The sequence below is a fragment of the Schistocerca piceifrons genome, chromosome 4 (assembly GCF_021461385.2).
Source record: "Schistocerca piceifrons isolate TAMUIC-IGC-003096 chromosome 4, iqSchPice1.1, whole genome shotgun sequence".
Lineage (NCBI taxonomy): Eukaryota > Metazoa > Arthropoda > Insecta > Orthoptera > Acrididae > Schistocerca > Schistocerca piceifrons.
The window spans coordinates 582,239,861-582,370,379 of record NC_060141.1 but is presented as its reverse complement, the minus strand read 5'-3'; the positions used below and the strand labels follow the sequence as shown (position 1 = coordinate 582,370,379).

The following is a 130,519-nucleotide window of genomic DNA, read 5'->3' as shown; positions in this document are numbered from 1 at the left end:
CAGGATGAGAGTACGAACTAAAAATAGGTAGTGCGGCTGATATTGCACACAACAGAAACATTTTATCACTAAATATGCAGAGCAGGTCGTTCGAACATGGTATTTTCAGGTGATCATAGTACCAAAGGACATACAGTATTTATGATATATCTTAAATAAACAGCATTGAAATGTTAATTCAGAATATTGTGCTTGCTTGCGAAATAACCGTATTAGTTATCGATTGTGAAATTCGAAAGCCCTCGAAGTTCTTATCTCAAGTATTAGTGTTGCATAAAGATACTTCACAATGGCTTACTCGTAGTTAAAGTTCGTGTTTACAGCAGACTTCTTATTTACCTGGACGATAAGAATCTATTGTAATTGTTTCTTGCTATCTGGAGGTTGAACCCTTGCCCTGTTGGCAACGTTTTCTCACTTGCTTCGAAAACGATAAATCATATGTTATTGAGACATAAGTGTTGTGATCAAGACTGAACTTTAATTAAAATATAAATAATTCAGATTTTACAAAATTCATCTGGGTTTTAGACCGTGTCATGCTGTAAAATTATGAACCAACATTACGGCCGCTATTGCAAACAACCTTGTAATACTGGGGCAACGCTACTTGAATCTTTTATGCTATATTCACAACTGCTGAATAATTCATTGAACGGAGCGTAAGTAAAATTCGTCTTGTTTGACTGTCTGAGTGCCAGGGGTGAAAAGGAAAGGAGCTGTTGTTCGTTATTAATAGTAATTTGAGAGTGAAATTTTTACAGTACGTCACCGTGCACAACAAAGAAAAATTTAATGGAATCTGATGCTGCTTGACGTCTTTTGATTGCTCATGGAAACCGCACATTGCATGTTGTACCACCATTCAGCGAGACCTTCAGAGGTGATGGAACAGACTGCTGTACACATCGGTACCTCTAAAACCCAGTAGCACGTCCTCTTGCATTCATGCATGCCTGTATTCATCGTAGCGTACTATCCACAAGTTCATGAAGGTACTGTTGGTCCAGATTGTACCACTCCTCAACGGCGATTCGGCGTAGATCCCTCAGAGTGGTTGGGGGTCACGTCGTCCATAAAAAGCCATTTTCAGTCTATCCCAGGCATGATCGATAGGGATCATGTCTGGAGAACATACTGGCCACTCTAGTCGAGCGATGTTATCCTGAAGGAAGTCATTCACAAGAGGTGCACGATGGGGACGCGAATTGTCGTGCATGAAGACGAATGCCTTGCCAACATGCTGCCGTTATGGTTGCACTATCCAGCGGAGGATGGCATTCACGTATCGTACAGCCGTTAAGGCGTCTTCCACCACCAGCGGCTTACGTCGGCACCAAATAACGCCGCCCCAAAACAGCAGGGAACCTCCACCTCGCTGTACTCGCTGGACAGTGTGTCTAAGGCGTTCAGCCTGACCGGGTTGCCTCTAAACACGTCTCCGATGATTGTCTGGTTGAAGGCATATGCGACACTCATCTGTGAAGAGAATGTGATGCCAATCCTGAGCGGTCCATTCGGCTATGTTGTTGGGCCCGTCTGTACCGCGCTGCATAGTGTCGTGGTTGCAAAGATGGACCTCACCACGGACGTTGGGAGTGAAGTTGCACATCATGCAGTCTATTGCGCACAAAAAATGGCTCTGAGCACTATGGGACTCAACTGCTGTGGTCATTAGTCCCCTAGAACTTAGAACTAGTTAAACCTAACTAACCTAAGGACATCACAAACATCCATGCCCGAGGCAGAATTCGAACCTGCGACCGTAGCGGTCTTGCGGTTCCAGACTGCAGCGCCTTTAACCGCACGGCCACTTCGGCCGGCCTATTGCGCACAGTTTGAGTCGTACAACGACATCCTGTGGCTGCACGAAAAGCATTATTCAACATGGTGGCGTGGCTGTCAGGTTTCCTCCGAGCCATAATCCGTAGGTAGCGGTCATCCACTACAGTAGTAGCTCTTGGGCGGCCAGAGCGAGGTATGTCACTGACAATTCCTCTCTCTCTATGTCTCCTCTGTTGTATCCACGGACCCAACCAACCAACCAACTCGCTCACGCGCGCCCAGACCGTGACATCACTGACCACAGTTCCTGTCGCGGCCGTCGGCGTCTCAGGGCATTACCGCCGACGGAAGAGGTCGCGCCATGGCTGAGCTCGGGTTCGCAGCGCCCTCTGCCTTTTGCATATAAGGAGGAGCGCTGGCCCCGAGACGGACAGTCTATTGTCGATTTCTATTGCTAGCCTTTCGTGGAGTTTATAGAGGAGCCATTGCAGTGTGATATTTGCTGTTGTATTCGACTAGGCTCAGTACACGGATTACTCTTGGATATTACTTTGACTTGTATTGCTGGTGCACGTTTCGTCAGAAATAAAGATAAGTTATCTCTTCATTCTAACTGGCGCAATTCTTGTCATTAATTATTTTTCGGCCAACAGACATAGCTACATCCTTTATACAATTTGTGGTGGCTGCCCCAAAAGTACCGCCGAGGACCTTGGGTTTGGGAGCCGTCATAAAAGCGTCCATGTCCGAACAACATCGCTTTGGTTCACTCCGAGACGCCTGGACACTTTCCTTGTTGAGAGCCTTCCTGGCAAAAAAGTAACAACGCGGACGCCATCGAACCGCGGTATGGACCGTCTACGCATGGTTGAACTACAGACAACACGAGCCGTGTACCCCCTTCCTGGTGGAATGACTGGAACTGATCGGCTGTCGGACCCCCTCCGACTAATAGGCGCTGCTCATGCATGGTTGTTTACATATTTGGGCGCGATATTGATATCACTGAACAGTGTACGGGACTGTGTCTGTGATACAATATCCACAATCAACGTCTGTCTTCAGGAGTTCTGGGAACCGGGGTGATGCAAAACTTTTTTCGATGAGCGTTGATTCCCGCTTTGGAGATCGAATGTAAACTGTATCGTTATGGATTCATTGCCTATCGAGGCGAATCAGTTATATGAATGCGTGGTATCTGTTCTTTTGGGCCGGCCGGGATGGCCGAGCGGTTCTAGGCGTTACAGTCTGGAATCGCGCGACCGCTACGGTCGCAGGTTCGAATCCTGCCTCGGGCATGGATGTGTGTGATGTCCTTAGGTTAGTTAGGCTTAAGTAGTTCTAAGTTCTAGGGGACTGATGACCTCAGAAGTTAAGTCACATAGTGCTCAGAGCCATTTGAACCATTTTTTGTTCTTTTGGAGACGTCCGAAGGAACAGACACCACAAGGAATCCGTATGTGTGATACATATTACATAAACTGAAGTTGGAGGAGGAGAAATGAAAGGAAAAGGAAGGGACTACTGAGATCACCTGCATCAGGACTTTGTGCGGTATCAACGACGAGGAGTGATAGTGTGTGCCGGACACGCATTCGAACCCTGGATCTCCTTCCTACTAGGCAGTTGCGTTAACCACTGCGCCACCCGGACGCAGTGTTTATCGCGAATGCACAGGTTATCTCGGTACGCTCCCCGGCCGCCTCAAATTCCCACCTAACACCACCTATCCGCAGCCAACGTCCATGACCTCCATGCTCGCTCATTTTAGATTCCTGGTGGAAGACGAATGCTAATGTGCAACTGTCCTGAAGGTTGTACATTGAAGCGCCAAAGAAACTGGTATAGGCATGCATATTCAAATACAGAGTTATGTAAACAAGCAGAATACGACGCTGCGGTGGGTAACGACTATGTAAGACAACAAGAGTCTGACGCAGTTGTTAGCTTGGTTACTGCTGCTACAATGGCAGTTTTTTTCTTTCTTATTTTTTTTCGTCAGTCTACTGACTGCTTTGATGAGGCCCGCCACGAATTCCTCTCCTGTACTAACCTCTTCATCTCTGAGTATCACTTGCAACCTACGACCTCAATTAATTGCTGGATGTATTCCAATCTCTGTCTTCCTCTACAGTTTTTGCCCTCTACGGCTCCCTCTAGTGCCATGGAAGTCATTCCCTGATGTCTTAATAGATGTTCTATCATACTGTCCCTTCTCCGTATCAGTGTTTCCCACATGGTCCTTTCCTCTCCGATTATGAGCAGAACCTCCTCATTCCTTACCTTATCAGTCCACCTAATTTTCAACATTCGTCTGTAACACCACAAATCAAATGCTTCAATTCTCTTCTCTTCCGGTTTTCCCACAGTCCTTGTTTCACTACCATACAATGCTGTACTCCAGACGTACATTCTCAGAAATTTCTTCCTCAAATTGAGGCCGATATTTGATATTAGTAGACTTCTCTTGGCGAGGAATGCCCTTTTTGCCATTGCTAGTCTGTTTTTGATGTCCTCCCTGCTCCGTCCGTCATTGATTATTTTGAAACTTCCTGGCAGATTAAAACTGTGTGCCGGACCAAGGCTCGAACTCGGGACCTTTACCTTTCGCGGGCAAGTGCTGTACCAACTGAGCTACTAAGCACGACTCACGACCCGTCCTCACAGCTTTAATTCCGCCAATACCACGTCTCCTACCTTCCAAACTTCACAGAAGCTCTTCTGGGAACCTTACAGAACTAGCACTCCTGGAAGAAAGGATATTGCGGAGACATGGCTTAGCCACAGCCTGGGGGATGTTTCCAGAATGAAATTTTCACTCTGCAGCGGAGTTTCCCGCTGTTCTCATTTCTACTACTTCTCATTACCTTCGTCTTTCTTCGATTTACTCTCAATCCGTACTCTGTACACCTTAGACTGTTCATTCCGTTCAGCAGATTATGTCATTCTTCTTCACTTTCACCCAGGATAGCTATGTCATCAGCGAATCGTATCATTGATATCCTTTCACATCGAATATTAATTCCACGCCTGAATCTTTCTTGTATTTCCATCATTGCTTCCTCGATGTTCAGATTGAATAGTAGGGGCGAAAGGCTACATACTTGTCTTACACCCTTTTTAATCCGAGCACTTCGTTCTTGGTCGTCCACTCTTATTATCTCCTCTTGGCTGTTGTACATATTGTATACGACCCGTCTCTACCTATAGCTTACCTCTACTTTTCTCAGAATTTCGAACATCTTGCACCATTTCACACTGTCTAACGCTTTTTCCAGGTCGACAAATCCTACGAACGTGTCTTGATTTTTCTTTAGTCTTGCTTCCATTATTAACCGCAACGTCAGAATTGCCTCTCTCGTGTCTTTACCTTTCCTAAGGCCAAACTGATCGTCAGATAGTGCATCCTCAATTTTCTTTTCCGTTATTCTGTATATTATTTTTGTAAGCAACTTGGATGCATGAGCTGTTTTTTTTTTTTTTTTTTTTTTTTTTTTTTTAAAAGGTGATTGTGGGGTAACTCTCGCAATTGCCAGCTCTTGCCGTCTTCGGAATTGTGTGGATCATGCTTTTCCAATAGCGAGATGGTATGTCGCCAGACTCATACATTCTACACAGCAACCTGAATAGTCATTTTGTTGCCATTTCCCTCAATGATTTTAGAAATTCTGATGGAATGTTATGAATCCTCTCTGCATTATTTGATCATAAGTTCTCCAAAGCTCTTTTAAATTCTGATTCTAATATTGGGTCCCCTATCTCCTCTAAATCGACTCCTGATTCTCCTTCTATTACATCATACAAATCTTCACCCTCATAGAGGCTTTTCACCTACCTGCTCAGTGGGATTCCCGTTGCACTCTTAATGTAACTACTCTTGCTTTTAACGTCAACGAAGGATGTTTTGATTTTCCTGTAAGCTGAGTCTGTCCTCCCGACAGTCATTTCTTTTTCTATGTCTTTACATTTTTCCAGCAGCTATTTCGTCTTAGCTTCCCTGCACTTCCTATTTATTTCATTCCTCAGTGACTTGTATTTCTCTATTCCTGAGTTTCACAGAACATTTTTGTACTTACTCCTTTCATTGAACAATTGAAGTATTTCTTCTGTTACCCATGTTTTCTTCGGAGTTATATTCTTTGTACCTATGTTTTCCTTCCCAACTTCTGTGGTGGCCCTTTTTAGAGATGTCCATTTCTCTTCAACTGTACTGCCTACTGAGCTATTGCTTATTGCTGTATCTATAGACTCAGAGAACTTCAACTGTATCTCGTCATTTCTTAGTACTTCCGTATCCCTCTTCTCTGCATGTTGATTCTTTCTGACTAATGCCTTAAACTTCAGCCTACTCTTCATCACTACTGTATTGTGATCTGAGTCTAATTCTGCTCCTTGGTATGTCTTACAATCCAGTATCTGATTTCGGAATTTCTGCCTGACCATGGTGGTAGGTTATCAAGATTTAAGTGAGTTTGAAGGTGGTGTTACAGTCGGCGCACGAGCGATGGGACGCAGCATTTCCGAGGCAGCTATGAAGTGAGAATTTTCGCGTACGACTATTTCACGAATGTACTATGAATATTAGGAATTCGGTAAAACGTCAAATCTCCGACATCGCTGCGTCCGGAAAAAGATCCTATAAGAACGGGACCAAAGACGACTGAAGAGAAGCGTTCAACGTGACAGAAGTGCAACCCTTCCGCAATTTTCTGCAAATTTCAATGCTCGGCCATCAACAAGTGTCATCGTGCGAACCATTCAACGAAACATCATCGATATGGGCTTTCGGAGCAGAAGGCTCGCTTGTGTACCCTTGATGACTGCACGACACAAAATATTACGCCTCGTCTGAACCCGTCAACACCGACAATGGACCGTTGATGACGGGAAACATGTTGCGTGGTGGACGAGTCTCGTTTTAAATTGTATCGAGCCGATGGACGTGTACGGTTATGGAGACAACCTCATGAATCCATGATCACTGCATATCAGCAGGGACTGTTGAAGCTGGTGGAGGTTCTGTAATGGTGAGGGGAGTGTGTATTTGGAGTGTTATGAAACCCCTGACACGCCTAGATACGACTCTGACAGGTGACACGTATGTAAGCGTCCTGTCTGATCACCTGCATCACGTCCATTGTGCATACCGACGGACTTGGGCAATTTCAACAGAACATTGTGACACACCACATGTCTAGAATTGTTACAGAGTGGCTCCAGGAACACTCTTCTGAGTGTAAACACTTCCGCTGGCCTCGAAACTCGCTAGACAAGAACATTATTGACCGCATCTGGAATGCCTTGCAATGTGCTGTTCAAGAGATCTGCGCCCCATCGTACTCTTACGGATTTATGGGCAGCCGTGCAGGGTTCAAGGCGTCAGTTCCCCGCAGTAGTACTTCAGACATTAGTCGAGTCCATGCCACGTCGTATTGTGGCACTTCTGCGTACTCGCGGGGGCCCTACATGACGTTAGGAAGGCGTACCAGTTTTTTTTGACTCTTCAGTGTAGATTCATTGCCCATTAAGGCGACTCAGTTATATGAAAGCATGGTGTCTGTTTTTCGGACATGTCCGAAAGAACAGACACCACGCAGATACCGCAGCCGTGACACTTATTAGGTAAATAGAAGGGGGAGGAGGGAGAATGGAAAGGCAAGGGATGGGTCTAATAATATCAGCAGCATCGAGACTTTGTGCGTAATCAGCGGCGACAAGCGAAAATATGTACCTGACTGAAACTCGAACCCGGGAATCTAAAATTAGGGTGCATGGAGGACATGGATAAGTACTGAGGATAGCGGGCGCTATGTCGGAGTATGAGCCGACCGGCGTGCTTACCGAGATAGTCCAAGAATTTGCAATAAACACACTGTCCGTGTGGCGCAGGGTTAACGCTGCTGCCTAGGAAGCAGGAGACTCCGGATTTGAGTACTGGTCCGGCACACATTTTCACTCGTCGCAGCTGATTCTCCACAAAGTCCCGATGCAGCTGATATCATTAGTTCCTTCCCTTTCCTTTCCTTTCCTTTCTCCCCCTTCTTCTTCAATTTACAGTATTAACTGTACTGCAGATCGACGCTGCTCCCAGTAGCCCAGTACACTCTTCCGGATTTACCAGACAACAGAGGAAGATCGCAGTGACGGCCGCGTCTGCTAATACTTAAAAATAACCAAAGGAGATAAGTGAAAAAGGGGGGAAATATTGTAGAAGCTAATCTGTCAGGTCGACATTCATTTACTTAATATCATTAAATTAATATTCCTTAAATCCATTGTTACACACCTAATTTTGTGCACCTAAATACTATGTGTTTACACTGAGGAGACAAAGGTCATGCGACAGCGGTATGCACATATACAGATGGCGGTATTATTGCGTACACAAGGTATAAAAGGGCATACAGTGCCGGAACTCTCACATGGACTCAAGTGCTTCGTACGAAAACTTTTCCGACGTTATAATGGCCGCACAAAGGAGTTAACAGACCTCGAATGCAGATTGGTATTTGCAGCTAGTCGCATGGGACATTTCTTTTTGGAAATCGTTAGGGAATTCAGTATTCCTAGATCGTGTCAAGAATGTGCCGAGAATAGCAAATTGCAGGCATTGCCTCTCACAACCGACAACACCCTGGCCGGCGGCCTTCACATGACGACCGAGGGCAGCGGTGTTTTGTGTAGAGTTGGCAGTGTTAACAGACAAGCAACGCTGTTTGAAATAACCAAGAAATCAATGTGGGATGCACGACGATTGCATCTGCTAGGACAATGTCGCGAAATTTGGCGTTAATGGGCTATGGCAGCAGACGACCGACACGAGTACCCTTATTAACAGCATGATATCGCCTACAGCGCCTCTCCTGGGATCGGGATCGTGTCGGTTGGACCCTACACGACTGGAAATCCGTTGCCTTGTCAGACGAGTCTAGTTGGTAGGAGCTGATGATAGGGTTCGATTGTGGTGCAGATCCCACGAAACAATGAACCCAACTGTCAGCAAGGCATTATACAAGTTGGTGCTGGTTCCATGATGATGTGGGCTGTGTTTACATAGAATGGTGGGGTCCTCGGTTATGTTCGGATACTTGGAGACCATTTGCAGCCACTCATGGACTTTATGTTCCCAGACAACGATGGATTTTTTTGTGAATGACAATGCGCCTTGTCCCTGGGCCACACACCGTTACCTTCAGAATTTCAAAGTGTGTATTCCAGTCGGCATTGTCAAAAGCTTTCTCCTAATCTACAAAAGCTATAAACGTAGGTCTACCTTCCATAACCTATCTTCTAAGAGAAGTCGCAAGATTATTATTGCCTCGTGTGTTCCAAACTCATACCCCGAGGTTGGCTTCTACCAATTTTTGCACTCTTCTGAAAAGTATTTATGTTAATATTTTGCAACCATGACTTATTAAACTGGTAGTTTGGTAATTAGCACTTGATTCCCTTGGAACTGGAATTATTACATTCTTACTGAAGTCTGAGGGTATATCGCATTGTCTGATACATAGTGCATACCTACCTGGCTCTCCCATGTGTATCAGTAGTTAATGTCTCCTCCTCGGGGTCGTTGTTTTGATATCTTCTTCTCCAGGGTCGCTGTTTTGACTTACATCTAGCAGTGCTCTGTCAAGTTGTTGTCGAAGTATAATATCTCTTTATCTTATCTGCATCTAGCATACTTCTCTTTCTAAAACACTGCCTTCACGTACACTTCCTTTTACACACCTTCTGTATACTCCCTCCATCTTATATCTTGCCCTCCTTTTCTTAGTAATGCTTTGCCATGTGAGATCTCGACATTTATACAGCTGCTTTTCTTTCCTCCCAACCTCTCTTTAATTTTCCTATAGGCGGTATCTATCTTTTTTCCCCAGTTTTATATGCTGCCATATCCTTAAAATTGTCCTCTAGTCATTCCTTCTCAGCCATTTTCATTTTTTATCAATCACATTTTTAGATGTATTTGTTCTCCTTCGCCAGCTTCATTTGCTGCATTTTTTTTTCTCCTTTCATCAGTTAAATTCAGTATCTCCTGTGATATCCAAGGATAACTACTGTACCTTGTCTTTTTACCTGTTTGATCATCTTCTGCCTTCACTATTTCATCGCTCAAAGCTACTCATCTGTCTTCTGTTTTTTGCTCGCGTATCTTGTCATTTCTGGAAACTCAGAATCTACTCTGTAGGAATCAACATGGATTCCGGAAACAGCGATCGTGTGAGACCCAATTCGCTTTTGTTCATGAGACCCAGAAAATATTAGATACAGGCTCCCAGCTATATGCCATTTTCCTTGACTTCCGGAAGGCGTTCGATACAGTTCCGCACTGCCGCCTGGCGAACAAAGTAAGAGCCTACGGAATATCTGACCAGCTGTTTGGCTGGATTGAAGAGTTTTTAGCAAACAGAACACAGCATGTTGTTCTCAATGGAGAGACGTCTACAGGCGTTAAAGTAACCTCTGGCGTGCCACAGGGGAATGTTATGGGACCATTGCTTTTCAAAATATATATAAATGACCTAGTAAATAGTGTCGGAAGTTCCACGCGGCTTTTCGCAGATGACGCTGTAGTATACAGAGAAGCTGCAGCATTAGAAAATTGTTGTGAAATGCAGGAAGATCTGCAGCGGATAGGCACTTGATGCAGGGAGTGGCAACTGACCCTTAACATTGACAAATGTAATGTATTGTGAATACATAGAAAGAAGGATCCTTTATTGTATGATTATATGATAGCGGAACAAACACTGGTAGCAGTTACTTCTGCAAAATATCCAGGAGTATGCGTACGGAACGACTTGAAGTGGAATGATCATATAAAATTAATTGTTGGTAAGGCGGGTGCCAGGTTGAGATTCATTGGGAGAGTTCTTAGAAAATGTAGGAGGTGGCTTACAAAACACTCGTTCGACCTATACTTGAGTATTGCTCATCAGTGTGAGATGCGTAGCAGGTCAGGTTGACAGAGGAGATAGAGAAGATCCAAAGAACAGCGGCGCGTTTCGTCACAGGGTTATTTGGTAAGCGTGATAGCGTTACGGAGATGTTTAGCAAACTCAACTAGCAGACTCTGCAAGAGAGGCGCTCTGCATCGCGGTGTAGCTTGCTGTCGAGGTTTCGAGAGGGTGCGTTTCTGGATGAGGTATCGAATATATTGCTTCCCCCTACTTATACCTCCCGAGGAGATCACGAATGTAAAATTAGAGAGATTCGAGCGCGCACGGAGGCTTTCCGGCAGTCGTTCTTCCCGCAAACCATACGCGACTGGAACAGGAAAGGGAGGTAATGACAGTGGCACTTAAAGTGCCCTCCACCAGACGCCTTTGGGTGGCTTGCGGAGTATAAATGTACATGTAGATGTACTGTATTCCTCTCTCTGTTTAAGTCAGCTTGCCGTTGGGACTTACGTAGACTATCACGTCCAAGAACGGCATCACACCTTTTCTTTTTTGGTCTGTAGTGAACTGGCTGTTCTTATGCAGGTTACTAATATACTAATGGCATTTATGCAGCTCTGCCCCTCAATACAGGCAGATGAGAACTGTGTCTTCTATGTTCCTCAACCAAGGGCGTGGGCGAAATTGCACAAATACATAAGTGTGTTCACTGCCACCGGAACGATGGGGGATCCTATTGCCACTCCATCCGTTTGTCGATAGTATTTGAGACATCGAGTGAAGTACATTGACTATAAACATAATGGCACCAGGTCAGGAATATTAGGTGATATTCGTTCCTGAATAACATTAGTAGTCTCCTCTATTAGTACTTTGGCGGAGAGAGACTTGATGTCAAAATTGACCAATATATCAGCTCACTACGTGTGCTACTCCTTTGTAATTGAAAGGAGTCTTGTATTCTTGTAATCTTCGACTTTGGATCACTCCTAAGTTCCTTGTAGGTAGATCAACAATTTGGTCATTTTATATGCCCCTTGGACAGTACCAACGTTGCTCTCACTGATGATCTGCGACGGTAGGTCTTACAATGGCTTCGCGGGGTAGCCGAGCGGTCTGATTCGTCTTGCATGGTCCGCTCTGCTCCCCCCCACTCCCTAGAAGGTTCAAGTCCTCCCTCGGGCATGGGTGTGTGTGTTGTGCATAGCGTAAGCTAGATTAAGAAGTGTGTGTGTGTAAGCTTCGGGACCGATGACCTAAGAAGTTTAGTCCCATAAGATCTTACTACAAATTTACAAAATCTTACAACGGTTCGACGTGCATCCAGTCCTCTCCATGGATCATTCTTGTTAGGTCCTCGAATTTCTTCTTCTAATGATTGCACAGGAAGTGATGTGCACAGCACTCCCGTTGATGTGCTTAAAAACTGGACCAATGAATTGTACACTATTGACAAACATTATGAAATGATCAAGATTTGTTTGAAATGATTCGTAATTCACTGCAGATACGATTGTAGTGTAGTATCCAAATGTGATGATGAAATGTGAGAGACCTCATTTCTGTAAAGTGCCATATAATGCGCTGAAGTAGTACTGTATTTCTGTCGATCAGAGTGGCTGTGTGTGAAATTTGAGCCCAGTTAGGTGCGATTAACCGTATAGTTTATATTTTAAATGCATTTGGCCTAATAAGGGCACTATTTCATAGTGAAGACAGTGGTGGCCTGTAAATATACATTGCTAATTCTTTCATGGACTAATGTTTACGGATACTTTTTTCTTCTACGATTGGCGTTCAGTGGGTAATACAACACGTTTTATTCCTCTGCTAATTTCGATTGAAAACATTCGTAATTGGTTGTGAAACATTGCGGAATAGTCCCGCTTCAGCCGCTATTGTTTCATGAAGTTCCGACAGGCGGCAGCTCTATACGTAGCCTTCAAAATGGCGTGTGCAATGGAGGAGCGTTAGAGCAGAGAGCTGTCATTGAGTTTCTTTTGGCGGAAAACCGGAGCATAACAGACATTCATGGCCTCTTACAGAATGTCCACGGAGATCTAGCAGTGATCAAAAGCACGATGAGTCGTTTCGCGAGGCGTCTGTCATTGTCGCAACAAGGTCGAGCGAACTTGTCCGATGTTACGCGTGCCTATCCGCCACACAGCTGTGACCGCTGCCATGTTGGACCGTGCTGACATTCTCATTCGAGGTGACCGACTGATCACAATCACGGATCACTGCTCAGCTGGACATCTCTGTTGGTAGCGCTGACACATTCGTCCACCAGTTGGGGTACCCAAACGTGTGTGCCCGCTGGGTGGCAGGGCCTCACACTTGAGAGGAGCTCACAAAACTTCATTGAACAGTTCTTCCTCATCCACCCTGTAGCCAGGATCTTGCACCTTCCAAGTGCCATTTGGTTGGCCCAATGAAGGATGCCGGAAGAGGTACGTGCATGATTAGGGATTTATTGATGGAGCAAGGCATTGTTTCCGACGTCGACCAATAGAGCAGTACCATGCGAGCAAACAGCCCCTCCGAGTAAGGAGGCATTAAACGGAGATTCTGTTGAAAAATACATTTTTGTATCCAGAAGGCGGGCAATAAATGGTGTATTGGCTTCTTGAATAATATCAACCTGGTATCAGAAAAAAAGTTGCATTACTTACTGAAAGCTCCTGCTATTATTCTGTACTTTCGCTTTTCACTCTTAGTTACACATGTCGTCCCACGAGAAGAACATCGCTCAACAAGAGTGGCACCTTGTTTATAATGGGGTACGTGTTCTTCATTTCCTGCTGAGGCAGTTCTGCTGTGGTATGCATAACAGGTGCAGCACAGTGTGTGAGTGAAATGGTGCACAACTGGAAACGCACTCCAGAGTTGAAGTACGCAGGAGAGTACGATTCTTGTGGGCCAAATGTTTAAATTGCACACGGTACAGCGTGCCTATGCAATAAACGAATAGAATATATACAGGGTGAGTCACTATTACCACCAAGAATAACACCGAAAGTATGACAGCAGCTGAAAAGTTTGTGGGTCAAAAGTTGCATGGGACAACGGGGGCCATAATATGACGTTGGCTTTTTGTTACTAGATGGGGTCGCTTCAGAGATATGAAGGTCAATTTTGTTTCTTTAAATGGGATACTATACTTTGGTTCTTATTTTCTGATAACGGCTATCGAGACGAATCCAATGATGTGTAACAATTAGGTCTTTGAAGGTGAACAACGACCACAAAGGTGGCATGAACGTCCATTTACAGAAAGTGTTAGAAGTGATGACCATTGGTATCAGTGCAGTGCTGCAATCTTCTTCATGGATTGAGTGGTATTCCTTACCTGATCGGTACTTATCGAAGCACATGTTCTGACAATTCTCTCTCACATATCTTCAGGTGTAGTTGGAACGTCTTTACAAACAATGTCTTTTACGAATCCCCACAAGAAAAAACCCAGAGGCGTGAAGTATGTCGTACGAGCCGGCCACGACACATCTCCTCCGCGTTGGGAATTGCGTCTGAAACTCATTTCTAGGCATTAGCGAAAATGTGCCGGACACCCATCGTCTTGCTACCACATTATGTTCCTTGTTCCTAAAGGTATTTTTTCCACAGACCTAATGTTTCTTGCAGGAATGTAGTGTACTTCCAACCATTAAGAATTACTTCGATGAAATAGCGGCCTATAATTCTCTCCTTCAGAAACCCACACCATACACGCACCGATCACGGCTTTTGGTGTGCAACTTGCGGCAGCCAACATGGATTTTCAGTTGCCCAATAACGCATGTTATGCAAATTAATATTTACATGGTTCGTGAATGTAGCCTCGTCAGTAAATAAAATCAAATTAATAAATGTGTCATCCCTATGAATCTGAAACCCATCGGCAGAATTTAGTGCGACGCATACAATCCGTACCAGTTAATTCCTGGTGGAGACTGGTATGATAAGGATGATATTTATGGCGATGCAGAACATGAACAACACTACTCTGGCACATTCCAGATTCTTTTGCGATTTGATGCGTAGTAAGACTAGGATCTCGAACCGCAGAGCAAGAGTACCAATTTCCATTTCCTAGTTAGTAACTTTCCTTTGCCGGATATGTTTCCGATACGTTAAAGATCCAGTTGCTCTCAATTTATCATATGCATATTTAAATGTACGACGTGCGCGGTAACTATGTTGAGGATATCTTTCAGCGTATAAGTCTCTAGCTCTAACTGAATTTCTTTGGCATCCTCCGTAAATGACAAGCATATCGACTTGTTCTTCAAAGGAACACATCATTCACATTCGCTTGATTCGACGATACTAGTCTTACCGTTCCTATTAGTGTTGTATTACGAAACCGTCGAATGGTGTTTACATGTCAATGGCACGTTAGATGGATACGCCGCATTCGGCGAATATTTACTATTTGCACGATATAAGAAGGGGACTGTTCAGAGCATGTGCGTCGGTGAGTGCCGAAGTGATAAGAAATAACACTCAATCCATGATAAGCATTTAAAAAAACAAACTTGACTTCATATCTCTGACGTGACCCCACATAGCAACAAAAAACCAACGTCATATTATGGCCCCCGTTGTCCCATGCAACATTTGTCCCACTAACGCTTCAGCTTCTATTATCATTTCGGAGTTTTTCTAGTTGACAATAGTTAGTGAGTCACGCTGTATAATACACTCCTGGAAATGGAAAAAAGAACACATTGACACCGGTGTGTCAGACCCACCATACTTGCTCCGGACACTGCGAGAGGGCTGTACAAGCAATGATCACACGCACGGCACAGCGGACACACCAGGAACCGCGGTGTTGGCCGTCGAATGGCGCTAGCTGCGCAGCATTTGTGCACCGCCGCCGTCAGTGTCAGCCAGTTTGCCGTGGCATACGGAGCTCCATCGCAGTCTTTAACACTGGTAGCATGCCGCGACAGCGTGGACGTGAACCGTATGTGCAGTTGACGGACTTTGAGCGAGGGCGTATAGTGGGCATGCGGGAGGCCGGGTGGACGTACCGCCGAATTGCTCAATACGTGGGGCGTGAGGTCTCCACAGTACATCGATGTTGTCGCCAGTGGTCGGCGGAAGGTGCACGTGCCCGTCGACCTGGGACCGGACCGCAGCGACGCACGGATGCACGCCAAGACCGTAGGATCCTACGCAGTGCCGTAGGGGACCGCACCGCCACTTCCCAGCAAATTAGGGACACTGTTACTCCTGGGGTATCGGCGAGGACCATTCGCAACCGTCTCCATGAAGCTGGGCTACGGTCCCGCACACCGTTAGACCGTCTTCCGCTCACGCCCCAACATCGTGCAGCCCGCCTCCAGTGGTGTCGCGACAGGCGTGAATGGAGGGACGAATGGAGACGTGTCGTCTTCAGCGATGAGAGTCGCTTCTACCTTGGTGCTAATGATGGTCGTATGCGTGTTTGGCGCCGTGCAGGTGAGCGCCACAATCAGGACTGCATACGACCGAGGCACACAGGGCCAACACCCGGCATCATGGTGTGGGGAGCGATCTCCTACACTGGCCATACACCACTGGTGATCGTCGAGGGGACACTGAATAGTGCACGGCACATCCAAACCGTCATCGAACCCATCGTTCTACCATTCCTAGACCGGCAAGGGAACTTGCTGTTCCAACAGGACAATGCACGTCCGCATGTATCCCGTGCCACCCAACGTGCTCTAGAAGGTGTAAGTCAACTACCCTGGCCAGCAAGATCTCCGGATCTGTCCCCCACTGAGCATGTTTGGGACTGGATGAAGCGTCGTCTCACGCGGTCTGCACGTCCAGCACGAACGCTGGTCCAACTGAGGCGCCAGGTGGAAATGGCATGGCAAGCCGTTCCACAGGACTACATCCAGCATCTCTACGATCGTCTCCATGGGAGAATAGCAGCCTGCATTGCTGCGAAAGGTGGATATACACTGTACTAGTGCCGACATTGTGCATGCTCTGTTGCCTGTGTCTATGTGCCTGTGGTTCTGTCAGTGTGATCATGTGATGTATCTGACCCCAGGAATGTGTCAATAAAGTTTCCCCTTCCTGGGACAATGAATTCACGGTGTTCTTATTTCAATTTCCAGGAGTGTAGTATACCCTATTCATTCTACCTGGTGAAATAAACTGTTATGAAAGTTCTCTAGTAACGCAAAGAATGATAGTGTTAAAGTTGATCTGTGAATCAGGCTCGTTATGGAAATTAAGTTTATAATGTGACTGAGCAAAATAATAATTAATGGATGTTAGTTACCAACAGACAGGATACCAATGCCCCACAGACTAATATTCCACTAAGTGAATGCTATGTATCTGATCTTTGCAGAATATTGATTACATATTTCATAAATCATGACTGAGGAACTAGTTAAGATAACACACAGATACTTTTTTCAAGATTTTTATTTAACCTCGAATATTGCACAATCTTACATTCTCCTCAGAAGTGAGCAGTCAGAAGTGAACGCAACCGATATCAGAGGTGCGCGATAGAAGAGCCTTTCATATTAATGATTTCATGTTTTATAATTTTTAGTGACCAACGAGTGGATCTGAGAATAGTACGGAACTCTTAAGCGCCATCTAGGTAGTCGATAATACTGCACAATTTTTCCTTTAGCGCAGTAGTATTGATCATTTAGGGGGTGAGATTGAGAAGTTGCGCAATAAAATTGAGAAGATCAAAAACAATTGAAACACTTTGTGCTGGCCGGAAATATGGTAACGTCTGTGGGCAGTATTGACAAATTTTTGACAGTGTCTCGGGCGCTACAGTCTCATTTCGGTGTTGTCATCGACGCTTAGCTTGGGAAATTTAAAATGACCGCAAAACAAGAAGAGAGAACACTTTTCTTAATAGTAGCTAGAGCTCTACAAAGCAATACTCGCTCTGTGGGATGTAAAGTCAGGAAGTTACAATACAGAAATATGAATAATGAGTGCTATGAAGTTTTACTAACAAAATACACAGAAGTGTATCATACAGTCACAAAGGAACACGGTTATTGTTATTGTTGTGGTCTTCAATCCAAAGACTGCAGCTCTCCATGCTACTCTATCCTGCAAGCCTCTTCATCTCCATCTAACAACTGCAACCAACACCCTTCAGAATCTGCTTACTCTATTCATCTCTTGGTGTATTTCTACCATTTTTACCCCCCCCCCCCCCTCCCAACCGTTCCTCCAGTACTAAATTGGTGATCCCTTTGTTACACTTATATCGATTAGAAGTAGGTTTATATTATGTAACTGTGCATCTGAAATTATGGAGTGTGTATTCTGATTTATTTAAACTCCTCGATATGTGACAAGAAAATTAGAGTTTTTAATGTATGCATGAAAAAAGCAAAAATATACGTTAAAATGATAAATTATTATAATATGTGTATGTTCATAAAAAGAAAATGTTTATTGAAAGCGAGTTCTTGTTTAGTGCACTTGTATTTTTAACATGTAAAAGCTGTAGGGAAGTTCCCCGTAACGGAAGTGGAATGGCGCGATGTAAAAGGTGGTTTTGGCGGTCAAACTGAGCGGCTCCTTGGTGTGGACGTGACACAGTATGTGGGTAGCCGTAGCACGGTACACTCCGACGGTGCTAAGAGAGGCAATTGGAAGCTGCTTAACAGAGGAATTGCCTTGGATGTGGATCTGGTTATTATTCTGTATTCTCGGCATAAATGAATGGCTCAATATGTTGAAAATCCGACGCCAAGGAGAGATTTTATAGAGCATTCGAACACCAAGAGCCGTGAGTACAGTTAGCCGCCATATGGCTGCCCCAATAATATACAAGGAGTAGTAAAAGTTAGAGTTAAAACCACAAAAGTGAAGTTGGATAGGCTTTTGCTAAAGTATCCTTTGTTTGTTACAAAATATATTTTTGAAGGGTTATAGTGCAAGATTGGGAAAACATTATTATCTAGAATACCTGCTTCACAGCTGACAAAAAGGCAAATAAGCTCATTTTTAAAAAAGTGTGGTTTTGATTTCCTTTCCTGATGTCTATTAAGCCGAGTGTAGTATTTTATTGTCTTGCAAAGTAACTTATGAACTACTCCAAGTGAAGTGAATGGTTAGTTTTTCGAATTAGTCTTTTCTACTGTAATAATCAGAGAGCATTGACTAGTGATACTATACTAGGTGATGGGACCCCATCATATTCACCACCTATTATAAAAAAAATTAAAGTATTACTGTTGCTGAGGAAAACTGATATATGTAGAGGAGTTTAAACAGCGTATATATAATATTATTCTTATTTATTTGTTTTTTTTTTCGTGTCAGTTAAGATAAAAGCCTCTCATGTCCAAATTAGTTCTATACTTCATGCAGTAACATTTCAGTATTTGATTAAGTAATGATCTTGAGTGTATCTGTCATTAGTATGAGCTTGGTGCAAATTTGCTTCCTATAATTCACTGGTGTGTGCCTTATTGGTAACTGCTGCTATACACAGTTCAGAGTGCACTGTGTCAGTTTGTATCCTGTGTGCTATTCAAAGGGAAATATCAACGAAAGTAATTTTAGTAACCAATATTCAATTTTCTTAAACATATGTTTCCAAATTAATTTGCCTAATTGGGCTGGCGACTGTTTTTTTTTTTTTTTCATTCCCTTATGATTTTACCCCTTTCATTAACTCCTAAGATTAAAGTTCGTTTAATTTTTCTGTTAATTCCACCATATTCAGAATTATAGTCCGATATCTTTGTCCATTATACACACGCGCACCAAAATTCGAAATCCTCTCAGAGAGTAACATTAGCGTGTTTTACGGCACGTTAGTGTTATATATTGAAGACGCAGAATGTCTCCTATCCCTTCTTCTAGTCAGTTTGTACGACGAATTTCCCTTCTCCCCAATTCTATTCAGTACCTCCTCATTAATTACGTGATCTACCCATATAATCTTCAGCATTCTTCTGTAGCACCACATTTTAAATGCTTCTATTCTCTTCGTGTCTAAACTCTTTATCGTGCATGTTACACTTCCATATTTGGCTATACTCCGTACCAGTATTTTCAGAAAGGACTACCTGACACTTAAATCTATACTCGATGTTAACAAATTTCTCTTCTTCAGAAGCGCTTTTCTTTCCATTGCCAGTCTACGTTTTATATCCTCCCAACTTCGCCCATCTTCATTTATTTTGCTTCCCAAATAACAAAACTCATCTACTACTTTAAATGTCTTATCTCCCAGCCTAATTTCCTTGACATCACATAATGTAATTCGACCACATTCCATTATCCTCATTTTGGTTTTGTTGTTGTTCATCTTGTAGCCTCCTTTCAAGATACTGTCCATTCCGTTCAACTGTCTCTGACAGAATTACAATGTCATCGGCACACCTCAAAGTTTTTAGTCCTTCTTCCTGGGCTTTAATCCCTACCCCAAATTTTTCTTTTGTTTCCTTTACTGCTTGCTCAACATACAGAATGAACAACACATGGGACAGGCTACAAGCCTGTCTCACTCCCTTCTCAACCACTGCTTCCGTTTCCTTAACCTATCTTCTATGAGAAGTCGTAGGGTCAGTATTGCCTCGCGTGTTCGTACATATCTCCAGAATCGAAACTGGTGTTCCCTAAGGTCGTCTTCTACCATTTTTTCCGTTCTTCTATAAAGGATTCGTGTTAGTGTTTTGCGGTGTTTTTTGGTAATTTTCACACCTCTCAGCACTTGCTTTCTTTGGAATTGGAATTATTATATTCTTCTTGAAGTCTGAGGGTATTTCGCCTGTTTCATACATCTTGCTCACCCTATGGAAGAGTTTTGTCATGGCTGACTCTCCCAAGGCTATCAGTAGCTCTAACGGAATGTTATGTACTCGCGGGGCCTTGTTTTAGCTTAAGTCTTTCAGTGCTTTGTCAGATTCTTGACGCATTGTTATATCTCCTTTCTATCTTCATCTACGTCCTCTTCCACTTCCATAATATTGCCCTCAAGTACATTTCCCTTGTATAGACATTCTACATGCTCCTTCCATCTTTCTGCTTTCCCTTATTTCCTTAGGACTGGTTTTCCGTCTGAGTTCTTGATATTCATACAGGTGGTTCTCTTTTCTCCAAAGGACTCTTTAATTTTCCTGTAGGCAGCATATGTCTTACACCTAGTGATATATGCTTCTACATCCTTGCATTTGTCTTCTAGCTATTCCTGCTTATCCGTTTTGCACTTCCTGTCGATTTCATTTTTTAGACGTTTGTATTCCCTTTCACCTGCTTCATTTATTGCATTTTTATATTTTCCCTTTCATCGATTGAATTCAATATCCTTTGTGTTACCCATGGATTTCTACTAGTCTTGTCTTTTTACCTACTTGATCGTCTGCTGCCTTTGCTATTTCATCTCTCAAAGCTGCTTATTCTTTTTCTGCTGTATTCCTTTCCTCAGTTCTTGTCAGTTGTTCCCTAATGTTCCCTCTGAAACTCAAGTCCCCTCTCCTTAAATTCCCACCTTTTTGCTGTGTCTTCAGTTTCAATCTGCAGTTCATCGCCAGTAAATTGTGGTCAGAGTCCACATCTGTCCCTGGAAATGTCTTACAATTTAAAACCTGGATCCGAAATCTCTTTCTTACTGCAATGTAATCAGTCTGAAACCTTCCGGTGTCTCCAGGTCTCTTCCACTTATACAGACTTCTTTCATGATTCTTAAATCAAGAGTTAGATATGGTTAAATTGTGCTCTGTCCAGAATTCTACCAGGCGGCTTCCTTTTTCATTTCTTTCTCTCGGTCCATATTCACCTATTGCTTTTCCTACTTTTCCTTTTCCTATTAGCGAATTCCAGTCCCCCTATGATTAGTAAATTTTCGTCTCCCTTAACTGTCTGGACATTTTCTTTTATCTCATCATACATTTCCTGTATCTCCTCGTCATCTGCGGAGCTAGTTTGAATATAAACTGATACTACTGTGGTGGGTGTGGGCTTCGTGACTATCTTGTTTACAATAATGTGTTCCCTATACTGTTCATAGCAGATTATCCGCATTCCTATTTTTTTTTATTCATGATTAAATCCAATTCTGCATTATCCCTATTGTATTTTGTGTTTATAGCCCTGTATTCCCCTTACCAGAAGTCCTGTTCCTCGTGTCACCGAACTTCACTAATTCTCACTACATCTAGCTTTAACCTATCCATTACCCTTTTTAAATTTTCTAACCTACCAGGCCGGTCCAGGGATGCGACATTCCACTCTGCGATGTTTTGTTTCTCCTGAGTAGTCCTCGACCGGAGATCCGTATGGGGGACTGTTTTACCTCCGCAATATTTTACCCAAGAGAATGCCAGCATCATTTAACCATACAGTAGAGCTGCATGCCCTCGGGAAAAATTACGGCTGTAATTTCACCTTGCTCTCAGCAGTTCGTAGTACCAGCACAGCAAGGCCGTTTTGGTTGATGTTACAAGGCCAGAACAGTCAATCATCCAGACTGTTGCCACTGGAACTACTGAAAAGGCTACTGCCCCTTTTCAGGAACCACACGTTTGTCTGCCCTCTCAACAGATACCCCTCCGTTGTGGTTGCATCTACGGTACGGCTATCTGTGTCACTGAGGACGCAAGCCTCCTCACTAACGGTAAGGTCCATGGTTCATGGGGGGAGGAAGACTTTAAAAAGTTTAATTCTTTACGGACAACTTTCGGAAAGAGGTGCTGGCTCGGATGAAGTATTGTTTGTGGTATTTCGATGAAATGAGTTTTCTTCTTGACCAGATGTAGTGAACTCGGCAACACACTGGAATCTGTAGGTGGCCTGGAAGTACCACTCAGGTGTGTAAGTATTTTTCGGTTGATTTATTATATTCCTGTGAAATACGCATCAGTTGTTGATAATAAATATGTCAGATTATAAAATACGTATGTCCGTTTATCAAAATACATTGAAGCGATGCTAACACGGTTTATCTTCCCAATGTACTTTAGCCTCATTATTGAAGTAGCATATGAAACAAGAAAAGTTGTTTGGACTTTCAATTCAGCGTCATTCTAATTACTGATAAGCTTTACTGCAGGTCAATGAAACAGAGGCTGCAGATTGTGCATTGTCTCCAGTCAAATGAAATTAGAAATTGTCGAGTCAAGAGGAGATCCTAACTTCAGCCCGTCAGTGGCTGCTTACCAAAGGAAGCGACACGATGCCAATTGTCAAAGCTTGGGCTGTGAAGCTGCACAGAATGACTCCAGAACAACAGATACATGCCAAGAAAGCAATTCATCAAATATTATATGAAGGGTGAACGGGAAATTCTTACAGGAACTGTGTATGGATATGCTCACCTCCCATAACCACAGCTTTGCTCTCTGCAGCTATTTGTATCTCAACAGATCTGAGTCTACAGGGACTATAACAATCTACATAGCGGATGCAGCTCAAGGTTTTTCGCTGTTTGAGTCGTTCATTCATGTTATTCTCGTCGAAATACCATAAAGTACGTTCCAATACTTCATCAGAGCCTGCACTAGTTACCATGAAATATTTCATTCTTTTTCACTTCTTTCTGATTATTTGTCCTTAAAGAAATATTTTCTGTAGCACATCATCCATTGTGGCTGTGTGATAACTTTCTCTGTATTTTATTAGTAAAACCTTAAAGTAGTCATGATTTATGTTTCTGTTTTTGTAACAATGCAAAGTTTGCACATAATTAAGCAATTTCATCGAAAAATATGCAAATAATTTTAAAAAGTCACATAATTTTTCTACCTTAGGTTTACTGCACCGTCATAACTGTACTAGGTGGACTATACCTGTCATTGTAGGCTAACCGTTTTGCGTCCGCACATCAACACTCCTGTTGCCCCAGAGAAAATATACATTAACGGCTTGTTCTTGCCACATGTACCAACCTAAAAGCATACCTCTCCTAGTAGCTATAATTATTAGTCTGCAAATGAGGCAAATTCTGATATAATGTTGTCCAGTACACTGGTCTCAGTCACCAATTAAAATGTCTGCAATTGTACCCGTTATACTCTGTACGTTTATATAGGCCTGTTATTCCAAGCCATGTTTCCATAACTAATTCTGCAATACTGTGTTGTGTTGCTATTGCGTAGTGTTTTGAGAGTCTGGAATAAGTGGTAAAAAAAAGGGAGAGAGCCTTTTCATTAGAATTAGATCATTGCTAGCATTGTGGCATGTGAGAGAGAGCTTAACGGAAACACTTTCGTAAATATTTTTGTAAATGACTTCTTATATCCATGTGAAACGCACATAAGTTAATGACTACACATGTAGATAACAAATATTAGGTGCCCGTGAGAACTGGATAATACATGCCAGGTTATCATAATCCTTTCAAATACAAGTAACACATTTTACATTGACAAGATACTCTATCCTCGCAATTGAAGTAATTAGGGACAAAATCTTTGATTATTTTGCTACTTTGTCACGAATTTTTTTGCGTATGTGGGCTGAAAACAAACTAAATCTCTCCATGATCCTTGGTATCGTACGTCTCTCCTCTATGTCACTGTCTGTCTGACCTGTGTGGCAGTAAGATACAGATTTCCTCCTCCTCAAGCAATTGCTGCAGGCAAAGAAGGGACACGGCCGATTTCCTTCCCCATCCTTGAGACAATCCGAGGTTGTGCTCCGTCTCTAATGACCTCGATGTCGACGGGACGTTAAACCTAATCTTCTTTTACTACTGAGACAGTAGTTGGAAATTCTTTGTTCCGTCGTCAGTTCTACCTGACTATAAGGTGACAACAAATTATCTGTCATTGCAAATGCTTTATCCCCGGCGAATACAAAAGAAGCAGAGATGACACTCATTGGTAGGCCTTCTTATGGTAGGATGCTACGTTTGTTCGATCTAAACAAGTCTCCAAATAATGAAGAACGCCGCTACACAAGACCATTCGCTCCGACATCCAGCATTAACAACTCATAATTGGCATTTACAGCTCCCAGAATAAGTGTGCTGAAAAAGTGTTTGTATTACTGATAAAGGGTCCCAGGGGCCAGGTGGCATTTTGATGGATACATGTTGGGATTCAGTGGTCAAGCAAGCTGTGGAAATACAATGAGCAGACAATGCGCTGAACGAAGCCGAGTGTTCCAGCTAGACAGATCATGGAAACCACACTTGACACGTCTGCCCTCCCAGAGGAATTATTGTTCTGAGTCTTAAATGCCTGGCACTTCGGCGCGTGCCATCTATTTTGATAATCAACCACTTAATTCTGAAGTACTGTAAATTTGCTTCCTTTGTTTTACTCTTAGATACATGAAGTTTTATCTGCGACTGAAGATCCTGTTGCCGACAAAGTTATCTCTGACGCACGCGCGTTTGCTCTACAGTATTGCGCCAAGTCGTTTAAATTCTACCACAGGTTTGTGAGACCTTACGATGACGACAGACGCCTTTCCCAACGATTCACCATGCATTTGTTACTGCCAAGAGTCCGCAGAGATCCTGCAAACGTCTCTGAATATCGGCAATGTTTCGGTTTTCCGCCAAAAGAAACTCAATGATAGCTCTCTGCTTGCAACGCACCTTCATTTTGAAGGCTACGTAAAGCGCCGCCACCTATCGAGATTTAATGAAACTATAGCGGCTGAAGCAAGGATGCTCCACGATGGCGCAGAATAAATTCCGCGCTTTCCATTGTCCAAGAAAATAAAATATGTTGCATTACCTATTGAATGACCCTCGTATAACGTAAGACTTTGGTCCAAACTCTAGTCGTTTGTGAACGCGGTAGCTCACTGTCTTCTAACACAGCAATGACAGATGACAACTCTGTCAGTGCCACCAGCGTGATTTGTATGTGAGAAACGGCCACAGTCATCTCTGCTGGCTGTAGGTCCAGTAGTGCCACAGGGCAGTCGAATACGTCTTAGAGCCACTACATCATTTCTCATGAGCTTACCCCAATTCGGAGTTATGGATTTCCAGTTGGTGACGCAGTTCGTCCTTTTCCAGATCCATCAACTCAGTCATCGCCGTTCTGGTCATACTGAAGCAGAAAATACAACAGCAGTATTTGCCAAAAACGATTGTAGGGTCTAATACTTTACAATTAGCAAAGAATCTCTAAATAATTAGTTCTTTCACTCACAGCTCATCACAACATAATCCTGTTCTGCCACCATTACATACTGGTACAGGGAAGTGATTGGGCCGGTCTGAGCCGTGAGTGAATATTAAATTAAAATTTTATTAAAGAACATGCATGAATTTTCAATTTCCGACAAATTCAGAACCTTAATAATAAATTTAAAACACCCACCAACGCGCCAATTAAAAACAAATATTTACCAACAGACTAAAGCTTGGTCAATCAAGGAAACATGAAAAAGTGATTACAAAAATAATTAAAATTCGGGTGACAGAATAAAATGGCTGGCTCTGAGCACTATGCGACTTAACTTCTGAGGTCATCAGTCGCCTAGAACTTAGAACTAATTAAACCTAACTAACCTAAGGACATCACACACATCCATGCCCGAGGCAGGATTCGAACCTGCGACCGTAGCGGTCACGCGGTTCCAGACTGAAGCGCCTTTAACCGCACAGCCACACCGGCCGGCGGTGACAGAATAAGCGCCAAAAGATAAATGGAAATAACCATAACTTTAAAAATAAGGCATTGATTTGTACTAGGCAAAGTCATGGACTGAAAAATGTTCAAAAATAATATACAAGTTTCATAATAAACTCGAAGCAAATGGAACCAGAGGTTTAATAAAATCACTCTATACAAGACGCAAAATACACGTAAAGGTTATTGTCGTAACCGTGCCCCCAGGCTTACCAGAAAACAGGAAGACAAGAAGTCAAGGTTTACACGAAGCCTTATTTACCGCAAAACAGTTTTATTACCCAGATGTACAAAGATCTCTAATCACAAAATGGATGATCAGGTAGAAATAATATAAGCCCTTGTAATCAGACACAGGTACGATCATTCTTAATAACTTGGTTACTAACAGTGTGATAATAATATAGTCAGCCTTACGCAGAGTAATGGTCCATACACATCACACAGTACTAACGTCTGTTCTTCCGTATAAATACAGTAACAGCCATACATTGGGAAGACTCAGCAGCAACATGTAGTGGAGCAAGGGACACATAGACAGCTCAAAACATTGACCCAGTTTATGCTTTGCAGGAACCGCAACGCACTGACTACTCTACACCCAATCAGCACTGAACGTGCATAACAGGCACGCTGTACAATTGCATGGTTGTAGGGTATGTGGCTTGTTATATAGCATGTCTCTAACATTCACCCAGCTGTCGTACAATGAAGGGAAGCGAAACCACTTAACTAAGACCTTTTTCTTCCATTGTTTTATGACATGCCCTAGAAGAAACAAGTATGGTTCACTGTCTCTCTGTAATTCATCTTCGTAAAAACTACCAGCTAGTCCATTAAAAACATTATCCTTCAATACGTATGTTCTAGGTTTTCCCTATTGCACTTTGGAAACCGTAATATATCTATTGACCAGTTTGGTAGGTATGATTCCGCAAATGCAGTTTTGTATTAAGAAATAAATACTACACCACCTGCATTAACTTCCTGCATGAGAGGATCCATCATTTTAATAGGATTGTATACTATATTTAGTAGCTCATTATCATGAACATCAATTTGTTTCTTTTTTATATTTCGATTTATGGTTCAGTTATTCCAAGCAATTATTTGTGAAAGAAAATACATCCACGTGTATGACCAATGAAGATAAAAATGCATCCAAAATAGGTTTTTGCCATTCTGTTCAAATCTGCCGTGAAATTTTCCTTCATCTGGGAGAATGTTGAGTATTGGCTTATTCCAAACTGCTCCTGCATAGTTTTGATATATCCATAACTCACCACTATGATCAGTTCTAAGGTTTGAAGAATATCATCTAATACCCATCCACAGCGATTGTTCAAGTACCCGTGAAAGGTCCCTGCCCATCTCTATTTTCACAGGTAAGGCCTAGAAAAATTTTGGATACGTTTCGATAATCATTAAAATACATTTCGAACTTGAATTTGCTTGTGAATATTGCCTCATATCTATAAGACCTCCTTGCCGCAAATCATCCAAACCTTGCATTATAACGCAGCTAGACAGGAATGTTTGGGGTGCAGGTTTGTGGAAGTCTTGAACTACTGTCACCATAATTTTTCAGAAATGCGTCTGTCTTGAAGCTCTGAAGTTATTAATATGATTCCATTCATGGGAACTGTATTCTTGGTTGTGGCTGATACCATGAGCAGCCGTAACCGTTCTGTAATTCCTCGGGATCGTCATAATATATATTATGCAGAGATCGAGTGTCTATCTTGTTATATTGAAATTTGATAGCATTTGCGGTGCGGTGCTACGCCTATCAGATAAAACAAGTTTAATCATATTTTTGTATTTCCTATTGGTTTTTGAGCTTTTTATTCACCCATCTGAGGCTTAGTTTCTTCTTAGTTAGCTCTCGTATGTAGTATTTCAACAATTCTTTGTATCTTTTTTGGAAAATACTTGTGTTAAGCTTTTAAGAATATCAGATCCAGCAAACGAGGTGTTCTTTCAGATCCTTAATTCGCAAGCTTTTTGTTAAACTTATAGGTTACATACCCAACATACATGGTTGGCACCTGCTGACCCCGTGTGCTATATCTGTCACGGGACCTCCGTGATGGTTCGTGAAATCAATAAATTAAGAAACTGCTGGCAGTCGGTTATAGTTAAAGTGCTCAATGTGACAAAACAGGATTTGTCGTCTACAAGTGATTTACAAAGTGCAGAGTTATTGAAGAAATGTTACCAAAGTACTAGTTTTAGCCTTTGAGGGACATTCACGTCTAAAGTTAATTGGATGACAAAAAAATCGTTGTTGAATTGTTGTGGAAAGGAGGGTGTGTAGTTCATGAGAGGATAAAGACGTCCACTCTAAGACCAAAAACAAGAACAACAACGAAATAATTATCCAAATGGGATGGAAATCATTAGACGTGATTTACATGTACACAGAAAAGGATGATTTATTCAAGAGCAGCAGCTTCACAATTTGAGCAAGTCAATAAAGCATTCATCCACTTTTGGCATGTATGCTAGCAGTCATTCGGCATGGCAATGATTGACAGAGTTGTTGGATGTCATCCTGAGGGATATAGTGCCCAATTCTCTCCAGTTGGCGCGTTAGATTTTTAAAATCCCGAGATGGTTAGTGAGCCCTGCCAATTATGCTCCAAACGGTCTCAGTATGGCAGATATCTGGCGACATGGCTGCCCAGGGTAGGGTTCAGCAAGCTAGAAGACAAGTGGAATAATCTCTCGCCAAGTGTGGTCTGGCATTATCTCACTGAAATATAAGCCCAGGATGGTTTGCCATGAAGGGCAACAATACGGGGCATAGAATATCGTCGACGTACCACTGTGCTGCAAGGCATTGCGGGGTCTTTGGTCTGGAATGTCATTGTCTAGAGTAGAACCGTCTCCACCGATGAGTCCCGCTTCGAACTGAGCCCCGATGATCAAAGAAGACTTGTCTGGAGACGCCCCCGACAGCGGCGGGTTACCAATCTCATTGTCGTTCGCCGTACGACCAGACAACCAGAAATGATAGTCTGAGGTGCCCTTTCTTTTCGTACCAGTGCCACTTTGGTTGTCACCCGTGGTACATTTACGGCACAGTGGTAGGTCGACGATATTCTACGCCCCGTCATCTTTCCCTTCATGGTAAGCCATCCTGCGCTTACTTTTTAGCAAGATAATGCCCGCCCCGCACAAAGCGAGAGTTTCTATCGTCATTCTTCATGCTTGCTAAAACCTACCTTGGCCAGCAGGGTGGCCGGACCCGTCCCCAAATAAGAACGCTTGGAGCATTATGGACAGAGTCCTCCAATCAGCTCGGTATTTTGACGGTCTAACGCTCCAGGTGGACACAGTTTGAGACTATATTTCTCCCGGAGGAGATCGAACACCTCTGTCAATCTGCACTAGACTGTACAACTGCTTGCGTCAGGGCCAGAGCTGCACCAAAGCGCTGTTCACTTTCTCAGTTTCTGAAGCTGTTGCTGTTGAATGAATCACCCAGTTTAAAAAAAAAAATGCGATTATTTTTTGTCTGTACATGTACATCATATCTGCCGATTTTCGTCGCATTCGGATAATTCCTTCGTGGTACCTTGTCTTTTTGTCTTAGATGTATTTTAAGCACAAAAACACGCGTAACAAACACGCTTTACGTGGTAAGTCGAGTCATCCGTTAGCTCTTATCACCTGGCAAAAGAAGAAGCAAGGCTATATTTTCAGCATTACATAGCCGCTTTTATACCAAAATACTTAATAGGCTGCGGCAATAGATGACAGAGCATTCATATTGGCTGATTACAAGTTAACACTTGATATTTTAATAACAAGAAATCACTTACAAATTTTATGAATAATGACAGAAAAAGCGGCTGCGACAACGGGCGAAATCTATCACAATTAAAAAAAGTTTCCCTGTGATTTTGCTTAGAAGAAATTAAAAGAATTGTATAATAACAGAAACAGTAGGTACTGTGGTGTTGGAACTCCTTAGAGAACGGCATCCTTCAGCAAATGGGTCGCCAGCAAGCTGCCATCTTCAAAAAATGGTTCAAATGGCTCTGAACACTATGGGACTTAACATCTATGGTCATCAGTCCCCTAGAACTTAGAACTACTTAAACCTAACTAACCTAAGGACATCACACAACACCCAGTCGAGGCGGAGAAAATCCCTGACCCCGCCGGGAATCGAACCCGGGAACCCGGGCGTGAGAAGCGAGAACGCTACCGCTCGACCACGAGCTGCCTGCCAGCTGCAGTCACATCATAAGACACTGGAGAAAGGTTGGGACTCAAAACAGCGTATAGATGCACAGCCTGTCGATCAAGAACTACGTGACATTACATCTCCTATTCTTTAGGACCACATACTGATGACGTCGATTTCCTCTTCCAAAAATAGTGCAATCTACTACGTCCAAGTCGAGCACCAGTATAGTACCTTGCATCAAAGATCAGGCCATCTGAGAAGAATCTGAAAACATATATGAGTGTTGTAATTATCTCTTCAGTGACAAATACGTGCCAAGCACTTTCAAAGCCAGTTATTTTTTATCTGTGAAGTACCACTTCCTGTTTAAAAAGCGATATTGCAGTCAGATAATTATTCTTGCATGTTGAAATACGATAAGAGACTTATGAGGATATGATTAATCGAATAACAGTTCACAATCACAATGACGAATGACTTGCGATTAATGAAACTGCGTAGTTCCTTCACTGCTGGTCATTAAAACTGCAATATCACTAAGGATATCAAATAACTTAACCTTACTTGTTATATATACTCTACTGGACATTAAAATTGCTACACCAAGAACAAAATGCAGATGATCAACGGGTATTCATTGCACAAATATATTATACTAGAACTGACATGTGATTACATTTTCACGCAGTCTGGATGCATAGATCCTAAGAAATCAGTACCCAGAACAACCACATCTGGTCATAATAACGGCCTTGATACGCCTGGGCATTGAGTCAAACAAAACTTGGATGGCGTGTACAGGTACAGCTGCCCATGCAGCTTCAACACGATACCACAGTTTATCAAGAGTAGTGACTGGCGTATTGTGACGAGCCAGTTGCTCGGCCACCATTGACCAGACGTTTTCAATTGGTGAGAGATCTGGAGAACGTGCTGGCCAGGGCAGCAGTGAAACATTTTCTGTATCTAGAAAGGCCCGTACAGGACCTGCAACATGCGGTCGTGCATTATCCTGCTGAAATGTAGGGTTTCGTAGGGATCGAAAGAAGGGTAGAGTCACGGGTCACATCTGAAAGGTAATGTCCACTGTTCAAAGTGCCGTCAATGCGAACAAGAGGTGACCGAGACGTGTAACCAATGGCACCCCATACCAACACGCCGGGTGATACGCCAGTATGGCGATGACGAATACACGCTTTCAATGTGCGTTCATCGCGATGTCGCTAAACAAGGAGGCGACCATCATGATGCTGTAAACAGAACCTGGATTCATTAGAAAAAATGACGTTTTTCCATTCGTACACCCAGGTTCGTCGTTGAGTACATCACCGCAGGCGCTCCTGTCTGTGATGCAGCGTCAAGGGTAACCGCAGCCATGGTCTCCGAGCTGATAGTCCATGCTGCTGCAAACGTCGTCGAACTGTTCGTGCAGATGGTTGTTGTCTTGCAAACGTCTCCATCTGTTGAATCAGGGATCGAGAAGTGGCTGCACGATCCGTTACAGCCATGCGGGTAAAATGCCTGTCATGTCGGCTGCTAGTGATAAGAGATCGTTGGGATCCAGCACGGCATTCCCTATTACCCTCCTGAACCCACCGATTCCATATTCTGCTAACAGACATTGGATCTTGACCAACGCGAGCAGCAATAACGCGATACGATAAACCACAATCGCGATAAGCTACAATCCGACCTTTATCAAAGTCGGAAACATAATGGTACGCATTTGTCCTCCTTACACGAGGCATCACAACAACGTTTCACCAGGCAACGCCGGTCAACTGCTGTTTGTGTATGAGAAATCGGTTGGAAACGTTACTCATGTTAGCTCTTTGTAGGTGTCGCCACCGGCGCCAACCTTGTGTGAATGCTCTGAAAAGCTTATCATTTGCATATCACAGCATCTGCTTCCTGCCGGTTAAATTTCGCGTCTGTAGCACGTCACCTTCGTGGCGTAGTAACTTTAATGGCCAGTAGTGTATATATACAGTATAGTATGTGAAAAGTCCTGCCGAATGTGTACTAATATATTGATTGATTACTATGATTGAAGTAACACTGTTTGCTTATTGAACATGAGCTAAATTCCGTACAATACGAGGACGACGATCGATTTATGAAACAAACTAAAATCTCTTTCTTCGACGATGGAAGAGTACAACGGCAATGATACTGTGTAATGGTGAGTAGTCGGTGCCCTCTAGGACGAAGTCCTGATCGTGTAGCGGCTATGAGCTGAGGGTCTTCCAGACTGGCGGTCACGCGACGGCGACTGAAAGCCTGCTGAAGCGCTGGGCAACCCAGTAGGAGGCGTCTGTCCGTCGCGTTGTCTCGGGCGTAGCTGGCGATCCGTCTCTGGGACGTAGCTGACCAGCTTGTCGAAGGGCTCAGCGGTGACCTAAGTATTCCATACTGCAGTGCCTGTGGTGTTGAGAAGAACGATGCAATGTTCCTTTGAACATGCATGCATGACTGTTGAGACCGGGTATCGAACCCTGATATCCCGCTTTACGCTAGAGACCGCCTTAATCGCTTTGTCTCTCCGTGCACGATTCTTGGCCAGACCTAAACTTCCGTATGTTGCCGTTCCTGCGTCACAAACGACCGAGGTGGCGCAGTGCTTAGCACACTGGACTCGCATTCTGGAGGAAGACGGTTCAATCCCGCGTCCGGTCATCCTGACTTAGGTTTCCCGTGATTTCCCTAAATCGCTCCAGGCAAATGCCGGGATGGTCCTTTGAAAGGGCACGGCCGACTTCCTTCCCCGTCCCTCCCTAATCCGATGAGACCGATGACCTCGGAGTTTGGTCTCTTCCCCCAACCCCCCGCGTCACAACCTGTATTCGAACACACATTGTGTAATTCTTGTAGAGAGGGAAGGGGGAGGGGCATTTCAATTGAAAATCGCTGCCTGGTAGCAGCGGGTAAATATGACATTGCAGTGCCTGCGGTGTTAAAAACGATGCAACGTTCGTTTGTGCATACAAGTGCGAATATATTTCATGTAACAATTTTGCGTGGGGATCCTCTGCAGCAAGCACAGAAATATTTGTTTTGTAAATAAAACCACCTTTTCTTCCTGCACTGTAATTTATTTCTCCCAGGCACCTTTCTCCTATTTTGACTCTAAGGTATCTTCAGTAGGATCTAGAACGAAACAGTTTTGTTTTGATATATCAGACAGTTCACGTCAAGTTTTTTGTAAATAAGTAACTACTTACTTTTTTCGTAAAAAAGTAATTACTTACAGTTTGTTGACATCTGCGTTTCCTCTCATCTGTTCTGTAGGTCACACTATCACTTCGTTTCCGAAACATAAGTACATTTTTATATTCCCCCCGTGAACCATGGAGCTTGCCGTTGGCGGGGAGGCTTGCGTGCCTCAGCGATACAGATAGCCGTACAGTAGGTGCAACCAGAACGGAAGGATATCTGTTGAGAGGCTAGACAAACGCGTGGTTCCTGAAGAGGGGCAGCAGCCTTTTCAGTAGTTGCAGGGGCAACACTCTGGATGATTGACTGATCTGGCCTTGTAACACTAACCAAAACGGCCTTGCTGTGCTGGTACTGCGAACGGCTGAAAGCAAGGGGAAACTACAGCCGTAATTTTTCCCGAGGGCATGCAGCTTTATTGCATGATTAAATGACGATGGCGTCCTCTTGGGTAAAATATCCCGGATGTAAAATAGTCCCCCATTCTGATCTCCGGAAGGGGACTACTCAAGAGGACGTCGTTATCAGGAGAAAGAAAACTGGCGTTCTACGGATCGGAGCGTGGAATGTCAGATCCCTTAATAGGGCAGGTAGGTTAGAAAATTTAAAAAGGGAAATGGACAGGTTAAAGATTAGATATAGTGGGAATTAGTGAAGTTCGGTTGAAGGAGGAACAAGACTTTTGGTGAGGCGACTACAGGATCATAAATACAAACTCAAATAGGGGTAATGCAGGGGTAGCTTTAATAATGAATAGGAAAATAGGAGTGCGGGTAAGCTACTACAAACAGCATAGTGAACGCATTATTGTGGCCAAGATCGACACGAAGCCCATGCCTACTACAGTAGTACAAGTTTATATGCCAACTAGCTCTGCGGATGACGAAGAAATTGAAGAAATGTATGATGAAATCAAAGAAATTATTCAGATAGTGAAGGGAGACGAAAATTTAATAGTCATGGGTGACTGGAATTCGGTAGTAGGAAAGGGAGAGAAGGAAGCGTAGTAGGCGAATATGGATTGGGGCTAAGAAATGAAAGAAGAAACCGCTTGTTAGAATTTTGCACAGAGCATAACTTAATCCTAGCTAACATCTGGTTCAAGAATCATGAAAGAAGGTTGTATACATGGAAGAACCCTGGAGATACTGACAGGTTTCAGATAGTTATGTAATGGTAAGACAGAGATTTAGGAACCAGGTTTTAATTTTTAAGACATTTCCAGGGGCAGATGTGGACTCTGACCACAATCTATTGCTTATGAACTGTAGATTAAAACTAAAGAAACTGGAAACAAGTGGGAATTAAAGGCGATGGGACCTGGATAAACTGACAAGACCAGAGGTCGTAGAGAGTTTCAGAGAGAGCATTAGGAAACGATTGACAGGAATGGGGGAAAGAAATACAGTAGAAGAAGAATGGTTAGCTTTGAGGGATGAAATAGCGAAGGCAGCAGAGGTTCAAGTAGGTAAAAAGACAAGGGCTAGTAGAACTCCTTGGGTAACAGAAGAAGTATTGAATTTAATTGACGAACGGAGAAAATATAAAAATGCAGTAAATGAAGCAGGCAAAAAGGAATACAAACGTCTCAAAAATGAGATTGACAGGAAGTGCAAAATGGCTAAGCAGGGATGGCTAGAAGACAAATGTAAGGATGTAGAGGCTTATCTCACTAGGGGTAAGATAGATACTGCCTACAGGAAAATTAAAGAATCCTTTGGAGAAAAGAGAACCACTTGTATGAATATCAAGAGCTTAGATGGAAACCCAGTTCTAAGCAAAGAAGGGAAAGCAGAAAGGTGGATGGAGTATGTAGAGGGTCTGTACAAGGGCGATATACTTGAGGACAATATTATGGAAATGGAAGAGGATATAGATGAAGATGAAATGGGAGATATAATATTGCGTGAAGAGTGTGACAGAGCACTGAAAGATCTGAGTTGAAACAAGGTCCCGGGAGTAGGCAACATTCCATTAGAACTACTGACGGCCTTGGGAGAGCCAGTCCTGACAAAACTCTACCATCTGGCGAGCAAGATGCATGAGACAGGCGAAATACCCTCAGACTACAAGAAGAATATAATAATTCCAATTGCAAAGGAAGCAGGTGTTGACAGATGTGAAAATTACCGAACAATCAGTTTAATAATCCACAGCTGCAAAATACTAACGCGAATTCATTACAGACGAATGGAAAAACTAGTTGAAGCCGACCTCGGGGAAGATCAGTTTGGATTCCGTAGAAATATTGGAACACATGAGGCAATACTGACCCTACGACTTATCTTAGAAGCTAGATTAAGGAAAGGCAAACCGACGTTTCTAGCATTTGCAGACTTAGAGAAAGCATTTGGCAATGTTGACTGGAGTACTCTCTTTCAAATTCTGAAGGTGGCAGGGGTAAAATACAGTGAGCGAAAGGCTGTTTACAATTTGTACAAAAACCAGACGGCAGTTATAAGAGTCGTGAGGTATGAAAGGGAAGCAGTGGTTGGGGAGGGAGTGAGACAGGGCTGTATCCTATCCCCGATGTTATTCAATCTTTATATTGAGCAAGCAGTGAAGGAAACAGAAGAAAAATTCGGAGTAGGTATTAAAATCCATGGAGAAGTAATGACATTGTAAGTGTATCAGAGACAGCAAAGGACTTGGAAGAACAGTTGAACGGAATGGATAGTGTTTTGAAAGGACGGTATAAGATGAACATCAACAGAAGCAAAACGAGGATAATGGAATGTAGTCGAATTAAGTCGGGTGATGCAGAGGGAATTAGATTAGGAAATGAGACACTTAAAGTAGTAAAGGAGTTTTGCTATTTGGGGAGTAAAATAATTGATGATGGTCGAAGTAGAGAGGATATAAAATGTAAACTGGCAATGGCAAGGAAAACGTTTCTGAAGAAGAGAAATTTGTTAACATCGAATATCGATTTAAGTGTCAGGAAGTCATTTCTGAAAGTATTTGTATGGAGTGTGGCCATGTATGGATGTGAAACATGGACGATAAACAGTTTGGACAAGAAGAGAATAGAAGCTTTCGAAATGTGGTGCTACAGAAGAATGGTGAAGACTAGATGGGTAGATCACGTAACTAATGAGGAGGTATTGAATAGAATTGGGGAGAAGAGGAGCTTGTGGCACAACTTGACTAGAAGAAGGAAACGGTTGGTAGGACATGTTCTGAGGCATCAGGGGATCACCAATTTAGTACTGGAGGGCAGCGTGGAAGGTAAAAATGGTAGAGGGAGACCAAGAGATGAATACACTAAGCAGATTCAAAAGGATGTAGGTTGCAGTAGGTACTGGGAGATGAAGAAGCTTGCACAGGATAGAGTAGCATGGAGAGCTGCATCAAACCAGTGTCAGGACTGAAGACCACACCAACAACACATCTTTTTCTTCACATTGTTCACCATGTTTACCTTTATTTTTGTGCGTGCATTAATACTCTTTTGCCACTGTTTATAGATATTTGTTCGAAAACTTTTAAACTCATAAATATTGTGACATCATTCTTTGTTTCCTGCTATTTAGTTTGTTTACCTACAAGTTGCAAGCTAACAAACTATAGGTCGAAAACTAACGTCTGTTCAAGGTGTCCATACCTGTGTGTGTGTGTGTGTGTGTGTGTGTGTGTGTGAAAGAGAGAGAGAGAGAGAGAGAGAGAGAGAGAGAGAGAGCTGAAGAGTGTGTATATTTTTGTGTTTTTATATGTATATGCGCGCGCGCGCGTGTGTGTGTGTGTGTGTGTGTGTGTGTGTGTGTGTGTGCGTGTGCGCGGACTCGGTGGGTGGGGATGTGGTGGCGGTTTGAGTCGTAGAGTTGTAAGCATGTATCGAGTAGCGCTGATACCGATTATGATGACAGCGCTATGGTCGCGTCTATTTTCTTTTTTTTTTTTGTTTTCGCGCCAGAACGAGCGAGGGGGTCACGTGGACGTGCTTAACCGTGTGCTTGGTGTGAAGATGCTGAGGAATCAGGTTAAGAGAACAAGTAAATTTTGTGATTATAAAGGTGTTTAATGCTGTGTAATCATTCGTGTACCTCACGCACATTTCAGAATTTTTAAATTCATACGGCACTCTATAAAACACACCCTTTTCTTTTTTGAATCATAGGCTAATAATTTAAACAAATTCTATGTGTAATCCATAACTATAAACAATAAGTTTTTAAGAAGTCGTTTACGCACACTGCAAGAAAGTAAATGTTCAAAACGTATGATACAAACAGATGCAATGACAACGATTTGAACTGTCATGAAATACAAGGCTCCATCAAGTAAGGTCCTTTCCTAAGACCGAACCTAGGTCAGCAGACTCAAGCGGCCCCAGTCCGTTGCAGACCAATATTGGCAAAAGTCATGACACTGCAGTTGGTGCCAACTGATATTGGATCATTTCAAAGCCAAGCACGTACTGGACTTCCTATGCCCATCCAACACCTCATTCCCGTACACATTCTGGAAAGGACAAGATTTATCATTTGAGAAACAAGAGGCTTGCAACTGGTAGTCACTGCGAATCCAAAGTTACAACATCACTACGGTAACATTAACAAGGATTTCCTTATTCTCGATTTCACTCAACTTAGCAATCACACAACAGTGTTCATAAACACTTAAACACCAACAAAATATTAGTTTCTTTAGATAAGGTCGCACAGACATAACATACAGCAATCCTTTACAAAATTATGGGTCCTTATGCCAACAAGTTGTACAAGTTTTCTGATTTACAATACCTCTTTGCAGACACGGTAGCATATGCCGTATCAGATCAACAAATGTATACAATAGTGTGAAATTAAAAAAGGCTATGGCCAGATAACGATGTTAGGCGGCATACAATACGATCACATACTGTCAATTACTCGATACCATCGTGCTCATCGGTGTCATGATCCGGTGTTATGCCACCCAATGCTGGACGTTTAACACAGCGAAAGTATTAGATGCAGAAGTGTTCAAGTTAATGTACCAAGTCAATTCTCTGCTGTCCACGGACATAGTATCACACTCAGCCTAAAAGGAAGCTCAATAATCTTCAATCACTCCGTCTCAATTCACAACTGTACCACTCTACCACTCGACTCTACACTGACTGCTCAATCCTTTCCTTTACAACTCCCGATGGTCACACCAGCGCAGGTCTAGGAGAGGATAACTATCCGATGTGCCACTTATGGGCAAACATGGTTAAACCTGTGGGTTATTTGGGAGTATACTAGTTGCCGCATCTAGTACGTCGAACTATCACATCTGGCAGTAACAATGGCTCTAACCCAGCTGGGAAGTGACTATGAGCTGGAGTCACAGATACAGGTATGTCATTCCATGTTGCTTCAGCTCTGGGCCAGATTTTTTCTTAGTGGGTGGCGAACAGCGACATATGAGTCTCTCGCCAACCCATGACCAGATGTTTTCAGTGGGTGAGAGATCTAGAGCTATGGCTCTCCGTCTGTAACGAGGTGGTTTAGAACAGTACCTGAAATATGCAATAATAAAATACCAACAGCCGTTATTTTGATTTTATTTGTTAGGCGACGAGTTTCGGTATTACTTTCTGCCATCTTCAGGCCTGCATTTATAGAGTAGCCCTTGTGTTAGAAACGTATGCAGGCCTGAAGATGGCACAATGTAATACCGAGACTCGTCGCTTAACAAACAAAACGAAAATAACGCCTGTTGCTATTTCATTATTGTAAATCGACCAACCGAAGCTCCGCACTCCGGACATAGGATGGAGTTACATTTACTGCAATATGCAGTCTCGCGCTATCTTTTCGAACGGTGATTTCATGAAGACCTCACCTCAAAGATAGAACACATCATAATTGTAACAGCTACTGTCCAAATTATCAGTTACGGGGGTCAGAGGTGAGGGTATTCCATACCGTCAAGCCAGATGCTGGGCCTTACGCAATGTGGCAACATTTACATTGTAAAATTGTAAAATTGTGGTAAGTTCTTATGGGACTAAACTGCTTAGGACATCAGTCCCTAAGCTTAGACACTACTTAATATAACTTACGCCATGGACAACACCCACACCATTGCCTGAGGGAGGACTCGAACCTCCAACGGGGGTCCGCACGGACCCTGGTAAGACGCCCAGGACCGCTCGGCTACTCCGAGCGGCCGGCAACGTTTATCCTCCTTCAAGTTTCCACATGTGGATACATCGTCTTAATGCTCTACGAAGCACTAGGGCTCATCTGAGAACGTGACTGCTGGGCCCATTTTTGTCCTTGGGCTCACCACTGTCGGTGTTCCTCTGTACGTTGCCTCACAGGGGATAGACTCAACATTGGCCGTCCGGCTGGTAGTCCATTGTGATGCGAAAGTCTTCGCACTGTCCACCTGGTTATTAGTCTTCCTGCTATCAAGTCCATTACCTAACTCAAGACACTTCACGTGACTGTACGACCCTGTAGGCCGAGCAAACACTATTACTGTCCTATCGGGCGCTATTCACGTGTGTCCCTTGAGATGCCTCATGGTGTTGGCTATGGTTCTGCTGATCCCATTGACAACGTATCCCCATGCCGAGTGTAAAACCTTCCAGTGTCGAATTCAGATACTTGCTGCTAAGTGTTTCTCCTTACACAAGTCACAACACTGTCTTTTCATAAACAAATAACATTTAGATACAATTTCTGACAAATCCACTTCAATATCATACCTCATTTATAGCTGCGTCACTCCTATATAACTTCCACAGTTGCGTTGTAATGCTGGTTATTATTCGTATTAAAATATGTACTACATTTCACGGCAATCTGACGTTTATTAATTCTGCCTTATTATAGTTTAAATGGCCATCAGCGTATATAATTGATGGATGCAAAACCTAATGTACGAGGGTAATGCCGAAAGTAAGGTCTCCTATTTTTTTATAAGTACATAGACCTGTTTAATTCTACAATGGTTTACATGAGTTTACAGCTTGAGCATTTAGCTATTTTTCGACATAATCATCATTTCTGTCGATGCAAATTTGTAGACGCTGTGGCAGTTATTGTATGCCCATGTCATACCAGCTCGCCGCCATGCTGTCCAGAAAGTTATAAACCTCTTCTTTCACCCGTCGTCGGAGCTGAGTCGCTGTGACCACAATTAATGCTGACAGGTACTGTGAGACTCTGAAAAAACTCAAACGGGCAATTCAATACCGGAGAAGAGGAATGTTGAGCAAGGACGTACACATTCTCCATGACAACGCTCGCTCACACATCGCTCGGCAAACCGTTGCTCTCCTGCAACAGTTTCAGTGGAACATAGTCACCTAGCCACCCTACAGTCGCAACTTGGCTCCCAGTGATTATCACCTGTTCCGTAGGTTCAAAGAACATTTGGCCGGAAAGCGATTAGCTCCGACAACGAGGTGAAAGAAGAGGTTCATAACTTTCTGGACAGCATGGCGGCGAGCTCGTGTGACGTGGGCATACAGAAACTGCCACAGCGTCTACAAAAATGCATCGACAGAAATGGTTATTATGTCGAAAAATAGCTAAATGTTCAAGCTGTAAACTGATGTAAACCATTGTAGAAATAAACAGGTCTACGTATTTATAAAAAATAGGAGACCTTACTTTTGGGTTTACCCTCGTATTTTTAAACGACAGGCAACAACACTATGGAGCGTGTACACGATATGTGAATAGAAGGGGCGTTCAATGAGCTATGCACTACATCCTTTTTCCTCGCCAGTATCATTTGAAAAAATGGGGATTTTTTCGTGGAACATCGTGGAATATTTCCCTTGAACTCCTATAGTTTCTCGAAGTTCCGATACATGGCGACGATACGTAGCCTTCGAAATGGCCTCTGTAGCGGAGGTGCGTTTGAATGAGAGAGCTGTCACTGAGTTTCTTTTGGCGGAAAACCAGAACATCACAGGTATTCAAAGTCTCTTGCAGAGTGTCTACGGAGACCTGGCAGTGGGCAAAACCACGGCGAGTCGTTGAATGAGGCGTCTACCATCATAGCAACAATGTCGCGCAAACCTATCCTATCTTCCGCGTGTCGACTAGCCGCTCACAGCTATGACTTCATCAATGTTGGAATGTGCGAACTCATTCGAGATAATCGACGGATCACTATCGAACCCCTCGCTGCTCAACTGGTCTGTGTTGGTAATACTGACACACTCGTCCACCAGTTTGAGTACTCAAATGTGTGTGACCACTTGGTTCCTCGCCGCCTAACAAAAGACCATAAAGAGCAGCGAAGGACTATCTGTACCGAATTGATTGGGCATTCCGAGACTGATCGTGACAATTTTTTTGTCGAAAATCGTCACTGTCAATGAAACAAGGTTGCATCACTTCGAACCCGAAACAAAACGGCAGTCTAAGGAGTGGTGGCCCTTCACCTCTTCTGAAAAGAAAAGCTTCAAAGACGCATCATTAGCTAGTAAAGTCATGGCGACGATCTTCTGCGACTTTTAGGGGGTTATTCCGTTTGATGTCTTCCCTCATGTTGCAACGATCAACTCTGAAGTGTACTGTGCTTCTCTCACGAGGGGACCTTCTGGGAGGTATATCGCGTTATGAGCTCCCACTTCGCCTGCTTATAGTGTGGGTAGGCACCTATCACACTCTAAAATTTGTAATTTTTCCTCCTATCTATGTAATTATGTAGTTCTCAATTCGTTCGAGCAATCAATCATTCATAATAGGAAACACAGTCATAGTTCAGTCACTCAAAATTATTCAGAAATTTTACTTGTTAAAATGAAATCAGGCGATGATTCTTCTTCTCTGCAGGCTCATGCTTTGCTGCAGTCTGCTAATCTGTACAAATAAAACGCCTCGTATTTGCTGGAGCGTTGTATAATCAGTCGGGAAATCTCAGATCAAGCGGATATTTGGATTTGATGAAGTTTAACCTTCCGAAGAAGTAATGGAGCTCCTGGATTATTAAATGCAGGTTCGTATCCAGTCTTTCGGAAGTTCCCCTCTGATTAACAACTACGCAATATATAGATGAATATCATTAATTCTCAAATGTCAAATACACACCTTTTGTATGAAGGAGCAATATATATTTCCCTTTTAATCATACAATTTCGTATCAGTTATGTTTTATCATAAATCTCAATATTCAGATTACAATTCTTCAAACAATGCTCAGGCTAATCGGCACGAAGGTAATCTCGGAAGCTTTTTTCTAATAACCACCAGAGAGAACGCTACAAAGAATAATTATGCGCTCATGTCATAGCTATTGTATGAAACTACTTTGTGCATGGATTCTGCGAGTATGAAGATAGAAAATTAGTAAACGTCATTCAAGGGTAGAATTGTATCAGAATAATTCATCGAATATAAAGAGATATTACAAATTGTAGGCGCCAATGCGACCTCGTTTTTTGAAATATTGCCTGTTAAAGTTTCGACAGCTCTTTATATACAGAAAAGTTTCACTATTCTGGCAAGTGAGCGAGTAGCCGTGTGACAGTTCCGCTTGAGACGCGACAGCGACCGGTTGTGCCGGTGCTTCCGCGTAGTCGTAGCGCCGCAAGCCGTGGGTATAGAAATTCTTTGATTGTGAGCTGTGATATTCTCAGTGCTTCTTCACTAGCGTCGTAGAGGAACACGATTCTGAGATTAAACACTTCCCCTGGCCTCTTACGGATTTATGGACAGCCCTGCGGGATACATGGTGTCAATTTCCTCCAGCATTACTTTAGGCATTACTTGAATCCAGGCCACGTGTCGTGTTGCGGCACTTCCGCGTGCTTGCGTGGGTCCTACATGAGATTAGGCAGGCCTACCAGTTCCGCCGGCCGGAGTCGCCGAGCGGTTCTAGGCTGTACAGTCTGATGACCTCAGAAGTTAAGTCTTATAGAGCTCAGAGCCATTTGTACCAGTTCCTTTGTCTCTGCAGTGTAATAACTTATTGCAATTACATTGAAGTTTATAAATAATGGAATTGTAACCAAACATATTCACATGTGAGCTCTTTTTTTTTCTCGGGTGATGATTATTTTGCGTTAACTTCAAGATGGCCGAGTTCAGAGGTTAGAGCAGGGACCCTAAGAAACAGTGCTGGCACTACAGACAGAGGATGATGCTTTCGCAAATGCAGAAGTCACACACAAAAGTGAACGAAAAAAGAAATAACTTTAAATATTGTTTGTAAATGAATCTGAAAACAATTTTTTCGGATTAACATGGTTAATAAAGATCCCGACTGCAGCAATTAAATACACTTATCGCAAGGAAAGGATACAGCATGAAACAGAAATAAAATTTACAATGCAATGAATGGCGTTTTAGGCATACTTGTATAAAAACATTTGAACCCATGCGGGCATTCGCTTTTCATTGTCTTGATCTTCTGTTTGATTGTCTGATTCTTTCTAACAACTGATGTGGCTGTATTAATGATTACTTCATCGACCGTGGGACTGTACTGTAATATGAATGTCTTTCGAAGTAACACAACAGCCAGCGGTGTTTCCACACAAAACAATAGAGCAATAAAGGAGTTACACTTAAAGCATTTAGCACGAAAATACAGGGCTCCTTCAAAGAGAACAAACTATCTGAAATGTAAATTCGTCGTTTTATCCAGGCGTTTTCGATGATTCGGCAGGGCGATTCTTTGAAACTGTTCGAAACTCCCAATGATATGCTTGCTTTGTCCAATGTAGGTGGTGCTCTCAGGGAAGATTTGTAGCTGGGGCTGAGTAATTATTTCCGTTCCCTTCCCGTTTTGTAGCATCCAATTGCAAGCAACGTAAATTTTACGAGCAGCGATCAATAACAAAGATTTTCTTCTGTTCTTCTAATAGTAGACCTACCGGTAGACATTGTAGGTGACTTTCAAGAAGTGCCAGGAACTTAGCATCAGTTATTTTAGTCACGTATTGCACAATAAAAAAACTCAGAACACTTAAGTGTACGACAGTAACGAAGCAGACGACAATGGCTACCTCGCGCAATACGATGTTGGCTGCAGCCAAAAAACACATCAGTGCCGCCGAAGCCTTCCGACGTCTATCGACTTCTGCCCATTCAGGACTAGGGAGAGGTCTGTCAATTAAAAGTTAACACATGCAGCGAGTTTCGATATTATTCTCCCCGTATTTCTCAATAAGAGTCGCAGATATTATTTCAACACACAAAAGAAATTATAATTTAAATTAAATGTTTTACTTTATAAGCTCGGCAGGTTTTAAGTGAGAGAAATTTAATCATTCGTTTCTGTTTGTTCCATGCCGACCGCTACGGTCCAACGAAACGACACTAACGTCAACTGACCGTGAATGATGGAAACTAGAAAGAGAGACAAGAGAGTCAGCGACAGGTTACTTACGCGGTATCTGCTACGTTATAAAACTGTACAGCGATCTTTGGTTTTCAGTTATGACCACAGTATGACATATAGAGCCGCGTCGATCACTGCAGTGAAAATTATTACTGTCTGACAGTTCGTGCGACACTCACGCCCCCAGCGGCGAGAAAGCAGCCGGAAGATTAATGTTTGTTTTTAATTATTTTTCTAGTTAATTAGAGAAATATTTATTACATTTTTGCGTTCCAAGCATTAGTAAATAATCAAGAGACTTGAATGATCATGAAAAACATGTAAAGACAGCCGAATGTCCCTGATTCAGTGACAAAAGCTCATAACTTAACGATGAAGAAATACTTTCGTATATGCGTATAATCACAGCTTACTCCGCTGAAAACAAGAGAATATAAACTCATGTTTCATGCATGAAAAGAATACATTTCTTTTGTTGTCTTCTTATTATGATATGCGTAGCAACATTGCAGGGAGCTTAATGTTTCGCACAGTCTTACAGTTCACTCGACTTTCTAATATATAAATATTTTGGTAAATGTAATTACTTTTGCTTCAAAGGCGGATATGTTACAAGATTCTTGCCATTTGTGGCTCAGATGCAGCAAGAATGGTGGAATTTGTTTCTTCTGTGTTTGGAAACAGTTTCATTGCTTTTATTCTATTATTATTTCGTCTGTGTGGTTTTTTCTTCAGCTACAGTTGTAGGACATCTGCTCCGTTAAGCAATGTAGGCATTGCACTCCACAGACGTATTCTATGTGCCACATTCACTGATTTGACTGGAACTGTAGTGAAGAAAATCTCACGTTTTTGAGCAGATATACAGCGCCTTTCTGCAAACGGCGAGGTCTTCTACAGTTTACTAGCAGTTTTTTTGTTCTTAGGGAACACGACATTTCCCAGTAAATATCTATAGCTTACAAGAAAATCGTCAATAAACTGTTGTGTGATGTAGCAATTGACGCCTCCTAAGAGCGTTAGTAAACCTAAGAAAGACAAATTTGGCGTCTTCTTGTTGTTGTTGCTGCAATTCATTACGCTACAGACGCCCACTTTTGTAAAAAACATTCTACAGATCAATACAAACAATTATGATTCACTTTCACTTTCACAATATTTCTCCGATCTCAACAGTTTAACTTCCTTTCCACTTGGAGCGCTGCAAGCACTATGGGTAACAAAAAAGCGCTGGAGTGTTGCTACTGTTATATTAGACAGTGGATATGACAATGATATATAGCTTCTGTGATATCCTCAGGTTGTAAAGGGAGACATTCAATGAAAATTTAAAAATTATTCAGAAATGTCAAGATGCATCTTATAACTGATTCTGTACTGCAGTATAGTGTATACTGTATTATTGAAAAGATCTTTCTTTTGGTTTCGAGATTATTTCTCGATATTTTGAAAAAATCATTGCGGAAAAATGAGTAAAGAATTTTTGTTTTGCTGAGACAATGGATGCATTGCACTTACATCGGGCCGACGTTGACTTTCCTTTCCACATAAGAGCGTAGCTTTTTGACATTTTTCATGTAAGTAATAAAGCTTCACGATACATGAATGGAAATATAGCCTATTTTGTAGCAGTGGTAGTACAGTGTTATTATGCAGTTATAGTAAGATTTTGCTACGTCGATGCTTTCTGTTAACACCGACACCCAATTTTTTTACTATAATCTTGATATTTGTAGCAGTAGTTGCCTCTTAGCGTGTGACACCGGAGTTGTAAATATACACTCCTGGAAATGGAAAAAAGAACACATTGACACCGGTGTGTCAGACCCACCATACTTGCTCCGGACACTGCGAGAGGGCTGTACAAGCAATGATCACACGCACGGCACAGCGGACACACCAGGAACCGCGGTGTTGGCCGTCGAATGGCGCTAGCTGCGCAGCATTTGTGCACCGCCGCCGCCAGTGTCAGCCAGTTTGCCGTGGCATACGGAGCTCCATCGCAGTCTTTAACACTGGTAGCATGCCGCGACAGCGTGGACGTGAACCGTATGTGCAGTTGACGGACTTTGAGCGAGGGCGTATAGTGGGCATGCGGGAGGCCGGGTGGACGTACCGCCGAATTGCTCAACACGTGGGGCGTGAGGTCTCCACAGTACATCGATGTTGTCGCCAGTGGTCGGCGGAAGGTGCACGTGCCCGTCGACCTGGGACCGGACCGCAGCGACGCACGGATGCAGGCCAAGACCGTAGGATCCTACGCAGTGCCGTAGGGGACCGCACCGCCACTTCCCAGCAAATTAGGGACACTGTTGCTCCTGGGGTATCGGCGAGGACCATTCGCAACCGTCTCCATGAAGCTGGGCTACGGTCCCGCACACCGTTAGGCCGTCTTCCGCTCACGCCCCAACATCGTGCAGCCCGCCTCTAGTGGTGTCGCGACAGGCGTGAATGGAGGGACGAATGGAGACGTGTCGTCTTCAGCGATGAGAGTCGCTTCTGCCTTGGTGCCAATGATGGTCGTATGCGTGTTTGGCGCCGTGCAGGTGAGCGCCACAATCAGGACTGCATACGACCGAGGCACACAGGGCCAACACCCGGCATCATGGTGTGGGGAGCGATCGCCTACACTGGCCGTACACCACTGGTGATCGTCGAGGGGACACTGAATAGTGCACAGTACATCCAAACCGTCATCGAACCCATCGTTCTACCATTCCTAGACCGGCAAGGGAACTTGCTGTTCCAACAGGACAATGCACGTCCGCATGTATCCCGTGCCACCCAACGTGCTCTAGAAGGTGTAAGTCAACTACCCTGGCCAGCAAGATCTCCGGATCTGTCCCCCATTGAGCATGTTTGGGACTGGATGAAGCGTCGTCTCACGCGGTCTGCACGCCCAGCACGAACGCTGGTCCAACTGAGGCGCCAGGTGGAAATGGCATGGCAAGCCGTTCCACAGGACTACATCCAGCATCTCTACGATCGTCTCCATGGGAGAGTAGCAGCCTGCATTGCTGCGAAAGGTGGATATACACTGTACTAGTGCCGACATTGTGCATGCTCTGTTGCCTGTTTCTATGTGCCTGTGGTTCTGTCAGTGTGATCATGTGATGTATCTGACCCCAGGAATGTGTCAATAAAGTTTCCCCTTCCTGGGACAATGAATTCACGGTGTTCTTATTTCAATTGCCAGGAGTGTATTTCACAGCATGTGGCTTCTCTCTAAAGCCACAACATAGAAACTTCAAGAAAAAAGATATCGCTCATGCGACACGCATCAGAATAAGTCTCTGTTTCACCGATCATTTCCACGTTGGAATTTATATTTTCCACCAGCAAACTCAGTTTATTTCGGATACAAGTCTCTTGACCATTCGTATCCTGTCGACCGAACTTGAATATGACTTATTTAAAACTGTGCATTGTTAGCTTCCCGATCGAAGCTCGATTCACGCGGTTACCATTGTACTATTATTACCGACGTAGTAGCTTTACAGAATGTCAAAATAGCATGTGGTGTCTCAGAAACTAAATGTGTTGGATATTGCTAGTTACGTTTAATGATATTGATGAAAGATGCGGAAAAAAAGCAATCAAGAATATATGCAATGCTCATCTCCTTAATTTTCGTACATAACATTCCATCTACGAAAAGCTCTCCCAGAAACAACCATTTGAGTTTTAGTCCATAAAGTGAATTGATTACGATTTGTCTTCCTAGTGCAAACATTTCCTTTCTTAAATTTGTGATCATTGGCTTTCTTGAGATTTTCGTTACAGGTAAATCTTAATTTATCACTGAAGAGTGACAAATTAACTGTTTAAGACAATTTCGCTCCATGTCATTTGACTTCGTTACAACAGAATTAATCAGTAATGCATGTGCATTTGTAGTAATAACTAAAGTGGAAATTCAGGCCAGTTAGTTTCTTCAGAGATAATTTTTATCCCTTCTCTGGTCATGATACCTCAGTCAAAATGTTTTTGTTTTAATAGAATTTGGCAGGTGCACTTTTTATTATCTTCTCCATTATTTTTGAAGGAGGATCTTATTATTGGGTAAAAAAGTTGTTTTTGAAAGTGAAGTTCAACAACTATGCTGTTAATAAACAGTAGCTGTGAAACTTCTATTTCCAAAATAAATAAATAATTAAAAATAAAAACGTGTAAAAGTACTTTATCAACTCTAGACCCGAAAATAATATTCTCCTTCTAAAACAATGGGGAAAATAATTGCAAAAATGGAATTTTTCAATTAAACTCTTTTTTTGAAGGAGAATCTTACTAGGTGTTTCGTAGTTGACTTCTACTAGACTGTAGCTATGTAATTTCCATTTAAAAAAAAAAAGAATAAAACTTTTATTAGCTATAGACCTGCAAATGAAAATAAGGGTTAACATAAAAAAATTATAGAATTTTCAATGAAGTTCTATTGAAATTAAGTCAGGTTGTCGTCATCTCCACAAATGGGTCTGACACTAATATATATTCCCGCTTTACTTTTCAGCATTCTGTAATAAATTCTAACTGCTTCCTTTACGTTTGCGTTAAGGGAAAGAGGAAACCTGAAATATTCTCCATCTCTGTTAAGATACTACGACTGACGAAAGGCCTTCGTTGCTAAATCTATACAGTCTGGAACCGCGCGACCGCTACGGTCGCAGGTTCGAATCCTGCCTCGGGCATGGGTGTGTGTGATGTCTTTAGGTTAGTTAGGTTTAAGTAGTTCTAAGTTCTAGGGGACTTATGACCACAGCAGTTGAGTCCCATAGTGCTCAGAGCCATTTGAACCATTTTAGCCATTTTGCTAAATCTAATGCATAATGTATCTAAATGTAACCTGCTCAGTGATAAGTGTAAAAACAGATTAAGAGATTTTTTTATGCTTTCAGAAATGTGTATTTCTGTTCATGATTTTTTGATGCATTAAAAGGTTTCTTATTCAGTGTTGCATTAATAATCGGAAAACCTAAAGAGAAATCTCTCTTTATTCCAGAAAAACATGTAACATATACAAATTATCGGTGAGTACTGGTTCATTTTATCCATAGTTATCAGCAACATATTGGCCGAAGACGCGCACGGCTTCGAAGAATGGCGTCACCAAGTTGAGGATGTCTGACGCTGGAGGATTGAAACCCTGGTTGCCGCCACCGGGAAGTTCGATGGTGTAGGAGAGGGCTACTCCGCCGACACCCTTCGTCCAGTCATCACTGCCGCCAGCCGCTGCGTCTGTAGAAACAACGTAAGCTACAGTGTGGTGACTCAGTAACAAAACGAACATGGAACATTGTGCATTTGCAATTGCAAAGCAGATATTTTACATCTATAGCTATACTACTAAAAAACTGTAAAACCGTCATGTCTGTCTGTTTGCCTATTTGAACAACCTAATCTCAAAAAATACTAGACTAATTATCATGAGGTTTTCGCCGGTGGCTTGAACGTGGCTTGGGACTAGGTATAAGGTTTATTTAATCAAAATAGGAACACGAAAAATATATCGTTATCTAATGTTTCATCTAAGTACGTCGTCTCTGTGTGTTTTTTTCTGTTCGAACACACTAATCTACAAAACTAGACGAATTTTCATGGGGTTTTCACATGCAACTTGACTGTGGCTTGCGGCAACATGTAGGCTTCATTTAATCAAAATCTGGACATGGAATAAAAGATATCACAATTTGAGGTTATATCTAAAATTATCACCTCAGCTTAATAGTTGATGTTTAACCATCAAGGCGTAGTAAACCAAACAACCAACAGATGGTGCCGTTAGTTTCGTAGTACGCCAAAAAACCAATGAATCCTCCTTCTCATTTTTTTTAACCTCACCAACAGATGTATTTTCCGAATTTTACTTCACTCCCAGTATTAAGCACCGGAATCCTGTCTTTACGAAATTACTTGGCTAGGATATACGGATTTATTGATTTCGCTTTGTATATTAAAACGTGACATTTCTCTGCTTCTTCCGATAGGTTTTATTTGTAGTCTTTTCAGAAAAAACGAATTTACTAAGTCCACTTTGTGATTCTGGTGCCTGCTCGTTACATTTCGATTTAGTTTTGTTCACGAATAAAAATGCCTAGAAAACGGTAGAGTCTTTCTGAGTACATCAGAATGGCTAAAAGACTGAGGACTACGCGATATGAAGTATCAAATGAAGATCATGAGGTGAGACTTTCTGCTGCTCGAGAACGTTGAGATCATCGCTCTTTGGAAACACCTTCTGAAAACAGGGCGTGACTTGACTCTGATCAAGAGCGTCACGCATGATCTCGCTCCTGAGAACCTTCACTCACAGAGGCTTAAAGTTCCTTCTCTCCGACGCAACATTATAGAAGCGGAAATTTGGACGGGAAGCAGCGCAGGCGAGGGAGTTTTTACACGCTATATCCCGCTTATTCCTAACAATTTATCATTTCGCTTTGAATGTGTACAATTCCCGATGAGCTTATGTTATGCCATGACCATAGACAAAGCACAAGGCTAGGCTATACGTATTGCAGTCGTGAACTTTAATTTCAGTCGCTTTTCGCACACCCACCTCTATATGGGTAGTGTAGCAAACAACCTCTTCGCTTATGTCCACAATCATACTACCTCAAACGTTGTGTACAAAGATGCTTTGTGAGTAAAATATAAGTTCTACGTTTGATAATTCTCAGACACAGCTCTAAATAAATACCGAGCAATGCTGAATATTTTAAATACCAACCCATGCATTTAATAAGAAAATAATACATTTCATTTCGCCCACTTTTTTTAACTGTCTAGAAGGAGTCAGTTGTGTATAATTTTTATAATAATATAGATTATACATGTCAAAGTCTAAACTGAAAAGTATTTCTTCATATATTGTTCTGCTTTCTTTTGAGAAATATATAGTATACAGAGTTATTCATAAGTACCTCCACGATTTCGGAAGGCAACTACTCAACTACAAGACATACAAAAAAATGACACGTATCATTGGATGCAGCAGCTCTCCAAGCTTCGTTCTATAATACACACCATGGAGTAGTTGCAGTAGGGGTAGGAATGTTAGAACATGTTCACATATTTTTCTCTCCATGATGTTGCCCCAAATTAGTTCGCACCTCTCGACAGAAGTCTCTGTGAACACATATCTACTGCAGTCTGCTGATGAGCCTTCTTTGGCAATTCATGTCAGCGACGTATTGATGTCTGCCACGTTAGAAACGTAGCTGATACTGAGCAGCGGTAAACTAGGTTAAAAACTTAGTGAGGTGCTCTATTCACTGATGTGTGTATAATTTCTGTATGTCTCGCAGTTTTTGAGGAGTCGTCTTCTAAAATACTGAATATACATAAGACTAGTCCCATACAGTTTCGAATCTTCTCTTAGGTATTAACACTAAATTATTGCTTGTTCAGTGTAATGTAGGTTGCATAGTTATATGTGTGTGTGTTCCTACTGAAATAAAAATGGAAAACTCGGAGAAATGTTTGTTGTCTTTTTTTCTTTTGGGGTTAGCAATGCAGACGGTGAAAACAGCTGTTGCACCTATAAGGCTGGAATGGGGATGGGAAGGGTTGAAATGAAAGAACAGTGTTGATCTGCTAGAGCTATTTTATCCAAAGAATTTCTGTAATGCAGCCACGGCACTAATACACCTACAGATGGCAATGACTGTTGGAAGGGGATGACAAATTGTCTTCAGTGATGAGGTCCGCTTCGAATTGAGCCCTGACGACCAGCGATGGGATACCAATGTGACTGTCGCCCACCATATGACGCGACAGCGAGTCGTGATGGTCTGGGGTGCCATTTCTGTTCATAGCAAGACCCAAAAAATGTTCAAATGTGTGTGAAATTTTATGGGACTTAACTGATAAGGTCATCAGTCTCTAAGATTACTACATAACCTAAATTATCCTAAGGACAAATAAACACACACACCCATGCCCGAGGGATGACTCGAATCTCCGCCGGGACCAGCCACACAGTCCATGACTGCAGCGCCTGAGACCGCTCGGCTAATCCCGCGCGGCATAGCAGGACTCTTTTGGTTGTCATCCAAGGCACCCTTACAGCACAGCGGTACGTCGACGACATTCTAAACCTCGTTTGGTTGCCCTTCATGGCAACCCAAGCTGGTCTTACATTTCAGCAAGATAATGACCGCCCCCACACAACGAGAGTTTCTGCAGCTTGTCTTCGTGCCTGCTAATACCCTGCCTTGGGCAGCAATGCCGCCGGATCTCTCCCTAATGGACAACGTTTGGAGCATTATGGGCAGCACCCTCCAAACATCTCGGTGTTTTGACGATCTAAGGGCATAATCGGACAGAATCTGCTCGATATCCTTCAGGGGGACATAAGCAACTTTATCAATCAATGCCAAGCTGAATAACTGCTTGTGTAATTGCCAGAGGTGGACCAATGCTTTATTGGCTTACTCAGTTGACGAACTCTTTCGCCTGAATAAATCATTCATTTTTCTGTAACTGTAACCATTTTCTGTCTGTACATGGTACTTCCGTCCCATCTGCATAATTTCTTCGTAATGCGTCGTTTTCTTGTGTCTTATTAGAGTGTAACTCTGTACGAACATTGCGTCAGCTGGACTCCCATTAGCACGTTGAAACTCTGAGTCCTTGAGCTGATTACACGCAAATTTTTACATGTACCCTCCGCAATGCTCGACGGTCCATGTCCAAGAGGATATGAGGTCCGTCTGACATAGTTTTACCTGCGGTTGTTCCTTCGCGTTTCCATTTCACAACCACGTTACCAACAGTCGCGCAGCTTTATAAGGGCTGAAATGTTCCTCCTGGGTTTGTTACGCAAGTGATATACACTAGGTCACGATCCAAGTCCCTGAGCTGTCCTGACGGATCCATTCTGCTGTTACTCCTCCTCTACTGATCTTACAATACTTCCCGCCTTCTTTTATAAAGGCATCTCGTGATGTCTAGTCATCTGTTCCGCATTCTCTATCGATACTTTTGATCAGATACTGTGTACATTTATTATATAGAATCAGAAGCACCATGATATGAAAAAACAACATTTCGGTCCCATATTGAAGTCCTAGCCCAATAATTCCTTAAAAGAATTTATAATACGGTTGGATGTTAGAAGTGGAGAGGGGGCAAGAGATCTACGTCGCGAACACTTCATCTTCTATTCCAGTGCCATTGGTTTTTCCTTCGACGCTTCTTCGAAGCAGAAATTAAACAATAGAGCATTTAAACGTTGTAACTTTAGTAACTTGAACTAACGGTCACTATTCCATTGTTCTTAACTCTATCTGGTAGATGTAGATGCTTTTTAAACGTGAAAAAGATGGAAAATACGAGAGACCGTCCCACAACATGAATCGCGATAATGGACACAGCCTGCCATCGTCTTGGCTGGCAGAGGCACTCATGGGGTTGGTCCGTCACACGCGGCTGGAGGTAAAGTAGGGTTGCCACATGTCCGGCTTTAGCCGGACTTGTCGAATGTATCGTCCGCAGCTCGTGGTCTAGTGGCTATCTCGGGGTCGAAACCCGCCAGTGCTTAACACAGACGAGCACGCCCGACTGGTGTGCAGAAGGCGAGAGATATCTGGTTCTTGGTGTGGTAGATGTTGTCCCTCATTACCCGTACGACTCCTCATCAGATACTCAACTGCTGTTTTTTCTGGACGCTGGATACTTCCCACAAGCGAAGGCTAATTCTGTGAAGTGGATTTGTGGACACGCAGCACACTGCTTGTTTGCTGATGGCGAGAAAAGTATCCTTGACTAATAGCAGTTCCTTAAAGAATGCCATTTTGCAGATGCCCGCAGTCCAAGACACAGATAATTTTTCACCAATTTGATTTGCAGTGACTTCCTTAACCCACCCCAGAGGTGGGGTGTTCCTGTCATGAAGCGTTGATCCCCGCCTCTCCCACACTTCGAACCAATATATTCACTGGTCATCAGAATGTTATTCTCGGAAAAATTATACATTGATATTCTTAATTAGTTTGACGTCTTGCTGCGCCCTCATCGTGTGGTGGCGATTACCTAATATCCTCAGTGGTATTAATGACAAAAATAAGTAAATAAATAAAAATAAAAAGAACGAAAAGGAAAATAAATAAATAAATGATGTTCGTTGTATCTCTGCTCCACGTTCCCTACGATTTACTTGGTTCCTGGAGGGTGGGAACGGTACATGGTGGCCAGGTCTTGAGTTGCGATCCCTCCCCACTTTGCCCCCACCCCTCCCTTTGGGCGCCAGGAAGGTTCTGAAAAAAAAAGTGCCTAGTGTTGCTGCCTCTGGATCACGAGAATCTGACTTCGGTTCCTGTTCGGTTGGTAATTTTTTCCACAAGAGGACTTGGTGATTGTGTTGTCCTCATCATCTCATGATCATTCGGGGAAGTGCTGAGATTGGATAGTGCAAGGATTGGGAATTTGCACGGGCGCTGATAACCACGCAGTTGAGCGCTTCACAAACCACTATATCATGTCAGCTATAAAATGTCATGTCCGGATTTTTACAGTCAAGTCCGGCCAAATATTTGCAACTCTGCCTTGTCTGGCTTCTGTTGGGCCTTTCTGTGATGAAGTAGTGAATGCGCTACCAAGGCCCGTTCCAAACTGATGACTTAGTCCCGGAATAAGTATACGGAGGAATAAGGACATACACCATAAGTATATATAGATGTATGAACCAATGCTAGTGCTATAAATACGTTCTTCTTCGTAGGCCGAACGAGCAATTAAGAAGACTGAGCACTTAGTAGCTATCATAATTGCCAAATTATAAGGCTGTTTAATGATTATATTTTTAGCTTAAGCACGTCTAATGTCGATCTCGCAAAACATTGACTGTAATTGTTCATTAATAAATGACTATGTATATCTAATGGACTCTATTTCTATTTAAAATGGATAGTCCGGCTTTTAGGGCTAAATATATGGCTAAGTACACCACCAAGACTGGCTTTTCTATGTTTGTGCCTGGCAACCATATTATATTATTCGACATACTGGTCCCTCCTAGCCACCACGAAACGACGCGGGAGTAGCACCACCCTATAAAAGCAGCTTACCCTTGATGGTCAAAAAAGGACAATAAGGCACCGTGTTAAATTGCAATCCACAAAAAACAACAGCAGCTTTCTTCTGCAATTCTGACACGCAGTCATAAAATAAATCTTATTTACGCCATTTTAAGGAATTGTGGGAACAGAAATAAAGTCAGCTTTGTTACAGTAGTAGTACACACTAATATAACTGGTGCCTCATCATTTTACATCACGACGCGCTCTAGAACCCAGACTAATTTTTAAGGATATTGACTCCGGCCACCAAAGACTACGAAATTATATTCCAGAAGCGTGTTAGACATTTAGCAGTCTGCTTTAATACGACATACAGAAGTGTAGGGGTTGAAAGTCGACCAAGAGAGACTTTTACGACAAGGAGATTAACACGGTTAGTAATTGTACTGAGGTTTTCACAGCTAATTTATTTGGCAATGGCAGAATCGATTGTGAAGGGTAATTGAGGGAAAATAGCAATTTAATTGCACCCACCTAAGATTGTTGCGTGCGGGCATTATTAATGTTCATATGATTTAATATTCGTGACCTTTAAATATTCCACCACATCAGCTTCTCTGTGTAAGGCAGCTACGCTACAAGTGTTAATAGTAGTAGATCGTGTGTTATAAATCGTGAAAAATTAAATGCACAACTTACGTTAGTTCCGTCATCAGGTTATAGTGAATTCCTAACCAAAGTACGATACATGCAAAAAAGCAGATTCAAAGTAGTAGTGAAATGAAATAGTAATAATAATAAAGTAGATAATTAAAAGAGGGATGAACGATTTTCTTTGCAATAAACAGGCAAGAAACTGAATCACCGACTCATATTCAGTGTATTTCCGAAGATTCAGATACTAAAGTTCAAAAAATTCGGAGCAAAGTGGAAACTGTCTGTAACACAAACCCGATGGCTAAATTCTGATGCTACAAACAGATTAAAAAAAATTCTCAAGTATAACTCCCGTTTCATGAGGTCAACTGAAAACGCAACACTACTTACACAAGACGTTTGTAGAGCTACCGATGGCGTAGCTAGGGCCCCCTGCAGCTTGCTGGGCGGCATCTGCTTGGCGTGCCAAGGCGTCCTGTTGTAAGACACAGCGAGAATAGATTAGAAATGTGGGATAATTTCTGCCGTTGAGCTAATACTACTACACAATCAATATGAAAAAATCATGCAGAGAAAGAGGTAAGTATAATAAAAGACGTTACCAGAGTCTCCCAGTCGTCAGGCAGTTCGCTAGTGTAACCCCACGGGTAGAGTAAGTACTGAAAAGAGATTACAGACATGGTATTCACATAATACTGAATTAATGAACTGGTAATAGAACATTCTTATCTACAATCTACACTACTGGCCATCAAAAAAGCTAAGAAATGCAGATGATAAACGGGTATTCATTGGACAAATATATTATACTAGAACTGACATGTGATTACATTTTCACACAATTTGGGTGCATAGATCCTGAGAAATCAGTACCCAGAATAACCATCTCTGGCTTTAATAAAGGCCTTGATACGCCTGAGCATTGAGTCAAACAGAGCTTGGATGGCGTGTACAGGTACAGCTGCCCATTCAGCTTCAACACGATACCACAGTTCATCAAGAGTAGTGACTGGCGTATTGTGACGAGCCAGTTGCTCGGCCACCATTGACCAGACGTTTTCAATTGGTGAGAGATCTGGAGAATGTGTTAGCCAGGGCAGCAGTCGAACTTCTCTGTTTCCAAAAAGGCCCGTACAGGACCTGAAATATGCTTTCGTGCATTATCCTGCTGAAATGTAGGGTTTCTCAGGGATCGAAAGAAGGGTAGAGCTACGGCTCGTAACACATCTGAAAGGTAACGTCCACTGTTCAAAGTGCCGTCAATGCGAACAAGAGGTGACCGAGACGTGTAACAAGTGGCACCCCATACCATCACGCCGGGTGATACGCCAGTATGGCGATGACGAATACACACTTCCAATGTGCGTTCACCACGATGTCGCCAAACACGGATGCGACCATCATGATGGTGTAAACAGAACCTGGATTCATCTGAAAAAATGACATTTTGCCATTCGTGCACCAGGTTCGTCGTTGAGTACACCATCGTAGGCGCTCCTGTCTGTGATGCAGCGTCAAGGGTAACCGCAGCCATGGACTCCGAGCTGATATTCTATGCTGCTGCAAACGTCGTCGAACTGTTCGTGCAGATGGTTGTTGTCTTGCAAGCGTCCCCATCTGTTGACTCAGGTATCGAGACGTGGCTGCACGATCCGTTACAGCCATGCGGATAAGATGCCTGTCATCTCGACTGCTAGTGATACGAGGCCGTTGGGATCCAGCACGGCGTTCCGTATTACCCTCCTGAACCCACCGATTTCATATTCTGCTAACAGTCATGGGATCTCGACCAACGCGAGCAGCAATAACGCGATACGATAAACCGCAATCGCGATAGGCTACAATCCGAGCTTTATCAAAGTCGGAAACGTGATGGTACGCATTTGTCCTCCTTACACGAGGCATCACAACACCGTTTCACCAGGCAACGCCGGTCAACTGCTGTTTGTGTATGAGAAATCGGTTGGAAACTTTCCTCATGTCAGCACGTTGTAGGTGTCGGCACCGGCGCCAACCTTACGTGAATGCTCTGAAAAGCTAATCATTTGCGTATCACAGCATCCTCTTCCTGTCGGTTAAATTTCGCGTCTGTAGCACGTCATCTTCGTGGTGTAGCAATTTTAATGGCCAGTAGTGTATTTCTCAGAAAAAAGTTGTTGACAACAAGAAAAACCTATCAAGAATAAAAGTACGTATCACGTCAGCTTTTGTGAGGAGATTACTGTGAGCTTACATATACGAGGTTTCATCTTCAGGGTCAGCTGTTAATTGACATCGAATTGCCTTTGTTGTGTGTGGTGTAAGAGCAGGTTAGCTACTGATATGAGTCTACTTTATGCTTATGATGATGTATTACACAGTAAATCCACCGTTTACCTTCATCGTTTATGTGTTAAGTTTTAAGCCGTCATCTCACGAGACGTAAATACGCACGTGGACGAGGAGCTAGGTACGTCACATCGCCTCGTTCCAGATTCCACGATACTCCGCAGAGTGAAATAAAAAATCTGGCTCGTCAGATTTTTGCCTCTTGAAGAGGAACGTGGCCAGTGAGATGCGCATCATTTTACGTTACAGGGAAAATATCGGAGCCGCGACATTGCATGGCCCTAAACATCGTATTTGGTGGATTCTCTTTCTCATACAGTGTATAGTATGAATGCAAACTGCTTCAAAGCATCTTCCAACTGAAAATCTCTCGGAAACGCGCCGTTTTAGCTACGCCTTGTTATAATAAATTGATGGGAAACTCCATATCGGTGGTTGATGATTTCAGTATTACACTTGAGACTTACGAAAGTATACCACTTCAATGCTATGCCACAATGAACATCTATGAAAAACGCGGTTTTTTTGGTACAGTCTGCATATTAAACATCAAATAATGACATAGGTGGATACTGTCTTTAGAATATGTATGATATATAAGATGGTTGGTACTTGAATAGCGGCAACTATTTATTTGCAGCTCGTACAAAATAGATACGTGTTTCAAAGTTTCACTCTGATAGACCTGCACTGAGTGAGAAGTCTTGTCGGAGGAGAAAATACGTTCCATAGGTTTTAGGGGTTTGAATAAAGCGAGTGGGTCTATTATGTAGGGAAAATATGGAAAGGCCGATAGGGGGAAGAGAAGCACTGGTAAAGACAGAGGATGAAGAGTAGTGTAGTACATGTGGAGGTATTAATGGAGAGGAAATAGGAACAGTGGCCTTGATCTGCAGTGGGATGGATGGGGAAAAGTTAAGATTGGTAGGAGGAATAAATATCATGGCGGTTATCATAGTCTCCGAGAGGGAGTTGGCTAAAGTTGGGTTGTGATGGGTATGGAGTGTGTGTAAGAGTAGGAATGGAGGCATCTTTTTGTGAAGGTGCAACAGTGTACCATGGTTGGTGATCAGAGGGATCACAATGGGTTTCTGGAGTTTAGTTTGCGGATGGCATAGGAGATGTGAAGGTGCTGAATGTGGACCAGGAGGGATGGGAATGTTATAGGATTGTAGTGTCTTTGCAATACTGCGCGAATTGCCTTAGCATGTCTCTCCCCTAAATCCAAATTCCCATTAACGCTTCAGTCCGCTTGGTATTCCCCCTAAATTCAAACAGCATTGCAGAGGCTCTTCAGCTTGTCTGGAATCCCACTGCAGCATCGAATAAAATGGAGGAACCTGCCTGAAACCCAGGCGTAGGTGCCTTAATTAAATGAAACTGTGATTTCTGAGTCCTTTCCAAGTCTCAAACATCTGTGATGTACATGTGAAGGCTGCAGTGACGAATGTAACCTTATACCAAGGCTCGCCCAGTGCTATTCAGATACAGGAGGCGAGTCTGTACAACGTTCTTTGAGTTTAGGGGGTATACCGATTGGTATGAATGACAATTTGAGCAGGAGACCCCGGTTCGAATCTCGGCCTTGTTGCAAATATTTATTCATCACTTCAATCTGTATACTTAGGATGAATCACCTGAAACTTGCACCGCAAACTTTGCGGAAATGGAAAGTACAATAGATGTGCTGTTTTCATAGATTGAATTGGTAGTCAAGACCTCGTATTGTTAGCCAAGAAAGGGATTGTGTTAATACTTAGAAAGTCTGTTTTTTGTACAGACATACTCTTTTAAATTGAACAATGCCCATTGACTTTAAAAAATTAACTGTAGGGCAAATTAGAATGTTAGTGGTGTTTGTTGCAAGATTCTCTTTACGAGATACCGTATTTTCAAAAGTTTCCACACCGACGCTTGTTTGTACCATTCACCCGGCGTAGTTGCTAGGTACAATGTTGTTATATTTGCTTACAATGTGCTTGTGTGTTCTTTGAGTGCACTGCGGCTTTCTAGTCGTTAGCGTGTGACAGTCCAAGCAGCAGTTCGTGAGTGGACGATGGGATTTACCAGTGCAGAAAAGGCCGACATGATCATGGTATATGGAGTTATTTCTTGTCCGATGTAGGCGACGAGATATCCCAGTAGACGCCAACCATATCGGCAATTATTTATCATCTTCTTCAACCAGTTACGTGAAAACGGCAATGCAACACATAGACAACGTAACAGCAGGAAGCAAGTGACGACAGAAAAGATGAAATTAATTTTCTTATTCTGTAGCAGTTGAACCGCACGTTAGCTTCCGCTAAATCACACGAGCAAGTGGCATGAGTCAAGCAAGTGTCCTACGCTTTCTCCATCGGCATAGGTTCCATTCCTATCATGTCTCTCCCCATCGAGAATCGTGTTAACTTCCGTACGTGGGCATTCAGACCGAATACTCCAAAGGTATGCAACATTTACCGATTATAGCCATGTAAACCATCGAAACATGCGCTGTTGGTCTGTGGACAATCCCCGTTGGTGAAACGTCAGCGTCCATGGGTAAACGAGTGGTGCGGCATAGTGAAGCATCAGCTTAGAGGTCTGTGTTTCATATATGGAACACTGAACGCCCACAAGTATTGCATCTTTCCACGGATGCTAGAAGGCGTTTCTCTGCAGATTTGGAAGAATGTGTGGTACCAACATTATCTCTGTCCAGTGCATGGCACACGAATTAGTGCAGAATGTCTTCACGAATTGTTTCCATGTCGTTGGATTGGAAGCAGAAGACATGTACCTTGGCCAACCAGTTCTCCATATTTGACGACTGCAGACTTTTCTGAGGAAAGCTGAAAGACGCATCTACAAGGACATAGCACCCACACCCAATGCTATGCAACGACATATTGCTGCAGCCTGCTCGGACATCTCCGCTGAAATACTAGCACGTGTGCAGCATTCGTTCCATACCAGACTGGTTCCATACCAGACCGGTGCCGGCGGTCACTTTGAACACAACCTGTGATGGTCACTTGTCTCGTTACTGGTCAGAATCCTCATAACTAGTATGTACACCTGTATTGTTCTTTAGTGTCTGCTACCACAGGTATTGTACAAGAGCTGATATGGGAACTTTTCAAAATACGATTTCTCGTAAACGACTCACACTGGAATCCTGAAATAAACACCTCTAACATTCTAATTTGTATGTTAATGTCAATAGGTATTGTTCCACTTAAAAAAGTGTAGGTATTGTTCCACTTAAAAAGTGTATGTCAACACAAATAATACACTTTTTAAGTATTATTACAATTTATTGATTGGGTAACAACACGAGCCTCTAACTACCAATCCATTACATGGAAAAGTTTTAGGTGATTCACCCTGTATACATCAGAGATATTCGAAACTTTAAAAGGTCTCTGGGACCAGGTAGTTTCTTTTTATTCCACTCTCTTCGTGTCTGAACTGTTTATGGTCCACATTGCAGTCCTGTACAAGGCTACACTCCAGACACACAAATTCAGAAAATACTCTTTAACATTTATATTTCTACATCTACAGCGACATCCATACTCTGCAAGCCACCGTATGAGGGTTGGCAGAACGTATCTTGTACCGCTACTAGTGTTCCACTCGCAAATGTTGAAAGGTTACAGTACTGCCCGACATTGAAAATAGGTACAACATTCATCGTTATTCCTGTCATAAAAACATATTTTTTCTAATAATAACTCAATTTCAATTAATACAGCGAAGCCAGATAGCAGTGTTGGAAAGAATGACAATTTATTTATTTAATTGATTACATGTGCACTCCCACAAAATAAATCCCTATATCCAATTTGGTGAGATCTGCTAAATGAATGAATGTATGGTCGTCTGCTAACCACAGATAGTGAATGTGCAATATATGATCATCTTTGAGACGGTCCTTTGGTCACCTTTGGTGGAACCGAAGAGATGAAATTTACCTGAGCTTTGAGCGCCTGAAATGTGGCTGACCAATGGGTAGCATGGTCTTCCCCCACCTCGACGGAGGTGCGAGATGACCTGAAGAACGGCCATGTTTCAGCACTCTGCCGCTGGATCTTGAGTTGGTAAGATCTGTCTTAGGTGTGCTCCGTAAAGACAAAAGAGTGGAGACATGGTATGCGTGTGAAATACTTAAGAGTAGTTTGGAATAATAATTTCTCTATTTCAGGAACTTTTGTGGGGAGAATTAAATGTCAGGCAGGTAATATTAAGGGGATCGTAGTAATCTTCAGAAGTGACCAACAGTCACAATGAAACCACGTGTAGCAATAAGTTAAAATACTTCCGAGTGCTTGAGTTAAGCTGAATTACTAGCGTGTGTACTATAAGTTGGAAATATTTAAGAAATGGCGTGTGCAGGACTTGAAATTAGAGACGAGTACTTCCACGTGGTGAGTACTGTGTGAGTCTCAATCTGTGTATGAGAAAAAGGATAAAGAGAAGTACTCGTCCATGGTATCAGTTGAGGACTCGCGTGTGTGATGAATATGTTCTTAATATTACTTTGCGTGTTATGTTACCGTGTGACACTTGATTCAAACTATAATACTCTGAGAGAGAAGCAAGGTGAGTGAGCCGTCTATCCAGCAACGCCACTTGGCTTGCATTGCACAAGAAGTCATGCATATATCCTCCAGAGTTCATAGTAGGAAAGAAAAGTTATGAAGTCGGGCAGTGTCGTGTGAAACTGGGATAAATACTAATTGAAGTGGGAAAGCTGAAAGTGATGTGATTATAACGTGTGACTATTCTTTGTATTGTATGTTGCCAGTGTGATGTATTTCATGAAATTTAAGTATTTGTGGTTGGCATTGGAGAGTAGCAAGATAGGTTCAGAGGTAGTGGATTATGCATGTTCCTTTTGTACCGCTCGGTCTGGAGGAAATTTTCGCGATGATGGGTGTGAGAGTCGAAGTGTGAGATATAGCAAAAGATCCACCATCCTATCCAGAAAGTGCACTGTAGCGTTAAATAATTACGAGACCATAAGATAGAGAATCACTAATGTAAAGCCATGCCAACAGGACGGAGTTTCTCATGTGTAATTCTTGTAGAAAATGTAATGGTGTGTTTAGGTTATAGAATTTATCGGAATAAAAAAGATAGTGAAAAGAAAAAGATTGGTGGCCTTTTCCTTCGAACAGTATGTTGTCATGATATCCAGAATTTATAATGTGTGCGCCATTCATATTCAGTGCGATGGCCACGTGTTGATCAAAGCCATTGGGTGAGAAAGAAAATGTGGTATTGCCAGTGCGTAGTGAACAGTCAGAGTTGTGTAAATTACTAATAGTCAGATGTGCGTTATCCGTTTCCGTTGCTTAATATTCAAACAGGAGAATAACTTGTAACTTAATTGTGAGTACTAGAGCTCATGTTAATTGATAAATAAAAATGAATTCACTCGCTTGGCAGACCACTCATCTTGCGGGCAATGTATCGAGGGGAAAACGACATTTTACGTGCCTCCATAAGGGCCCTAATGTCTCTGATCTTTTCTGTGTTGTCCTTATTTATAGTAGACATTAAAATATAAGTTTTTAGGATTCCGTGCCTGAATCGATAAAAATAGAACACACTCTCTGCCTGCCTGTCTGCCCTACTACTAAAACCCTTTTCCTCAGGAATGTGCGGAAGTACCACTTTGAAATTTATGTCACATACTTAGGTCTATTGTCCCTTCTCTGAGAAATAAATGTAAGCTTATCAGTCAGTGTAATAAGAAGATACTGCCATCTGCGTAACATATTTTGATACTGGCAAACTTACCCATCGAAACACATAATTCACTTCCCGTTGACGTAGTCTCATGAAATTTGGCGAGAAGCAAAGTTTCACATAAGGAAAAAATCCTAAAACTATTACTTTGTAATCACACTATACGAAAAAATATTCATTTTGTTATTTGTTATCCAAAGTAACTTAAATTTAAAATATTCTCGAAAGTGTTGGAAATATCAGGACTGATATCTTGCAAGTATGAATGTCGATAACGGGCAAATATCGTCGAGGATCTCGATTTGTAAGGATCCCTCAGAGCGCGAGTTCTGCTTTTCTTGCCCTTGCCTGCCTGCATTTGATTCACTCTATACTTCGGCCATCGTCAGTTATTTTCCTGAATTGCAAAACATGTCTATTACTCTTAGTGCAATTTTTTGGGGAACATGTATTTTTATGTTTTTTCAGAGAACTCTAATAAGTTAACATGATTTATTTTATGAAATTGGCCCCTTTTGTATTTTACTAATATTGGAAAAAAATTATTAGTTAAAGGTATATCAGGACAAGTCAAAAGCTATTTTAAAAAATTGAGCCCTGTATGTAAATTCTTAACAGCTGAAGCTTGTCGCTGAGCGTAGTGCAAACGCGAATCTATTTGTTACATTATTAGACTACATAAATTACAAGAAACAAAAAAGGAAATTTGTGAAGTAAAATAACGTAGAGGGTAACGGTGTACCGGAAATTTGTTTAAGTGCAGGATTTATTCAATCTAAGACAGCTGAGACGGTTTGTACCCTGCTGTCAGTTTGTTAACAACACTTTTGAGAAAATAACGTAGAGGGTAACGGTGTACCGGAAATTTGTTTAAGTGCAGGATTTATTCAATCTGAGACAGCTGAGACGGCTTGTACCCTGCTGTCAGTTTGTTAACAACACTTTTGAGGTGATCTGTATCGCTTTAGAGGTGGTAAGGCTGTAAACTATGATAAACTGTGACGTAACAACAAGAGAGTAAAAGCTATGCATTACTACGTGCAAGCTGTTAGAGTTGAATCATTATTTAAATTAGAACCTTATGATACGCCATATTAGTTTTCGCAGCAGTTAAAAAAATAATAAAAATAAGAAGTAAAAAATAGCCACTGCATATAAACCAGTATGACAACGTCAGTCTGTTCAACAATAATGAAGATAGGTAATAGTATTTCTCGCTATTTAACAATACAGCGAAATTAACGTAATTTAATTTTTTAAGTTCATTTCGTAGTAATGCCCATTTTTCTGGATAATATGTTAATGTGCAACTATCTATAGGACTGGGTGGCCAAATGCACTTAGTTGGCAACTAATGCACAGCAATATCATTTCAGCTTTTATGAGTTAATTAGACAATGCTGTATCTGTTACTTACGGGTCCGTAGCTGTGGAATGTGAGGTAAAGTTTGATGCGGTTGGCGTTGGCCAGGATGTAGTCTCTGAGAGCTTGCGTCTCAGACTCCGAGAACGCCTCAGAACCGGCGTAAGTGTCAGAGCAGGGGTAGCTGCTGGCGCCAGCCTCTGAAAGAAACGAATGCGAGGACTGGTCAGAGATCGAAGGCTTCCAGATTAATTTGTCGGTAAGTAGGAACAGCTGCAGCTTTGTCTCTACCGGTTGACGAGAATCAATATACTCGTAATTCAATGGTCGATCATTATAAGTCCCGCTGGGATTTTGATGGCGAAGGAAATGTTCGTATTTGCTGTGTAACAGGAAAAGTAGGCACTTTCATGACGCACGCTTTTTGATCACCAAGTTCTTCGCCGACGTCGTGGAGTAAGTTCACTATCTGATCGGAAGTGTCCGGACGTCTACTAGCGGACGTTAAAATGGGACGTGTCCACCCTTCAGCCGACCAAGAGGCCGAGCGGTTCTAGGCGCTTCAGTCTGTAACCGCGCGACCGCTACGGTCGCAGGTTCGAATCCTGCTTCGGGCATGGATGTGTGTGATGTCCTTAGATTAGTTAGGTTTAAGTAGTTCTAAGTTCTAGGGAACTGATGACCTAAGATGTTAAGTCCCATAGTGTTCAGAGCCATTTTAACCATTTGAATCCACCCTTCACCTTGGCGTCAACTCGCTGGAGACACTTTCATTGAGGTGTCTGAAGTCTGTGGAGGAATGTCAGACTGTTCTTTCTCAAGTTCCGAAACCAGAAAGGATACCGATGTTGAATGCTGCGGTCTGGTGCGAAATGGACGTCCTAGCTGATCGCAAAGGAGTTCCAATGAGTTCAGGCCGCGATTCTAGTTAGGTCAGTATTTTTCAGGAATAATATTGTCCACAAATCTTTGTCATTTATGACAGGTTGCATTGGCTTGCTGATACAATAATCGTCTCCGAACTGTCTCTCTGCTGCACGCAGTCACAGTGCTGCAGACCGTCTTCATAACTGTACGCAATAAGGAGATACATAAATCGCTCGTTTCCATTCTTCCACTGTCCAATGGCTTCGGTCCTTAACACTTCTTCAAGCGCTGCTTAGCATCGACTACAGAAATGTGTGGCGGTTGATGAGTTGCTCGACCATTGCACCCTATTGTTTTTGACTGCCTACGCACAGTCTTCGTGCTAGATCGACTACTAGTAGCGCTTTGAAACTACACGAGAGATCTTTCCGCTAATTTCATGAAATATTTTACAACCTCCCTCCATTAATCTGTCTTCTCTTGGTTTAGCTGTATTCTCTCTACTTCGATCATCATCAGTTATTTTGCTGCTCAAAATAGCAAATATGCCTTTAATATCATCTGTCTAATCTAACTCCCTATGTATCGCCTGATTTAAGTCGACTACATTTTATTGCACTTGTTTTGCATTTGATAATGTTCATCTTATATCCTTCCTCCAAGACAATGTCCATTCCGTTCAGCTGCACTTTCAAGTCCTTTACTGTCTCTGACAGGATTACAGTATCATCGGCAAACCCCGAAGTTTTATTTCTTGTCCCTGAACTTCAATACCTTCTCCAAATATTTCTTTGGCTTCCTTTATTGCTTGCTCACTACAGAGAATGAACAGAATCGGGGATAGGGTACAACCCTGTCTCACTCCCTTTTCAGCCACTCATTCCCTTTCGTGCCCTTAGACTCCTATAAGTGCATGTTGTTTCTTTACACTCTGTAAGTAACTTTTTATTCCCTGTATTTCATCCCTGTTGCTTTCAGAATCTCAAAGAGGATATTCCAATCAAGACCGTCATTTGCCTTTCTCTAACCTACCCTTTAAGGTAAGTCGTAGGGTCAGCATTGTCTCAAGTATTCCAACATTTCTCCGGAATCTATAGTCTTCTACCAGGTTTCCATTCTACTGTAACTAATAGGTATCGGCATTTTGCAACGATGACTTACTGAACTGAAAGTTAGTTATTATTCATACCTGTCAGCACCTACCCTCTTTGGAACTGAAATAATTACAGTCTTGTTGAAGTCTGGGGGTCTTTCCCCTCTCTCATTTCGCGTACGAGCTGGAACAATTTAGTTATTGGTGGCTCTCCCAAGGCTGTTGGGAGATCTGAGGCAATGTCGTCTACTCCAGGGGTCTTGTTTCGAATTAGTCTTTCGGCGGTTTGTCAAATTCTTCTCGTTGTATCATAGCCATTTTGCGCTCTCTGTCATTGTCGTCTTTTTAGACATCTGTATTCCCTTTCGCTCACTTCACTTGCCAATTTTTTAAGTTTTCTCCTTTCAGTAATTAAAGTCAATATCTCTGATGTCCACATATTTCTATTATGCCTTGCTTTGTACCTCTTTGATCCTTCTGTCCTCACTACTTCATCTCTGAAAGCTACCCATTCGTCTTCTGCTGTATTATTTCCCCTCTATTCAGTCAATCTTCGTCTAATATTTCCTTTGAAACGCTCAACACATTCTGGTTCTTTCAACTTACCAGGTCTCCCTCACCTTAATTTCGTACCTTTTTCTAGATTCTTCAGTTTTAATCCACAGTTCATGAAGGATAAATTATGTTCAGAGTCCATAGCTGTCCCTGAAAATGTCTTGTATTTTAAAAATCTGGTTCCAAAATTTCAGTATTAACATTATATAATCAATATGAAGCTTTCCTATGTTTCCAGGTTTCTTCCACGGGTACAGGCTTCTTTCATGATTCTTAAGCCATGTGTTAGTGATGATTAAATTATGCTCTGTACTAAATTTCACCTGATGGCTTCTTCTTTTATGCCTTTCCTATAACTCATATTTTGCTGTTATTTATCCTTCTCCTTCTCTTCCTACCAAGGAATTCACAACCGCAATCAATTTTCCTGCCCCTTAAATAGCTGAATAATTTCTTTAATCTCATCACAAATTCTTCCAGTCTCTTCGTCACGTAGTTTGCATATAAACTTGCACTAATGTGGTTGGCCTTGGTTTTGTGTCTGTCTCGGCGGTGATGCGTTCACTATGCTGCAAGTAGTAACTTACCCGCATTCCCATTTTCTTATTCATTATTAGACCTACTCCTTTATTACCATTATTTTATTTTTTATACCGCTTTACTGACCTGACCAGAAGTCCTGTTCATCCCCACTATATCAAACTTCTCTCCTTATATTTTGTGGTCTACCTACCCGATTAAGGGATGTAACGTTTCACCTTCCGATCCGTACAATACTAGTTTTGTCTTTCCTTATGACGACATTCTTCTGAGCATTCCCCGCACGGAGATCCGAATGAGGAACTATTTTCACTCGGGAATATTTTACCCCAAGAAGATGCCATCATCATTCAGCCATACTGTAGAGCTGCATGTACTCGCGAATAGTAAGCTCTAGTTTCCCATTGCTTTCAACCGTTCACAGTGACAGCACAGGAAAGCCATGTTGGCTGATGTTACGATGTCAGATGAGTCAATCATCCAGACAGTAGACCCCGCTTCTCTTCTTCATGAACCACACATTTGTCTGGCCTCTGAACAGATACCCCTCCCTTGTGGTTACATCTACGTACGACTATCTCTTCAGTTGGGGCACGCAAACTAGCCCACCCTAACAATGTTTGTAGTTCATGGGGAGGAAACAAAGGAGCGAAACATGTGCCGTTACCTTCAGCTGATAAGAATTTCCGATCCTTCTGTCCGCAGCTCGCATTCTAAGTGCAGTAGGAAAGGATGGACGCTATATTTTAATTTATTTATTTAAGATTCCAAGCCCGATGAGCCAGTTCGATTTTCGGCCGGGTCGCAGATTTTTCTTCGGCCGATGTGGGGATGTTAGTGTTATTCTCATCATTCCATCTCACTTTCATCTGCGCACATGTCTCCAATGTGGCGTCAAGTAGGAAGACTTGCACCAAGCATCCGATCTACCGAGATGGTGTCTCTTGCCAGTAATGGTATGAGACTGTTGCCTTCATTTTTAGTGTTCCGAACATCAGTAGGTAGTAACGGAACCCTTATAGGATCACTCTGTTCTCCATCTCTCTATCTGTTTGTACTACTGTTGAAAACCCATCCTCTCAGGAACGGGTAGGGGTATCAAGCTGAAATTTATGTCATACTAAGGTCGATGGTCCATTGGCATTGTAAAAAATTGGAGCTTTTAAGTAAATGCAGTCGAAAGATACGGCCGTTTATGCCACAAATTTTGATACTCGCAAACACACTTCAAAATATGTAGGATACTTTCCGTTAACCTAGAACAACGGAATTTGCTAACAAGCAACGTTTCATAGTACAACTAAAGGGAAAAAATCTGAAAACTCTAAATTTGTAATTATATAAACGAAAAAAAATTATCATTTGTAATGTGACTGTATGTATGTCCGTCTATCCCTTCTCCTCAGCAACAGGTAGACGTATTAAGTTCAAATTTATGTGACATAGTAAGGTCTTTGGTCCCTTGATGATGTAAAAGTGTAAAGAAGCTTAAGCTTCTGAATTAATTCTATTCAAAGATATGGCCATTCATGATACATATTTTGGTACTCGCAAACTCATTCATCGAAACCTACATGATACTTGCCGTTGACCTAGAATCACAAAATTTGGAAAGAAGCAAGGTTTCACAGTTATCAGATCATGACATGAAGTCTTTATATGAGTCCGCGATCATTTTATTTTTAGCATTTTTATTTTCACAAGTTGTTCTTGATCACATAGATTTCTTTACACTTTATGACCGATTTCGGCTTATCGCCATCTTCAGATCGTTAAAATGTCGCATGTCACATGTTTAACTTAACGATGATTTATAACACAATATTTTAACGATCTGAAGATAAGCCGAAACTGGTCATAAAGTGTAAAGAAATCTATATAATCAAGATGGACTTGTGAAAATAAAAGGTTTCACAGTACTAGTAAAAGAAAAAATGCGAAGTTTGAAAGTTGGAATTATATAACACGAAAAACATTAACATTTTTTAATTCGCCTGTCTGTCTGTCCGTCGATTGAAATGCCTTTTCTCAGGGACGGGTTGACGTATGAAGTTAAAAATTGTCGCATATTAAGGTCTATAGTCCCTTGACGGCATTTAAATTGTAGGGTTCTAAGTCAAAACAGTCACAAGGTAAGGATGTTTATGTCACATATTTTGATGCAAACCTACTAATCAAAAACTGTTTGATTTTCTTCATTGAACTAGAATCATGAAATTTGGCCGGAAGCAAGGTTTTATAGTATAAGTGAAGGAAAAAGTCCAAAAACTAGTCATCTGAAATTATATCACACGAAAAAACTGTTTTTTTCTCATTCTCGAAAGTCTTGGAAGTCCGATGACCCACATCTTGTCCGTATCGATATCGATAACAGCAAAATTCGTCTCAGGATGGATGAACTATCTATGTACATAATTAGGTTTGTACAGAGCCCTAGATGCGCGAGTCCTACTCCATTTATCCTGATTTTTTCCTTCCTTTCCAATGGCGATTGCAGGACGAAGTGCGCTATTAGCAAGTTTCTTTCTTTTAAGTGTGTTGTATGCTGAGTTCTTGCGAGTTTCATTTTCTTTTGAACAACTACAGCAGGCTATGAGTCTGAAAGCAGCACAATGTGAAATGGTAACACGTCACATTTCCCGTCATTTTAGCAGACAAACCGTACTAAAAATTACGTGTTTTGGAAGCATCTTTAATCCGGTGTATCGCTTAAACATCTTGTTTTCGCAATATGAGAGGTCTGAGTGGTCCATAAAACTTTACCGCATTCAACGAACAAGAAGCGAAACGTTGCAGGATTTCACAATGAAGGTTATGAAATTCTGTTTTCTGTATAATTAGTGTTCAACATGTATGACTCTAAGACAATGAAGCCAACAATTCAAATGAAGTTTCTAAGTGTTTGCTCACCATTCCAGTGGAAATCAAAGTTCCTGTTGCCGTCCACCCCCCTGCACAAAATGGATGCTCTTGATCGTGTCTTCCTCCACATACGCTCCTGTGAAATCCAAATGTACATGTCAGCAATGGTACATAGGTAGGAAAGGAGGCAAACTGCACTGCCTGACAGAGAAGTTCAATACTTGATGAACAAGGATTTTGTGATTAACTTTTCTTTACATAATACTTAGATCGTAGAAGATAACAACAAATACCTCATGATTGTCTTACCCAACAGTTTCAGTTTACAAATGTTTATAAAAGTAAATTTACATAACATTTGGTATGTGCTGCGCGTAAGTTTTGATTAAAAACTCGCAATATTCGCTGCAGTACACACAATAAAATCAGTGTCAGAGAACATACATTGCTGTTTCGAAACCTGAAACCCATAAAGGATGCGTGCAATGTACATGTTACAGAACAATCAATAAATCGCAAGCATGACACGTGCATTTTAATGGCACATGACGCGAAGTAGCCGAGGAGATATCTGTCAATTGTCGCGATTGGTGGACATATCAAGTTCTGTGCTCAAAAGTTCGACGTTGGAAATCGTTTTATTGAAGAGACTTACACAGTACAATAAATTTACACTAAAATCACAATATAAAATTGGAATTTCCTGTGAACTCAATTAAATCAAGCAAGTAAGAGAGTGATTCCTCGCCAGTGCTTATTACATTTTGTGTAGACTACATGACTTAGAAGTAGTTATGATAGAAATAGTAAAAACAGAAACAACTAAAGCACAAATATAGTTATTTGTGAAGAGTGGTATAATAGATACTGTTGTTGGGCAAGTGAAATTGAAGTGTGACTTATGGCAGCAATGGATGCATTGAAGAGATGGGAGGAAAAGAGAGAAATAGAAACGGTGAAAAATGGAACAGAACTCGTCGTCAGAGAGTATGTAACTTAGTATTCTTAAACATAGGGGACCTCTCGACATTTAGGCATAGAACTATTAGTTGTTCAATATCAAATATAATTATTAGAAACCTTTTTTGACGTAATAAATTCTGTTGGCAGTCTAAGAGTCATTAAATCTTATTTACTATTACTACACTTGCAGTAATCTAATTGTAATAAGTAACAAATGATGACTGATATCCTACCGGCAATGTACGAATCTTTCCAACTTAGTACGAAGTTCGTTATTGATTCGTATTGTGCGTTGGCGTTATAATGTACTGATCTCTGTGTTGACCATGCTCACGGTTTGCTGTGGTTTATCAGTTATAGATTAATCTACAAATAACAAACCACATCAAACAGTTCTCCATGCCAAAGTCTCACCGGTGTCCCTATGTCATTCTAAATACACATACAAAAACATGTTTTGCAGACAAATAAAAACGAGCCACAGCCGAAGAAAAGCGAACTACAGAAACGGTAAGAGTAAAAATGGGGTACATGCCACGATTTTGCCAGACTATATGTCTCTAAAGATTGTATTCTAAACGAAAATTCAATTCGGACGGTGCCCTAATATCTCTATTAAATTAGACCTGTGACAGATTTAAGTACAAAGCCATAGTGCAGACGCAATCTAAACAAAAGGTAAAGTATACAGGGTGTTCCATCACAACGGCTACAAACTTTTAGGATACATAGGGTACACCTAGACGGTGGAAAATCACACACAAGAAAGGAAGGACACGAACAGGGTGGGAAAACATGTTTATTACGCTTAACGCAGCAGATACCGAGTAATAAAAACAAAAAAGGTGTACGCATCGCGCCAGCTTCTGGGGAAGTTCGGGACACATCAGCTATTGTCCAGAATATCAGGTCTTCCATGCGCCGGATATGTGAATCCTGCATCACGGTCTGACGTCGTAATTTCGAATACCTTCTTTGATGACGATCGTTCGTCTGTTTTATTCTTATTTCTTGGACTGGTGTACTAAGCATAATAAACAAACTTTATGGTGGTGTTAGTGTCTACCTTTCATGTTTTTTGTGTCGTCACTCTTGCACCTAATTCCGACCATGCATTGCTATCTGATTTCCCGTCGTATAGGTGTCCTCTATATCTCCTGAATCTTTGTAACCGTTGTGCTGAAACACCCTTCATATGTGCTTTATACAACAACAAAATCTAGTGTAACATATTCCCTAGACTATACAATATCTGTATGTATGTATTTCAAGAACAGTAAAAGAAGAAACCTATTGAGGCTGCCACGACTGTGCTGAAACATGGTTGGATATTAAAGAAAAACAAAAAGCGTGTACTTGCAAAAAGGTGGATAACCTTTAATTTGTTATTATATTTCTGTAAGCACTGGAAAAGAGCTTAAAATTCCAAAGCACATACACCATGTTCTGACTGGGTGTTGTGTGAGTCCTTAGGTTAGTTAGGTTTAAGTAGTTCTAAGTTCTAGGGGAATGATGACCATAGATTTTAAGTCCCATAGTGCTCAGAGCCATTTGAACCATTTGAACCACGTACTGAGAAAAATAGATGTTTTTGGACGTCGGATTTGTTGACAGACCACCAGTCTCATAGGTCTTACTCCATTGTAATGATAAGCGACGGCAAGAAGATGAAGAATGAAAGAGCAGAGAAGGCAGTGAGACGATGTCAGCCAATAGCCCGCTGACAAGGACAGCGCCTCGACAGGAATGACTTCTACTGAAGAGCGTATAAGAGCCGCTCCTGCCAGCCTCGGCCGGACAGTAATAGAAAGGACTGGCACAGTATTAGGAGAGCACTGCGATAGCAGTGACGTGTTATCCATATTAATTGCTTGCATGGACCTTGTATACAGCAACGGACCTTGAATGTTTCCATGTCGCCCGTCGCTTGCCACACCGTTGTCAATTCAAAGTTTCTTCTTATTTGTCATGAAAACTATTTATGTGATTTAATTGTTGTACAGCATTCCGAGAGTGCTGCATCCTTTAGGAACCCTATAAGCGACGAGTGGTCAGTACGCCACAGGTCTGAATCGTTTTCTCAATGCCTATACTTCCTATTAAAAAATAATGCACCCACTTTATTCGTACGTCACGAAATATTGATTAGTATTTAGCGTTATGTTTACTATTAATGTTAATTCACAAAATTTCCATATGTAGGCTAGTGATTGTCTTTTGACATTTGCAATCATTGTAATTCATGTGAAACTGGAATCGAAACCTTAAGAACGGATACTAAGTGCACAGCATTCAAAAGGATGACCTATTCCAGCACTTCAAGGTTCCTATTACTACCATTTTCATTCATGTGAAACTGGAATCGAAACCTTAAGAACGGATACTAAGTGCACAGCATTCAAAAGGATGACCTATTCCAGCACTTCAAGGTTCCTATTACTACCATTTTCATTAAGTACATTATGTGGCTTGCGTTTCAGATAAAACTGACAATATACACTATGTGATCAAAAGTATCCGGACACTTGGCTGAAAACGACTTACAAGTTCGTGACGCCCTCCATCGGTAATGCTGGAATTCAACATGGTGTTGGCCCACCCTTAGCTTTGATGATACCTACCACTCTCGCAAGCATACCTTCAATAAGGTGCTGGAAGGTTTTTAGGGGAATAGCAACCCATTCTTCACGGAGTGCTGCACTGAGGAGAGGTATCGATGTCAGTCGGTGAGGCAGGGCACAAAGTTGGCGTTCCAGAACATCCCAAAGGTGAGCTGTAGCATTCAGGTGAGGACTCTGTGCAGGTCAGTCCATTACAGGGATGTTATTGAAATGTAAAACCTCTGTCACAGGCTGTGCATTATGAACAGCAGGTCGATCGTGTTGAATGATGCAATCGCCATCCCCGAATTGCTGTTCAACAGTGGGTAGCAAGCAAGTGCTTAAAACATCAATGTAGGCCTGTGCTGTGATACTGCCACACAAAACAACAAGGGGTGCAAGCCCCCTCCATGAAAAACACGACCACACCATAATATCACCGCCTACGAATTTTACTGTTGGCACTACACACGCTGGCATATGACGTTCACCGGGCATTCGCCATACTATACCGTGCCATCGGATCGCCACATTGTGTACTGTGGTTCTTCATCACTCCACGCAACGTTTTTCCACTTTCAGTCGTCCTAGGTTTACGTTCCTTACACCAAGCGAGGCGTCGTTTGGCATTTATCGGCGTGATGTGTGGCTTATGAGCAGCCGCTCGACCATGAAATCCAAGTTTTCTCACCTTCCGCCTAACTGTCATAGTGCTTGCAGTGCATCCTGATGCAATCTGTAATTCGTGTGTGGATGGTCTGGATAGATGTCTGCCTATTACACATTACGGCCCTCTTCAACTGTTGGCAGTCTCTGTCAGTCAACAGACGAGGTCGCCCTTTACGTTTTTGTGCTGTACGTGTCCCTTCACATTTCCACTTCACTATCACATGGGAAACAGTCGACCTAGGGATGTTTAGTAGTCTGGAAATCTCGCGTACAGACGTATGACACAAGTGACACCCAATCACCTGACCACCTTCGAAGTCCGTGAGTTCCGTGCAACGCCCGATTCTGCTGTCTCACGATGTCTAATGACTACTGAGGTCGCCGATATGGAGTACCTGACGGTAGGTAGCAGCACAATGCACCTAATATCAAAACGTATATTTTTGGGGGTCTCCGGATCATTTGATCACATAGTTTACCTCCAATTACGGAGTACTGCAACTGCATAAATGATATAGACAATAAATTACGTTAGCGACCCTAGATAACAACTGAGTAGTGGAGGCCAACGATTTTATATTTTCTGCTTTAGGCCCATATGGAAATGAATATCGGAAAAATCGCTGAAAACGGTTTTATATATACATTGTGGGCCTACAGATGTAGATAAAACGAGGTTTCCATAAGATCAACAGATGAAAGGAGCACGCACACATGCTACAATCTCTAAATCGATGACGATGTGCTGTAGGCGCTTATGGTTCTGAGCGCCTCGATTTATTTTTTTTATTTGATGGGTTTATGGCGAAAGTCACAATTAACATAAAATAGGTATTCCTATGACCATAGCGTTGACGGGAAAAATAAATCAAAAATAGATAATTAAATAGAGCCATCTGGAGAGGTTTTGTTAGAATGTAATTTCTGGATAAGTAGCAGTCCTACGATAGATTATGAGGTATTCAACCAGTCATTACATCTGTGAAGGTGTACTCGTAGCCATCGGGGTTGAGCACGGGTATGATGTGCCAGTCGACGCTGTCTGTGAGTGCGCTCTCGGCTGCGTTCTCGACCAGCTGGTTGATGACGTAGAGGGCGGCAGCTGGAGCGATCCACTCCCTGGCGTGGATGCCGGCGTCGATCAGGATGACCGGCCTGGAACCGCCGCCTCCAGAGGATATCTGGATGATATCCAGAGGGCGACCCTCGTACGTCTGTCCGATGGTCTGCACAGTCACCGTACTGGGATAGCTAGATGCCAGCTGCGACAGGTACTGCCGAACCTGTGAAACCCAAGTCAGAATGCATAAGTAGGCTGTTTAGGTTTTCATGTTGGTGACGCCATGTAGCGCTCTGTATTAAAATCGTTGACTGGGCTGTGTTCAGTCTGTGGCTGGTTGAACTCATTGTTGATTATTTGTTAGTGTAGTGTTGGGCAGTTGGATGTGAACAACCCGTAGCGTTGGGCAGTTGGAGGTGAGCCGCCAGCAGTGGTGGATATGGGAAGCGAGATGCCAGAGTTTTGAGATGTTAATATAAGCGGACGATCTGGACGTGTTTACGTCAGAAAAAGGAAATTTGTCAAAATAGATGTCAAGAATTTACATATATATTATGACCTTTGAACCCTATTAAGGCAAATACATTGTTTGTTCTCTATAAAAAATCTTTCATATCCTAACTATATGCCTATCAGTAGTTAGGCCGGCCGCAGTGTCCGAGCGGTTCTAGGCGCTTCAATCTGGAACCGCGCCACTGATACGGTGGCAGGTTCGAATCCTGCGTCGGGCATGGATGTGTGTGATGTCCTTACGTTAGTTAGGTTTAAGTAGTTCTAAGTTCTAGGGGACTGATGACCTCAGATGTTATGTCCAATAGTGCTCAGAGCCATTTGAACTATTTTTGAGCCTATCAGTAGTTAGTGCCTTCAGTAGTTAGAATCTTTTATTTAGCTGGCGTATTGGCGCTAGCTGTATTGCAGTAGTTCGAGTAACGAAGATTTTTGTGAGGTAAGTGATTCATGAAGGGTATAGGTTATAGTTAGTCATGGCTATTCTTTTGTAGGGATTATTGAAAGTCGGATTGCGTTGCGCTAAAATATTGTGTGTCAGTTTAGAAATTACCAGAATAAGTAAAGAGAAAACTGTCTGAGTACGTTCAGTTTTTCTCAGCTGTTTCTGTATCAAATACCGGAGAAGTTTATCAGCACAGTCTTTCTTTACATTCAAAGGGGGAAGTTTCAAGTGTTAACCAGGCGCATACTCAGTCGCTTCAAAATTAGGAAAATCCGGATAATCCTGCGTTGGTATCCAGCAGTAAAGTACAGGTTTTGTACCATTGCCTCCCAATGACCCGTTATGACTTACACAATGTGTATCAGTATCATACAGCCCCATATGACGAGTACTTGTGCAGTGAGATGGTGGACGACTATTTAGTGAATGGTAGAAGACGGTGAAACATGATTCCAGCACGCAGTTTACACCGAAGTTTCCAGAAGCCTACTCCTTTCGAGCAGTACTAAGTACCCAGACAGGGTAAGCGTCTGCCGTAGGAAGGGCAGATCGCCACCAACAGTGCCACGTACTCGCACTATGAGTTTGAATATTTAACCTAGAATATTGCTGCAAAATGTGTGATTGCGAACCTTTGGCCACTACCTTCCCTACTTTTCCCAGTAAATGCTTACTGTGAAAACGTCTCCTTAAATCTAGATCATGTTCAGTAGCCTCTCAGACGATCACAGCAACTTGGCGACTTGAGCGACAAAGTCGGATGTGGAACATTAGCAGTTTCGTCGCAAATAGTGCATTTAATTTTGTCAGTATATGTTTTGCTATAAATATGATATTCGTGTTATTGTGGATTACTGGAGCATTAATTACTGCAAAGAATCAACAATATCCAATTTTTATTATATATGTTTTTTGCAGAATGGACAAACTTAATTGATCAAGTGTGGAATTAAGCATGAAAATACACTCCTGGAAATGGAAAAAAGAACACATTGACACCGGTGTGTCAGACCCACCATACTTGCTCCGGAAACTGCGAGAGGGCTGTACAAGCAATGATCACACGCACGGCACAGCGGACACACCAGGAACCGCGGTGTTGGCCGTCGAATGGCGCTAGCTGCGCAGCATTTGTGCACCGCCGCCGTCAGTGTCAGCCAGTTTGCCGTGGCATACGGAGCTCCATCGCAGTCTTTAACACTGGTAGCATGCCGCGACAGCGTGGACGTGAACCGTATGTGCAGTTGACGGACTTTGAGCGAGGGCGTATAGTGGGCATGCGGGAGGCCGGGTGGACGTACCGCCGAATTGCTCAACACGTGGGGCGTGAGGTCTCCACAGTACATCGATGTGGTCGGCGGAAGGTGCACGTGCCCGTCGACCTGGGACCGGACCGCAGCGACGCACGGATGCACGCCAAGACCGCAGGATCCTACGCAGTGCCGTAGGGGACCGCACAGCCATTTCGCAGCAAATTAGGGACACTGTTGCTCCTGGGGTATCGGCGAGGACCATTCGCAACCGTCTCCATGAAGCTGGGCTACGGTCCCGCACACCGTTAGGCCGTCTTCTGCTCACGCTCCAACATCGTGCAGCCCGCCTCCAGTGGTGTCGCGACAGGCGTGAATGGAGGGACGAATGGAGACGTGTCGTCTTCAGCGATGAGAGTCGCTTCTGCCTTGGTGCCAATGATGGTCGTATGCGTGTTTGGCGCCGTGCAGGTGAGCGCCACAATCAGGACTGCATACGACCGAGGCACACAGGGCCAACACCCGGCATCATGGTGTGGGGAGCGATCGCCTACACTGGCTGTACACCACTGGTGATCGTCGAGGGGACACTGAATAGTGCACGGTACATCCAAACCGTCATCGAACCCATCGTTCTACCATTCCTAGACCGGCAAGGGAACTTGCTGTTCCAACAGGACAATACACGTCCGCATGTATCCCGTGCCACCCAACGTGCTCTAGAAGGTGTAAGTCAACTACCCTGGCCAGCAAGATCTCCGGATCTGTCCCCCATTGAGCATGTTTGGGACTGGATGAAGCGTCGTCTCACGCGGTCTGCACGTCCAGCACGAACGCTGGTCCAACTGAGGCGCCAGGTGGAAATGGCATGGCAAGCCGTTCCACAGGACTACATCCAGCATCTCTACGATCGTCTCCATGGGAGAATAGCAGCCTGCATTGCTGCGAAAGGTGGATATACACTGTACTAGTGCCGACATTGTGCATGCTCTGTTGCCTGTGTCTATGTGCCTGTGGTTCTGTCAGTGTGATCATGTGATGTATCTGACCCCAGGAATGTGTCAATAAAGTTTCCCCTTCCTGGGACAATGAATTCACGGTGTTCTTATTTCAATTTCCAGGAGTGTAGTTGGTAATGAAGTGAAACTACATCGTTCCAGCGTCCTTTCCAAGTCTGAAACATCTATGTGTACAGGGTGATTATAAGTAAAGTTAAACTTTCAAAACGCTGTAGAAATATCACCACTGGTCAGAATGACGTCAAACTGCAACGGAATATTATCGGGAAAGGAGGATAAGTATATGACAGAAGAAAAAAATAGTGTGAAAATTGATCAATGGATGGCGCTGTATCTGACAGAATACATAAATAAAAACACCTGTCATCCGCACAATCCACTGAAGTTGGTACAAACACGCCGGGTACCCGGCTTTTCGTCCTTTCGCGTCTGCGACGTTCGCCATCACTATCTCAATGCAGGATTTCACTTGTAAAGCTGTATTACAAGAATGATGACTGTGCACACTCCGCTCTGCAGAAGTTCCGCACACTGAAGGGTTTTAAAAAAGGCACTGGTGCGATGACTGCTGTAGGTCTGGAGAACATGATTCGGAAATTCGAAAAGACGGGTTCTTTTGATGTGCAACCTACTAGAGGGAGGACACGAATTGGTTCAACGTCAGTGGAGGCAGTGGCCACAGCAGTGCAGTGTGCAGTGCAGTGCAGTGTGCAGTGTGCAGTGTGCAAACGTGTAGTGCACGGAGAACTGCCCGAATATTGAACAGACCCGTGAGCACGGTGCGTAAAATCCTACGAGACATCCCTCTTTGCTATCGATTCAAAATTACCCATGTGCACGAGTTGCTTCCTGTTGACCTCTCAGCAAGAGGGACCTTTGCTTTAGAATTTCTTGCCAACATGGAAGTGGACAATGATTGGCCGTGGAAGATTTTGTGGGCACTTCCATCTGTCAGGGTATGTCAATACATAGAATTGTCGAATATGAGCAACGGAAAATCCACAAGTAAATCAACCAGTACCACTTCATCCTGAAAAGGTCACGGCATCATTTATCATAGGACCATATTTTTTCGAAGAAACAAGTGCTTCAGGTCCTGTTACCTGTACCGTCACTGGTAAGCGCTATGAGTGTCTTTTGCAAAAACACATCATTCCAGCTCTCCAACAGCGTGGGTGTGTGGACGGGATCATTTTTATGCAAGACGGCGCATCTCTACACATTGCGAATTCAGTTAAGCAGCTGCTGAAGCACCATTTCGGAAATGCTAGAATTATCAGCCGTCATTTCCCTACATCCTGGTCGTCCCGATCACCTGATCTTAATCCGTGTGCCTTCTGGTTGTGGGGCTATCTGAAAGATGTTGTGTTCAGTGCTCCGATTGCAAACGTAGCTGCATTGAAGGCACACACTGCGTAACACATTCTGAACGTGACCCCGGAAACACTTCCATCAGTTGTGGAACATGCTGTTTCTCAAACGGTGGACAGCATACTAAACATGTTTTGCGCCAGTCACAAGAAATTTGGCCTCAGGTCAATTAAAAACCTATTTACCCCATCAGATTTGATATGACCTTGCCGTGGTAGATGGGCTTACGTAACTAACAGTATCACACCTGTATACCCACACTGAGTAGTACGGTTTGTTTAACGTCAAACGTACACGTTAGACATTGTTGTATGATGAATTTGTCATTTGTAGTCGACCAGTATTAAATTATGTGCTTAGAGAGCCATCAATAGCTACATTTTCCAACTATTTATTTTTCTTCTGCCATTCGTTTTCCCCCTTATCCGATAATATTACGTTACAATTTGACGTCATTCTCACCAGTGGTGTTATTTCTACAGCGGTTTTAAAGTTTAACTTTAATTATAATCACCCTGTACATATGCGGACTGAAGCGACGAATGAAATTTGAAACAAGACCAGGATTCGAACCCTAGTCTCCTGTAGATGTGCAAAACATTATGCCACTATGCTTAGCCCATTTGGTTTTCCCTCTAAGCCCGAACAGCAGCGCAGAGGCTCACCAATTGTATTGGAATAGCAACTCAGCATGTGACAAAACCCAGGCACAGTTGCTTTTATCAAACGAAACCTTATGGACAACTATGCTTTGTCTATGGAGACCGAATTGACAAACAAAAATATGTACCAAGGCTGGGATTCGAACCCCCTGCTCACTAGTCAGATGCGCTGACCACTACACCACCCTGGCACAGTGGCTCTGTGCAGCTGCACGAACTACCCCAGCATGTGTCCCTCCTGTGTCCAAATTCCCATTCACGCCTCAGCCGACTTGGTATTCCCACTAAACTCGAATAGCATTGCATTAGAGGGAATACTTGTTGAACTGATGCATGAATGTGAATTTGAATTGAGGAGGGAGGCGTGCTAGGGTAGTCCGTGCAGTCGTGCAGAGTCACTGGCCGTAAGGTTAGCGCGTCTGCCGGGTTGGCTAGTCTGCATATATACATCATTAGTAATAAGACTGACATGCAGTTAATAAATAAAAATTAATAATTCTGACAAAGAACCAGGTAACATGTTTTTGTATGTGGTGTTATTGAATATAAAAACAGACCTGAAGGCAAAATAAATAAGCAGAATTGTAATATCGCCTAATTGAGTTTGGAAAAACTAAACAAAATTTTCATAACTACGATGTATTTGACATACGATGTATTTGAAATTTGAAAGCAGTCAGTTATTGTGTTATTATTATTATTAATTAACAGTGAAGTTCCCCCTCTGTTTACATTTCCCCAATTTTTCTATATAATTTACAGTATTAGTATAAAAAAAGGACTTGGAAGAGCAGTTGAACGGAATGGACAGTGTCTTGAAAGGAGGATATAAGATGAACATCAACAAAAGTAAAACGAGTATAATGGAATGTAGTCGAATTAAGTCGGGTGATGCAGAGGGAATTAGATTAGGAAATGAGGCACTTAAAGTAGTAATGGAGTTTTGCTATTTGGGGAGCAAAATAACTGTTGATGGTCGAAGTAGAGAGGATATAAAATGTAGACTGGCAATGGCAAGGAAAGCGTTTCTGAAGAAGAAAAATTTGTTAACATCGAGTATAGATTTAAATGTCAGGAAGTCATTTCTGAAAGTATTTGCATGGAGTGTAGCCATGTATGGAAGTGAAACGTGGACGATAAATAGTTTAGACAAGAAGAGAATAGAAGCTTTAGAAATGTGCTGCTACAGAAGAGTGCTGAAGATTAGATGGGTAGATCACATAACTAATGAGGAGGTATTGAATAGAATTGGGGAGAAGAGGAGCTTGTGGCACAACTTGACTAGAAGAAGGGATCAGTTGGTAGGACATGTTCTGAGACATCGAGGGATCACCAATTTAGTATTGGAGGGCAGCGTGGAGAGTAAAAATCGTAGAGGGAGACCAAGAGATGAATACACTAAGCAGATTCAGAAGGATGTAGGCTGCAGTAGGTACTGGGAGATGAAGCAGCTTGCACAGGATAGAGTAGCATGGAGAGCTGCCTCAAACCAGTCTCAGGACTGAAGACCACAACAACAACATATAAAAAAATTGACCCGCCAGGCTAGCCGAGAGTGCTAACGCGCTGCTTCCTCGACTCACTAGGCGCGCTGGCCCCAGATCGAATCCACCCAGCGGATTAATAACGAGGGCCGATTTGGCAGGCAGTTTTCCACATACCATTAGGTGAATACTGGGCTGGTCCCCACGTTCCACCTCAGTTATATGGCTCACAGACATGTGAACACGTTTGCACTGTTCCATGGATTAAAATAGCTGCAGACCATTGGGGTACACTATTTCCTCCCCAGGGGGTACACCATGGCGACAGGAAGGGCATCTGGCCACTGCCTAAAATTAACAAGCCACCTCCGATTAACCAGCAGACCCCGCAAGTCGGGATTAATGCTAGGAAAGAGAGAGAGAGGGTATAAAAAATTATGAAGACAAAATTATTTTTGTGACAGGATGATGGTGAAGCAATGTAGGTCGTCTTCATTGTGAAGGAAGTGAAGAAGATTAGAATGTGTCATCGAAAGTGAGGTCATAATGGATGAAGAATTAGTTCCGATTGTTTCAAGGATAGGAAAAGAATCGGTCGTACTCTTTCAAGCGAACAATCCTGGAATTGACCTGTAGCGATTTAGGGAAATCACGGAGAATCCAGATCTGGATAGCTGGACGATGATTTGAACTGTTATCCTCCCAAATACGTAGAATGTGCTAGCCACAGCGCCACCTCTCGGTCTCTTCATTATGGGTGATATTGTGGGGGCTCCTGGTAGCTGTGGCAAGGGATTTGGATGTGGGAAGCATTGGAGAAGATTTTATATGGGAAAGGAAATGGAACGGCTACATGGGAAGTATCTGATAGGTGGGATGCAGGTGTTAGAAGATGTATGGGAGGTTTCGCAGGAAATGTTGATTTGGAATTTCGAGTAGATGTATTGGTTATGATAGGATGAAAGGATGGATTGCAGGTACCGTAATTTCCCCTAACTATGATCCATTTTACAGGGTATTTTTTCATTTGGTCTGCAGAGCATATGCACTGTCCATTAACACTGATACGACCACCAGTCAATAGCTTGAATAACAAGATTTTGCAGCATGGATCACCGCAAAACGAGCAGGGAGAGAGTCAGTGAGGTTCTGGAAAATATCGACAGGGATGCGGAGCGTTACCGACTCCACTGCCGTGGCCAGCTGCACTAGGTCTCTCTGTCGAGGATCTACAGCTCGAACAGCGCGAAAGGCTTCGCAGATTCTCGGTCGCAGGTCAAGAAAATTGTTCAGGATAGTTAACATACAATTAGAAAAGAAATGTCAAGCGATTTTCCAAATTGTGTCTTGGTAGCTATTTCCAATTCATACGTTAGTATAGTAAAGTACTGAGTTCCAAAAAAGTTCAAGTAGGATTCATCCTTCGGCTGTCGTAGGAAGCCAGCCAATATATTTTCGGCTCTGGCGATACTCACTTCATCGTAGCGTTGGTACTCGGTGAACGAGATGCGATTCTCGGGGGTTTTAGGGATGGATTTCACCAGCGTCATATTTCGCTCCTTCTCAAAGATCCTGGAAATCGACATGATATTATTTGTATATCATAGAAACTGCTGTATTTATAACAGAATGTATCGTTATCTCAACACAAATAATAATAAAAAATAATAATAATAATTAGTAGCTGTAGTAGTAGTAGTAGTAGTAGTAGTAGTAGTAGTAGTGGTAATAGTAATGGTAGTATTCATGTTTGTGCCCTTCTTTTTTTTCAAAATTTTGACATTTATTTATTTAACCTGATGTGATTAAACATCACATACCAGAATGTATCAAACAACAAAACTCATATTATAAATACACTCCTGGAAATGGAAAAAAGAACACATTGACACCGGTGTGTCAGACCCACCATACTTGCTCCGGACACTGCGAGAGGGCTGTACAAGCAATGATCACACGCACGGCACAGCGGACACACCAGGAACCGTGGTGTTGGCCGTCGAATGGCGCTAGCTGCGCAGCATTTGTGCACCGCCGCCGTCAGTGTCAGCCAGTTTGCCGTGGCATACGGAGCTCCATCGCAGTCTTTAACACTGGTAGCATGCCGCGACAGCGTGGACGTGAACCGTATGTGCAGTTGACGGACTTTGAGCGAGGGCGTATAGTGGGCATGCGGGAGGCCGGGTGGACGTACCGCCGAATTGCTCAACACGTGGGGCGTGAGGTCTCCACAGTACATCGATGTTGTCGCCAGTGGTCGGCGGAAGGTGCACGTGCCCGTCGACCTGGGACCGGACCGCAGCGACGCACGGATGCACGCCAAGACCGTAGGATCCTACGCAGTGCCGTAGGGGACCGCACCGCCACTTCCCAGCAAATTAGGGACACTGTTGCTCCTGGGGTATCGGCGAGGACCATTCGCAACCGTCTCCATGAAGCTGGGCTACGGTCCCGCACACCGTTAGGCCGTCTTCCGCTCACGCCCCAACATCGTGCAGCCCGCCTCCAGTGGTGTCGCGACAGGCGTGAATGGAGGGACGAATGGAGACGTGTCGTCTTCAGCGATGAGAGTCGCTTCTGCCTTGGTGTGGGGAGCGATCTCCTACACTGGCCGTACACCACTGGTGATCGTCGAGGGGACACTGAATAGTGCACGGTACATCCAAACCGTCATCGAACCCATCGTTCTACCATTCCTAGACCGGCAAGGGAACTTGCTGTTCCAACAGGACAATGCACGTCCGCATGTATTCCGTGCCACCCAACGTGCTCTAGAAGGTGTAAGTCAACTACCCTGGCCAGCAAGATCTCCGGATCTGTCCCCCATTGAGCATGTTTGGGACTGGATGAAGCGTCGTCTCACGCGGTCTGCACGTCCAGCACGAACGCTGGTCCAACTGAGGCGCCAGGTGGAAATGGCATGGCAAGCCGTTCCACAGGACTACATCCAGCATCTCTACGATCGTCTCCATGGGAGAATAGCAGCCTGCATTGCTGCGAAAGGTGGATATACACTGTACTAGTGCCGACATTGTGCATGCTCTGTTGCCTGTGTCTATGTGCCTGTGGTTCTGTCAGTGTGATCATGTGATGTATCTGACCCCAGGAATGTGTCAATAAAGTTTCCCCTTCCTGGGACAATGAATTCACGGTGTTCTTATTTCAATTTCCAGGAGTGTAGTTTGTACTCTACAAATATTCACATTTACGTCTGTAATACCAGGGTCTGTAAGAAATTGTCAATTGAGTAAATTCTTAGGTGACACTTGCACAGAACTCACATTACTGTTGTTTTGAGAAAGAACACACATTTCTCATAACTGTTAAATTGTTGTAGTTTGTGGTGTTGCGCAGCTATACACAACTAGAAATTTTCTCTAGTCCTGTCCCTTTTTGAGAATATGTAAAATATTGTTTTTCCGTCCAAACAGTCGGCGGTATTTTTCTTAATTTTGGGGTAAGGATCTTCATCTGCACGTAGAAGACCCGTTGGTGTGATCATGTTGGGCGTCCTTTGAATACTTTCTATTTTTTTTTCTGATGTACATCTATACGTTGCTAGCAATGCCACAAAGAAACTGATGTTATTTGGTGTCGGTTAGATAACAGGTAGTACACTGTGGGGGTATCTGCTTCATTAATGAAGTGTAATCTTGATCTACATACAGTTCTTGTACGCCTCGATCACTTCGGTCATATGTTTTTCAGGTGTTTTCATTTGAGTATGACTATATTCTATGAGGAAGTGTTTCACATAGTTTGAAACAAGTGATGTATTGGTGCAACAATGTAAATTTTCTGAGTTCTGTGTCAGCTTTCCTTGGTTCCTATATTACCTACATTTTCTCAGAATGGGCTCTCTCCCTCTCGCCAGATCAAGTTTTATCGGCCTCTTTCCGATTTTATGGCACATCAGAAGTCCAGTCGTGAACTTTTTGCCTAAAATTTTTCTGTCTGGTATAGCATCTTACATTATTCCTGCGTTCTTCAATGCTACTTTTTAAGCATAGATGCCACAAATTTAATTTTACCCTACTACCGGCTGATCAAAAAGTCAGTATAAATTTGAAAACTCAATAAACCACGGAATAATGTAGATAGAGAGGTAAAAAATTGACACACATGCTTGAAATGACATGGGGTTTTATTAGAACCGAAAAAAAAAGTATTGCTAGACGCGTGAAACATCTCTTTGGTGATGATCGTGTACTCAGCTGCCACTTTCGTGATGCTTGGCCTCCCAGGTCCCCAGACCTCAGTCCGTGTGATTATTTGCTTTGGGGTTACCTGAAGTCGCAAGTGTATCGTGATCGACCGACATCTCTAGGGATGCTGAAAGACAACATCCGACGCCAATGCCTCACCATAACTCCGGACATGTTTTACAGTGCTGTTCACAACATTATTCCTCGACTACAGCTATTGTTGAGGAATGATGGTGGACATACTGAGCATTTCCTGTAAAGAACATCATCTTTGCTTTGTCTTACTTTGTTTTGCTAATTATTGCTATTCCGATCAGATGAAGCGCCATCTGTCGGACATTCTTTGAACGTTTGTATTTTTTTGGTTCTAATAAAACCCCATCTATCTATATTATACCGTGATTTATTCAGTTTTCAAATTTATAGTGACTTTTTGATCACCCGGTATGATCCAGTATCTCCTCATCTACCCATCTAATCTTCAGCGTTCTGCCACATTTCAAAAGATTCTATTCACCTTCTTTCTGAACTATAAGGCATCCACGAATCACTTCGGTACAAGGCTACGCTCCATGTTAATACCTTCAGAAAACGCGTCCTAACACTCAACTTTATATTTGATGTTATGAAATTCCTCTGTTCCATAAATGATTTCCTTGCTACAGCCAGTCTCCATTTCATATTCTCTCTGCTTCGGAGAATATCAGATATTTTTCTGCCAAATAGTAAAATTCGTCTACTACTTTTAGTGTATCATTTCCAAATGTAATTCCTTCAGCATGTATTCTATGTATGGGACACGGAACAACTGCGAAATCAAAGAGAACTGCGGCATTCAGCGTGTGAAAGAGAGTCGAAAACTTACTGTTCGAGATCATCAATGAGCACATGGTGCAGCACTCCATGGCGATCGAGGAATCCTCGGAGGTGGTCGTGCATGTCGGGCGGCACCCTCACGTCGACAGGGTGGCCGGCGCGGTGAGCTCGCGACCAGAAGTCGAGGGCCGGGTGATCCCGCAGCTGCGACAGCGTCTGCAGCTGCTCCTCCGTCGGCACCAGACGGTAGACTTTGTGTCTGCCACAGAAACACAACAACTGCCTCGTTACGTTCTTCTAGACATCTGATTGAATATATAGACTGCTTCAGGACAGCCAAGGTACCATCATATACTATCAGGTCAAAAGTATGTGGACACCTATTAATGGGAAACAGTGTGGTGTGTGTCGAACCTTCGATTTTATGACGGCTTTAACTCTACTGGAGACACTTTCAATAATCTGTCTGAATTTCTTTCACAAGAGTCAAAAACAGAAAAGGTAGTGACATCGGACAGTGGGGTCTGGAGGGAAGTCGACGTTGTAACGCATTACAAAGGTATTCCATTCGGTGGAGGTCGGGACTCTGGACAGGTTGTTCATTGAATGTTATCCTTCACATACGATTCCCACAAAATCTGCTTTATGACAGAGTGCGTTGTTGTACTGATACAACCACCATCTACATACAGTTTCTCTAGGATACACAGTACACAATGTTATAAAATGTTTTCATATTCTTCCCTCTTATCGTTTCTTAAGCCCAATAAAAGGCCACACCCTACCCCCGTGAAACATCCCCATACCGCAACACCACGTCCTCCGTACTTTATAACTGGCATTACACACGAGTAACACTCGACTAGGGTGGCTTTCGGAAGTTTGAGATGTCACTGATGGATTTTTTACTCAGCTGACATCCAATAACTAGTCCACGTTCGATGTCAAAGATTCCTCCTGATGGGATCCAGTGTGCTGTTACTGATTCTCTGCTGACAGCACAATACTCCCCGCCTTCTTTTATTCAGTGTAAACTGAAGGTGGAGAGGGGGAGAAATGAAGGGAAAGGAAAGGAAGGCAATCAATGCTGTCAGCTGCATCGGGGCATTACGCAGAATCAGCAGCGAAGAGCGAAAATAATCCACTACGAAAAATCGAAGAACATGCAAGCTGTTTGAACTTTTTGTGAGTACTTAAAATCAGTTGCTCAAGACAACGTGATAACCTGTTGTATTCGCCTGGATAATGGGCTTGAGTTTCTAGGGAACCCAGTCCATTTTGTTTACGAAGCGTTCAGCATATCAGATTGAATTCTTATCTGTCGTATATAAGGGCATTATCTCGTAAAAAATTTATCTTTCTACTTCAAAATTCCCCCCGGCCTTATCATACATGGCCTGCTCTAAATCAAGTAAGATAATCGCCATCACCCGTTGAGAAACTATCATGACTCACTTTACAATATTATCTAGCAGAGCTTTAAGTAGCCACTCTGAAATAATGACTCGAATTTTCAGCAACTTCTTTTAACCAGTTAGTCTAAAAGACTGATGTCACAGAAAGATATGACCTCGAAAAGAAATGAATTTTTGGAGGTTTCCGGAGCTCATGTCGTCATGTACACTCACGTTCCGGACAAAAACCGGAACACCTTGAATGACTAGAGGTAGAAAGTTCATCTTCATAGGACATATATATTGGTATGTTTTTCAGAAATGAAGAGCATTTCTGTCGCCTCGGTTCAGCATGTATCCTGTTGCTCAATAGGAACATGGATCCTGATAACTTGTTTCATGCGTCAACACGTATAAGGCACGAATGGCGTCCTGTGATACAGCCATCCGTGCTATATTCACCTGGTTCCAAAGTTTATCTGGGGTGGTTGGCATTGGTTCCAGCACTGTAGCCGTCGTTTCACCACATCTTATACATTTTCGATGGGCGACAAGTCTAGTGATCCGGAGGGCCAGGGCAAAAGGCTGACAGCCTGTGAAACCAAGAAGGCACGTGTTCCTGCAGCAACATGTAGTCGTGCATTGTCTTGCTGGAAATTGGCATCTGGAGTGTTGTGCAGAAAGGGTATGGGTTCGGGTTGCTGATGTCATTCACGTATATGACATTGGTCACAGTGCCCTGGACACCAACCTACTGTGATTTGTGGCTGTACCCAATAGAACACACCATAAGGCCTTGTTTTGGAGCTGTACGTCTTGGGCGAATGCAGTCACTGTGAGGCCACTCCCCCTGTCTGCGGCAAACCAAAATGCGGTCATCCCTTTCAAGCAAACAGAACCTGGATTCGTCCGAAAACACTATCTGCTGCCATTCCTGTCCCCAGCGACGTCGTTCCAAACATCATTGCCGTCTGGCATGTTTCTGTACATTCGTCAAAGGCAAGCAGAGAAGTGGACGATGTGCACGTAACCCATGCCAAAATAAACGGCGACAGACTGTCACCCTGATAGTCTACGATGTGCTACATTGTTCCACTGTTATGCCAGAACCGAGTAGGACGCAGATCTGTCCTGCGATCTCCTGCTTACGAGGGGCGTTTGAAAAGTCCGTGCAAAAATAAAAACTACTTACGTGCTTGGGGTAAACATTTTTTATTTTTCGACATAGTCTCCTTTTGGACTTGAACAGTTTCTCCAACGCTGTTCTAATTTGTTGATCCCTTCCGAATAATAGGAATTGTCCAAGTCTGCAAAATAGCTATTAGTTGCTCCAATCACCTCCTCATTTGAATACAATCTTTGTCCCTCCAGCCATTTCTTCAAATTGGGGAACAAATAGCAGTCCTAGGGAGCCAAGTCTGGAGAATAGGGGGGATGTGAAACGAGTTGGAATCCTATTTCCGTTAATTTTATGATCACAGCTGGTGAAGTGTGTGTTGGTGCATTGTCGTGGTGGAAAAGGACTTTTGTGCGGTCCAGTCGCCGGAGTTTTTCTAGCAGCTCGGTTTTCAAACTGTTCAGTAACGATGAATAATATTCACCTGTAATTGTTTTACCCTTTTCCAAATATCCCTTGCGAATCCCAAAAGACAGTCGCCATATCCTTTCCAGTCGGAGGAATGGCCTTAGCCTTTTTTGGTGCAGATTCTCCCTTGGTAACCCATTGTTTAGATTGTTGTTTGGTCTCAGGAGTATAGTAATGTATCCACGTTTCACCAGTGACGAAACGACGATTAAAGTCCTGCGGATTCTTCCTGAACACCTGCAAACCATCCTTGCAACACTCCACACGATTCCGTTTCTGCCGGCCGAGGTGGCCGTGCGGTTAAAGGCGCTGCAGTCTGGAACCGCAAGACCGCTACGGTCGCAGGTTCGAATCCTGCCTCGGGCATGGATGTTTGTGATGTTCTTAGGTTAGTTAGGTTCAACTAGTTCTAAGTTCTAGGGGACTAATGACCTCAGCAGTTGAGTCCCATAGTGCTCAGAGCCATTTGAACCATTTGATTCCGTTTCTGGTCAAGCGTGATCAATCGCGGAACCCATCTTGCGGATAGCTTTCTCATGTCCAAATGTTTATGCAAAATATTATGTACCCGTTCATTCGAGATGCCCACAGCACTAGCAATCTCACGCACCTTTAATCTTCTGTCTTCCATCACCATATCATGGATTTTATCAATGATTTCTGGAGTGGTAACCCCCACAGTGCGACCAGAACTTTCATCATCACTTGTGCCCCTATGGCCACTCTGAAAATTTTGAAACCACTTATAAACTGTTCTAATCAAAGGTGCAGAGTCATCATAATGTTTATCAAGCTTCTCATTAGTCTCCTGAGGCGTTTTTCCTTTCATAAAGTAATGTTTAATCACCACACGAAATCCATTTTCATCCATTTTTTGACAATCACTCGACTTCCTTGATTCACACGAATGCCAAACACAAAGAAATAGACCAATACGGCTGAATCTTGGTGTGCGTTCTTTACAAAGATGCTACTAACTAAACATGACCTCGATACGAGCCGGTGCTGCCATCTCTCGGACTTTGCACGGACTTTTCAAACGCCCCTCGTACTAGGCATGTGCGTTAACCACTGTGCCTTCCGGTACACAGCGTCAGCGCCACTGCGCAGAATATCTTGGCAGATCTCACGGCCGTCACACATTCCCATCGTGCGCCACCTACCCTCAGTCCCTGTCCATGTCCTCCGCGTTCGCTACTCTGAGATTCCTGCAGGAGGTCGAACGTATTCGTGCATCTGGACTGAAGAAAGTGGATCCATTGCCCAGCTAGGCTAATCAATTATATGAATGCATGGTGTCTACTCTTTCACACGTTTACGAAAAAACAGACACCACGGATTCATATAATTCTTTTATTCTTGCGGCTCCACCTCTCGTGACATCTAGTGGTTAATTCCGCATTACGAAGTAGTGTACGGGTAGTTTGTATCAGACAGGAAACAATAGCGTTTGTGAAAACTAGAACACGCTTGAAGAAATATATGAAATAAAATATTTACCAAATCGTTTGCTGACTGCATTGATTGAGCTTCTTGTTGACACAGACGATCCCCTGCCACACAAAGCTGTGTGCTGCTGAGTCTTTGTGTTGGCCATCCCCTTTGTAATCTGTATCATTTCCTGGCAATAAATTTTCTACAAATTCTTCAACCTTGGATTTATTCGAAAAATTTGCAAGGGGTTCTCCGGTATTTGCACGGTTAGTGCACACTGTTTTTTTTTTTAAATTTATTAGCGCTGATAATGGGACATAAAATGTATGTAAATCTATGTGATGGGAGAGACCCTCTCACTATAGAGACTCTGCCAAGCAAATTTAGACGTGGCTGAAGAAACAGGGACAAGTATGAACTGGAAGCAAAACAAAGCAGGCATACAGATATTTGCTAAATGAATTGCGCCTGCCAAATAAGTCTTTCAGTGGCACCAAAGATAGAAACTCTTGGATGACATGTACACTGAAAGTGACAGTATGGATCAAATTTCTCTGAGCACTATGGGATTTAACATCTGAGGTCATCAGTCCCCTAGAACTTAGAACTACTTAAACCTAACTAACCTAAGGACATCACACACATCCATGCCCGAGGCAGGATTCGAACCTGCGAACGTAGCGGTCGCTCCGTTCCAGTGAGAGTTAGAGTAGCAAAGCAATCTCAGTTATGCTGAACTCGAATGTTGTTTTTCAAATGTCTATTTTCGAAAATAAACGAGTACTGACCCAGTTTATCCTCGTGTCACTTGAAACACTAGATTAGGTGTATTACTCGATGCAACGTAGCCACAGTGAGGGGGAACCTCCAGGATGTAGAACAGTTCATAAAACAAGAACACGCAATAAACATTTACAAATGATAACAGATATGCTTAAGCACTTTTTAAAGATCCCAAGTGAAACAGTCCTCCTGGATGTGAAATAAATCAAATAATTTCAAACATATTTTCATTTCAAAGAGAACAACGAACTTTCACAGTATATGTAAGTTTTCGATACAATGAGATGCAAAAGATAGGCTGTTGTTACCATGAATCATGAAAGAGAAATCATTTTACAATATTTATTTACAATCATCGTATTACTTCTCTGAATTTGTGCGGAAGTCAGATTGTAGGTAATGATCACATTATTTGATATTATTAGTAACATATACACATCAGTCGGTTCTGCTACGAAATCCAGCGCTAGTATTGCTTTCACGAACTCTAGTCCCTAAACGGGTCTGTGCGGGACAGCCGACCGGGGTAGCCGCGCGGTCTCAGGCGCTTTGCCATGGTCCGCGCGGCTCTCCTCGTCGGAGGTTCGAGTCCTCTCTCGGGCATGCGTGTGTGTGTTGTACTTAGCGTAAGTTAGTTAGGTTAAGTAGTGTGTGACCTCATCAGTTTGATCCCATAGGAGCTTACCATAAATTTCCAAATTTGTTTGCAGGACGTTCATGACTTCAAGCCACATTTATTTAATCTTAGACTTTTCGGAAAATTTTAGCTTGACTTGGTGAGCTACTCCAAAATACATGAGTGATATAGCTATTAGTGTAAGGGGCGTTAAGAAATAGCTTAAATTGCTAGAATAAAGAAAGGAACACCGAGCGCGTTGGAATTCCTGCCAAACGAAATCTGTAGCTGAGTTAACACCTTTACAAACCATAATGCACCGTACATCACTTTAACAAGAAACATTCACTAATAAGTGACTAATGGACGAAAGCAGACTTTACATCCTTGTAAAAGAAGGGCAGCTTAAGTGATCACAAAATTACCATCTAATATCGCTGACATTTGTCAGTGGCAGCAGCTTAGCAAATGTTCTGAGCTCAAATGTTATGAGGCACTTCAAACAGAAATACCTCCACCATGCCAAACAGCATGGATTCCGTACACGTTGGTTATGCGAAACACAACTCGTGTTTCGTTCACACGACATTTGAAAGCCATGTATCAAAGCTATCAGACAGACGCAGTAGTCCTGATCATGTGTGACTGGACTGAGGATTTCTTGGCAGGGAGAGCGCATCACGTTATTTTTTATGGGGAATCACGGACAGACGTAGAAGTAACTAAATGAACGCGACTGGCTTCCCAGCACTTCGATGTCTCGTGAAAGACTTTCCTAGATTAGTCAACAGAAAGTAAAATATTGCTACACCCTTTTAGCCTGGGGTCTCCGTTTTTCATTACATGTACGTCACTCCCCTCACGTGCTGTTAGCACTCTCCAGAGTCTCGGAAACAGGAAACAGTTCTGAGATAGTGCAGCATCTCACAACAGAAAGAAACATTTGTAACTGTGGCGTCCGTTATTTTGGACACGTTCGAAAAAAAAACAGGTACCATTTTCATCCTGCAGCCACTATGAATCAAGACATAGATGAATTATCGACATTAGCTGCCAGTGGGTATAGACTTAAAACTCAATGAGGAAACTTAAAAATATGTGCCGTGTCGGGATGCGATCCCACGTCTCCTGCGTACTTGGCACATATACTGACCAATGTGCCCTCCACCCAAGTGACGATTGCTCCTATACGGACGACCCTAGCACACCTCCTGTCAGACTCAAATTCCCACATAACTCATGTAGTGCTCTTTGCCCATTATACTCATTACTGGCGACATTTCTTCGATTCCTAACAGTTCGAGAGTGGTGTCCATCCGCATTGAAGTGATCACTTAGTCGTCTCCAACTTCAATGTAAATGTGGTGTTTGTTCTTTTCAGCACATATTTTCAACTTTCCTCAATACTCACTGGCAGCTAATGCCATTATTTCAATTGCGTCTAAAAACATTTGTCTTTGTTTCAACAGTATTGAGGAACACACACAATCCTTGTTGTTCAGTCTGAAACGTGAATGCGCGTTTTGTTTCCTCATACGAAATGTAAAATATTCGCAGAGACCTTTCATTTATAGCCCCTGCGTTCGACGAGCCTATTAACGACATACTATCCAGCCAATATTAATTTATAGCGCTATGTGAACTTATAGACTCAAGCAACCTTATCACTGTATTGGAAGCATTAATGTCGCAAGTAGAGGCTCATTAGTAATGTTCAAAAAATGGCTCTGAGCACTATGGGCCTCAACTTCTGAGGTCATTAGTCCCCTAGAACTTAGAACTAGTTAAACCTAACTAACCTAAGGACATCACAAACATCCATGCCCGAGGCAGGATTCGAACCTGCGACCGTAGCGGTCTTGCGGTTCCAGACTGCAGCGCCTTTAACTGCACGGCCACTTCGGCCGGCCATTAGTAATGTTGCTGTTGTGGTCTCCAACCAGAACATGTTTTTCATGCAGATCTGTAAGCTGTTCTATCCTGTGCAAGTCCCTTCATGTCTGAATAATTACTGCATCCCACATCCATTTGCAGCTGGTGTCTCTAGTCGAGTTTGAATATCAGCTATAGTGACATGAAAGAAAAAGGAACAGAATGCGTCAGTCATAGCTCCATTTAGCTTAGAGGAAAAAATTCATATACAGGTCTATAGTAATCCACTACGAAAAATCGAAGAACATGCAAGCTGTTTGAACTTTTTGTGAGTACTTAAAATCAGTTACTCAAGACAACGTGATAACCTGTTGTATTCGCCTGGATAATGGGCTTGAGTTTCTAGGGAACCCAGTCCATTTTGTTTACGAAGCGTTCAGCATATCAGATTGAATTCTTATCTGTCGTATATAAGGGCATTATCTCGTAAAAAATTTATCTTTCTACTTCAAAATTCCCACCGGCCTTATCATACATGGCCAGCTCTAAATCAAGTAAGATAATCGCCATCACCCGTTGAGAAACTATCATGACTCACTTTACAATATTATCTAGCAGAGCTTTAAGTAGCCACTCTGAAATAATGACTCGAATTTTCAGCAACTTCTTTTAACCAGTTAGTCTAAAAGACTAATGTCACAGAAAGATATGACCTCGAAAAGAAATGAATTTTTGGAGGTTTTCGGAGCTCATGTCGTCATGTACACTCACGTTCCGGACAAAAACCGGAACACCTTGAATGACTAGAGGTAGAAAGTTCATCTTCATAGGACATATATATTGGTATGTTTTTCAGAAATGAAGAGCATTTCTGTCGCCTCGGTTCAGCATGTATCCTGTTGCTCAATAGGAACATGGATCCTGATAACTTGTTTCATGCGTCAACACGTATAAGGCACGAATGGCGTCCTGTGATACAGCCATCCGTGCTATATTCACCTGGTTCCAAAGTTTATCTGGGGTGGTTGGCATTGGTTCCAGCACTGTAGCCGTCGTTTCACCACATCTTATACATTTTCGATGGGCGACAAGTCTAGTGATCCGGAGGGCCAGGGCAAAAGGCTGACAGCCTGTGAAACCAAGAAGGCACGTGTTCCTGCAGCAACATGTAGTCGTGCATTGTCTTGCTGGAAATTGGCATCTGGAGTGTTGTGCAGAAAGGGTATGGGTTCGGGTTGCTGATGTCATTCACGTATATGACATTGGTCACAGTGCCCTGGACACCTACCTACTGTGATTTGTGGCTGTACCCAATAGAACACACCATAAGGCCTTGTTTTGGAGCTGTACGTCTTGGGCGAATGCAGTCACTGTGAGGCCACTCCCCCTGTCTGCGGCAAACCAAAATGCGGTCATCACTTTCAAACAAACAGAACCTGGATTCGTCCGAAAACACTATCTGATGCCATTCCTGTCCCCAGCGACGTCGTTCCAAACATCATTGCCGTCTGGCATGTTTCTGTACATTCGTCAAAGGTAAGCAGAGAAGTGGACGATGTGCACGTAACCCATGCCAAAATAAACGGCGTGAAGCATTCTGCAAACATCCGTTGTGCTGCGGAAACATTTCGTTCCACACGAGCAGCAGTTTCTCGGTTCACTGCATCACAGTCTCCCATGCCAATAATGCGCTCCCTCTCAAACCCACTAGTTTGACAGTAGGTTCGCTCATGCGTCTGCGAGGCATTCTACATGTCTGCTCGAGTCACACTGATCCATTAAATGGTTCAAATGGCTCTGAGCACTATGGGACTTAACTTCTGAGGTCATCAGTCCACTAGAACTCAGAACTACTTAAACCTAACTAACCTAAGGACATCACACACATCCATGCCCGAGGCAGGATTCGAACCTGCGACCGTAGCGGTCGCGCGGTTCGAGACTGTTGTGTCTAGAACCGCTCGGTCACGCCGGCCGGCCACTGATCCATAACCTTCGGTTTATAGCGACAACGAGAGCTGCAGCAACATTTTACCGGCAGGTGGCATTGTGCGCCGATATCGGTGTTGGCCTTAAACCCGCGGGCCGACATGGTTCAGATGCTAACCAGTTATGGAGAACATATTAATGTACATGCCCTGTTAATATGAACGCCCTACCTCGAGTTGTTCAAGGTGTTCTGTTTTTTCTGAACATGAGGGTATCAAGTGCTGAAATAAGTGGTACTTTCCACCTGCCATCCACAGCTACTAATAGGAAAGCACTGATTTTAAGATTCCAAGAGTCTCAGTACCAAATGGTTATCCCACATCTGAAAAGAATGGATTCTGATTCTGACAACAGAATGACATTTCACATTATTTTCCTCTCCGTAATATTAAAATGTACACATTATGTTGCGCTCTCTTGATTTCACCAATGCTTTGGAAGCTTATAATTTGAGACTAATATTCTCACTGATAATTATATCAATACATGTTAGAATATTGAAACGTTAGAAAGCATGAATATCATGTAAATGAAGGAAGAAGGTAAAGCTTCAGGTTGTGTTGGGAAAAAACGAAGCAACAAAGGGCGAAAGTAATGATGATACTGAGCTCCTGTCTTTCAAACGAAAGACGCTGCTGCCTTGAAACTATGAGATTTATTGTTCATGAATTGTTTTCTTCATGAAGTTATTATCAGTTTCATGGTGGTTTTACAGCAGCTAGCAATGAAGATTCCAATGAATGTGCCGAAGAGACTTAATACTTCAAAAAAAAAAAAAAAAGAAAAAAAAATATTTAGCGGTTCCGATTCGAATTCGCCCATTTTGCATCACTAATTTACTGCCTTAAAAATAGAGATAGTGTCCGAAAAAGTGGAGGTATAAAATGTTATTAGTTTATTGATTTTAGACACATTGTGTGGTGGACATATGGAATTTAAAACTTAAAATTTGTTATAATACAACTTTTTTCTTTTCATTTTCCCAGTCATCTACTTATGGGGGCAGATCCCTTTGGCACCAGACCGCTCAATTCTCCAGATATAAGCTTTCGTTGTTTTCATAACAGTGAGAGATGTTTCAAGCATTTAGTACTTTCCGCAGACTTGGAACCAGTATCAATATTACAAACTGACGTTCATGCTCCGTCTTAGAACGCACTGGAAAATACAGGTCAAGTGTAGAGACACGTCGACGTATAATGAGAAACGCTTTTTAGCTCCGTTGCAAGCAAATTATTTTAGAGCATGCCCCTTTTTTCGTTTTAGACTTCTTCTTAGCATTTATTGATACCCCTTTCATATGCAATACTTTTTTTGCTTCTAGTAACAAAACGAATATCAAGAAAGTTGCATGCATTGTCAAACAAAAACCACTTAGGGATAAAAACAGGGCTGAGACTGCACACCATCTATTGATTTCGCTTTTAGTATTTAATTCTTTTGTGCTTCAGTGACATGGGAACAAGCGAGCGAAGAGAGGAAGGGATTAAAAAAGGACAAACGTTTGCAACAAACAGCTAAAGCTTTTTTTTTAACACAGAGCGCCAACAAAGGCCCCGTAATGATTTGTAATAAAGAAACAAACTATCTTCTGCAAGTGTGTGTGTCGATGAATTCTGTCGTCGCTACTTGTAAAAATTACATATTTGCATATGACGGCACAAACTGCGGACCATTAAAAATCCATTCATCTAGTGAAAAGCATTTTGGTTTACAGACAATAGCTGATAATTGTCTCTTAGGAGCAAGATGGTGATAGTCGTACTGCATAAACTAGAACGTATCTGCAGGTTCTAGAAGTCTCCTCCGCGTGTGCTAAATAAATGTCTCAGGTACCAGCCGCACAGATACGAGGCACGTTAGGATTGGTACAAAAAGGCCGAAACATGGCTTGATGTTAATAAACATCTGACACCCCGCACTTACTATTAAACGTATTAACTCAGCTTCCCCTCTCTTGTGTGCTCCGTGCCGTCGTTGGATAAGCAGCTGCAGCAGCAAGTCGTATACTCCTAGCTCACTCATTTGCTACATAGTTTAATCAATTTCTTTGCGTGTTTTTGGTACTTGCATTGTCTAATTCATAAATTTCTGGCGTATTATAGTATTTGAGAGTTGTAGCATCGCGTTTTAGTACCTGAATAGTGTAAAATCGCGTAGTCTCCTTCCGCCGCCGAGCAGTGTGTCAGCAGTGCGCAAGTAGCAGCATTACTGCATTTACTAGGCAATCTTGTATTTTAATAACCGTTTAAATTTTGTGTCGATTTGTTTGCGCTCTCTGTATATTAGATCAGACGTTCTTTGCACTACAGTTTTTAGCATGGATAGGGACTGCAACTGCTGTGTTCGGATGCAGGCTGAGTTGGCATCCCTTCGCTCCCAGCTTCAGGCAGTGTTGGCTTCGGTCACACAGCTTGAGGCTGTTGCCAATGGGCATCACTGTGGGGTTCCGGATGGGGGTTTGTCGGGGACGGCCAGCTCGTCCCACGCATCCCCCGATCGGATTACGACTGTTGTTGCCCGGGATACTGCCCGCATTGAGACTGATCCCTCACCTGTGGTAGAGTGGGAGGTCGTCTCAAGATGTGGCAGGGGGCGAAAGACATTCCGGAGGGCTGAACGGAAGGCCTCTCCAGTTTGTCTGACGAACCGGTTTCAGGCTCTGTCTCAGGCTGACACTGATCTTCGGCCTGACATGGCTGCTTCTCCTGTTCCAGAGGTTGCCCCTCAGTCTGCAAGATCCAGGCGGTCGCAGAGGGTGGGCTTACTGGTAGTTGGGAGCTCCAACGTCAGGCGCGTAATGGGGCCCCTTAGGGATATGGCAGCAAGAGAGGGGAAGAAAACCAATGTGCACTCATTGTGCATACCGGGGGAAGTCATTCCAGATGTGGAAAGGGTCCTTCCGGATGCCATGAAGGGTACAGGGTGTACCCATCTGCAGGTGGTCGCTCATGTCGGCACCAATGATGCGTGTCGCTATGGATCCGAGGAAATCCTCTCTGGCTTCCGGCGGCTATCTGATTTGGTGAAGACTGCCAGTCTCGCTAGCGGGATGAAAGCAGAGCTCACCATCTGCAGCATCGTCGACAGGACTGACTGCGGACCTTTGGTACAGAGCCGAGTGGAGGGTCTGAATCAGAGGCTGAGACGGTTCTGCGACCGTGTGGGCTGCAGATTCCTCGACTTGCGCCATAGTGTGGTGGGGTTTCGGGTTCCGCTGGATAGGTCAGGAGTCCACTACACGCAACAAGCGGCTACACGGGTAGCAGGGGTTGTGTGGCGTGGGCTGGGCGGTTTTTTAGGTTAGATGGCCTCGGGCAAGTACAGAAAGGGCAACAGCCTCAACAGGTGCAGGGCAAAGTCAGGACATGCGGGGACCAAGCAGCAATCGGTATTGTAATTGTAAACTGTCGAAGCTGCGTTGGTAAAGTACCGGAACTTCAAGCGCTGATAGAAAGCACCGAAGCCGAAATGGTTATAGGTACAGAAAGCTGGTTGAAGCCAGAGATAAATTCTGCCGAAATTTTTACAAAGGTGCAGACGGTGTTCAGAAAGGATAGATTGCATGCAACCGGTGGTGGAGTGTTCGTCGCTGTTAGTAGTAGTTTATCCTGTAGTGAAATAGAAGTGGATAGTTCCTGTGAATTATTATGGGTGGAGGTTACACTCAACAACCGAGCTAGGTTAATAATTGGCTCCTTTTACCGACCTCCCGACTCAGCAGCATTAGTGGCAGAACAACTGAGAGAAAATTTGGAATACATTTCACATAAATTTTCTCAGCCTGTTATAGTCTTAGGTGGAGATTTCAATTTACCAGATATAGACTGGGACACTCAGATGTTTAGGACGGGTGGTAGGGACAGAGCATCGAGTGACATTATACTGAGTGCACTATCCGAAAATTATCTCGAGCAGTTAAACAGAGAACCGACTCGTGGAGATAACATCTTAGACCTACTGATAACAAACAGACCAGAACTTTTCGACTCTGTATGTACAGAACAGGGAATCAGTGATCATAAGGCCGTTGCAGCATCCCTGAATATGGAAGTTAGTAGGAATATAAAAAAAGGGAGGAAGGTTTATCTGTTTAGCAAGAGTAATAGAAGGCAGATTTCAGACTACCTAACAGATCAAAACGAAAATTTCTGTTCCGACACTGACAATGTTGAGTGTTTATGGAAAAAGTTCAAGGCAATCGTAAAATGCGTTTTAGACAGGTACGTGCCGAGTAAAACTGTGAGGGACGGGAGAAACCCACCGTGGTACCACAACAAAGTTAGGAAACTACTGCGAAAGCAAAGAGAGCTTCACTCTAAGTTTAAACGCAGCCAAAACCTCTCAGACAAACAGAAGCTAAACGATGTCAAAGTTAGCGTAAGGAGGGCTATGCGTGAAGCGTTCAGTGAATTCGAAAGTAAAATTCTATGTACCGACTAGACAGAAAATCCTAGGAAGTTCTGGTCTTACGTTAAATCAGTAAGTGGCTCGAAACAGCATATTCAGACACTCCGGGATGATGATGGCATTGAAACAGAGGATGACACGCGTAAAGCTGAAATACTAAACACCTTTTTCCAAAGCTGTTTCACAGAGGAAGACCGCACTGCAGTTCCTTCTCTAAATCCTCGCACAAACGAAAAAATGGCTGACATCGAAATAAGTGTCCAAGGAATAGAAAAGCAACTGGAATCACTCAACAGAGGAAAGTCCACTGGACCTGACGGGATACCAATTCGATTCTACACAGAGTACGCGAAAGAACTTGCCCCCCTTCTGACAGCCGTGTACCGCAAGTCTCTAGAGGAACGGAAGGTTCCAAATGAGTGGAAAAGAGCACAGGTAGTCCCAGTCTTCAAGAAGGGTCGTCGAGCAGATGCGCAAAACTATAGACCTATATCTCTGACGTCGATCTGTTGTAGAATTTTAGAACATGTTTTTTGCTCGAGTATCATGTCGTTTTTGGAAACCCAGAATCTACTATGTAGGAATCAACATGGATTCCGGAAACAGCGATCGTGTGAGACCCAACTCGCTTTATTTGTTCATGAGACCCAGAAAATATTAGATACAGGCTCCCAGGTAGATGCTATTTTTCTTGACTTCCGGAAGGCGTTCGATACAGTTCCGCACTGTCGCCTGATAAACAAAGTAAGAGCCTACGGAATATCAGACCAGCTGTGTGGCTGGATTGAAGAGTTCTTAGCAAACAGAACACAGCATGTTGTTATCAATGGAGAGACGTCTACAGACGTTAAAGTAACCTCTGGCGTGCCACAGGGGAGTGTTATGGGACCATTGCTTTTCACAATATATATAAATGACCTAGTAGATAGTGTTGGAAGTCCCAAAAAAAATGGTTCAAATGGTTCTGAGCACTATGGGACTTAACATCTGTGGTCATCAGTCCCCTAGAACTTAGAACTACTTAAACCTAACTAACCTAACGACATCACACACATCCACGCCCGAGGCAGGATTCGAACCCGCGACCGTAGCAGTCGGAAGTCCCACGCGGCTTTTCGCGGATGATGCTGTAGTATACAGAGAAGTTGCAGCATTAGAAAATTGTAGCGAAATGCAGGAAGATCTGCAGCGGATAGGCACTTGGTGCAGGGAGTGGCAACTGACCCTAAACATAGACAAATGTAATGTATTGCGAATACATAGAAAGAAGAATCCTTTATTGTATGATTATATGATAGCGGAACAAACACTGGTAGCAGTTACTTCTGTAAAATATCTGGGAGTATGCGTGCGGAACGATTTGAAGTGGAATTATCATATAAAATTAATTGTTGGTAAGGCGGGTACCAGGTTGAGATTCATTGGGAGAGTCCTTAGAAAATGTAGTCCATCAACAAAGGAGGTGGCTTACAAAACACTCGTTCGACCTATATTTGAGTATTGCTCATCAGTGTGGGATCCGTACCAGATCGGGTTGACGGAGGAGATAGAGAAGATCCAAAGAAGAGCGGCGCGTTTCGTCACAGGGTTATTTGGTAACCGTGAGAGCGTTACGGAGATGTTTAACAAACTCAAGTGGCAGACTCTGCAAGAGAGGCGGTGTAGCTTGCTCGCCAGGTTTCGAGAGGGTGCGTTTCTGGATGAGGTATTGAATATATTGCTTCCCCCTACTTATACCTCCCGAGGAGATCACGAATGTAAAATTAGAGAGATTAGAGGGCGCACGGAGGCTTTCAGACAGTCGTTCTTCCCGCGAACCATACGCGACTGGAACGGGAAAGGGAGGTAATGACAGTGGCACGTAAAGTGCCCTCCGCCACACACCGTTGGGTGGCTTGCGGAGTATAAATGTAGATGTAGATGTAGATTGATCTTCAAGTCTTCCTCTCATTTCCCTAGATGTACCACATTACCTGATTCATCATGCTTATCCACTTTGCTTTTTAATGTCATTTATTGAGATTTTCAAGGTATTCTAAGATGTCTGACATTGAGCTATTTTACCATAGCCGGCCGGAGTGGCCGTGCGGTTCTAGGCGCTACAGTCTGAAACCGCGTGACCGCGACGGTCGCAGGTTCGAATCCTGCCTCGGGCATGCATGTGTGTGATGTCCTTAGGTTAGTTAGGTTTAAGTAGTTCTAAGTTCTAGCGGGCTGATGACCTTAGACGTTAAGTTCCATAGTGCTCAGAGCCATTTGAACCATATTTTACCATATCTCTACAGTTACATTTAAGCATTTACATTGAGGTGATAAAAGTCATGCGATAGCCATATGCATATATACAGATGGCGGTGGTATCGCTCACACAAAGTATTGAATCCTGCCTAGTTGTAAAAGTAGGGTGTCTAGGACACCTGCTTCTCGGATCGATAGACAACAATTCAAGCAAATCGTATCAAAGAGTTTTACTACGAAATAAATCAATAACAATACCTGACTTTGAGAAATACATAGATGTGTCGCATGCAAAGGGCGACACGCAATATAATCAGTGTACTTCAGTATAACGATTTCAATACAAGTGAAGTAACACAGTGTATGCTTCCACCCAAGTCGCTGGTCTTGACGCTTCTGTAAAACTGGACCGTGGCCAGTCAGCGCGGTGCTTATGTTCTCTTCGCCTACTTCACAGCCCTCTCTGCTCCAACGTTCCCGACTGGCGTTTGAATTTATGCCGGAACACAAAGTATTAGGGGGCAGAGCATTAGCAGAGCGGTCATTTGTACTCAGGTGATACATGTGAAAGCATTTCCGAATTGATTATGGCCGTTCGACGGGAATTAATAGACTTTGAACGCGGAATGGTAGTTGGAGCAAGACGCATGGGACATTCCATTTCGGAAATTGTTAGGCAGTTTAATATTCCGAGATCTGCAGCGTAAAGAGTGTGCCGACAATACCAAATTGCAGGCAGAGCCTCTTCACCGCGGACAACGCAGTGACCGACGACCTTCACTTAACTATCGAGATCAGCGGCGTTTGCATAGAGTTGTCAGAACAAACAGACAAGCAAGTGAGTCAAATAACCGCACAAATCGATGTGGGACGTACAACGAATGTACCCGTTACGACAGTGCGGTGAAATCTGTCGTTCCTCCCTTGAGCTCGTCGGCGAATCGGCTGGACCCTAGACAACCGGAAAGTCCTGGCCTGGTCGGATGAGCCCCGACGTCAGTTAGTAAGAACTGATGATAGGATTCTAGTGTGGCGCAGGCATCACGAAGCCATAAACTCAAATTGTCATCAAGGCATGTGTAAGCTAGTGGTGTGGCTGTAATGACATGCGTTGTGTTTACATGGAATGGACTGGGTCCTCTGGTCCAACTGAACAGATCATTGACTGGAAGTGGTTATGTTCAGCTACTTGGTGACATCTGCAGCCATTCATGAATTTCATGTTCTCAAACAACGGTGGAATTTTATGGATGACAATGCGCCAAGTCACCAGACCACAATTGTTCGCAATTAGTTTGAAGAACATTCTGAAGAACTCGAACGAATGATTTGGCCACCCAGATCGCTCTACATGAATCCCATTGAACATTCTTGGGATATGATCATGAGATGAGTTCGTGCATAAAATCCTGTAGCGGCAGCATTTCCGCTATTATGGTCGGTTATGGAGGAAGGATAGCTCATTATTTCTGTAGGGGCTTTCAACGAGCATATGACATCGATTGTAGGCACACATGAACTGCGTTATAAATTATCACAACTTGTTCCATGCAGACTGACAGCAGAACTGTTTGATAACATGTTAGCTGAAAGGACATTAACAGTAACACTAAGGAAAGACACTAGCCGTCCAAAAGCATTGAATAATGTGTTACCACATGGATCTGTTCTTGCTCCTCTCTAGTTTAATTTATATGTATATGATATTCCTCCAAAACGTTCCAGAAACTTTGACTGTGAGGATGACTGGGCAACAACTGGGAATCAGCTGAAAAGATCATAACTTCTGATCTAGACATCTTAAGCCTATATTTCCGTTGGTTACAAGCAAACTCAAATAAAACAGAAATTTCGTGCTTTCTTCTCTCCAGCAAATTGACGCACTGAGACCTCGATGCCTATTTTGAGGGGGACAAACTTCACCCTAACATGCATCCAAAATACCTTGGGTTCACGTTTGATAGTTCACTTTATTCTAAGGAACACTTGACACGAACATCTGCTTAGCTCAAATGCAGAAATAACGTTATCCATAAACTTTGTGACAATCGTTGGGACCTTTAACAGGCAATCTTCGGGTATCAGCACTCGGATTTGTATACTCAGCAGGAGAGCACTGTGAGTCTTTCTGGATTAACAGCCCACAAGTAACGATGCCATGCACATTGTCAGTGAGTGAATACGATCATCTCTCATATATTGTTTACCTAACTTTAGCCGCATTCCACCTCCTGATATCAGACGGAAGAACGCGCAGTTGCGTGAATGCCAGATAATTGGTCGACAAGACGAAGGCGTATTACGCAACAATCACTATTTTTGTTGTTATTGGTAAGTATGTACGCAGCTACAGATACCTAATTTAAAGTAAAATGTGTTAATTAAAATTTACCGTAGAGTAGAACTCAGTGGAAAATCCCATCTTAGTCACGCTCTTACCAACGAATAAACAAATAATTGATACAGACTGGGGTCATTGGAAGTGGTAAACACAAGTTCATAAAATGCTAAGAAAAATTAGAAGAGTGAGGATGCAATGAAATACACGTTGACAGTAAACCAGCGAAATGAAACATCCTCCGAAATCGTACTGAACGTTTTCGCCGAAGTGTAAATCGTTGCGAAAACATATGAAATCTTTTAGCAACAAATAATCCTGAGCAAATTTTGCGCATCACGACGTTTACAGGGACCAGTGATCGCAAGTTCGTTGTACTGAGAGAGAATACCGCAACATCCCGATATTTTACAGAAGCTCGAAATTTAACGCGTGCTTGTACGCGAAATGTTTTTAATAATTCCACAATGAAACTCTAAGGTTCAAATCCTGCCTCGGGCATGGATGTGTGTGATGTCCTTAGGTTAGTTAGCTTTAAGTAGTTGTAAGTCTAGGGGACTGATGACCTTAGATGTTAAGTCCCATACTGCTCAGAGCCATTTGAACCTTTTGAACCGAAACGCCGTCACCAAAGAAAACGAAGTAAACATTCCAGAATTCTAACCAAGAACAACTGCGAACATGATCAACTTAGAAGCAGATATCCTCGCTGAAGCGAAGCAGCTTAAATCGTTTTATAAAGCCAAGCCTTCGAGTCCAGGTTGTATACCAATTAGGTTCGTTTGAGAGTACGCTGTTATAACATCTCCATACTTAGCAATGATTTGCAACCGCTCGCCCGATGAAAGAGCCGTACATAAAGACTAGAAAACTGGACAGGTCACACTAATACTAAAGAAATGAAATAGGAGTAATCCGATGAATTACAGACCTATGTTACTGACACTGATCTGCAGTACGACTGTGAAACACGTACTGTATTCGAACATTATGAATCACATAGAAGAAAACAATCTATTGCTACATAGACAACACGAATTCAGAAAACTGCCGTCCTTGTAAAACAGAACTAGCTCTTTTTCATACGAAGTAACGAGTGCTACCTACAGGAGATCACAAATTGATTCTATATTTCTAGTTTTCCAAAAAGCTATGGACTTCGTTTCCCACAAATGACTTCTAAACAAATTGCGTCCCTGTGAAGTATCACTTCATTTGTACGACAGAATCCGTGATAATTCTTCAGAAAGCTCGCAGTTCGGAGTAACGGACGGAAATTTGTCGAGTGAGACTGAGGTCATACCTGGCGTTCTCCAACGAAGTGTTATAGGCCCTCCGCTGTTCCTAAACCATATAAACGGTTAAGCAGAAAATCTGATAATGACTCTTGGATTGTTTGCAGATGATGGTGTTGTTTAACGTCTGGTAAAGTCACTGGAAGAGCAAAACCAATTACAAAATCATTTGGACAAAATATCCATAAGGTTAGAAAACTGGCAATTGACTCTAAATAATGAAAACTGTTAGATCATTCACATGAGTACTAAAAGGAGACCGTTAATTTCGGTTACACGATAAATATCTAAAAGCTGTGAATTCAATTAAATAACAATTACGAACAACTTACATTGAAACGATAAAGTGCACGCAAGACTGGATTTTACTAGCAGTATAAATAGAAGAGGCAGCAGATCTAGTAAAGAAATTGCCTGCTTTATGTTTATCTATCCTGTTCAAGAGTACTGCTCACCAGATAGGACTGACGGAGGACATCGAAAAACTTCAAAGAAGGGCAGCTCGTATTGCATTATCATAATGGGAGAGAGTGTCGCAGATATAACAAGCGAGTTAAAGTGGTTATCATTAAAAGAAAGGCGTGTTTCGTTGATACGAGATCTTTTCGCGAAAATTCTATCTACATCTACATCAATACTTCGCAAGTCACCTGAAAGTGTGTGGCGGAGAGTACTTTAGGTATGCCGGAGGGTATTTCTGTTACCACTAACTGATCCCCCCTTCCCTGTTCCATTCGCTAATGGAACAGTTGTTATAATGATCGTACCATCGAGTGCTTTCCCCACATACAAAACTTCACTGCAAAAACAAAATAGAGACAGTATTTTCAGCTGAATGCAAATATAAATCAGACGCGATAAAAATAATACGTCAGATTTCATCCAAGGTACTTTACGCTCTATACCAATAGCTTCTAGTTTCAAACATGTACGGCTGCTGAAAATGCACTTTGCGACTGTACATAACTGCACACCCAACAGTTACGATAATCTGACTGGAATGGTGTCTCCAAAGGAGTAAACTCTAACCTTCAATCTGTACTACAACGCTGAGGCAGGTTAACTTTTACTTTCTCGTTCATCGGGAAAATATTTGCCGTGACAAATATTAAGACGCAGATATTAAGAATGAAATATAGAGAAAATACGTAGTGTTTTGCTTACTTTTTTTGTTGAAGATTTGAGACTTTCATTTTGAAGCTAGTGCTCTACCTCAGCATTATACAAGATATTTCAGCTCACCCCTTTCACAAGAATACTTGAATATATTGTAGTGGTCAGTTTACAACAACCAGCCTATTGGACTAAGATGTTATACGTCCTACTGTTTAAATCATTACAACAGAACTGTAAATTTAGGTATTTAAAAACAATCACGATTCAACCGCAGACAGTAATCACCAACTTATTCCTTCGAACGCCCACATATCTAGGGAGAAATGGTCATCGCAATAAAATAAATTAGAGCTCGCGCGGAATATTTAATATGTTCGTTTCCCCTCGCGCGCTATTAGAGAGTGGAATGCTAGAGAAACAGTGGTTTGATGAACACTCTGCCAGACACGAAAACTTGAATTATAGAGTAGCCATGCAGCTGTAGATGTAGATTAGTTCTATTTTCTTCAACGGCTGAAATATCTTAAATTAGAAGTGCGTACGGAATGCTATTTGAGAGGTACCAGCGCGGCATATGAAGGAACAGTTGTGAGACTCACTCACCCCCCGGTAGGAGACGGCTGCCAGCGCGGTAGCTAGCAGTGCTACCAACAGTAGCAGACTTAGTCCTGAGGAGCGCATTGTGCCGTTTGCCGCCGTGGCGCGCAGTCCTCGCATATATAGGCGGCGTTATCACCGTACTGAGTGGGCCGCCGATGGCCATTGCGCCAGCTTACCTCATTGTCCGCTGTTGCTCACGCACGCTCTTCGAAAAGCCCGGCGTAACTGCGAACGCAATGGTGGAGTCACCAGCGCCAGGAACCCTCTGACCTCCCTCTCGCCCCCTGCCCAAAGAATGGTTTACATAGGCATTTCTCTGTTTCCTTCGAACATTTCTACGTTCACTTACACTGATTTCCAAATTTTTCAGCCAATATCGTAGACTAAAGTGGCAATAAGATCTACGAGTCTCGATAATGGCAAGGTGTTCAAAAACATTCCTCACACATATACACAAACATGCGAAAGAAAAGGTATTCCCACATTTTCACGCTCATATAGCCCCAATCTGCCAGACCTGTATACACAGTTTGTGGACGTGCCCGCCAGTGCTTAGCAATTTGGCAATTGGATATATGTCATGATCTCCTTCTCCCCCTGTCATCCTACTCCACCTCCTTTATCCGTCATCATCTCTCCTGTCTCTTTGTCCATCTCCTCCTGCGCCCTGACTATGTCCCTCCTCCAACCCCCCCCCCCCCCCCCCCCCCCGTCCTATTTGTCCATCTGTCCATATGTTCTGTGTAAAGGGGCAAGGCTATTGGCATAAATTTCGAAAAGTTCTTGACTAATTTGCTTCAGAGACTTGCACAATATACGTCTTCAGATGGAATTGAAAGCCGTATTAAAAAGATATAGCCTATGTCCGTCCAGCGTTTGCTAGAGTCTCACGTAAAAATTTGAAATAAATCGGTCATACACTTTTCGAGAAAAACATTAAACAACGACCTGTCTCTATGTGGTAGTACAGATAAATTATGAGATTGTCAAAGACAACCGGGCAGAGGACGACGGCAATCCTGATTTAGGTTTTCCGTGATTTCCCTAAATCGCTCCAGGCAAATGCTGGGATGGTTCCATTGAAAGGTTACGGCCGATTTCCTTCCCTAATCCGATGAGACAGATGACCTCGCTGTTTCGTCTCTTCCCCCAAAAAAACAACAACAACAACAAACGGGCAGAACGAAGTTGCCTCTATTTTCAGTTTCATCTACGATAAACGGGAATGGCCAGAGGACTTTCTTGCACCTACAATAGCGCCGGTTCCGAAGAGGATGAACTGTAAGAAGTGTGAAGAACACAGGATCATCAGCCTAATTTCGTACAAGGCAAAGAAGCATTTGCGGCCCTCGCAGAGCTCCAAACGCCTTCGACAAGGTGCAGTGGCATCAGCTGGAGCAGAGCTCCAAATGCCTTCGACAAGGTGCAGTGGCATCAGCTGATGGATATCTTGAACAGAAAGGGAATAATGGGGAAGGCTGACAGCAAGTCTGTACTTGAAGCAGAGGGCAAGGGTACAAATATGAAATGAGACCTCCAAGACAGAGAGATCGGGAGAGTAGTCAGACAGGGCTGCTGGCTCTCGCCAGTCCTATTTAACAATTATTTGGACGAAATAGTAATTTTTGGGAGGGATAAGAGGTGTCAGGATAGGTGGACGCCGCGCGGGATTAGCGGAGCGGTCTAGGCGCTGCAGTCATGGACTGTGCGCTGGTCCCGGCGGAGGTTAGAGTCCTTCCTCGGGCATGGTTGTGTGTGTTTGTCCTTAGGATGATTTAGGTTACGTAGTGTGTAAGCTTAGGGACTGATGACCTTAGCAGTTAAGTCCCATAAGATTTCACACACATTTGAACATTTTGATAAGTAGACGGAAAATTAAATGTTCAAATTTCGCAGGGACAGAAATCATAGAAGAAGTGAAAGCAGTTAAGAGTTAGGGATGCTAGCTCAGAGAAGATATGCAGTGTGGAACAGGACTTCAAAATCAGAATGGAGCTAGCGAAAGAGGCATTTCAAAACCAGAAAACACTCTTAGCTAATGTTTTGAACATAAATTTAAGTAAGCGACTAGTGCAACGTCTGATATGGAGCGTGGCCTTGTAAAGACCAGAAACATGGACATTTAGAAAGTAGATCAGAATTGAAGCTTATGAAATGTGAATACGGCGCAGAATGGAAAAGATCAGCTGGACTAACAAAATCAGGAATGAGGAGGTACTGACGAGGTTTGCAGAACATCGAAGGACGTTGCAGGAAGTGAAGAACACGAAACTGGAGAGGACGTAATTTGGGTCAAAGGTGCCTTCTAGTAGAGAAGTAAAAGTTTTATTCCAGAGGAGTGAGGAAAGGGCAAAAGAAACTACCAGACACTCGATGACATCAGTAAACCGCAATGAGGGTACCAAAGAATGAAGAGAAAATATAGGACAGATACTAGTGGAGGGCTATGAAGTCTAAACATCCCACAAGGGAGATAACCAAATGATGATGATCCAAGATGTGACGGTGTGTTGCTACTGCTGTTCTTAAATTAGTTGTATTACACGTGTACTTCTGAGATTTCACGAAGGCATGCTGAAAATTAATGAGTCCTAAATTTTTATGTGAAACTATTTTAAAATAAAACAAACGTTATTGCATTCTACATCTTTGTTCTTCATAGCTACGTATTTGGAGTCCTCTGCCGCTAGAGGGCTCCGAATTGAAACGAATAACATGGTGGTGCATAACCTAACTATGTCGGTGCATAAGCAGTAGTTCGTCCACACATCGAGCACTCTCTCCTTCACCATGGGAATGACAGGTCACGCACAAGGTCTGCTATATGTGCAACAATCTGACGCCTTGCCTTACTGTCACCGATCATCTTCCATTCATTCCTGACTTGGCCCCATCTCTTGCTTCCAAAACTTAAAGAGCTCCTCCGAAGACTTCACTTTGATAGTTGTGAAGTGGTGCGAGCAAAGGTGAGGTTGTGGCTCTGTAGTTCTACAGTGATGTTATCAACAAACTGGTCGCTTGCTGTGAGAAATGTGTTCGTCGCCACAGGACGATATTGAAAAATAACTATGTAGACATGAATAATATAGGTGTAGAATGTTAATAATGCTTTTTTTAACTACAAAAACTTCAAGACTGCTCAAATAAAAGATTTGGAGACATTTTTCAGCATGTCCTCGTAGGAAGAGTCCTATACAAATCAAGTATTTCTCTGAATTGTTATTTCTTAGATCTTATGTTAAAGCCACGTATACTTGACTGCAAAAAATGTGTGCCACTGCTGAATGAACCCAACGTAATGTAGCTGTGTCACCGACCCTCTAAACATCAAAATCCTGCGGAGTACACTCGACTGAATATTCGCAATGATTACCAGTAGAGAATATTTCAGAACACTGCCCATTATGGCAGTCAATCGATGTCTAAGCTAATAAAGTAATACAACAAATATTAGAAAAAACGTTATTAGAGATGAGATAGTCCTTATCGCTTATAACTTAAACTTCATTACAGTAAGTGACACTACAGAGGTCTTATTACACTCATTAAATGACATGATGAGGTTTTGTTCATGATCCGAATATGAACTAACTGTTAACCGAACAAAGTTTGCGTATCTGATAGAGACTCGACTAGGCATAAAAAGACTTAAAATATTGAAGTGTTCACCACTATCATCTTACGAAGACGAATGTCCGCACTTGGAAATACATGACGATACGTTTACCACTGCACGGGGAACGCCCTGAAGCTTTCTTTACTCCTGAGAAGTCTCCACGAAAAGCGCATAATAAAGTGCAATGCACAGTTTTGTAATGGAATGAAGTAAAGTTGTGGTGATGGGCGGGGAGTGGAACCCAGTACCTATACGATTTGTTAACTAAGCACAATCAGATGCCAGATATTAAATATGTTCACCAGTAGCATGATATTGGAATGAAACGACTATACAAATGGTTTTAGCGTGGCAGAGATTCGAACCCGGTAACCTTCGCTATCGTCTTATAGCTACGAATAGACAGGGAATATTTATTGTTCCTTGACTAGTAGCGAGAAGTGCAGATGTTCGGCTAGAGGTAACGCAACGAATAGTTTGGTGCTGCCTGGAACTCCAACCCCGCCCGTATTGTCGTTGTTGACCCCACACGAAGTGGTGTCAACTGCCAAATTCTCTTTCACTAGTAGTTAGGATCACACCATTCGTAGAGACCTGGAGGAGTTTGGCATCGTGAGGAAACAACGAAATGATGTGACAGTATCAACTTGAAGCCTATGAACAACAGCGGACTATTCTGTGCTCGCATTAGCAAGTATAACATTATGTAACGTTGCTTATGATCTAACGCTAAGGCGATTTCGTATGGCATGTTGCTATGGGCGTATTTAACTGCGGTATTAATTTGTTGACGTTTGTATTATAGCTTTTGCCATGACAACTTGAATATTTCTCATTTTTGACGTTATGAGGAGCCTCGTTTATAGGTTAGCAGACGGAGTATAAATGGAGAAAAGTATAGCACTTGTGACATTGTCTTCTCTTTATGTTTACTAAAAGAGTGTAGGCGGTGGAGGCAATTCGAAACACCTGTGCACTGTACGGAGTGTGTACTATTGACAAAGACAAGTTGCTTCAGGTACGATCGTTTTGAGATAAACGCCATATCCATGAAGAGAGACAGGTGTTGGTGAATGACGTTTCTGCGATTTAATCTGTTGTCAGAGACAGTATATCCGATATACGGCAAGAGTGACGATCAATTAACTTTCATGGACACTTGCCTTCAGTAGTCATATTCAGGTTAAAAGAAAGGAAGGAGGATTACGAAACAACGACTCGTCGAAAACGAGATTAGACGAGAAGCAAAATCTCGAACTGGGAAGGATGGGGAATAAAGTCATCTGTGGCCCTTCAAAGGACTGATTCTGGCATTTGCCGTTATATTTAAGGAGGCCACTGTAAACCCAAATCAGTGCGATATGAAGTACCGTATGCTAACTTTATAAGGAGAAAACAGTGGGTATTCCATAGGAAACATTATCTCAAACTATGGCCTGTGTACGTCCTCAAAACGCATTGTTTTTATTGATATACATCTCGTGGCACAAAGAAGGTGTTTTATATTACGGACTGCTTCACAAGGATGGGTCCTTCACAGTTGACATTTGTTGCCAACAAATGAGATGCCTTGCACTCGCAGAATAACAAATTCAACCTGGAGTACAGCACCAAGGAACTTGGTTGGCAAACACGCTTACCACTCGTCTTCTAATCTGGCATCCCCACGTGTTTACCTCTTTCGCCCCTTATCGATCAACCACCAAGAAAGCTAGTTTTTGTTTTCTTTTGTGCCGGCCGCGGTGGCCGTGCGGTTCTGGCGCTGCAGTCCGGAACCGCGAGGCTGCTACGGTCGCAGGTTCGAATCCTGCCTCGGGCATGGGTGTGTGTGATGTCCTTAGGTTAGTTAGGTTTAAGTAGTTCTAAGTTCTAGAGGACTTATGACCTAAGATGTTGAGTCCCATAGTGCTCAGAGCCATTTTTTTCTTTTGTTTTTTTAATTTTGGTGATTACTCTTTAAACGTGGCTTAACTCAGAATCAGCAAGTTGCTATATGTGTGAGATCGAAAAACCATTTGCGCATTGTAAACGAGATGGAATACATTGTTGACGATTTCTCTGATATTTGTCTCTATTTTGTTCAATAAACTAACGGGGAACGCTAGTAACAAGCACTACACTAATATAACTGGTATCTCATCATAATATCATACAACGAATGGCTATCTTAATTAAACAGGAAGTCTTTTGTGATACTCATGCAGCTTTACCGGACTACAACGTAAATACACTACTGGCCATTAAAATTGCTGCACCACGAAGATGACGTGTTACAGATGCGAAATTTAACCGACAGGAAGAAGATGCTGGGATATGCAAATGATTAGCTTTTCAGAGCATTCACACAAGGTTGGAGCCGGTGGCGACACCTACAACGTGATGACACGAGGAAAGTTTCCAACAGATTTCTCATGCACAAACAGCAGTTGACCGGCGTTGCCTGGTGCAACGTTGTTACGATGTCTCGTGTAAGGAGGAGAAATGCGTACAATCACGTTTCCGACTTTGATAAAGGTAGGATTGTAGTTTATCGCGATTGCGGTTTATCGTATCGCCACATTGCTGCTCGCGTTGGTCGAGATCCAATTACTGTTAGCAGAATATGGAATCGGTGGGTTCAGGAGGGTAATATGGAACGCCCTGTTGGATCCCAACGGCCTCGTATCACTAGCAACCGAGATGACAGGCATCTTATCCGCATGGCTGTAACGGATCGTGCAGCCACGTCTCGTCCCTGAGTCAACGGATGGGGCGTTTACAAGACAACAACCATCTGCACGAACAGTTCGACGACGTTTGCAGCAGCATGGACTATCAGCTCGGAGACCATGGCTGCAGTTACCCTTGACGCTGCATCACAGACACGAACGCCTGCGATGGTGTACTCAACGACGAACCTGGGTGCACAAATGGCAAAACGTCATTTTTTCGGATGAATCCAGATTCTGTTTACAGCATCATGATGGTCGCATCCGTGTTTGGTGACATCGCGGTGAACGCATATTGGAAGCGTGTATTCGTCATCGCCATACTGGCGTATCACCCGGCGTGATGGTATGTGGTGCCATTGGTTACATGTCTCGGTCACCTCTTGTTCGCATTGATGGCACTTTGAAAAGTGGACGTTACATTTCAGATGTGTTACGACCAATGGCTCTACCCTTCATTCGATCCCTCCGAAACCATACATTTCAGCAGGATAATGCACGACCGCATGTTGCAGGTCTAGTATGGGCCTTTCTTGATACAGAGAATGTTCGACTGCTGCCCTGGGCAGCACATTCTCCAGATCTCTCACCAACTAAAAAGTCTGGTCAATGGTGGCCGAGCAACTGGCTCACACTGGCTCACTACTCTTGATGAACTGTGGTATCGTGTTGAAGCTGCACGGGCACCTGTACCTGTACATGCCATTCAAGCTCTGTTTGACTCAATGCCCAGGCGTATCAAGGCCGTTATTACGGCCAGAGGTGGTTGTTTTGAGTACTGATTTCTCAGGATATATGCACCCAAATTGTAAATTGGAAATGTAATCACATGTCAGTTCTAGTATAATATATTTGTCGAATGAATACCCGTTTATCATCTGCGTTTCTTCTTGGTGTAGCAATTTTAATGGCCAGTAGTGTATGACTATATGGATGTGAGGGTTGTTGCTAAATGAAACACAGTTAACAGAATATTCAATGATGCTGTTTCATCAACAGACTTGTGTATTTTCAGTAACAGTCCTGCAGTATTTTGTGTTTCTTACCTCTAGATCTACTGGTTACTGAACGTAGCGAGACTTTTTATGACAACAAAATTTCTAAAGATGTCGTTCTGAGTTCGATGTAGCTGTTTGTAGCGTTGTCACTCAGGAGGTAAATTGTTATCGCGCAGGTTTTCGTTGACATTTTCATGGAGCAAGCGACCAGCTGCAGCGTTCATCGCCTCCTCGTTGCCCTTGTGATAACTGAGACCGATAATTCGCCATGTAGACAACGAGATTAGTTGTAGTTGCTACGGGAAATCAACCTTCCCTGTCAGTAAACATGTGTCTGATAAGTCGAAGACACACCACAGTGGAATTCATTCAGAATCTTTGATTGGTGTACCACGAATAGGTCAAGTGAATCTTGCGAGATAATTATCTGGCTTTCGAGGAAGTAACAAATTTATCACAGCGTCACCAGACATGTTCCACTACGTTGTCATGATCTTTCGTAGTCGTAAGAGCACGATTATGTTTCTACAGACAATGTCTTTCTTGTGTGGGCTGACAATTGAGGAGTGCATCTTGTGCAGAAGCGATGCAGCTGCTTAATGACTTTTCTTACGACATCATGAGAAGTATTCTTGTATTTATTGTGAAGGAGAGGAATGGGAAGTTGCACAGGCTACAGCAGTACATGCGAAAGAAAGAAAAAGTGCTGAGTCAGAGATCCATTTAATTCACATCGACGGCCGGCCGGGGTGGCCGAGCGGTTCTAGGCGCTTCAGTCTGGAACCACGCGACCGCTACGGTCGCAGGTTCGAATCCTGCCTCGGGCATGGATGTGTGCGATGTCCTTAGGTTAGTTTGGTTTAAGTAGTTCTAAGTTCTAGGGGACTGATGACCTCAGATGTTAAGTCCCATAGTGCTCAGAGCCATTTGAACCATTTTTTTGACATCGACATGTACCAGGACGTGTGAACAGATACCTTGTATAACGTGATGAAATACCCAGAAGCTCAGTACCTGTTGTTGTTGTTGTGTCCTTCAGTCCAGAGACTGGTTTGATGCAGCTCTCCATGCGACTCGATCCTGTGCAAGCTTCTTCATCTCCCAGTACCTACTACAACCTACATCCTTCTGAATCTGCTTAGTGGATTCATCTCTTGGTCTGCCTATACTATTTTTATCCTCCACGCTGCCCTCCAGTACTAAATTGGTGATCCCTCGATGCCTCATAACGTGTCCTACCAACCGGTTCCTTCTTTTAGTCAGGTTGCACCAAAATTTCCTCTTCTCCCCAATTCTATTCAGTACCTCGTCATTACTTACGTGATCTACCCATCTAATCTTCAGGATACTTCTGTAGCAACACATTTCGAAAGCTTCTATTCTCTTCTTGTCTAAAATATTTATCGTCCAAGTTTCACTTCCTGCCTGAAATAGGAACTCTGTTAGTAGTGTCTCTTTCAATGTAGTTCCTCCACCACCCCGCTGCAGTGATATGTGGCATGCCATACCTTCTGCCAGCTTCTCTGTTGGAACATTCACCTTCTTCACTATGAGCGACGATTCTATCTCGAGTTGATCGCTACCAGTGGGCCATTGCAACTGGCAGCCTGATGTGTACTTCCGCTGGCCGCTGTAATACTGATGCCAAAAGAGGAAGTAAACAGATTCACGTCAGAAGGAGCGGCAGAGGCAAAGCCTTGCTCTGTGGCCGGGTTTGCCCGCCACCATCTCGCTCGCTTCGGTCTCGCATGGGCACCAGCCTGTAAGTGGGCGGCCAGCACGTCAGCCGTCCAGCCTGGCGGGCACGAGGCCACGTTCACCCCTTGAAGGATCAAACGTTTCACCTACCCTACCCGAGTCTGTGGTGTAAACAAACGCAGCTACAGCTATTTCGCTATAACATGAGGAGGCACATCTACTTTTGACGTATCATTCAAATATTTAACGAAAAATAAGTTGAGGAGTAAATGTTCAAATGTGTGTGAATTCCTAAGAGACCAAACTGTTGAGGTCATCGGTCCCTAGACTTACACACTACTTAAACTAAATTATGCCCGAGGGAGGATTCGAACCTCCGGCGGGAGGGGCCGCGCAATCCATGACATGGCGCCTCTAACTGCGCGGCCACAACGCCCTGCTAGTTAAGGAATACACTCATGATAAACGTAGCTAGCAAGCGCACCACGCAGCAAACGGTTCTTTCTTGTAAGCGCTCTGCGTTAGATCTCTCCTTAAGAAATATGTATTCTACCAAGATAACTAAGTAAATTGTATAAGAACACGGTTTCGGTGGCAATCCTGCCAAATAATCGTGCCTATGTAGTACATCATTCGCATTTTGAACATTTATGAAGTGTACTGAATGTCTCTCAAACCGTAAGTTCTGCACGACGGAAGTTACGTTTTGCTGAGGCACTTCATTTACATCGCGATGATACACTGTTACTTTCTAGTTTACAGATAAGTGCTTCGTGAAGGGTTCACAGAATCGCTTCAGTTTCTCGACCGTTGCACTCGCGTACGAAGTCCGAGAAAAGCGAATACCAAAATCTTTATGTGGGAGTTCTAATTTCTCTTATATTATTACAGTTGTAACATCGTCTTTTGTACGGCGGTCGCGAAGAAATCTGTTTGCACTCGAAAAATATGGTGGTTGAAATGTACAAATAGCGTACCGCACTAGAAAAGCGTTTGTTTTAATACTGCGCTTCCAATTCGTTCCACTGCCCCTTCCCAGTCAAACCTTCAGGGAAAAAAAGAAAAACATCTACCACACAATTTCCCCTGATTCTCTATATTACAAAATCGGCTGCCTTTTCCCACCGTTTTCGACGTTCTCCATCAATACTGTCAGGTAATGATCGCACAGTGCTCAGCAATATTCCAGAAGACTTGTTGGGTCTTATAAGGGTTATGTCAATAAGGCAACACTTGTTTAACATTTGCCATAACATGTGATGTTTCCCAATTACGATGTTTACATTTGTAACTCCTAGGATTTTCGTTAGATCTATAACCCTCAAATTTGTTTTTCTTATCAATTTCTCGAAACTTGACGAAAAGTTCTTAGTAATCATGTGGAGAACCTCCAACATTTTATTGTTTCAATTATCACGGTTTGTATCATGAAGATATATTTTCAACTTCATTTTACGATTTGCTTTGCTCCTCTGATGAGTAAACTAGACGACAGTGTTTGCTAAGTAGTATGTATATATATATATATAAGAAAGAGTGGAAGGTCTACATCACTTAACTTGCGGAGTCACACTCAACACTTCCGTATCACTAGATGATGTCCCAGACGACAGTCCACAGGAAAGCAATATCGCTGGAAGTCGCTGATGAGGAATTATTTCAAAAGCCTTTTTCGAAGTCTATAGATACGGAATCAGTTCGAGAGCTGCTGTACGCAATACATCGTGCAAATAAAGTGCCAGCTGTGTTTCACAAGAATAATGCTTTCCAAATTGATGCTGGTTTGATGTGAATAGGTAATATTCCAGGGTATTTCAACACGTTGTACAAAGTATTTGTTCACCCGTCCAGTTACATGCCGATGTCAATGAAATGGTTCTGTAACTTAGTGGATTACGTTGATTTTCTTTCACATGTATTGCTGTGGTCTGTGCAACTTTCCATTCTTCTCCCTCACAATAAATACTGGACTATTTCTCATGACAACGTAGGAAAAGTAATTAAGCCGCTGCATCGTTCATGCCCATCCAAAAAAGAAATTGCCTGAAGAAACATAATCGGCGGCCTACTATGCCTATCATAGGCTCATTACAATGTAGTGGAATATGTCTGGTAACATTGTGATAATTTTCTTACTTACTGGAAAGATAGAGAATTATCTTGCAAGATTCACTTGACCTATTCATGGTATACCAATCAAAGATTCTGAACGAATTTCACTTTGGTGTGTGATCGAATTATCAGATATATGTTTAAAGACAGGGGACATTACTTCCACGCAGCAACTACAACTAATCTCGTTATCTACAAGACGAATTATCTGTATGAGCCATTACAACGACATCGAGGAAGCCATGAACGCTACAGTTTGTCGGTTGTTCCATGAAAATATCGATGCACTGTAAAAGAGTAAGATCCAGCAGCTGTTAGTTCCAAACTGGTGCGAGAATAACATTTTACCTCCCATGTGACAGAGGTACTAACAGCTATATCGAACTCAGAACGATATCTTTAGAAATTTTGTCCTGACACAACATTCAGTAACCTATAGACCTACAGGTAAGAAACATAAAATACTGCAGAACTGCTACTGAAAATACCCATATTTGTTAATGAAAGCTTACCACTGAATACTCTGTTAACTCTGTCTCATTCACCAATTACTCTCACAGCCACGTTGTAGTCTGGTACAGCTACTTGAGTATCACAAAAGGCTTCGTGTTTAATTAAGGTAGTCTTCGTCGTATGGTATGATGATGAAACACCAGCAGTATTAGCGTAGTGCATGTTAATAGCGTTTCCCATTAGGTTATAGTGCAACATAGGCACCAATATCAGAGAAATTGTCAACATTGCATTCCACCTCCTTGTCGAAAACCGTCTTACGATGCGCAAGTAGTTTTTCGATCCCACGCATGTAGCTACTTGCTGATTCTGAGAATCCACGTTTAAAGAGCAATTTCCAAAACAAAACAAACAAAAGAAAACAAAAACTAGCTTTCTTGGTGGCTGATCGATAAGAGGCGAGAAACGTAAACAAGTTGGGGAGCCAGATCAGAAGATATACACTACGCGTGTTTGCCAATCAGGTTCCTTGGTGCTCTCTTTCAAGGTCGAATTTGTTAGAGTGCAAGGCACCTCATTTGCTGGCAACGAATGTCAACTGTGATGGACACATACCTATGACGCAGTTCATAACACAAAACATCTTCTTTGTGTCACCAGATGTACGTCGATACTAGTACGTACTGCGGACATATACAGGCCATTGTTTGAGATAATGTTTGTTACGGCATACCCACTACTCTATTTTTTCTTTATAAAGTGTATGGGTACATAAGGAAAGGCCCCAACAAGCTACGACAAAAGCGAGAAAAGCAATGATAATAAACACTAGCGCGACCTCCGTCAGCGTCGGAAAAGATGTATTTTGCTAAGCCGGAAGGCGAATGACAAATGATGGAAATTTCATTCTATTTTTTTGCCAATTATTACACAGGCTCTGTCTTTAGTTATCGCAGGGAGAAGACGTATTTTTTGTGAGAAGTGTGTAGTGTACAATGTGTTGTCTGAATAATAATTTTTGGGGAAGTATGAAGTGTGAGAGTTCTTTTTAGTGCAAAACCACGAAAATTTTCTTTTCTTCCGCGCATTATGCTAACGTCATGTCACTGTAGGTGCCTACATCCGAAGAGGAAGTCCGATAAAAATCAGTATTGTATTCTCGGTCAAAAATGAGAAGTAGTTATGTGGAAGAAGAAGCATATAACCAAATTCCATAAATCTCAACGGCGTAAAGCATGCAAAATCGACGTAAGTTCAGGCCTCCACTGACTTACAGTTCACAAGATTTGTAAATGAAGGCTGAAAGACAATTAATTCACTTCGAAATTTGTAAAAATCTAATTTGGTAGTATTGTGGTTGATTCGATTATTAATAATATTTATTATACATTATTATTTTTTATGTATATCTGCACAACTGGAGACGTGGTGACACGACGTTGAGACAGCCATGAAACCAGTTGCGTATAAATTAAATTGTTCAAAATTATTTATGACATAGTATGAAATTTTTTTGTATGTACTAATTATTTTTAAATTTTTATGTCCAACACCACGACTGGGAGCAAAGTAACCAGAACCAGAAATTATTGTGGATAAAGTAACCAATTCAAAGACGAATGAAAAGTGAAACTGGAATTTAAGGAAAATTTTGGAAATACGCTGTTTATTTCACGCTGCAAAGGTAGAACCGCTACGCAACCGCTTGCTTAGTTATACTTGGTAGCGTCTCCTGCATAGTAATTAGACATCCCTTTCCTTAATTTCCCTTCCTAAATCTATTGTAGTGAATTTTTGAGAAATTTTACGTAATGATTAACGAGAGAAAAGTTTGAAGTTTTTGTGTCACAACATTTCGTGCGTCCTAAAAGTAGCCAATTAACGCTTGACGACACGTAAATCGTATGTTCAAATTTCCAGAAATAATACATTTCAATTTCCTATTTTTCAAAATTTTAATTTTAATATTCCGTCAAAATGGCACAAAATTCAGTTTCCATTATTGTTGATAATGGCGAAAACGTAATGAGCCAAGATTTCGTACAATTGCAACACAGAACATCTGAAGTACCAGCGCCATGTCTTCCACACTTAGACTTATTGAGGTGTTCAGAGATGAACATAACCGAAGTAACAAGTGCTCGTGAGTTTTCACAGAGTGTTAACTTTGATGATACGCCGATGAAAATATATGAAACTACATCACGCATCTCTGCGAGCAACATACTGCTCACACAAGAAAACATGGAAAGCGAAGATAACATTTTTGACGACACTTTACCGCCACCCATCATACGAAATCCAAATGTCAATTTGCAAAGTACAGTTGTTAACAACCAAAGTACATTAAATAGCAACCAAAATAACGCACTTGCCGTCATACTTCAATAACTCGATAGTATGAACACCAATTTGCGTGCAGACGTAAAAAAATACAAACACCAAATTTGCGTACAGACATAAATACAAAATTTGACAGTTTGTCGCAAAACCTTACCATAGTCACACAAGACATAAACAACACAAAACAAGAGCAGAAACAAGTTTTAAAAGCTTTTCAGAATACAGTCAAACAACAGACCAGTGAATTGACAAAGAATTATCACGAGAAAACGAATGGAAAATTTAAAGACATGGAAAAACAGCTAAATCAAGATGTACTTTCCGAAGTAAACAATGACATTATGGAAATAAAACATAAATTAGACACTCTTAACGAGCAGAATAATACAGTAGATCAGCAAATAAATGCGATTAAAGACACACACACAAACCTAGCAGCTACACAAACACAATTAACTTCCACAGTAAAGAACATCTCTACCGTAGTGAACAAACGGCATAAGGATTACGGAAATATACCAATAGCAATTGATGAACTCACTTTAAAAGAAGCATCACTTGAAATCGAAAGTCTGTGCCTAAAAGGAAAGAGACAAAATTAATGAAAATTTATCTGATGTACTTTCAAAAGCTGAAGCAGGTACTTTGGACAAAACCAGTACTGCAGCGGAAAAGGTAGTGAAGGAATGTAAATTAATCAATGGTCTAAAGAAGTACTTCTGCACAATGGGAACGTATTTCCTTCTGATCGGATTGCTTATTCAGAAATCTTTAAAGTGCTAATCACACTTATTTAGACAGAGAAACATAAATTGCGTGTATATGGAGATCTTAAGATTATTCTAACTATTCTCTTCATGCAGTTCTCGTACGTAAACCAATGTTGTTCTCTATGCAAGTGGGAGAGCAAGGATAGAACTATTATTATAGGAAAAGTGACATTTTCAGAATGAACACTGAAAACATTGTGAAAGCTACGGACATTGCGAGACATGTTTTCAAGGATCAGCGAAGGAAATTCAAAGCAAGAAATATTTGTAAGACCACAAATTGTGGAACTACAGTTTGACGAACATTTTCTTGAATTGTTGCGTGATGTTGAAAGAATGGCATACATTTTTTCACTACAGCCAGCAGGATTTTTTTAATCGAATGTAGGACAGCGTACTGACAGAACTGACATCGTACCATCTTGTGGGATGTAATTTGTTATTTAACTAAATTTCTTGAATGACCATTTCTTTCTTCCTGGGTAACTTGGGCGCCGGTTGGTGACGAACATGCTGAACAGTTCCACCAGGACATTTCTCAAATGTAAATACTTCATTAACGCAAATAGGGTACCTCAATGTAGTATGACTACCGCTGGTCCTTACGAAACTAAGTTTTTGAGACAAAGTGTAGTAGGGAATGGGAAAGGAAATATTTTTAGGTATAGTTATTTACATTTCTTAATTTTAGGTCACTCATTTATTTGATTGCTTATTGTAAGGACAACTCTTTTGCTGTTTGCATTTGGAAGACTAGTCGTGAGAACGTGTCATGTAGCCAGATCCATATAATACATAGACTGCCATAAAAATTTACGGAAGCCATTATTATGTGAAAACTGAGGCCTGCGGGGAATTTATAAATTAGATCTCGATCTGGCGGCGAATTATTTTATGGAGGCAATGTGTATTATTCTAGCAAAAAAAAAGAGGATTTTTGTTGACCAGTATAATCCACATAAGAAAGAAAATAACTCAAAATTTTCACAGTGAAAGGAAAGGGTAAATGCCTGACTATGGAACTAGATACAAGCTTAGAAAAAATGTTTTGGTATTTCAAGTAATTAAAAATTATGTGTGGAACCTCAGACGATTAAATGTTAAAGAAACTGAAGTAGAAGTTACGATTCCTAAGAAATTAATTAACATTCTATTAGCAACAAAAAAAAAAAAGAATTGAAGAGACCTAAATGACATACCAGCTACACATTGATTTATAGGATGTGTCACAAAATATTAGAGAATTAAATCCAGGGTACTCATATCTATAGATATAAATTGTAAGACCAGAATAAAATATCACACCATTACCAATGAGAGAATAATATGCTTAATATTAGAAAGTTGCAGTAGCTATCTAACAATGGCAGAAAAATAAATTTCTAGAAACAATTCTAAATGTAGTTATAAAAAATAATTCTGTTATTACGTGCAGTATATAATGCAATGTGTGTATGTGAATGTGTGTATGCCAGGGATCTGCTTGCAAACTCTTTGATCTACCTCAACCAAATTTGGCATTGAAACAGGAGGCCTCATGAATGTGAGTACTGTGGGGTCTATAGCCTCATAATACCAATACAGCTCCTGGTGTATAGGCTGCTACGCACAACAGGAATATTGTGTGGGAACTACTATGCTAACAAATCAACGCACTTTTCAGGGCAGCCTACATGTCAGGAGCAAGAAATAGCCTTCTGGTCTGCGAGATGTATGTTGCCCTGCATGACAGGTGTGTTGCGTCGGAGTAGTATCACCCTGATTCATCAACCTGCTTTGCTTGGCAGCCCATACATCAGTGACAAATACATGATTCTCAAGCACCTGATGTATAGCCTACCCTACATGGCAGATATGTTATGAGAGTATTGTAGTATCAGTCTACGTTACTGACCTGTATTGGAGAGACTACACGTGCAAGCCTGGGGATAGGTTGAGATAGATAGAGGAGGGTATGGACAAAGCAGGAGGACGACAAATGGACAGAGAGCTGGAAGGAGCAGGAGATACATGAGGCAGGTGGAAGGTGTAGAGAAATAGTGGATAGGTGGAAAGGAAGAGGGGGACGTAGATATGGAAAGACAGAGGAGGATATGGTTAGAGGGAGGGTGGAAGAAGATATGGGTAGGGAGAGTGGTTGGAAAAAATGGACAAAGAGAGGGGAGGAGGAGATGGAGAGACAGACAGAATGGAGAGGAGGAGGTCAAAGAGGTGGAAGGATGAGGTCGACAGACAAAGGGAGCAAGAGGTAGACACTTCGAGGGCTAAGAGGAGGAGGTGTGGTCAATACATGTGTCGATCGAATACACAGACGAACTCACAGGGAAAATGCTTATATAATATATAAAGAAGTCTGAGGAGACCGCAACGCTATCGTGATAAATTTAACGATAACATAGTTACTAATTGTGTAGGGAGTAACGTTCATTCAAATATTCTAAAACTATGATAGTTTACCTGGTTTAAACAGTCTGAAAGACGCTGATATCTTCTTTCAAAAACCACACATTCACACTATGCATGAGCAGTCCAAGAACATGAGTCGAATACTGGCTGTTAAATAAAAAAAAATTGTGTGCAGGGGATGAACAGGTCTTCCTACAGCCGGCTGAAACTACCCCATGGGATACCACAGCCAATAATGTCATACAAAACTTCCCTTTTTGCCTTCATAAACGATAAAATGAGCCCGCTAAAGTGGAAAATATCACTAAACAGAGGGTGTGAATTATCTCTAATCGTAATAATTCTGTAGCCAAAGTTAGATTGTGAGCAAAAAGGAGGAAAAGTAAAAAAGGACAAAACACAATACAGGATGAAGTCTATAAAATATGTTTACATCAGGAACAGAGCTTCAAACAGTGCTGAAAGAAAATATTGGCAGAATATCTGCTAAATGACCGAGAGAATGATACTTTGAGCTAGAATAGCAAAAAGTCCGCAAACGTATTATTTGAAGTCGCTGCAGAACAATGATGATGAAACGAAGCAAAGTTATATATAGATTTGAAATGGGTCCAAAACAACTATGAGAAAGGTTCCGGCTGTCATTTTATATTCTAGGTAGCTAACAGGTAGACTACCGGAAAAGCGAAAAGCTGCAGAGATAAGTCTGTTGTTTAGTAAATGGAACAGAGGAAAACGAAAGAATTTCAGAGGGATCAGTCACCTCAATACCATGCACAGACTGTATGCTAGAATAGTAAATAAAAGATTGTAGCTGAAGTATTCATACGAGGGGACCGAAATGGATTCATGACGGATAGCTCCACCATTAATATTACGAGGGTTGCCCAGAAAGTAATGCACCTCATTTTCTTCCAGCCGAAATAATGCTACGAATGCGAAACGTTACGTATATGTTATCTGAAGTTTCCTGAGTGAGTGCAACAAGTTTCTGTCACTTCCACGGATAGCCTAGCTGCAGGACAGTTTCAAAATAGCGTCTGTAGTTGATGTAAGTGACTTTCTCACTGCAGAGAAAGAAACTGTGGGGAATTTTCAGAAACACTTGTGCAAAGTCTATGGAGCACCTGCTGTCGACAGAAGTACAGTTAGTCGCTGACCACGAAGGGTGAGGTGAAATGGTTCAAATGACTCTGAGCACTGTGGGACTTAACTGCTGTGGTCATCAGTCCCCTAGAACTTATAACTACTTAAACCTAACTAACCTAAGGACATCACACACACCCATGCCCGAGGCAGGATTCGAACCTGTGACCGTGGCGGTCGCGCGGTTCCAGACTGTAGCACCTAGAACCGCTCGGTTACTCCGGTCGGCAAGGGTGAGGTCATCAGAAGACGCTTCGGTGGAGCTCCACGATTTGCAGCGATCGGGGAGACCATCCACGGCTGTCACATATGACGTGTTGCAGCGAGCTGATGTTGTCATTCGCAAGCACAGACGCATTACGGCTCGGCAGTTGGCGCTGCATCTGTCAATCAGCAAAGGAAGTGAGGGTGCAATTATCTGCACTCTTGGATATTCAAAAGTGTGTGCAAGATGGGACACGCAGTGTCTAACGGTGGATCACAAATCGCACAGAAGAAACATTTGTCTAGATTTGTTGCAACGTTTTGAAGCCGAGATGGAGGTCTTCTTGTCCCGCATTGAGACACGTGATGAAACCTGGCTTCACCATGTTGAGCCCGAAACAAAGCGGCAGTCGATGGAATGGCACCATTTCCACTTCCCACAGAGGAAAAAATTCAAAGCCATTACTTCCGCTGGTAGGGTCATGATTACCGTGTTCTGAGACTGTGAAGGTGTGACTCCCAGTGAAGTGTTGCCAAGAGGCGAGAGGCGATACCATTAATTCAGAAGCATATGTCAACACATTAACAAAGTTCAAGGCGCACTGTTGGCGACTTCGGGACCACAGCTACCCAGGAGATTTTCTGTTGCAAAACGATAACGCTCGGCCCCAATTCTGAGGACTGCTGCATATATCGCAAAACAGTGTTGGACAGTGTTACCTCATGCACCCTACAGGCCTGACCTAGCCCCCTCAACTTCCTCTTCTTTGGGCCATTAAAGGATGCCATTCATGGACGACATTTTAAGGATGATGAGGAGGTGATGCACACAGTGAAGCACTGGCTCCACCACCGGGACAAGGATTGTTGCCAACAGGGCATACACGCCCTTGTTTCGCGCTGGAGGAAGGCCATAGAACGGGGTGGATATTACGTGGAAAAATAGGATGCGTAGATAAAACACCATTCTATCATATATGTAATTCTCATTATGTTCAAGAAATAATTGTTGAAGAAGAAAATGCGGTTCATTACTTTCGGGGCAACCCTCGTAGTTTCATTGTACAAGTTATAGAGAGATACTATTATACTCCTTACAAATCCATACTTCTTCAGGGGAAAACTGCAGATCGTGTTAGAGACACGATCTTCCCTAAGCAACTGATAAACGTGTTGAAATGTACCTATGACAATCCAATAGTAACATATTTAGGGAAACAGAAAACAATAGAAATAAGAACAAGTATCTATGTCCCAACACATTTCAACATTTTCATAAGTGACACAATCAACAGCTGGAAACAAAATCCTGGTTTTCCTACCGATAAAACTAATCCAATCTAAAACCCCCAAAAA

General features: G+C 42.6%; 1 protein-coding gene across 1 annotated transcript; it reads right to left on the bottom strand.

The window, feature by feature from the left end:
• Positions 1 to 50,010: 50,010 nt before the first annotated feature.
• On the bottom strand, positions 50,011 to 110,872 carry LOC124796027 (carboxypeptidase B-like). Its single transcript, XM_047260111.1, has 9 exons — positions 110,709 to 110,872; positions 89,089 to 89,298; positions 85,494 to 85,590; positions 77,195 to 77,500; positions 72,034 to 72,121; positions 66,123 to 66,268; positions 57,241 to 57,297; positions 57,029 to 57,113; positions 50,011 to 50,201 (listed from the first exon to the last, which is right to left on the bottom strand). Exons 1-9 carry the CDS (start codon positions 110,870 to 110,872, stop codon positions 50,011 to 50,013), a joined length of 1,344 nt encoding a protein of 447 aa, XP_047116067.1.
• Between the last annotated feature and the right edge of the window lie 19,647 nt (positions 110,873 to 130,519).

Bases quoted from the DNA above. Each gene is read 5' to 3' on its own strand.
- LOC124796027 (XM_047260111.1), bottom strand. From the start codon at position 110,872: ATGGCCATCGGCGGCCCACTCAGTACGGTGATAACGCCGCCTATATAT. The intron at 89,299-110,708 runs GTGAGTCTCACA...TTTCTGTGGCAG, and splicing joins CGTCTCCTACCGGGGGGTGA to ACACAAAGTCTACCGTCTGG. The intron at 57,114-57,240 runs GTAACGTCTTTT...GTCTTACAACAG, and splicing joins CTGACGACTGGGAGACTCTG to GACGCCTTGGCACGCCAAGC.